This window comes from Coenobita brevimanus, chromosome 46 (assembly GCF_032717465.1).
Source record: "Coenobita brevimanus isolate Jiangsu-jjx chromosome 46, ASM3271746v2, whole genome shotgun sequence".
In the NCBI taxonomy this organism is placed as follows: domain Eukaryota; kingdom Metazoa; phylum Arthropoda; class Malacostraca; order Decapoda; family Coenobitidae; genus Coenobita; species Coenobita brevimanus.
Genome location: NC_136999.1, coordinates 54703873 through 54848051, shown reverse-complemented (window position 1 = coordinate 54848051; position 144179 = coordinate 54703873). Strand labels below are relative to the sequence as shown.

Here is a 144179-nt window from a genome sequence, read left to right as displayed (position 1 = left end):
TCATTTTTTCCTCGTCCTTCTGCCTACGGGTGACTACACTCCCTCTTCTGTCTTTCTTTCATTCTTTCCTCTTCTAGCTGTGGGTGATTCTACACTGAGGGACAAGCCAAATGGTTTCGTGTACCCAAGAAACCATTTTCTACGCTGGGTGATAACCATATAACTAAATTATGGCGCCTGGTGGTTTAGTGGGTAACTAAGGTGCTCCAATCGGATTGAGCCGGTGTACAGTAGGTTTATATCCAAGGGATGGTTGGGGTTTATTGCTCACGTAATGCCACTCAGAGATGAGTGAGGCTGATCATTCTCATCTTAAATGTCAGGACCAACAAGCCTAGCCCCGGGCTCCTACGCTCCTCATGGGACAACGTAGGATTGGATGATGGATGGACGGATGGACAAATGTGAACGTGAAATATATAACAATGCTAATTTAACGATCTGATATTTTACGAAGAGGTTTTGGCAAAAAAGCAATATATATATATATATATATATATATATATATATATATATATATATATATATATATATATATATATATATATATAATGCAGTACATTCACACACACCAAAAACACCAGCAGAAGACAGGGCGTGTGTGCTGGGCGGCCCCTCAGGGTCCCCAGGCCCTGCCTTCCCCCTGACTATGAAAAAGCTGACCCCCACCGACCGGGCTAATGTATGGACCGGTCTCCACTATAGGTGGAGGGAATCTCAAAACGAAAACTACAATGCAATCGATGAGAGAGAGAGAGAGAGAGAGAGAGAGAGAGAGAGAGAGAGAGACAGACAGACAGAGGGAGAAAGGAGGATGTTATGGTGTGATCTGTGGCCTGGTGGTTGTGGGAGGGGCTTATAGACGCGAGACGAGAAGGAGGGAGGAGGAGGCGTGACTTGAGAGAGGAAGGGAGGGGCAACAATGTTACCAACACAGTTCACGATTCTGTCAGCTGGGTGGAGCGATGCTTGGGTCTACGATAGTACAGCACCATACATACAGTCTGGCGTACTGGGCCGTCATTCTAAGCACAGTATGCTTCACAATGTCTCTTCCTCAGCAATGTATTTTGTATATTAGGTTATATCTTAACTTTCCCTTGTATACTGTTATTATTGGTGTATTGCTGGCAGACATTACATCAATAAAGTATTAATGGATACTGTGGTGTACACAGTATGCAGAAAAGTGGCTAGAGAGGAAGTATTACAAAAATCACCAAAGCCAAGTTGAATACGATTGTTTGACAGGAAGCTTTTTACTACCTACTCCTTTGGTCTTAAATTATTCCATCTTGATGACGTCATGTATAGTATGTGCATCCTTTAACACTGACGTGGTCCCGGAAAGGGCTGCCTTCCTGTGGTGGCACCAATATAACCGAGCGGCTCCTCTACCCGGCTGTGTAAATGTCCATGAGCTGCCTCCCTATCCCACGAAGAGAAATGTTAGACTTCAGGAGAAAGTCAACTTCATTCTGCAGTACACCAGGTTTACATCTACATGCACGTAATTAACAAAAAATAATTAACCTGGCATAAACTGAATTAAACCGATAAAGAAGAGGTGGCAGATGTCTGCCTTGTTTATTTGTGTGTGTGGTAGTGTACAGTGTAGTACTCTGATGTGTTGTTAATTAGTAGTGTGGTAGTGTACAGTGTAGTACTCTGATGTGTTGTTAATTAGTAGTGTGGTAGTGTACAGTGTAGTACTCTGATGTGTTGTTAATTAGTAGTGTGGTAGTGTACAGTGTAGTACTCTGATGTGTTGTTAATTAGTAGTGTGGTAGTGTACAGTGTAGTACTCTGATGTGTTGTTAATTAGTAGTGTGGTAGTGTACAGTGTAGTACTCTGATGTGTTGTTAATTAGTAGTGTGGTAGTGTACAGTGTAGTACTCTGATGTGTTGTTAATTAGTAGTGTGGTAGTGTACAGTGTAGTACTCTGATGTGTTGTTAATTAGTAGTGTGGTAGTGTACAGTGTAGTACTCTGATGTGTTGTTAATTAGTAGTGTGGTAGTGTACAGTGTAGTACTCTGATGTGTTGTTAATTAGTAGTGTGGTAGTGTACAGTGTAGTACTCTGATGTGTTGTTAATTAGTAGTGTGTGTGGTAGTGTACAGTGTAGTACTCTGATGTGTTGTTAATTAGTAGTGTACAGTGTAGTACTCTGATGTGTTGTTAATTAGTAGTGTACAGTGTAGTACTCTGATGTGTTGTTAATTAGTAGTGTGGTAGTGTACAGTGTAGTACTCTGATGTGTTGTTAATTAGTAGTGTGGTAGTGTACAGTGTAGTACTCTGATGTGTTGTTAATTAGTAGTGTGGTAGTGTACAGTGTAGTACTCTGATGTGTTGTTAATTAGTAGTGTGGTAGTGTACAGTGTAGTACTCTGATGTGTTGTTAATTAGTAGTGTGGTAGTGTACAGTGTAGTACTCTGATGTGTTGTTAATTAGTAGTGTGGTAGTGTACAGTGTAGTACTCTGATGTGTTGTTAATTAGTAGTGTGGTAGTGTACAGTGTAGTACTCTGATGTGTTGTTAATTAGTAGTGTGGTAGTGTACAGTGTAGTACTCTGATGTGTTGTTAATTAGTAGTGTGGTAGTGTACAGTGTAGTACTCTGATGTGTTGTTAATTAGTAGTGTGGTAGTGTACAGTGTAGTACTCTGATGTGTTGTTAATTAGTAGTGTGGTAGTGTACAGTGTAGTACTCTGATGTGTTGTTAATTAGTAGTGTGGTAGTGTACAGTGTAGTACTCTGATGTGTTGTTAATTAGTAGTGTGGTAGTGTACAGTGTAGTACTCTGATGTGTTGTTAATTAGTAGTGTAGTAGTGTACAGTGTAGTACTCTGATGTGTTGTTAATTAGTAGTGTGGTAGTGTACAGTGTAGTACTCTGATGTGTTGTTAATTAGTAGTGTGGTAGTGTACAGTGTAGTACTCTGATGTGTTGTTAATTAGTAGTGTGGTAGTGTACAGTGTAGTACTCTGATGTGTTGTTAATTAGTAGTGTGGTAGTGTACAGTGTAGTACTCTGATGTGTTGTTAATTAGTAGTGTGGTAGTGTACAGTGTAGTACTCTGATGTGTTGTTAATTAGTAGTGTGGTAGTGTACAGTGTAGTACTCTGATGTGTTGTTAATTAGTAGTGTGGTAGTGTACAGTGTAGTACTCTGATGTGTTGTTAATTAGTAGTGTGGTAGTGTACAGTGTAGTACTATGATGTGTTGTTAATTAGTAGTGTGGTAGTGTACAGTGTTGTACTCTGATGTGTTGTTAATTAGTAGTGTGGTAGTGTACAGTGTAGTACTCTGATGTGTTGTTAATTAGTAGTGTGGTAGTGTACAGTGTAGTACTCTGATGTGTTGTTAATTAGTAGTGTGGTAGTGTACAGTGTAGTACTCTGATGTGTTGTTAATTAGTAGTGTGGTAGTGTACAGTGTAGTACTCTGATGTGTTGTTAATTAGTAGTGTGGTAGTGTACAGTGTTGTACTCTGATGTGTTGTTAATTAGTAGTGTGGTAGTGTACAGTGTTGTACTCTGATGTGTTGTTAATTAGTAGTACAGTCAGTGTGGTGGTACAGTCTCCCTGGTATTCCTGCACACATTTACATTATAGTAATCATAAGGTTTTATGCTAGTAACTAATGTCAAAGTGTTGGTGGCGTGTGTGTGTGTGTGTGTGTGTGTGTGTGTGTGTGTGTGTGGACACATTTCCAAGCCACCCATGAGGTAGTGTGTGTGTGTGTGTGTGTGTGTGTGTGTGTGTGTGTGTGTGTGTGTGTGTGTGGACACATTTCCAAGCCACCCAGGAGGTAGTGTCAGGGCTCGTTTTTTTTCAAGTGGTGTCCCCGCCATGAGCTGGTCAGGCAGGCCTAATCCACCAGTACACAGAGGGCAGGTGTTAGTGTGGGGGGGTGGGGGTGATACTGAATTAGTGTAGATGAAATACAATTGTAGTGTCGTGTACAGGTAAGACAGTGAACTCAGTCATCTAGCTCGGAAAGGACCAACCCATCACTGGTCACAGAAAGTTTATTAAACCTATAAATAAGTTGCATACCAAAGACATTATATGTAGTTGGGTCCTCTTCTATAAAAATGTCCACCCTATCAACTGCACTTGAGCCAACCATTATGGTTACCTACGGACACCAGCGAGTAATTTCCTTCACACCGGACAACCCTTTCGATGTTCCTGGAGAGTACAATTCCACAATCTCCAGTCCACACCGTCGCGCCTCCTCTTCAGTAATGTAATTGTATGTTCCGCCGGTATCCAGGAGGCCGGTCACTTGTACTCCATTAATGGTATAGGTGACCATTTGAGCTTGTACGGGGTCCGGCAGGTCATCAGTCATTACAAAGTCTAGGGTTGGTAGGGGGTCCGAATCCTGTGGCTTTAAGGGAAAGAAGTTCCGTAGACAACACTGGTAATACACCAACACATCCCTTCCCAACAGCGGTGTAGTGGGACCATCTTCACCCACCAAAACATACGGGTAAATAGTGATCATTTCTCCACTGACGGTCTTACACTGGAACTCAATGTTACCCAAGTCTCCCACTATCACCTCTGGACACTCTTCGTCAGCCGGTCCCATACTCTCCAGCAGACCACACTGCTTGACCAGCGACAAAGGTAACACTGTTGTGTCAATGCCAGAGTCAATCAGCATCCGGAATGTGTGGTCCCCAACTTGCATCTCCACAAACGGCATTATTGGGTCTATGTGCCCCTCCGGCCCATAAAGGACTTCGACAGACAACATTGTAAACTACTAATGTAGTATACTATATAAAGCTTTAAGCGTATCAACTATACAAACTTTAGCCTTTGAACAACGTTACTAGGAATAACACGGAGTTATCACCCGAGCGTGCACTCACTGCAACACACACTCGAATAATGACCCTCTTGTACTCATCCGCGACCTTTTATAACCTGTCAGCTGGTGAGAATAATTGTTTGATTATGTACCCCTACCTGTGTGAATAACTATTTCACTAGTTTCACCAATATCTAATTTTTATTTTATTATTTTAATAACAAATGATTAATGTATATAAAATATGAAAATGACCACATTAAATTAGGCCTAAAAGGAAATTAAAATAATTACGGTATTGGTATACCTATCCGGTATCGCCAAGCCCCCGGGGATTAAAATATCTTAACGGTATAATGAATTCAAATTTCACTATTTTCACCAATATCTAATTTGTTTTATTTTAACAACAAATAGGTTTAATAAATAAAAAGGACATTAAAACAAAAGGATGAGAAAAAAATTATTATGAAAATTGTACCTATCGGCTACAGGGAAGCGCCCGGGAATTCGAATTTATTTTGGCATTTAAATTTTAGTTCACCGTTTTGGATTCATTATGATTCTGCTGGCGTTTTAAAATATGGACATTTACCAAAATTAAGTATGCTGTTTCATCTTTGGTGTGAATTACCGTAGGTCTATATAGGTATTCCATTTTATTATTATTTTTTCTGTGTGCTCGTATTCATCTACTTAGGCTAATACCACAGAAACATGACAGTAAAGCTGATTATTTAAATCGTAGGGCCAAACATCAACCCAGGAACCAGCAGTCAGCCAACTACTGTAATAATATTGGTAAATATCGTTTCAGTCTCAAAATTCACATAACCATTTTAATTATTTATTTTCACGCCTAATTAGAGGGATCTTCTCTATTAATTTTCCGGCGCAAATGCTTCGTTTAGCACTTAATTGTAATGATATATGCGATGGCGGATGAAGGTATGGGAGGTGTAGAATCCATAGCGATGGATCCAGAAATATTTTTGAGGTATTGCCCATATCACTTTCAAGTGTAATGTTGTTGCGTTATTTGAAATTCTGGCCACGACATGCAAGGAATTTTGATAATTTTAAGGGCATTATCGCACATTTCAACCAATAGTCTCCTCTCTACAAACTCTTCACTCTGTAGAAATCTATGCAAAGAATAATCTCGTATTCATGTTGTCACCTGCCAGTCTCGATCTCCCGCCAATCCACCCCCTCAAGCCGGTGTAAACTGTGGATGGATTAAACCCGCCTTAATGGCTCAAAACCTCGTTCTGAATATCTGTGATCTGGGATTATGCAGTAATCCAGAGTTTAAAATAGAAACCTGAATTTGGACTTAAGATTCTGTTATAACAATTCATTAATATTTCTATAAATCTTCACTATTTAGAAGGACTTTATAAAATTCTGGTTTTAACGCGTCCGGTGCTGCTGATATTCCATATTTTAACAATCGTCAGAGCATTTTTAAAAACATTTAGTTGGGGGTAACTATCACCTTCAGGGATCGTGATTTTCAACATTTCTTCCGGGAGTCACGTCGGTTTCGGTTACAATGCTCTGGGAATTTCATGATAAGTTTCATACTTTTGTTTTTACTGTGTGTTCCAACATTTACATATACTACTGTCTTGTTTTTGGTATATTTGTATCCAGTATTCCACAACGTTTCTGCTTCCTCATACATCATCTGATTGTCATCATCATAAAATAGAAGTTCATTCATGCTTTTAACACTTGTCCTTATGTTTCTGATATCCTTTTGTTTTACCTTCTTTGAGCTTATTTGTCATTTTCATGTTTCCAAATCTCGTCTTTTATCATCTTTTGTACCTTTTACCTTTGGTCCACATACTGATGACAACAATATTTCTTTTTTCGTCTGAGTTTGCCCTCCTTCTCTTGTTATAGCTTTGTCTTGTCTAATTTCCTTATGCCATCATTTATTCATCCATGATGGTTCTTTCATTCCATTACATACAGTTATTATTCTATTATACACTCTTAGGAGGGCTTTGTCTGTCTTTACCTTTAATCAGATTATTCATCAGTTCTACAATTTTAACACTGTTTTCTGCCTTTATCTCACCTTCCAAATAGTGAACATAATCTTCCAGTGTCTTAGTACTTGTGGTATATTTTTTTGTTACTTTTTGTTGTCAAGATTTTCTTTTGTTCTTTATATTGTTACCTAAATAAAGTTAGGATCTATGTACTATATTTTGTTTTTCTTTAATTTCTTTAAATGTCATACATTTTATCATTCACTAGTACAGTGTCATATTCTTCTGCCCTCCTCTTCCCCGTTATGTCCTTCACAAATTGGTTTGTCATTTAATATACTCAACTTATATATGTTTTTCTATCCATTTTTGTTTCAGTTTCATTCAATCACTGTTCAGCAATAAAGCCAACATATCCATTCTTATCACCGAATAATACATGTATCATCCTCTTTTTCTTAAAAATTTTTACCATTTTCTATTTGCTTAGACTACTACTGAATTGCATCCACAACTGATAAGGAAACTAAAATGATTTCTGCAGGTGCTTCCTCAGTTTACCTTTACCAAGCAACAGATGTCTGTTAATTGAACTGATACCGGTATTCCCCAAACTAAAAGGACCACTTTGCTTACACAATAACATAAGACCGCCTCCTTTATCATCTTTAAATCTTTTCATGCTGTCTATTTTACACATATTTTCACTTATCTTTATCTCTTTTCAGCTGTGTTTTAGTGATGCAAAATATATCACTCACTAACTGCTGTTTGTAACTCATGTATTTATGCATGTTAACCCTTGTGCATTTATTAATTTCAATTTTACATATTTTTCTTCACAATTTACATTACCTACACTACCAGGATGTTGATATTTACTGTTATTTTCTGTGGTTCCATCAATACTTCCTGCAATGACCATTCTGTAGTGTCTTCCATTCTTTCAATTAATTTACATCTCCAAATTGTAGTTTCACCATTTTTTTCATCAGTTCTTTTTTCATACGATCATTTTCCTCCTTTTCCTTCACTGTTATGTATGGCGATATATCTATTTTATTTTTCAATGAATCAGTTTCGTTTCTGAACGTTTTTGCATGACTGCATGCCCTATTACTACCTGGTTTTGTCCTTCATTTTTCATTTTCACAAGCACAGGTGTAGTGGTGTTGGCAGGTTCCTTTGCCAATCTTATCACTTTCTCCAACTCAATGTCCTCCAACCCTAAGCTGTTCTGAATTATATCATTACATTTCTCAGTCCCTTCCCTTTCTCTTTGTGGCAGTGTCTTCTTCAGAGTCACTTACATTAAACATCGCTACATTATTCTTCCTTCTTTCTTTATCTTCTTTCTCAACAAGGTTTTTTATTGCTGTGTATGCCACTCATTTCATTAAATCATCCTTGTTCTTTTGTGCTGCACCTTCCAACTCCTCAGTTTTTGCCTCAGCCTTCGTAAATGTCTGCATAATCAGCCCCGTAAAACCACCACCTCAAAGACAAACGGCCTCCCCTTACGGGATTAAGGCGTCTGGCTACAGATAGACAAATAATCGGTCACTTGTGCTGTACACCTTCTACTGAACCACATAAGCTCTTCAAAAGTTGGTAAAACTTTGTATAATTCAAGCGGCACTTTGTCACACCGTGCGTGCAACCATTTCTTACACAGTTCACTGCATAATCGTTCTTTCACCTTGTGGCATAGGCCTACTCCACATTCACTGTTGCGCTTTTCACATCTGTGCAGTATTTACTGCTGCAGTTTATATAGGCGATGAAGAGGATAATGCGACAGTTTTTCCACAAACATCACAGTGTTTCTTTTGTAAACTAGTCTATTTCTTTGGGTTTAACGGAAGCCGCCATTTCATTTAGATCAGGGAACAGGCGCCTTTACCTTTCCAGCCAGTACCTCGGACCTCCAGTGGCGTTTGTACTGCTCCACTTCCGCCACCGTTGCCACCATATTGTGTGGTTCTTGCCACAACCACAATTATGCTGGCAGACACAGCGGTGTGGGGCACAAAAACAAAAAAGTGTAGAGTTTCATTCTTCTTGCCACCGAGGCCGCCTGTCTGCTAACCTAAACAAACCAAAGAGCATCGGGATGCGCGTCGTGGCCAAAATTTCAAATAAGGCAACAACATTTATTACACTAGAAAGTGATATGGGCAATACCTCAAAAATAGTTCTGGATCCATCCCTGTGGACTCTACACCTCCCATACCTTCATCCGCCATCGCATATATCATTACAATTGAGTGCCAAACCAAGCATTTGTCCACGAAAATTAAGACAGAAGTTCCCTATAATTCGGGGTGAAAATACGTACATACACATACACACATACATATACACACACATACATACACATATACACACATACATATACACACACACATACACATATACACACACATACACGAACATGCACATACTGTACACACCCACCCACCCACACACACACACACAAAGATAGGCGATAAAGACGTAAGGCAATTCAGTTTTCCAAATAGGGCAATTGATCAGTGGAATGCACCACCGAATTAAACAGTGTGTACCAAAAGAATTCACAAATTTAAGGATATGTACGATAAATATGGTTTAAGACACGGGACAGTACGAACTTGACTCATTCCTGTAGATACAATTAGGTAAGAAGAATTAGATAAGAACACACACACACACACACACACACACACACACGCACACACCACGTACTACACTAACGCACCTACAGCCAGCAATACTCACAGACTACCGGTAGTACTTACCTCCCTTCTCTCGGTAATCGTCGAGTCACCTTGGTCCAGCACAAGTATTCTGTAATTTTCCTCTGTGAACTAAGAGTGAATGTGTGTGATACAGATTGTGTTTGTTAGTACACTAGACACTCTCCCAGGTTGGGTTTACTATCATCCCAATATTGTGAGTTAGTGTAGTAACAGATCTGCAAACAGCCTCACACGCTAAAGCGCTTCATTCAGCAATATCTAGTGCAGTGCTCTTCAACCTTTTTTGGCGTTGTCCACCCCTAGTGTTGAATTGCTAAAAGCTGTCCACCCCAATCGGTTAACTGTATAATCCCATGATCCTACCCTTATATATTTACTTTTTTAGATTCTTGAATGTACAAATACGTAGGCAAGTAAAAACAATATACAAATATATATTTCATGTTTACACTTTGTGATAAATCTGAAGGGAAAGACAGAGAGGTTAAATCTTGTATAAATTTCATTGTATAGTGTATGCATTTCGAGATAAAGCTGGATTAAGTGCTCGTGAGCCACAGAAAAATCAACATACAGGCTATCTTTGACTACACATATGTAAATTCTCCACTTGTATTATATTATTAATTTCTTCTTTTTTCTTCTATCCATATACGGTAATGATCTGGTCCACCCTCTGTCCACCCAAAGAAAGCTGTCCACCCCACACTGAATTTCGTCCACCCTAAGGTGGACCGTCCACCCAGGTTGAATAGCACTGATCTAGTGCACTACATAAAAACGCTACAGTATTGAAGGAGGGAAAGTAACACGTTTCCATTAACCACGAGATTTGTAGCAACAGTAATAGCAGTGGCAGTTGTAGAAGCAGCCCTAGGTTCTGAAACGTGAACCCGGTGGACTGCAGCTTTAATTAACCATTCTTACACGGTCCATCTTCCTTTCAGGGGATAGAGAGAGGATTGAGAGACGTTTGCATATACAGGCAGCTCCACAGCCTGTTCATACCACTGTCACCACGTGAAGGTGTCCCTTTTCGCCACCCAAGTTAGAATAAAAAGAGGGTAATGAATAAATAAATGCAAAAGAATGTCTGTGTAAAAGATAGACTAATTCGCTAAGGAAGAGGTGCTAAGAAACCTCGTTTATATTCGGTTTTCCTTAATTAGGAGTAAAATTGCCATCTTTCAATCGTGAACGTCGAGCTGTGACAGGAAATAACAGAATATGATGCTAGCCACGAGGAAATGCTGCTGGAAGGATGATGATCCATTGTATTGTTTTTAAATGGCTCTGAGATACGCAAAATAAGTTGCAAATGAACGAAATTTCAGAGAAGTTAAAATAAATGAACTGTATCTAAATATTTACATATCAACATTCACTAGAAATCGTCTGTTTTCACACTGATTCAGTTCGATTTATTTTTTTTTTTTTTTCAGGCTACAACATAACAAGGCTTAAGAGATACTCCTTTTTTCAATTTGACACAGTACTTTAAGCCTCGTACACATCAAGATACAAAGTCGCGCAACATTGTCTCTGGACTGTCTCGCATCTGTCTCAGAAAAATCTAAATTTGTCTCGCAACAGTCGCTAGACACTGTCTCTGGGTCACGTACACACCAAGATACTTTATCCAGCAAAAGTCGCGCGACAATGTCACTAGACTGTTGCGCGACTGTCTCAGGAAAGTCTAAATCTGTCGCTGGACAGTCGCGCGACAGTCCAGAGACAAGATTTCGGCTGTATCTTGTCTGCCACTAGATATGGGAGACAAGATACAAGTTGCTCGGTGCGGAGGGATTTGGCAACGGATGACGGATTTTTTTTTTTTTTTTTTTTTTTAAGTTCGCATTTAAAAATGCACGCCTCCTGCTATGAGGCGTCAGTATTCACATATTTTAACATTATTTATGCATAACAGTTGTACATACATATATATATATATATATATATACATATATATATATATATATATATATATATATATATATATATATATATATATATATACGTAGGTGCGGGCGCTCACCATCCATTCATTCGATGTAGTGCTGCTCTCGGATGTCTGCCCTTTCCTCTCCTCCATTCTTCTTTCCTTCCATCCTCTGCTGTGTTTCTTTCCTTCAATCTTTCCTCCTCCTTCTGCCTGCGGATGACTTTACACTCCCTCTTCTGTCTTTCATTCCTTCATTCTTTCCTCTTCTTTCTGCTTGTAGGTGACTTTACACTGAGTGACAAGACAAATGGTTTCCTGTACTCCAGGAAACCATTTACTGCGCTGGGTGGTAACCATATAACCAAATTTTGGCGCCTGGTGGTTTGGTGAGTAATTACGGCGCTCCAATCGGATTGAGCCGGTGAGGATTTATATCCAAGGGGTGGTTGGGGTTTATTGCTCACGTAATGCCACTCAGGGATGAGTGAGGCTGATCACTCTCATCTTAAATATCAGAACCAAATGCCTAGCCCCGAGCTCCGACGCTCCTCATGGGGCAATGTAGGATTGGATGTTGAATGAATGAAAAGAAATATATATACCGGTATGTACGGTATATATATATATATATATATATATATATATATATATATATATATATATATATATATATATATATATATATATATATATATATATTCGTCCATAAATGTATATCTTCACATGTACATTTTGCCTGTGACTGGAATATCACTTCTTGAGTTTAATATGACAAATGTTGGTTGTACACTGACATTTCAAAATTCACGTGGTGGATGGTTCAATCACGGACGCGCCACAAAGTCGCTGGACTGTCTCTCGATTGTCTAGCAACAGTCCAGCGAGAAAGCAGCAGAAATGTCTAGCGACCGTCTGGCAACAGTCTCTAGACAATCCAGAGACAATGTTGCCTTGTCTCCAGTGTGTCTCTGGACTGTCGCCAGTCTGCACCTGGATTGTCTCGCAACAGTCGAGATACATAGTCGCTCGACTGTCTCTAGACTTTGTATCTCGGTGTGTACAAGGCTTACCATAATTCATCACTCTGTACAGTCGCTTAAATAAGTATTACAATAAACAAGAACACCTGTATAACCTGTTAAGGTATCAACAGCCATCTTCAGGGTTTTCTCTCCTCTCGTTATCATACGAACAGCAGCTACAGCAGCCACCTCCTGGATCCGGTTATTGTCATTGCTTTGTTTTGTATAATTTCTAAAGGTCTCAGTTCCCTCTCGGAATAATTCATCAGCACGGGCGCTGCATAGTCCGTAACTGAACACACCGTGCTGATGTACACCATCCTTAAGACAGGAATCCCTGCACCACTACCTCTATTTGCTAACACTTGCACGGGCCTCAGTCTTGCCAGACAAACATCTTTTAAGTAATTAACTTCATCCATAGTCTTATTAAAACCTATGTGCATACCAAAGTACTTATAAGAGCTGACCTTTTCCAACACTTTCCCATTAATTACAAAGTTTTTCCATTAATCATCCTTGATTGAATTTTACTTTTATCCTCACTGACCACCAGTCTCATGTGCAATCACAGGTTTTGTAATTCTGCCATAGACCTTGTCAAGGTTGCTTCGTTATTACATTGTATTAAAATATCATCAGCATAGTAACCTCAGTACCTCTGGGAAAACTATACTTAGCTAGTTTATCCATCAGGACATTAAACAGAGTAGGACTAAGCACACCACCTTGAGGCGTGCCTAATTCCATCAACATTTCTTCAGATTCACATCCTTGATACCAAACCTTGACTTTCCTTTCAGTTAAATAACTCTCAATCCACCTCAGTAAAGCACCCTTAACGCCCTTGTTAACAAGCTCTTCTAAAATATCACTATTAGCCCTGTCAAAAGCTCCTTTTAAATCCACAAATACTCTACACTTAACATTATCATTACTTAAAACCTTGATAACAAATTCAGGACTACTTCTCCCTTTTATAAAGCCAAACATATTTGGAGATCACTGGTCTCCAGTCACAAATAATAACCTATTAGGAATGAGTCTTTCCATTAGTTTACATAAACAAGATGTTAGTGAAATAGGTCTGTACATATACTGTCCATTCCCCTTGGGTATAGGTACAATAAGAGCAAGTTTCCACTTGATAGGTAATCTACCATTCTTATAAGAAAGATTAATTAAATCAAACAAAGGGCTATCCTCCATCAAAATTAAACAGTTCATCACATCATGTCACCCCATCTTCACCAGGAGCAGTTGACTTGCCCTTCTTAATGCCAGACAAAAGTTCATCCTTTGTAAATGATAAACCAGTCTCATCATTCCCTGCCGCTTGCAGTGTCACAAGTTGTCTTCTTTTATACCTCTGATCCCGCAAGCAAGCTTGGACATTGTTTGGGAGACCACTGAGACTAGCAACAGTAGCCCATTTCATCATCAGCTCATTTGCCTCACCCTTCGGGTCGGGGTGAGCAACAAATCAATTCTTTTTCCCTCTCACTTTATTGACTTGGTCCCATACACCCCCAGTGGTTTTAATAAAGGAAATAGCTTTCAAGAAATTATCCCAATATTTCTCTCTTAGCTTCTTTCTTATTCGGTACCTCTGATGCGCCATCAGCTGTTTGCATCATTGTTTCTCTACTCCGATTATCACCCGGAGTTTTGCTCCAATTACGGTACTTTGAGCCTTTCGTAGCAACTTGTTCCAACCCTGAACCACCTTGTCATTTGCATGCATTAGTTTTTTCGTAGTTCTGTTACAATTCTTCTTAGAGGCATCTAAAATACCATAAACCACTGAAAGCAAGACATCATAAAATTTGTTTTCATTATTACCATGACCATTAACATATTTATAATTTCTATACCACTCAACAATCTTCTGCATGAATGCAGCTTTTTTATCTGTTTTTAAGTTACACTTTTTTCGTCTTTTATTACAAGATGTCTTACCTATGCCTAAAGAAACTTCAACTTCAAAGTGATCACTCAAGTTCACCAACAACAGAAGCATCACCTGTATATTCACACATGTTAAAAAGTAAGGCATAATCAATCCTGCCACCTCTTGTATGTGTAGATTCTCCGTTCCCTAAGACTCGTACATTCTCCAATGAATTAAGGATGTTATTCAGTATAAAACCATTCCTATTTTGACTACCTTTGCTTCCTATTATGATGCAGGGCATGCAGATCACCTACCAATAAACAGCACTTATCATGAATACACAAGGGCAAATTCTCGAGATCTAACTTGCCTGCATGTGTACATACACATTGATTACATAAAGCACACCATCCCTCAAACGTAACTTAACACATAGACATTCAGTACCATTGACTGCCGTAGCTGTAAATATATCAGAAGGAATACAGGTCTTAACCAGTGTCATCAGACCTCTTGTATTATTTGCATTATCTGCATCAGTTCAAAACTTTGATATCCTGCCAGCTGATACCCTTTACCTTTAACACAAACCTCTTGGCAAGTTGTCACATCAAGATCATGGGAAAGAACATAAGCATGGACATCAGTTGACCTTTTTTGGAGACTATTAACATTCCAAGATAAAATTTTAAGATCCGATCCCTCCATTTACTATAATCTCCTCCCTAAATTTCCTGGCAAATGTGACTACATTTTTCAGATCATTTGACCGCTGCGTATACCCCAGTACTGTGCTAACAAGGAAGCCATACCATTAACCAGCGTGTTATTAATTTCTTTCCTTTCCAGTGGCAAAGTATTCCTTATTTCACAGTGATTCACATCCATAGAAAGTACTTTAGTTTGACCAACCACATCTGAATTGCTACCCTTATTGCTCCACCCAGAAGCATTCTGTACATCAGTACTCTCACATACTCCAACTACTTTACGTGAATGGTTACCCCCACCACACTGCTTGGAAGAAGAAACATTCTGGGAATCACCACTATTACGAATTCCAATAGAAGGCACTTCTCATTACAAACTTTAATGATCTTATTCTGCATACCCAAAATTACTTTTTTTAGGTATATGAGAGAGGGGGGTGTGAGTTGGGAGCAGGGCAGTGAAATGGCGGGGGACAGGGCGACTTGGAGGCGATTTGTTTGTGGCCACCCCAAACGGGATTGAGGCGTCTGGCAATAGATAGATAGATAGATAGTTCCCTGATCTCTGCCTGAAGTGCATGAATACCACTACTGCCATGTGTATCACAAGCCAAGGTTATCTCTCATTTGGTTGACCACTCCTCTCTGTCGCCGCGTTTCTTCTTCTCTGCTTTCCCATACATTAACAACTGGTGTAACAAGATGAGGTGAAAGAGAGTGAGAGATTGTCCAGGTGCTTGGGGGTGCCAAAGTTGATGTATGCGGAATAAATGAAACGAAATGGAGACGTGAGAGTTTGAGAGAATGGGAGTATGGATGGGGTATATGTGCAGGAGTAGGTGAGAATGAGAGGGCAAAGGAAGGAGTATATATAGTTGTGAGTAAAAGATGGAAGAAGAGCATAAGACAGTATGGATCAGTTGGGTCAAGGATTGAGTGGGTAAGATTGAAAGTTGGAATACAAATGTGGGCGATTGTGTGTGTGTATGCTCCAACGCAAGATTGTGCAAGCAGAGTGAGAGAAAAGTTCTGGACCAATGTGGACGTGTGCATGGAAAAGTTTGGAAGGAATGAGCGAGTGTTTCTGATTGGTGATATGAATGGTAAAGTTGGGAATGTGAAGGTGGATGGAATAGTTGGTGAGTGGGGTGTACCTGCTGAGATAGATGAGAATGGGAGTGCGTTAGTGGACATTTGTGCTGGGAGGGGGTTGGTGATAGCCAATACCCTCTTCAGGCACAAAATGATCCACAGGTATATATGGCGAGTGATGAGAAGGGTGGGTGGTGAACTGAATGAAAGGAAGGCAATGATTGATTATGTGTGTGTGGATGAAAGGATGCGAAAATGTGTAATGGATGCAAGAGCTTATAGAGGTTGGGGGAGTGGACTTTCTGACCACTACTTGGTGGTGGCCAGAATCAAGGTCCAATTAGGATGGAGAAATAAAGAAGGAAAGGACGGGAAGAGGGAGTATTTGTAAGGAGAGTGGCAAGGTTACAAGAGGATGAGAAAAAGGCAGAGTATAAGAGAAAAGTGGAGGAACGATTGGGCAAATATGAATTGCAGCAGATGGGGGACGTGGAAGGTGTGTGCAAGATATTTACAGAATGCAGCATGTGATGTAGTATGTGGGATGAAGAGAAGTCGGAGGGGTGTGCAAGGAACAGCGTGGTGGAATGAAGAGGTGAGACAGGCTGTGGCACAAAAGAAGAAAGCATACATTGAATGGATGAGAAATAGGGGCGTGGAAGAAGTTGAGAGGCGGAAGAGAGAGTTATATGTAGAAAGAAAGAGAGAGGTGAAAAGATTAGTAAGAGAGAGTAAGAAGAGAGCGGATGAGGAATCTGGAAGGAACTTGAGTGTAAAGTGGAGGGACTGTAAGAAAATGTTCTGGAAAGAGGTGAAAAGAGTAAGACAGGGTGGAAGTGAAGTTAGCAGGGGAATGAAAGATAAAAATGGTAGATTACTAGTGGAGAAGGGAGAAAAAATGAGCAGATGGAGAGAACACTTTAAGGAATTGTTGAACGTAGAGGATGGAAGTAATGCGAGTATAAGTGGCTGGGGAATGGCTGGGAGAAGGAGGGAGGTGAGAAGACAGGAAGAAATCAGTAGGATAGAAGTTGTGGAAGCAATGAAGAAAGTTAAATTGGGGATAGCCCCAGGAATTGATGGAGTGCGTGGTGAAATGCTGAAGCATGGGGGAGAGATAGTAGTAGAATGGATGTGGAAGATGTGCAGATTGGCCTGGGAGGAAGGTAAAGTCCCGGAGGATTGGAAGTCAGGTATAATTATTCTCTTGTACAAAGGAAAAGGGGAAAAAGAAGTGTGTGGTAATCATAGGGGCATCTGTCTTCTTAGTACAATAGGAAAAGTGTATGGTAGGATACTTATTGACAGAGTTAGCGAAAAAACAGAGGAATTAGTTGGAGAAGAACAGGGAGGCTTTAGGAAGGGAAGAGGTTGTGTAGATCAGATATTCATTCTTAGATCTTTAGTGGAAAAGTTTCTAGAGAAGGGAAAGAAGTTGTATGCGGCTTTCATGGATTTGGGGAAAGCATATGACAGGGTGGATAGACAAGGATTGTGGAAAGTGTTAAGAATATAACAAGTAGATGGGAAGTTGTTGAATGCTGTGAAGAGTATGTATGATGGTGCGAAGGCTGCAGTGCGTGTGGATGGTGAACTAAATTAATTTTTCTCTTTGAAGGTTGGGTTGAAACAGGGATGTGTCATGTCTCCATGGTTGTTCAATCTGTACATGGATGGGGTAATAAAAGAGGTACAAGGTAGGGTAGTAGATGTTGGAGTGGCCCTGGTGAGAGAGGGTAGTGTTTGGAAACTCCCTGTACTGTTGTTTGCAGATGATACTGTGTTGTTGAGTGAAGACGAAGGGGAGCTGCAAGGCTTGGTGGATGAGTTTGGGAGAGTGTGTAAGAAACGGAATCTAAAGGTGAATGTAGGGAAGAGTAAAGTGATGGTCGTTGAGAGAGGTGAAGTCAGTGAATGTACAGCGAGGTTGGATGGTGAGGAATTGGAAAATGTGAGTACGTTTAAGTACTTGGGTAGTGTGATGAGTAAGGATGGAGGTTTGGAGAGTGAAGTGCTTGAAAGGGTACAGCAGGGAAGAAAGGTTGCTGGTTCCTTGAAAGCAGTGATAAGAAACAGAGAAGTGAGCATGGAAGTGAAAAAGTTACTACATGACAGTATTGTGATACCAACTCTAACGTATGGAAGTGAAGCTTGGACGTTGTTGGAAGGACACAAGTCAAGAGTGAGAGCAGTGGAAATGAGTTATTTAAGAGGAGCCTGTGGAGTCACATGGAAAGACAGGCTGACAAATGAGGATATAAAGGAGCGTTGTGGTGTGGATGTGGATGTGATAGGAAGCGTTAGGAGGAATACACTGAGGTGGTTTGGCCATGTGGAGAGGATGGAGGGTGAAAGACTGACGAAGAGAGTATTTGTGAGTGAGGTGGAGGGGGGAAGAGGGAGGGAGAGGCCGAGGATGAGATGGAGGGATGGGGTGGAGAGGTATATGAGAGAGGGGGGTGAGTTGGGAGCGGGGCAGTGAAATGGCGGGGGACAGGGCGACGTGGAGGCGATTTGTTTGTGGCCACCCCGAACGGGATTGAGGTGTCTGGCAATAGATAGATAGATAGATAGTAACAAGATTGTTCACCTGCTTACTTGCTAATGAATACTGCATTGAGTTCACTGGTCTGTTGCCTCCCATATCTGGTCTGATTTTACACCGCCTTGAATTTGCATTGTGTTCACCGCCACAGTTACAACATTTTGATACAATCTTCACATATTCCTTGATTTTATCCAAACATTCCTTTGAACTACGGTACTTACTGCAAAACCTACACCTAAAGTTGTTTTGACATTTAAATGCCATGTGACCCCATCTACTACATTTAAAACATAACACAGGACTTTCCTTATATACAGACACTCTCCTAATTCCAATACAAGGAACAAGTATTCTCTCTGGAATGTCACCTCTTATGAGTGCAATCACCTGCGGTACACTATTATGTTTAAGCTCTCGGCGCTTGGCACAAACAACTCACTCATCAACAAGCAAATCTTCCGGATCCAGACATATTGGGCAGTTGAACACAAGCACTTTGTAAACTTTCCATCATCTCTAGGTTTCTCCAAAACAATGTCTTCAATATCAGTGGTAGTTAGAAACTTAACTGCCTTATCATCCTTCACAGCTACATACGGCGTATATTATATTTACCCTCTTTAAATAAGACCTCAAAATCAGGATACTTCTTAAAAAGTCCTACCGTCCACTGCATCTTGTTTTGGTAGTCCATATCAAGCACACTGGGGAAATACTGGCGCTTTCTTTGGCCGAGTCCTCATTAGCGTCTGTCGGGTTTGTGAAGAAATGGGCTGCATCCGTGTCTTCCTTATCCACATCCATGACTGCTGCAGATCTCCACCTCACATTCGTCATTGTTTACTTTCTTCTTCATGTTGATTATGGAGTTTTCATCGTCGTTACTGCTTTTTGTTGCATCAGTTGTTTGTATTTGGCAACCCTGGGACTTTTTCTTGTTCTTCTTCTTCTTTCTAGCCGTGAATGAAGCCTCACTCGTTTCATTCATTTCGCTAGACAATGCCAAGTCCATCTGTGCTACTGATACAGCTCCCAACTCACCTCCATGCTTCACTCCAATGGTATCCTTCGAAGCCATGTCGATCCGCTCGCCTTGCCCGCCCGGTTTGTATTTGGCTGGTTTGAATTTGACAGATTCGAATTTGAATTAGTTGGAGAAGAACAGGGAGGCTTTAGGAAGGGAAGAGGTTGTGTAGATTAGATATTCATTCTTAGATCTTTAGTGGAAAAGTTTCTAGAGAAGGGAAAGAAGTTGTATGCGGCTTTCATGGATTTAGAGAAAGCATATGACAGGGTGGATAGACAAGGATTGTGGAAAGTATTAAGAATTTAACAAGTAGATGGGAAGTTGTTGAATGCTGTGAAGAGTATGTACGATGGTGCGAAGGCTGCAGTGCGTGTGGATGGTGAACTAAATGAATTTTTCTCTTTGAAGGTCGGGTTGAAACAGGGATGTGTCATGTCTCCATGGTTGTTCAATCTGTACATGGATGGGGTAATAAAAGAGGTACAAGGTAGGGTAGTGGATGTTGGCGTGGACCTGGTGAGAGAGGATAGTGTTTGGAAACTCCCTGTACTGTTGTTTGCAGATGATACTGTGTTGTTGAGTGAAGACGAAGGGGAGCTGCAAGGCTTGGTGGATGAGTTTGGGAGAGTGTGTAAGAAACGGAATCTAAAGGTGAATGTAGGGAAGAGTAAAATGATGGTCTTTGAGAGAGGTGAAGTTAGTGAATGTACAGCGAGGTTGGATGGTGAGGAATTGGAAAATGTGAGTACGTTTAAGTACTTGTTGAGTAGGGATGGAGGTTTGGAGGGTGAAGTGCTTGAAAGGGTACAGCAGGGAAGAAAGGTTGCTGGTTCTTTGAAAGCAGTGATAAGAAACAGGGAAGTGAGCATGGAAGTGAAAAAGTTACTACATGACAGTATTGTGATACCAACTCTTACGTATGGAAGTGAAGCTTGGACGTTGTTGGAAGGACACAAGTCAAGAGTGAGAGCAGTGGAAATGAGTTATTTAAGAGGAACCTGTGGAGTCACATGGAGAGACAGGCTGACGAATGAGGATATAAAGGAGCGTTGTGGTGTGGATGTGGATGTGATAGGAAGCGTTATGAGGAACACACTGAGGTGGTTTGGCCATGTGGAGAGGATGGAGGGTGAGAGACTGACGAAGAGAGTGTATGTGAGTGAGGTGGAGGGGGGGAGAGGGAGGGGGAGGCCGAGAATGAGATGGAGGGATGGGGTGGAGAGATATATGAGAGAGGGGGGTGTGAGTTGGGAGCAGGGCAGTAAAATGGCAGGGGACAGGGCGACTTGGAGGCGATTTGTTTGTGGCCACCCCAAACGGGATTGAGGCGTCTGGCAATAGGTAGATAGATAGATTGAATTTTGAATGCGCAGCGTTCTGGGATGTCTCGCTGTAGCTTTCAAACTTTGTAGTCCTCCCGAGATGTGGAGGCAGTTATAACAATCGGATATAACAGCCACTTGGTTGATGCTCTAGGAAGGAATGTCTGCAGAAAGAATGAGCCACGTAATCTGGGTTTCCACGGGGGGGAGGGGGGAGGTCAGACAGAGCGACCCCCAGCACGTTCAACCCCTTCGGAAGTCAGGCTCAAACTGACATTTCATTTTGCTCTTTTCACTCGGTAATACAGTTTTCAGTCTAATTTGGCCTACAATTGCCATCCCTCCATCTTGAATGCCGAGTTGTGACAATAGATTAACTTGGCCTAGATTGTCGGTCTTTCGTTTATTATTTCACAGAGCGCAGTGGCAGAAAAAGACAAAGGTACGTGTCTACATCCTTTCCCAAGCATTTCTTCGTGACTAGCATTATTATTTCAGTGTACAATGATACAGGTCTACATCCTTTCCCATGCACTTCTTCGTGACTAGCATTATTATTTCAGTGTACAATGATACAGGTCTACATCCTTTCCGCAGCACTTCTTCGTGACTAGCAATATTATTTCAGTGTACAATGATACACTGATACACCTAGTGATGACCAAGGTAAGGCTGCGAGGAAAGTGGGTGAGGAGACGAAGGGGAAGACAGGAGGAAACAGCTCCTGTGAGTAGAGTGGTGAAGTTGCAAGATAGTGAAAAAAATGGCAGAGTATAAGAGCATAGTGGAAGAAAGATTGGGAAGGTATGAGCTAGAGCAGATGGAAGGAGTGGAAGACGTATGTAAGATATTCACGGAAGAGATAAGTGCAGCGTGTGAGGTGGTTTGTGGAGTGAGAAGGAGATGCAGGGGTGTGCAAGGGACAGCATGGCGGAATGATGAGGTGAAACGAGCTGTGGAACAAAAGAAGGCATACAGTATAGTGAATGGCTAGTGAGTAGAGGCAGGGGAGAAGATGAGAGAAGAGAGAGGTATATGTGAGCAGGAGAAGGGAGGTTAAGAGACTGGTGAAGGAGAGTAAGAAGAAAGTGGATGAAGGGTTTGAGAGGAATCTGAGTGTGAAATGGAGGGAGAGTAAGAAAATTGTTTTGGAAGTAGGTAAAGAAAATAAGGCAGTGTGAAATGGGTAAAAGTAGGGGAGTGAAAGATAGGAAAAATAGATTGTTAGTGGAGAAGAGAGAGAAACTGAGGAGATAGAAGGAGCACTTTGAGGATTTGTTGAATGTAGAGAGTGAGAGCAGTGCGAGTACAAGTGGCTGGGGAATGGCTGGGAGAAGAAGAGATGAGAGAAGGGAGGAAGAGATCAGTAGGGCGGCAGTAGTGGAAGCAATGAAGAAGATCAAGATGGGAAAGGCCCCAGGAATTGATGGAGTGTGTGGTGAAATGCTGAGGTATGGGGGTGAGATTGTAGTGGAGTGGATATGGAAGTTGTGTATATTGGCTTGGGATGAGGGAAGGGTTCCAGAGGACTGGAAATCAGGTATAATTCTTCCTTTATACAAAGGAAAAAGGGAGAGAGAAGTATGTGGTAACCATAGGGGTATTTGCCTTCTTAGTGTGACTGGAAAAATATATGGTAGAATACTCATTGATAGGGTTAGGCATATAACAGAGGAGCTAGTTGGAGAAGAACAAGGGGTATTTAGGAAGGGAAAAGGGAGTGTAGATCAGATATTTGTTCTAAGATGTTTAGTGGAGAAGTATCTAGAGAAGGGAAAGAAAGTGTATGCTGCCTTCATGGACTTGGAGAAAGCATATGACAAAGTAGATAGGCAAGGTATGTTGAAGGTATTAAGAATATATGGAGTGGAGGGGAAATTGTTGAGTGCTGTGAAAAGTATGTACGCAGGAGCTAGGGCTACGGTGCGAGTGGATGGTGAGCTGAGTGAGTTCTTTGATCTCAGTGTGGGACTGAAACATGGTTGTGTGATGTCTCCATGGCTGTTTAATATATACATGGATGGGGTTGTGAAGGAGGTGCAAGGTAGGGCAGTGGATGTGGGGGTGGCTCTAATGAATGAGGGTGAGATTTGGAAGATTCCGGTATTGCTGTTTGCTGATGATACAGTATTGTTGAGTGAAGATGAATGGGAGTTGCAAGGTTTGGTGAATGAATTTGGGACAGTGTGTAGGAAGAGGAATCTGAAAGTTAATGTAAACAAGAGTAAAGTTTTGGTTTTTGAGAAGAATGAAGTCACAGAATGCACAGTGAGGTTGGATGGTGAGGATATGGAGAATGTGAGTGCATTCAAGTACATGGGTAGTGTGATGAGTAAGGATGGAACTTTGGGGATGAAGTGTGTGCAAGGGTACAGAAGGGAAGGAAGGTTGTTGGTTCACTGAAAGCAGTGATGAGAAATAGGGAGGTGAGTATGGAAGTTAAGAAGTCACTGCATGATAGTATTGTGATCCCTACCCTGACGTATGGAAGCGAGGCGTGGACCTTGCAAGAGGGGGACAAGTCAAGAGTGAGAGAAGTGGAAATGAGTTACTTGGGAGGAGCATTTGAAGTGACATGGAGGGACAGGTTTACGAATGAAGAAGTGAAGGAACGGTGTGGGGTGGATTGTGGATGTGGTTGTGAAGATTAGGAGAAATATACTGAGGTGGTTTGGACATGTGGAGAGAAAGGAGAATGAAAGACTGACTAAGAGGGTGTATGCAGGTGAGGTGGAGGGAGGGAGAGGGAAGGGAAGATCGAGGATGAGGTGAAGGGATGGAGTTGAGAGGTATATGAGGGAGGGGGGAGTGAGTTGGGGGGAGGGTAGGCAAATGGTAGGTGACAGAGCGACTTGGAGGCGTTTTGTCTGCGGCCATCCATTGCCGGATTAGGGCGTCGGGCCATAGATAGATAGATAGACAATGATACAGGTCTACATCCTTTCCCAAGCACTTCTTCGTGACTAGCATTATTATTTCACTGTACAATGCTACAGGTCTACATTCTTTCCGCAGCACTTCTTCGTGACTAGCACTATTATTTTAGTGTAGTGTGCAATGCAATAGATCTATATCCTTTCCATAGCACTTCTTCGTGACTAATTATTTCCCTCACCAATATGCCACTGGTCTACCTTCTTTCCAAAACACATCTTCGTGACTAGCATTATATTCTAGAGCAAATCTAGTACAAGACGGTAAGATGACACTTTTTGGGCCGAGTTAGAGTAGCCAAAAGAAAAGGGGGGGGGGGAGTTAGTCACGAAGAAGTGCTATGGGAAGGATATATGCCGGTAACCTCATTCGTTAAGGAAGCTCCCTAACGCCTTTTCCTAAGCGATTTGTTTTGTTTCTTATAACTTATTGACCTTTTCTGTGCCACAAAACTTCCTTCCAGCATCTCCACAGTCTATAAATAACGTACAAAAGGTTATTTCCTACCCAAATGTAGAAATAAATTGCTAAGGAAGAGTTGTAGCTTTTTTTTTTTTTCTCCCACTGAGCTACGCGAAAAAAAAAAAAAAAAAACTGCGAAAAGACATAAATTAGGCCAAGTTAACGTGAAGAGAGTATGGTGGGTAAAATATATATATAACTTTCAATAAACTCTAAAAATTAAACGTCAGCTAAACCATGAAAAAAAAAAAAAAAACAGTCACTGAATCAAAGAGAGGTTTTACAAGTTTTATTATTCATGCATTCATTCCTTTACTCATAGTTCAAGTGGGATTCCAGGGGCTTGAATCGTGGGTGAATGAGTGAATAGGAAGCACACGCCTCCTGTCATTATCTCACGCAGTCTCTCCCTGTCCTGAAACGGCGAGGGTGAGAGAGGACAGAGAGAGAGAGAGGTAAAGCGAGTAGACGATGTTTCACCTCAACACCACCGTCTCCTCCTACGTCCCCCCCTGACTCCATCACCTTCACTACCTTGCTCGTCACCATCCTTATCATCGTCTTCACTTCCTTCATCACCACCTCCTACGCCGCCCTCTCCGTCCACGCCTGGTAGCTTCTGAGGGTGCGTACCGCCTCCTTCACCGCCTCCACCTTCATCGACTTCACTTCCTTCATCCCCATCTCCACGGACGGAGAGTTCGATGAAGGTGAGGTCGATGAAGATGGTGGTACACGCCCTCTGAAGCTACCAGGCGTGGAGGGAGAGGGTGCGTTTCCCCTTCATCTCCTTCATGTTCGTCGACTTCACCTCCTTCATCCCCACCTCCTCCGTCGCCCTCTCTGTACACACCTTGGGTTATCAGATGGACCTGTACAGAAAATAAACCATAGCATTGGAGACGATGCACATACACGCACACACTCCAAAGTCCAACAGAATGAGGAAGGGATTCGGGATCTCTATGGGACTCATCGGGGCCCGGCTGGGAGCTGGGAAAACACTTTCGGAGTCCCTTACACGCTGTTTTTTCATATTCAATAAATGTTTGTTTAATTAAAGTCAACATAAATCTCCTCTTTCAAAAGCGGAGGAAAGTGAGATGGAGAGATTCGTAAGATTTAGAAGGGATACGAGAGAAGAGAGTTCGAGGCGGCGAGGGAAGAGTCTCGGGATATGCTGATCTATCTAGACGGAGGAATGAACATTTTTTGGCCTTTACTCCTTTTACTCTAACTTGGCTCAGAATCCCGTCCTTTTGTAGCTTATTTCAAGTAGCTCAGCGGCAGAGAAAGACAGTACTACGGCTCTACATTCATTCCACATACATTCTTCGTGACTGGCATCATACTCTAGTACTAATCTCTTGTTACACACATTCAAAATGGAGAGATAGCAGTTTTAGTCCAGGTTAGAGTAAAAATGCGAGTATGCAGTAACCAAGGAGACGCATTCCTATCTTAAACTCACCAAATTTCATGCAACATTTTCACTGCAGGATGTCTTTTTTAAGTTTATTCTCTCTAATACCCTCCCTACGAGCTCCTCCATCATGAGCGACATTTTTCTAACTGTAGGGGTTGCCTTTGCTGATCCTTTCTTTGCTAAAAATCATCGCTACATAACAGACTAGTAGCATAGTTTGTTTTCATTTGACGGAACCGGGCTCCTCTCACCACCTAAATACTAAGCTGTGGATGTGTGAAATTCAGAGCTTTAGTTGTGAGGTAGGAATGAGTCTCCTTGGTTATTAGGCTCTTTTTACTCTAACTTGGCCCAGATTCTCGTCGTTTTGCAGCTTATTTCACGTAGCTCAGTGGCAGGAAAAGACAGCACTACGGCTCTACATCCTATCCAGAGCACTTTTTCGTGACTAACACCACATTTCAATGTTAAGCTATCGTGACAAGCAGCATTCAAGATGGAGAGAGAGTATTTTTAGGCCAATTTAGAATAAAAACAGCACAGTACAAGTTGCAACATTTGGCTCATCTAAACGTGACGCTATTGGACTGCAAGCTGTTATCTTTCTGCGGCCGTCCACCATTCATTCTTCTGGGCACAGGCATACATAACAAGACTGACGAGGAGAGTGTATGTGAGTGAGGTGGAGGGGGGAAGAGGGAGGGGGAGGCCAAGGATGAGATGGAGGGATGGAGTGGATAGGTATATGAGAGAGTGTGAGCTGGAAGCAGGGCAATTACATGGCGGGGGACAGGGCGACATGGAGGCGATTTGTTTGTGACCACCCCTTACGGATTTGAGGGTCTCGCAATAAATAGACAGGCAGGGAGCTGAGAAACGATGCACAACAGGACAGTGGAAGTCGACCTGTTATGCTACTGCCGCCGCGAGAAGGCGTCCCTCTTGAGCACCTAGTAAGAATGAAACAATATACGTCATCGAGGTGAAGAGGCTGACTACATGACGTCACTGTTTTGCTACTGGTGGTGGAGAGGGACTCCTTCAAGTGGTGGCACTGATATAACCATGCGACTCCACTCCCTGGTTATGTAAACGTCCCTCATTCCCACCCTATCCACCAACAGGAAAACAGTGGACTGCAGGAAAGCAACTTCCTTCAGCCTACAGTCCACTGGGTTCACATTACAGATGAACCTGGGACTTCAACAACAACAACTATTACTACTACTACTACTACTACTACTACTACTATGAGTACTACTGCTACTGCTGCTGCTATTTAACCCTTCACTAATATACTCTTTCAAGCTACCATCTTCACAAACAGTCACGGTAGTCACGTTTTTATACTGCTATTCTTCATATTGCGCAAGAAACACTCAGCTTCTCAAAATTTCCTATCCAACCCCTCCGGTCTCTCAGCAGCCTACCCAGTCTCAAGGGCTCATTAATAGAGTTTTTGGCCACTGCAAGTCACACTTCTCTCTCTCACACGAGTACATCTCTCCACTCTATTCCTCCAACTCTTCCTCTCCTCCTCTCCCCCTCTACCTCACTCAAAGTCTTACTTTTTCCATGCTCTCCACATGGATAAATGATCTCAAAATATTTTTCTTCATACTTTCAGTCACATCCACATCTATAACATTCCTTTACATCTTCATTTCTGTCTGTCTCTACATTGTTTCTCTCGAATAACTTGTTTGAAAGGTAATGCAGTCATGATGAAGTGTCGGCACGAGCAGAGAGATCCAGACAACACCATATGCAAGTTTCATTGGAGGGAAATTATTTCTTGGTCTCCTCTGAAGTTTCTTTGCAAGATAATGAATCCGACAAGTAGCCCTCATAACCATGATAAACCATTCCTCATGTGAATTAAATATTTCGGCGTTAACTTGAATAAAGTAGATAATTCATCATATTAAAGTTTTCTTTGTTGTCATTAGGAGGGAGTCATTCTTTTCTCAGGATGAAAATCGTCTGACGGCTGCAAAAATATACCGTAATATCAAGTTGACATCTTACTGGCTGAGTTAATTACTGTATTGCAAAACTGAATAAAATCTATCATCATCGTCATCATCATCATAACCCACAACTATTTTGGGTAGACAGGATCAGGAACTGGGAAAAACAAATAAACCAGTAACGACTACCCAGTGAAATAAACCATATACGTAAGTACGCCTGTTTGAAACGCTCGATTTCTTTATTCCAGCTCAGCAAAGAGGATTTTCATAAACCATTCCAAAGACTTTCAAAGGACTACAATCGTATCTCGCTATCATCCACACGTATTCTCTTCCACCAATTTCTCTTCTTTTTCTGCTAATTAAATTAATCAAAATCCGTGCCTCGGTTTATCATGTACTGTACTTGTCTACTATATCCATAAGTTTCCTGGACTTCAAAACCTACTCTTTCTCTCAGATAACCTCATCTCCTCATTTATAACTTTTCAAAATAAATATACGAGTATACCATCCAATCACACTGCTACATTTTGAACAATAGCCTTCTCTAATTCACAGGTTTCATGAGGTGCGTGCATGTAATGACACTGTGATCCTGGGTGGAAGAACTGAGGTGTCTATCTGTGGTAGCCAAATCTCATTTTTTTCTGCCCCTCGCAATGGGAATGAACCTGGTCCAACTCTGGCGAGGCGCTGTCTACCAGAAGGGGGCGCTGGTTCCCTGCATGGTGTATGTACTATAATGTGCCTAATTAAGATGGCCCTCCAGGTTGTTTACAAGTGGTTGATGGATTTGCTCAGTCAGATAGACTGAGGTTACATAACAATTACAGCAATAACAACAACAATTTTCATTGGACCTGGAGCGGTGGCGTCTACCCCCCAGAGGCTGTCGAAGAGAAGAGGAGGACAGCATGGGGGCCAAACCACCGCAAACCCCCCCGACCCCTCACGGGGCTTGAGTACCTGGGAGTGGCTTCGGTCGGCCGGGCAAGTATACACATCTCCCAACACAACACACACAACAACACCGTTTTTTCTACACCGAGAAATGACTCCCCGGCTGTCATTTCTCGACGACTTCTTCTAGCCGGGGACATTGAGAGCAATCCAGGACCCACCAACAAATACATATGTCCAACATGCTCAAAACCCATCACGTCGAGCTGACAGACAAAGGGTTCAGTTCAGTGCAATTCCTGCAAGAACTGGACCCATTACACCTGCACAACACTTGCATCCAGGAAACAATACACAAACACCTGGACCTGCTCCTTATGCTCCTTCCCCCAACCCATCAACCCCCCTTCCAATCCTACTCCTACTTCCTTCACACCTCCACAGCCAAACCCACCGACCCTTCCCACACCATCCAGTCCCCCAACTCCTCCCATTCCAACCCATCCTAATCCACCTCAACCCTTACCTCCATCACAACCTCCTCCTATCCCTACCCCTTCTCCTCCACCCACACCACCTCCCCCCCCCCCCGTGCTGCAGCAGCCAACACAATCGTACACACAACATAAACATCCTTCAGTTAAAATATAGATGGCATAAACACCAAAAAACAAGAATTCACACAATTCATCAAACAACAGAACATACACATTGCCATCTTACAAGAAACAAAACTACACTGAGCACAGAAAACACCGACATTTCATAACTTCACCACCATTCGACAAGACCGGGCCGACGGCGGTGGCGGTGGACTCATCACCCTGGTACACAAATCCATCACCTTTGCAGATACCAGTGCGCACACAAAGTCACTTCTCCTCCCACATGACACCACAACAGAAATACAATCAGTTAAGATACGCACTGGTAACAAATCACACATAACAATCGCTAACATTTACATTCCTCCCCAATCGTCCCCCATAGTACCACATAATTACTTTCCACAGATTCACCACATCACTAACATACCCAACATCATCCTGGGTGGTGATTTCAACGCCAAGTCGTCGGCCTGGCATGTCAACAACCCTGACACAGACTGAGAGCTGGTACTACAATCCCAGAAAGATCATCTTTTCACACTGAACAATCTAGACCAACATACCCATATCCCACACCAAGCCCTCTTCCTCCCATCATCCCCAGACATCACCTTCTGCTCCCTAAACCTCGCCCCCACTACATCATGGAGAGTGGTCAAAACCCTAGGTTCTGATCACCTCCCAATCATCATCACTACAAAACCAGAATCACACCAGCTGGCCACAAACACACATACACTAATGATAAGAGAGCCAACTAGGAGGCCTTTGTAACTGAAGCAGAACAACATTTTGAAACATTAAACAGTACACCCATCACAAACATCAACACTCCTGTGCACACTTTCAATACAATTATACAAAACGCAGACAAAAAACACATCCCTAGAGGCAACAGAAAGAGACACAACCCCAACTTCACACCAGAAATTCAAGGCCTCATCAGACAACGGGACACATGCGACACTCCCCAACACCCCATACTTGACACCGTACAACAAATACAAGAACTGAACACTCAGATAAACAATAAAATATCAGAACAGCAATCACTAAACTGGAAAAATTACCTCCAAACACTTGACCACAAACCAAACATCAGCAAACTCTACAAAACACTAAACAGCATCACACTTTCCAACAGCAACACCACACAATCACATGCTGCCATCACAGCAACAGACACTATACCCTCAAAGAAACAACAAGCAAACAATCTCATCAATCACTTTTCACAAGTCAGCCATCTTAACCCCCATCCGGAAGACCGACGTATCATCCGAAGTAAGAGACAGTTCCCCACAGACCCAGACTACGCACTTTTCACTTACAACCAGACGAAGCACATCATTAACAACCTCAAGCACCCATCTGCCTTTGGACCAGACAACATAAGCAACATTCACCTTAAACACCTAGGACCACATGACATACAAGCACTCATCAACATATCAAACTACAGCTACTCGCACAACATAATACCCAACATCTAGAAGCATGGCAATATCATCACTATCCCTAAACCCAACAAAGATCCCACGTTATCCTCCTCACATCGCCCCATCACACTCCTCTGCACCCACTCTAAAGTCATTGAACGACTAGTACTACAACTAGTCACACCTCACATTCCCCTAGCCCAGTCACAACATGGCTTTAGGCCACTACACTCCACAAACACCCTTCTTGCAGACCTCACACAGAGAGTTTTCGATGGCATGAATTCAGCTAGGCCACCACACAGAACACTCCTAATCACAATAGACATTAACAAAGCTTTTGATGCCATCCCCCGCCACAACCTCACAAACATAATACTCAGCACAAACATGCACAACAAAAAGATGGCTGGCAAACTACTTGGCAGGCAGATGTGCACATGCAACATTTGCCGGTCAGTCTTCTAACATCAGAAACTTCACAAACGGCGTCCCCCAAGGATCTGTTTTGTCCCCTACACTCTTTAACCAATACATGTACGACGTACCCACACCCCACACACCACAGATACACATAGCTTCCTATGCAGATGATATAACACTTACATGTACGCACCAAAACGCATACACAGCTGCACACATCATTCAACCTTACCTCAGCACACTACACGAATGGTTCACCACAAACAGGCTCAAAATAGCCCCAGCCAAATCTACGATGACCCTTGTCACAAACTGGACAGCAGAACACAGTCACATCCCACACCTCACCATAAACAACACTCCCCTACCACACACACACACACACACACACACACACAATCCTTGGTGTAACATACAATACATCAATGTCATATAAACAACACATCACAAACATTAAAAATAAAATAACACCAAGACTCAGTGCTTTGAGGTCACTTGCCCATACAACATTCGGACACAACAAAGAAACCACCACCACAGTATATAAACAATGCATACTGTACGTTCAGTGATGAATTATGCAAGCCCTGCCTGGGCTTCTAACCTCACCAAAACACACTACAACACTCTACAGACCATACAAAACAAGGCCCTAAAAATAATCACAGGCTGCACAGCTACTACACCCACGGACCACCTACATCAAGAAACCAAAGTCCTCAAAGTCAAAGATCACCTAGACATGAGAGGCACCCAGTTTCTTGCTGCAGCCTCCACAAACCCACAGCATCCACTACAGTACATGGCAGCACATCCACCCACACCAAGGAACATCAAAACAACACCCTGCACACGATACCATACACAAATACTGTCATTTTTCCCCCCTCAGCCCAGCTTCCAGAAGCATATCCACACTCAGATCGCTCGCCGCTCCATTCAGTCACTTAGACAACACACAGCTGCATGCACGGCCTCCTGACACCCACCCTTCTGAATCCTATCTTCCTCGTGAGGACAGGGTCCACCTGGCCAGGCTGAGATGTGGGCACCATCCAGCCCTCTTAAGCTACCAGAAGAGGCTGGATGACTCCGTCGCTGATGCCTGTCCAGGATGCAACACAGCACCCCATACTATGAAGCACATTATGGAAGACTGCATTGCACACAATCACCTACGCCAACAACACAAAATACACTCTTTGAGAGCTCTGTGGGAAAGCCCAGTCTCAGCCATGGCCTTCCTAAGGGACTCGGGGCTGTTCGGCCAGACTGCCAAGGGAACAAATACTACTACTACTACATTTTTCATTAATGTATAATATTTCGTATACTATGCATTCTGCACAACTTACATTTTTCTTTAATGTCCAATACATTCTACTTGCATTCTTATTGTTGCAGTCATGACTACAATGTAGAGACACATACCAGTGTCACTACATGTATTGTACGTTAATTGCAGGCAACTCGGAGTCGTTCCACGGACATCAGATATGAAATACTGTATTTCATCTTTCACAAATAATCAGCAGCTTTTCTCGCGTCGTCATAGCTCTTCCTTCTAAATATCGAGGAACCTGATTTTTCTGCTTTTTTTGTTCTTGTTGAATAACCCTAATATGCCTGACCAAACAGACCCATCAAACTAAAGCAAGCAATCACCCCTGCAGGGCCACCTCATGCAGTGAACTGATGTTTTCTTGTGGTAAAGCATCACCTTGCTGTGCATTATGAGGCACGGGGAAGGATGTGAAGGTTTGGCTCCTGGACAGACACCTCATTCATGTCTCTCCACCCAGTTAATACGGGCACCACAGTGCATTCCGCACCACCCTGTACTATACTGTATTTGGTTACCACATGTGTTGTAAATGGTTTCCTGGGTTACAGGGAACCATTTGCTTGTCACTCAGTTTAAAGCCACCTTAAGTGGAAAGAAGAGTAATAAAAAGTGACAGGAAAGATGGGAGGGCAGACATAGGAAAAGAATGATACATCAAATATGTGGATGATGGTTGCCACCACCAACCACCTAAAACATTAGTACTGTAAACAGATGAACAGTGCATGCCACATGCTTTGAATGTCTCTGCAAAGTTTCTTATGTGATGAACTGGAGTTCGTTCATGACACTGGTGAATGTCCAGTTGATGTTTCCATGTATGAGTTTTCCTCTCTGCCAACTAAATTACTGCTACAGTACTAGCAGTCTTATTGAGGCAAAGTACAGGAAAGGTAACTTCAGGAACTACACCTGGCAGAGGACAATAAATTTTACATTTTTAACAACGATGCATCTCTTACTAAAACACAATATTAAAATGTACAAAGGACCTTCTGTGGTCTGACTACACCACATATAATAATTCACTGGAGTTAAAAAACAATATCCTGGTGAGTTTAGAAAATACAAAAGTTAGTATTTTATCATTTATTTTTTCCCTAGATTTGTACATATGGTATTGATCAAAGGATTGTTACACAGGTAATAATAGTCTATTTATAGCTAAAGAAAATACTTTTGCCTTCATTTTCACAAGCCTAAAGGAACCTGGCTCTCAGTTCCAGATACAAGGTGAAATATTGTACAATGAAAATATTATACAATTAAAATAATATACTGTACAACAATGATTAACTTCTCTGAAAAGGCTACAGGCTTTTCACATTTCCTGTGATTAGGAAGAGCAGAATAATACTTGTCCTGCTCTCTGACTAACTCACTAAGCCCCATGTTGACCCTCTTGACTATTGCACGAGTAACATTGATGTGAATAAGCATTTAACACTGAGTTAAGAGTATTCACATGCTATAAGTAATCCAGGATAACCAAAGTGAAGATGCTGACATCAACTAAATCCACCTTAAACACAAAGGTTAGTGATGTTTACAATGATAACTGAAAATAATGCCCTAAACATAGGTCACTGGGTTATTTAGTGTCTTTCTTAATGTATTTACCAACAATACTGACTAGCAGCAGATTAAAATAACAAGTTTATTGTAGATTTGCACCCAAGATTATGCATTCTGCAGAAAGTTCAAGAACAACCACATTCAAACACAGTACCAAAAATCTTTGATTTCAGGAAATATTTTGTATGTTGTATTGCATTAACTACATAACTGAAAAATATTTATACAGCAGTATATTTTACATCACTTTTGCCTGTTAATTTTGCTTTCTGTATCATTGTTACTTTCCCCTGAGAACATTTGGCAAGACAATACCCCTTTTTCTTATCCATAACCATGGAATTGTTAGAACAATGAACCCTCCATTTGCACAAATGTTATTACCCTCACAACTCTTCATTTATCAACAATGGGCCCATGGTTGTTTGTTTGAGATGGCAACAAAATGTAGTTCTTTAAAAAGATAATGCTGCATTTACCATTATCTTCAATTTTCCAGGAACATAACCCATGTGCTATTGGAGAGTTTACTGTACTGTTGAGTGCCTGAGCTGGCCCCACCCACACCCACACCTACCTCAGTGCACCAACACACAACACCACAGGGTTTACTTGTAGATTCAGTGATTGAAAGTGAAAGGCCAGCCACTCATAGATTACTTCTGAAAGGAAGGATAAAATATAGCCATTTAAAAGCTTACATATTTATAAGATAATCAGTAAATGAGGAGAAAGTTATAGTGTGGCTGACCTGCAAGTGTCAACTGTATCAGACTCAAAACCATGGTATGTAAACAAAAACAAAGTTTGTTAATTAAAATGGAAACGCGACACGTCGCCTATAAACTGTGGTCAGGAATCTGTTCAAAACTTTCACTAATCAAGGTCTGGAAAAGCACAACAGATAAGAGGTATAAAGTAAATAAACAATCAATGATTAATCAACCACCCAAATGTGCGAAGACTATTAACAAAACTTCATAATATATTGGTAGTTATTAAATTTTGAATATTAATCTAATTAAAGTACTTGGATTTTCAAAGACATATGCTTCTGCCCCTCTAAGAAGAGTAACGGGAGAGGCACTATGTAAATAAAATTAAGTAGGTAAAAAGAACTAAAACTATTTAGAGTAAATTGATTCAAATTTGACATAAGCTGTTGTTCCTGCAACTACTGCACTGTACTTATGCTTTGTAAGAGAAAAGGGTGAGGGTGTTTCACACTCCAAAGCTGTTTGGGACATTTTGAAGTCTATCAAGAAGTCAGCAAAGTTATAATACTAATGAGAAGGCCAGGTAGGACGGACAGTGGCAAAATATGGCTACTCTGATGATAATGTAATGTACAGAAATGTGTAACCTTTTGCAATCAATGTTATCCTCTCATCAGTAACTGTGAGTACAGGACAATGCCCTGGTTTCCTTTGGGTTAGCCAATCACGGCTTGCCAATGAATTTCTGTGTCACTGCTGATCTCACAGATGAGTCACGACACTGAAAATGACAGGTTTGGAATACTTCTCATCTTTTACTGCCATATCCAATGGCTCTAAAATACAGTTACAGTTTTAAGAGTTCCAATAGTAACTACTATGTATGACTTCCACTAACAGTACTTAATTGCTATAACCAATTTTCATGATAATGTGTCAGATAAGAGGCCTACCACCCGGGTGAATGTACAGCAGGAAAACAAAGTGAAGGATGGCAAGGCATCAGTACAAACCCCTTTAAACACTGTCAGTCACTGATGGATATTGGCTGGTACATTATCAAAGTTTGCAATTATGACTTAATGAACTTAATGAAACTGATAAAGGTTTTCACAGTATTCATCATTTACATTAACACTTAAATCAATACCATTCCTATTTTCACTACTGTAGCATAATGTAGTCAGTTTGGTGCCAAATAAAATACTGTTAGTATTAATGTATCACAATCATTATGATTCATTCACTGTACCAGATGCTACTGAACATATATAATAAACTTTCCAAACTTACTGGAGTATTTAAATATTCCTAATAAAAGTAAAGATTATGAATTCTGATGCTAACTGTTGTAGGTATATATCAGGTGAACCTTACTTTGCATCCTGGCTGTGAGATACCAACACAGTGAAGCCACAGTGGGTTACAGAGCTGGATGCTGCTGTCAGAACATCACTATTCAACTTCTCACCTTCAATCACATCTGTGCTAACACAGTAGTTTTTCCAACCCATTCATGATTACCAGGCAAATTTTGTAAATTTATTTTACAGTAGAAGCCTGATTTAACAGACTAATTCAGCCAACCTCATTTTATCTCAAATTTTCAACTAAATCGAGTTCCGTCACCGAGGCTCAATATAAGGGAAACTTTTCTGGTATTGTGAGGTACTTGCCGCTAAATCCTTGAAGGCAACGGTCAAGCCAAATTCTGGACAATGCACACCCAAACCTAACAAACTATGCTAACTCTCAATGCTACACACAACAGTCTGAACCCATAATTAATATCTCCACTTAAATGCATGACTGTGTACATGTTAACAGTGGTACATACAGTACTGACATAGTAATAAAATATGCACACATAGAGAATACAATGAGAATATTAGTGTTATGTATGATGATGTTGATAGGTCCGAGATCACGTGAAGCCTGGGTTGGGTGAGCGACATGACCCAGGCGACATGGCATCACGTGTGCTGGTGAGGGAAGTGTTTCCGGTATTGGCTCTCAGACGCACTCGCTTTACTGGACTTTTTGCGGTTAAGTCGGTGGTTTTGGGAAGGGAATTTCTTTAATGGAATTATGCTAGCGTTAATGGAAATTTTCCCTTAAACAGGGCAAATAAATACCGGAAAAAAATGCTTCTGCTTTCTTGGGCTTCTGTTATATCAAGTTCCATTATATCAGGCTTCTACTGTATTTAACTGACAAACTGGCAGTTACAAAGTGATGAGAAGGCATAAGTTATGAGCAATTACAGTACCGTATCTATTTCAGTAAAGCATTCCATGCCATTTTCCACTATAGCATTTTCCATGACAATCAGAATACCTGAATATTCAACACTGGCATTGTTGGGGAAATAAAAAAAAAAAAAAAAAATTCTCTATCACACAAGCAAATCTAACAAGAGCAGTAGTCACTGTGAGGTTATATAAACTTGCTCTCAGTTTTTTTCATACTCCAAGGGTTTTTCAATACAGTATCAGAAAATGATACAGTACTGTCAGCAAAACTAGTCAAATAAAGTTTACATATTAAAGGGATAGGCTTTACAACTCAATAATTTAACAAAAAATAAAGTTTACCTGTCTTGCTCAAACAAATTTTTGTCAGACAAGATGAGAAAATATAAGACAGTTTGGATGGCTATGTAGAAAAAATGAACGAAAGATAGCAAGCAGTGTTTGTGCATAAGGGTATGCTTGGATGGTGCTGGTCTTGAAAGCAGTTTTACACACTAAACAAAACTGGACTGACTGTCTACATAAAAACACTGCAGGCAGATGACCAAAAGGACCTTAACTACTTTTTCAAGCAATCAAAAGGGAAGTAATACATACTACCTCCATGAGCTTGACCACAACTCTAGCTAAAGTGATGAGCCCCTTGGGGGAGCAAATACTAGAACAGTAGTACGCTAGGTAAGCCTAAGCTAGATCGTACCTGCTTGACCACTAAACTGTTAACAATATCCTTTTATGCCACTGCAAAGGAGACCTACCCAATTAGTAATGGTGTGATTTCTACAATAAAGTGTTGAATTAGGTACTTCCACAACACAACAGACCTATGATCTCTATAACAGGCATGTTTTAGCCACTACAACAAGCAACTGTATGATGGCAACCACTTGTACTAAGGTGTTCTAAGCAGCTGCTGGTATACTAAGTTTGCATAATGCATGGTGACTGGTGATGGGAGACTGCACCAAGATGCCAACTCCATATGTGCGGGAACTGTGGGATACGTACAGCTGAGGTCACAAGTCCATTCACTTTTATACATATTAACTATGAGCATGGGCTATACACATTAACACACTCATTTCATCCATATTATATGTTTTGTCTACCCTGCAAGAGTTCATTACAGAAGATGCAGAACAGACTTTAAACCCGAGCTTTATATTAGATATCAGTTTCTGCCACAGACGAGACAAACCTGGGGATGGGAAAGATGATTCTGTGCAGTCTCCATCACAACAACACAACTCAGTAAATGGAGGGCAATGAGGGTTAGTAAATATCAGTCATCATCAATACTGTCCTAACAATGGCTTGTACTGTATTCTTGTTAGCTTTGGAGGCTTTCCAGTACCTCTTCCTTAGCAATTAATTACAGTATATGTATTACAGCTTATCATTTTTTCGTCTGTTATTTATATCTCTTGTATATGAAATGAAACTGAATTGGAAAAATACAGTAAGCCCTCATATTTTTCATGGGCTACAGTACATGGACACTCACAAGGAACAAATTTCCATAACAATGAAACCCTTCAAAAGGGGCTTCCACAGCCATAACTCAACACTGGAATAGCCTAAAAACCCTTTGTCATGCCCTTCAATATCACCAGACATTAAAACACACTTGTTTAAAGTGTACTGGGAGATGATTTAACAACAAATTTGACTAAATTATTCCCAAATATACCTTAAACTAGTGTATTTTGTGATGGTTTTACTCACTGTGTGTGTGTGTGTGTGTGTGTGTATATATATATATATATATATATATAATGTAAAGGGAGGTGGGGGGAGTTGAGTACCATGAAAGATGATGGCTTACTGTAGCATACAGTATTAATGTGTCATATACCAAAATAAACTGGCAGGGAAGTTGTGCTAAAAATCCTCCTTAGCTGATGAGAATATGGGCCAAACTTGGTCTCTCTTACTGCACAACACTACTCACATAAACCAGCCACTCAAATTATTATTTACTGATTAAATTTCACATACTTTCACTGTACAAATATCAAGAGGTTATTAATTATTTAACCCCTTCACTCTGGTGACATCTTTTTTGTATCTTATTCTTGCTGTTACCAGATGATTTTACTCAGCAGAGGAGAGCCCCAATTTAAAGCCTGGGTCAGTTATACTTGTAGTAGTAGCTGCAACCCCCACCCCATCCAAATGTGAACCTGGCAATCTGCTGGTTGAAGTTCCCCTCTTCCTGCAGTCCACCATCTTCCTTTCAGAGGAGAAGGAGGGAACTGAGGGACATATGTATGACTGGGCAACATATCTGACTGGTTATATCAGTGCCATCGCAAGAAGGCATCCCTTTCCTGCCCCAAATGGGGTGAGTCAAGACCCCTAAGGTATGAAAAGTCTCCTTAGCTCAGCAAATCAGTTTAGTGATAGCAGGAATAAAATTAAAAAAACATCACTGGACTGAAAGGGTTAAAGACATAAGAGGTAATATATTATTGCAATATATTATGTAATGAGCATGATGTGTTAAGATATTTGTATACATGGTTAACCACAATTTACAAAAATAATTTAAAGGTATTTAACACACAAGTCCCTCACAGCATGCCTGTCAAATACCAAAAATTATAAAAGTAGTCATTAAAATAGCTTTGTTCAGATGCAACCTTCAGAAAAAAAAAAACAATTGGGATGATACAAAAATAACACTGAGGTTCTAAAGGCAATGAAAAGGAAGTCCTCAGGAGTTAAGAAGATAAATGAGTGAGAACACAACACCAGCTTAAAAAACAAGACAATTTCACCAGTTTGGCACTAGATCCCACTTTCATTAGTCCCTTCAGTTTGGTGATGTATTTTTCATCTTATTCTTGCTACCACCAGATTATTTCCTTTGACTCTAGGGAAACACTTTGAACAGGAGAGGCTAGATACAACCTTCATTACCCCTGCACTGCAAAAGGCCTCCAAATGCTGAATAAAATCATCTGGAGGCAGGAAGAATAAATCAATAGACCACATCACTGGACTGACAAGGTTAATAAATTTAGCGTGCAAATTATTAAAATGTCCACCAACCACATAATTACCTCAGCTATCAACCTATGCTAACACTATAATCTCACAAATATTAACCCCTGCAATCTGGATATGTAGTTCTGTTCTTGCCATCTCCTGATGATTTTACAATTAAAATGGATCTGTGATTGTGGAGGCAGCAGTGAAGTCTGTATCTAACTCCCCAGTTCCAAACATCTATCCTGAGCTGAATAAAATAGGATATCACAAGAATTAAACAGAAATGACATCCCAGGTTGAATGGGTTATATTCACCAGTAAGGTCTTGGGTAGTGATGGGAAACAAGGGCCAAAGTGGCCAGTTTGTCTTGATTCTCCAACTATTGCGTCTCTTGGGTGGGTATTCTCGTCAGCTTAGGAAGCATTGCAGCACCTCTTTCACTACCAGCTTATTTCTATATGTGGCACATTAATATTCTAGTAGGTTTATTCATACAGTGTCCATAATAAAAGGGTATAAATAGCATAAAAGAGAAGACTGAGGTGTAACATTCAAGACAAAACTGCCAAGAAGGAGGTACTGTACTAGCAAATTATGCTGGAACAAATAAGATGTACAGTAAATAACACAAGAGAATACTAAGATGTAATATATAAAACACTGAGAATGAGGTGCCAGAAAGCCCCTTTAGAGCAACAGTATATGACTCTTGAAGTAGGATTCTTATCAGCCTGAGAAGTTTTCTCACATCTCTTCTTTACCAGTTTATATCTTGATGTGAAACATTAATAGTCTGTTTATAGAGCCAATCTTAGTCCAGAAGAGGTGGCAACAAACTTCTATTACTTTTCAACACCTGCTGTATACTGAAGGGAAACAAATAGCTTACAAAACATGAGGTGCAGTATGCACAAAAAATCACTAAAAGGTGCTACAAAGCCTCCTCAGCCAACAAGAATACCAGCCTGGGTGACATTGACTTACACCTAACAACAACTGACTGACCCTCCTCCTCTAACACACTCCATCCTTACCATAAAGTACCTTAAACAATGTTGTTCTTTGTGTTCAGCTAGGATCAGACAGGAGGCATGCCATCATTCTGGCACATAGGAAAAAAAAATCTATCCAGCACCACATCAGACGTTGTCATTATCTTATAAATATTGCTGCATTACTTGAGTTTATCTTTTTCCCTTAATACCGTCAGTCCCCTGATGTATTCTACAGGATTTGTCTTCCCACCTCCAGATAATCTTAGGAGAGACTTGTGGTGAAGGGGTCGTTGGAAGCTATACCTGACACCACCAGTTCAATATGTCTCCTGTTATTAGAGTAAAACTGGTGGCAGCAAGAATGATTAAGAAGGTGGAACTGAAGTATTTACGGTAATATGACAACAGGTGGACACAACTCCACCATGACACTCAGGCCCACCTACTCCTTTCAACACACACAACAGAATGTTACTTGATGTTGATTTTCAACTGAGTTACTGAAAAAGTTTTCACTGTTCAAACACTACTCCTATTAGCTCAGGGACATCTATATTATTTTATTTCTACCCTCTCATGATGATGTCACTCAGCTACAGACAGACTTTTCAAACTGAAGGAGTTATATATAGTCACAATAAACCCCTTGAGTATACGACACCCTAAGTTGAACAGATCTGTCTGGTAGCAACAAACAAAAGGATGTCACCTGGGCTAAGTTAATTATCCATGTGTGGTTCTGCTTGATCATTTGCAGTAATCTGCCACTGCATCACAGAAGGAGAGGGATAAAGATATTTTTTACAATACTTTTTTTTTTATTACAACCATCAATAACAATCTGATCTAAAAATATTACTCACCAAAAGAATTTATCATCGGGAAAACAAAGTCAGTGAGGCATGAGACTTTGATCGCTGAGCTCTGTGGTGGTCAGCTGACACCAACACTATTTGTCAACCAACATAATGCTGCAACACAGATGGCAACACCAGCATCTACAAACTCTTGCATGGCAACAGTCAACAACTTAAAAATTCAATCAAGGAGCTCCATGGAGTAACTCCAATGCACCAGACCTGATATACCGGTAAACTGGAGGATTAGCAGCAAATTGTTCCAGTAAAGAGCAGCATCATAAAATACTATATGGTGCCCTGTGGAGGAATTCCAAAGGTGCCATGAGTCCAGATTTCATAGTCTGTTCTCCATTTCCTCAATTTCCATTCCGACACAGAATTACTTAACAGAGCTCCTCGATTCTAGTCACTCTCTCAGTTTTGGTCTGCCTTTCATAAACCTTCATTAGCTTGAAACTTATGCTGTGGTATTTTTTGTGGTGGAAGAAGCACTGATGATCAGACAAGACAGGTACAGCCACTGCCCTAGGGAGGCATTCACAAACATGCTGGATGGTCCATACATTATGGATCTCAAGTGCTGCATGGATGACTGTCAGCATTACCACTGTCTACCCTGTGTCATTTTCTACTTCCCCAAACCCTTTTCCTTTGTAGTGTCTGCTTCTGTATGTACATAACCACATGGTTGAACAGTAATTTCAAGATGCAGGCTAAATGTCTGCACTCCTCACATCAGCAGACTTAGCCATCCTTACAACATATATGACAGGAGGGCACAATATGGGGATTATGGTAATACATATTTGCAATCAACTCCCTTTTCATAACTAGGATATGTTTTTGCATGAAGAGCTAAAGACAAGGGAAGATTCTGCACTCAATTTTCCCTCTTCTTCCAGCAGAAAAAAGTACAACCTACTATAATTTTTCTCTCAAAATTATGAACTGTTTTTGTAGAAGGAATACAAGACATGGGAAGACTCTACACACTAATTCCCTTGTCCATCCTGCTAGAGCAAATCATGGATGCAAAGGAGAATAATTGTTTATCTGTTTGTGTATCCAGCCCCAACGTACCATAGGCTGGAGGTCCGTAATTACTGTATGTACGCATCACATCCCAGATCAATAATGTCACATCCCAGATCAACAGTAGTCATGTTGGAAATATGTTGGTTCCACAAAACCTTCAGTACATACATTACCCAGTCAAAGTAGTGTTCTGGAAGGGGGGGGGGGGATCTATACACCACTTTCCATAATATACAATACTCAACAGATGTATATATCACCATAACTTAAAAGAACAGATTTTTTAACCAAGTGGTTTTCCATAAGCTATCCCTTTTAATTTGATGATGTATTTTTGAATTTTATTCTTGCTGTCTGTGAATGACTATACTCAAATTAGAGGAGTCCTCTGATAATGAAGGGGTTATTGAGGGCTATATGCAACCCATCCAGCCTCAAGAATCTCTTCTAAGCTGCATAAAGCCATTGGCAGATAGCAAAATAAAATAGAAAATACAGGCCAGACTGAAGAGGTAAATCACTAGTGGGGTGTGAGCTGTATTATATCCAAACTAAACAGAACGAGGAGAATTTGTACAACTCCTAACCACGGTGGATACTAAAGGCTTTATTCTCGCTGGCTAAGGAGGCTCCCCAACAGCTCTTCCTGAGCAATTCATTTTACATACTAACAACTTATTTTCATCTTGTGTTATTTAAAATATTCCAATATTGACACACACTGCATAATTAATGTGCAGGGTGGCCCATATACTGCATAATGCTCCTCTTCCATTCTGACAGATGCTTTCTCATGTGTTGTGGGGGCAGCTTAGTGTTATCACTGTCTAACTTGTATAATTAATTCACTTCTCACTCCCACTGTCATATCCACCCCTGACACTGGTGTACTGAGGTGCCCCCACAACACATAAGATAACATCAGGAGTTTCTAGCGGAGTGCTCTATGTGGACCACCCCATACAAAAGGATACTCACCGCCCACATCCAGTACTGGTCAAGAAGAGGTGCTGGGAGCCTCCTCAACCAACAAGAAAATGGACTTATGAACCAAGTGCAGAGAGAACATAAACACAAATCCATGTTGGATCAACTTGCTAACACAAACTCGGGCAGCCACAACCACACAATCAAGAGGTTCTGTTGTAAGGAGTTTCAGGTAATTCCGATTCTGCTCTCTCCATCCCCAAACTTCATAAAGTATCTCATAATCACACTAGGAGTCTACAAGTCAACATTCTACATAATAAATAAATAATCTTCTTAAATCATAATCACACTATTTAACAATGGCACTAAAAATAGTCATCTTCCTAAATACAGCATTTAATTTCTAAAATGAGTGTTATGGTACAATAAGTTCATGAGGCTTTTTTCATTTTTTTTCTTTTTTAAATAATTAATTAGGGAACACAGTCAGGTTTATCAGCATATTACACCACAGATTCCGGCCACTCCACAGCCAAGCAATCTCTAACTTGACCAATGAATGCACTGGTCTATAATACCAGTATATAATTAATACTACACCACTCACAGAGGCCTCCATCACAGAGCATAACCCAACATTCTCACCTCACAGCAACACTCCAGCCAACCAAGCTGCTGGAGATGTGTCTGTGAGTCTGCCACCACAACACAGCAAAGGAATCACCATAACATGTCTGATTTTGCTTTGCTACAAAGCCACAACATCTTTTTATCTAAAACATCTTTGAACCACCAATACTCCCGGGGTTCTCATAACATGGCAGTCTTTCTGCATCCTAACTTAGGTGCAAAGATGTGGCTCTGTTTAATTACCCAAGACTGGAGGTACAGATCTTACGTTGCAACAGAACCAGGCTGGTGGACTGGACACTGGGCATATCAAGTCTGATCTAACTTCTTCACAGAGCCATAACACCTTATTAATCCACAAGATCTCTGAATCACAATACTCCAGGGCTATTCAGAACTTAGGTGCCAAGCTGTGGCTTTGTTTATATACCGTAGACTGGGCATGCTGATCTTGTGTTGCGCCAGAGCCAGACCGTTGCAATGGACACTGGGGCCACATACCATAAACATAAATGCTTGGCTGGCCTGTCCTCACTGCTGCCCTTGCAACAACTGCTTCAACACTGCCCAGCCACACACCTTACTTCACACATCTGGGAAAAGGACAATCAGATTGATTCTCTACCATTACATCACATACATTATTCTCTTTTCTTAATATCTATTTTCCTTAATACAATACTCACCATGCTAACTGACATCTGAAAACCCAGAATGTAATTTAATAAAAAAAAACTTAGTTTATATGCAACTCTATCTATCTATCTATCTATAGCCCGACGCCCTAATCCCGCAAAGGGTGGCCGCAGACAAAACGCCTCCAAGTCACTCTGTCACCCACCATTTGACTACCCTCCCCCCAACTCACCCCCCCCTCCCTCATATACCTCTCAACTCCATCCCTCCACCTCATCCTCGGTCTACCCCTCCCTCTCCCTCCCTCCACCTTACCTACATACACCCTCTTAGTCAGTCTTTCATTCTCCATTCTCTCCACATGTCCAAACCACCTCGGTGTATTTCTCCTAATCTTCTCAACCACATCAACCATATCAACTAATAAAAAGGGAGGGGGGGGCTCAATGTAGCCAAAGCCTCATTTTTCCTGTCAGGAGGTGTTAACGCCAGCAAGATCTGATGTCAGCTAAGACCATTACCAACACCCACAGAAGCAGTGGTGGTGGTGGTGAGGTGACTGTAACGACACAGTCGAAGAAAAACGTGGTACAACACCACTGTCCTTGCAAAATACTACAAATTACCCATTTTTGTGTAAACTGAGATTGGTTGTGTGTACTAAGGGTACTGCAACAAAGGTCACTGCTGACTTAAACTGGCCAGATGTGACAACTTGTGAAATGGGGTGCTGCAAGGAAGACACGGTCAGAGACCATTCAGATGGAAAACCTGATATGTGCTTTCATATTCTCCAGAAGAAATAAAACGTTTTTGGCTATGCAAACACCTGCTTTATGTTCGTAACTGGTTTTGTAACTATGGAAGACCACCAAAACAGAAGGTGGGGACAGGTCACCACTGCTTTCCTTGTATTGCTATGAGTGGCATGCACCAATGAATATAAAAGATTACCCAGGCATGGCATCACAATGTTAGAGGCCGTAGTGGGTGCACCGCGTACTACCCCTCCCAAGAAGTATGACATCCTGCTGCCTGGCCCTTTGTACAATCGCCAAAAGAAGTGATGGCCAAATTCCCAGCACCTTTCCCTCAGAAAGTGGTATCTAGCAACTGCCACAGCCTAGTTATACTTCCTTTATTGCACACCGGCAAAAACAGTATTAGGTGACCAAAACCAAAAAGCAATATATATGTGTTGTTACTGTGTATATCTCACACTACATTAGGGGAAACCACAATATACTGAAGTTGAGGCTTAGCAGTACAGAAGAATGTGAATTGCACAGCCTATCGCAAAACAGTTTCAGGGTTAACGTGGAAAAATGTGTGTGATGCTTGTTTACATCTTAAGTCAATAATAATGTGAGAGAAATGTCGCATAAAATAAAATCTAGTTAAAAGTCATGTCCAAACCATGAGTATCATCACATCATAAAAACAAATATCTAGAAGAACATTCTTATCCACATCTAAATCTCTATGTGGGATGAAATTTAGGTGAGAAAACAGCCATGAGAACTGTGAGCAAACAGTGTACAGTAGTAATAAAATGCAACAAAGAAGAGTATCTACTGAATTTAGAGAAAAGATTAAGTTATAGAGGAACAACTATACCTTTTTACCTTAACCTGTCCTACACTTTTGTTCTTTTGCAGCTTATTTTATGTAGTGTAATGGAGGAAAGAGACAATACTACAGCTCAACAGTAGTTCCACGGCACTTCTTTCTGACTAGCATCATAGCGTTCATATATTTTTACAACTCGGCATTCAAGATGGGAGGTAAAGCAATTTTAGACCAAGATAAAGTAAAAAAAAAAAAAAGGTAGTCATTTTTATTGACAATGAAGTTTCAACATGCAACAGGGAAGTCTCATGAAAGATGATGGAAAAAATGGTGGTCAAAAGCAAGAGTAACAAGGAAAAGAACTAAAGATGGGAGGGTGAGGGGGCGGGGAGCAAGCATAACAATGGACGCCAGAAGAGACGCACTCCCACTCATAGTATGAAAATTACATAGACATCCTTCGGCCACTTAGGCGTGACTGGAAACAAGCCCGATATTGCTTACTATTTTACATTATTATTAATCTAGAACTGTACAGATGAATCTTAATTACATTTTCACAAGATTAACTTTCTTTGATTTCTTCAATACCACAAGTTATGTTTGGAGGGCAGGCGAGCTATGGGAATCACATCCAAAAAAGGAAAGGGTATCGCCATCTTGAACTTCCTATCAAGCGAAAGGTTACCAGATCTGGGGAGTTTTATTCTAAATTAGAGAAAATGAGTTATCACTTTCTTGGGTGATTGCACAGTTGCCCCAGAAGTGATGGCACAGTTTCAGAATGCACTGGACACTCTGCACTGCCATGCATTCTGTGAAACCTTAGTGGATATACGGTAAAAACTTTTCTACTTCATCACGTCATATCAAGGGGGGGGGATACACAATATATCACACTAAGAATTATGAAAAATTAATAACATACAGCAATGATTAGAAGCTAACCTGTAACATATGTTTTCCTGACTTGAATGTGTATTGTATTCCCCCGTATGTGGCGCACAGTACATCCCTGTGCTCCTCATGCATTTTTGTCCCAGGATTTCAAATACCGATTGTCTACTGTAGTTTCAAAGGCCAACTTAGGAAAATTCTTGTGAATGCAATGCAGTACATGCTTTTCAAATGCTACGTTGACGACAGACCTACAGGAACGCTAAGGATGCCACAAAAATGAAGTTATTCTTAGTGAGGATGCCCTACCTGAGGCAGCAGCTAGAGCTTTTCTGCCTCTTATTCCCTGTCTCCCCCTCACAAATAATAATTGTACTTATCTACTTTATTCCCTATTGACGCAATATTATTGAGTATGACAAATCACACATTTTTCTCTTACACAAGGCATTATGGAGGACTAAAACATGGGCTTTCAAAGTCATGCAATGCAAAAGCTCATACTTGTTCAATTTATTAATCTGTAATATCTTTCTTTTTAAATAAACCGCTATGTCCTGCTCAACTGAAAATGCTGATTTGGGAGTTTAGAGCTCAGTGATAATTATGTTTATAGCATTTTATTACTCTTGCCAGTCGTTCAGGCACCATGGATACTCAACTATGACATAAGTTTGCATTCTCCATGGAGTTCTGCCTCTTGGCAAACTTGCAAGGTTCTTTTATATTTCATTCACTGGTAGTTCTCAGGCTTACACTAAGTCTTCCAGAGATTGTTCTTAGCGGAAAAATGCCCAAGGTGGTAGGTGGGGGCACTCACCATCCAGTCACTCGATGTAGTGCTGCTCTTGGGTGTCTGCCTTTTCCTCTTCTCCTTCCTTCTTACCATCCTTCCTCTTCTGTCTTTCTTTACTTCATGTTTTCCACATCCTTCTGCCTAGGGGTGACTTTTCACTCCCACTTCTGTCTTTCTTTCCTTCATTCTTTCCTCTTCCTTCTGCCTATGGGTTACTCTACACTGAGTGACAAGCCAAATGGTTTCCTGTACTCCAGGAAACCATTTACTATGCTGGGTGGTAACATATAACCAAATTATGGTGCCTGGTGGGTTAGTGGGTAATTACGGCGCTCCAATCGGACTGAGCCAAAGAAGGTTTACATCCAAGGGATGGTTGGGGTTTACTGCTCACATAATGCCTCTCAGGGATGAGTGGGGCTAGCTTGCCTAGCCCCGGGCTACTACGCTTCACATGGGGTAACGTAGGAGTGGATGATGGATGGATTGACGGATGGAAAAATGCCCAAATGCGGTGTGACAGCTGCATGTCTGTGAGTAAAAGTTGTCTCCATTCGTACTTGTTGATCAAGCCATTTAAAAGAGCCTACTAACTTATGCCGCATTCCTGCTTTCTGTCGTCATCCCTGAAGACAACAAAAACGAAAATAAGTGACTAAGTTTCATTTTCATTCATTCATTGCCAGACGCCATGTATCCCAGACAGGGTGGCCAAGGGCTTAGAGTTAATTGTTTTACAGGGAGGGGCACTAATCCTCCACCAACCCCACTTGACGTAGGGATGCCAACAGCATCTGGTGTTCCCAGGCGGTCACCCAACCAAGTAAGTTACTCTCCAGTATTCTAACATTAAATATCTTATACAGTAAATGAAAATGATAAGACTTTCATAATTTACTGAAGGCCTTTTCTTTTCAGTAATTATCCTACCAAAAATAATTGCATGTTACCATACTAGAATAAAACTCTGCAACTTATTCCTGACTGTCCTCGAGCGATAGTTCTGAAATTTCAGTTAGTTCCATTTAGGATTTCTTATTATCATAACTAATGAACTGTTTCCTACAATTTTGAAATGTATAAACACTTTGCCATTTATTTATTGTTTTCTATTACTGTACAATTTTACATAATAGGTGTCATCTTGCAAAGATATAAGGAAGGGTATATGCATTATCGCTGACTGAAATCTTCTGGATACTCTGCTGTCCTTTCTTAGAGTGACTGTACAAACATCCTGCAATGCTGAAATAAAATTACAACAAAAATGAGGAGCTTCTCTGGCATACGACTACGAAACAGCAATCTTTTTTAAAAGGTTAAAACCTCATCCTTTGAGGGGGAGTCAGGATGATAAAATGGAAAGTTACTAAATGAAACATGCCATATGTACAATCACTCTCATCCAAATCTTTGAAATTCTGAGTTGTATTCCATATGTGAAACCCACTGTAAATACCTCACCATCAGTCAAGTGTAGCAGGTGAGAGGTACTAAGTGTGGGCATCATCAGCAGTTGTACGAGTCATAGGTGTACATGACACGGCCATTGTTGGCCATCTTATCCAGGATGCCAGACACAAACTCAGCCACGTCCACTGGGTCAGCACGAGACCGCATCACAAACTCATGCTCCAGCAGCTGCTTGTACTTGGGGCGGGCACTCTCATCCTTAATCAAGCTGCAGAGGGAAAACGATATACACAAATGATCTACATAACCTGGATTTTATCACCCCACCACTCGAAAGATTAACATTATCAATATCATTCTAATAACCTGGCTTCTCATATTCAGTGGAGGGTCTGAAAAGAGAACAAGAAAGACATTAAAGAAAATATATACAGAGTAGCCAGTTAATCATATCATGTACTTACGAAGAATAAATATTTTCCATTTATCTTTTGGCCCGTCCAATGCATAAAAAGTCAGATCCTGCAAGTTTTATAATGTGGTGCAATAACTAACTGATGATAAAGTATACACTATTACCTAAAGTATGTTACAGTTGGAGTGTGATGTGTAAGAACAGCAAATATGTGAGAGTGGAAGTAGTGAAGCTGTTCAGTGATGCAAGGAATGATGTGACTGCAGTGTATGATCAAGACAAAAGGTAGCAAGTGGATGAGTGGGAGGAAGGAAGGTGTGTAAGGTCAGGGATGTCACGCATGGGTGGAGTAAAGAGGGAGCTGCTTGGCTGACGAACAATGAAATGGCAGAGAAGAATGAAAGATCATAAACATATGAACTTGAGTTGTGTGCCAAGCTTAAGATGGTGAAAGTGGCACTGATGTATCTTGTACAGATAAAGGTGAGGTAGAGAAAGCCAGGTTTGGGGACCAACTACATGGAGTGCAAGGAGAGAAGTCCAGGAGTTACAGAGTGTTTGTGAAGGATGGCTTCATCATCATCTTTGATGCCTCACTCCTTCCAAAGAACCCCTGAACAGGGGATGGCCATGACAGAACTGCACCCAGGCCATTTTAACTTAACATATATCACTCTCTCTCTCTCTCTCTCAAGAACTCCTCCTCTTCTTCCTTCTTTTTAACAGATAAAGAGCTCTAATTTCTTCTTCCACACAACATATGGTTTGCCTCTGCCATTACCCTCAATACCATTTTTGCAAACTTCCTCCACACCTCCTCAGCCTAACCCACAGATCCTTCCCACACCAACCAATCCCCCAACCCCTCCCATTCCACCCCATCTCAATCCACCCCAACTCTTACCTCCATCACAACCTTCTCCTACCCCTTCCCCTCCACCCACACCACCACCTCCCCCCCCCCCATGCAGCAGCCAACACTCATTACACACACAACATAAACATCCTTCAATTAAACACAGATGGCATAAACACCAAAAAACAAGAACTCACACAATGCATCAAAAACAAAACATACACATTGACATCTTACAAGAAACAAAACTACACAGAACACAAAAAACACCTATATTTCATAATTTCACCACCATTCGACAAGACCGGGCCAACGGCAGTAACAGTGGACTCATCACCCTGGTACACACATCCATCAACTTTATAGATACCAGTGCACACACGAAGTCACTTCTCCCTCCACATGACACCACAACAGAAATACAATCAATTAAAATATGCACTGGTAATAAACCACATATAACAATCGCTAACACATACATTCCCCCCTAAGCGTCCTCCACAGTACCACACAATTCTGTCTATCTATCTATTGCCAGATGCCAAAATCCCATAAGGGGTGGCCATTGACTTTGAGTTATTTGTTTTACAGGAAGGGGCACTAACTCTCCACCAACCCACTTGCTGACACGTAGAGAGCACGTATGGTTTGGTAATATGGTTACCACCCAGCATTGTAAATGGTTTCTTGGCTTACAGGAAACCATTTGGCTTGTCACTCAATGTAAAGCCACCTACAAAGGAAAGAAAAGCAATAAGAAGTGACAGGAAAGATGGGAGAAATAGGCAGAGAGGAGGGCAGGCACAGAAAAAGAATGATAAAGGCTAAGGAAGAAGTAGGCAGCACTACATCAAGTGAGTGGATGATGGTCGCCACCACCTACCACACAATTACTCTCCACAAATACACCACATCACTAACATACCCAACATCATCCTGGGTGGTGATTTCAATCCCAAGGCGTCGGCCTGGCATGTCAACAACCCTGACACAGACTGAGGGCTGGTACTACAATCCCAGACATATCATCGTTTCATACAAAACAATCTAGACCAACATACCCATATCCCACACCAAGCCCTCTTCCTTCCATCATCCCCAGACATCACCTTTTGCTCCCCAAACTTCGCCCCCACAACATCCTGGAGAGTGGTCAAAACCCTAGGATCTGATCACCTCCCAATCATCATCACTACCAAAACCAGAATCACTCCAGCTGGCCACAGACACACATACACTAATGATAAGAGAGCCAACTGGGAGGCCTTCACAACTGAAACAGAACAACATTTTGAAACATTAAACAGTACACCCATCACAAACATCAACACTCCTGTGCACACTTTCAATACAATTATACAAAACGCAGACAAGACACATCCCTAGAGGCAACAGAAAGAGACACAACCCCAACTTCACACCAGAAATTCAAGGCCTTATCAGTCAATGTGACCCACTACGACACTCCCCAACACCCCATACACAAGACACCGTACAACAAATACAAGAACTCAATAGTCAAATAAACAATAAAATATCAGAACAGCAAACACTAAACTGGAATAATTATCTCCAAACACTTGACCACAAAACAAACACCAGCAAACTCTACAAAACACAAAACAGCATCACACACTCCAACAGCAACACAACACAATCACACGCTGCCATCACAACAACAGACACCATACCTTCAAACAAACAACAGGCAAACACTCTCATCAATCACTTTTCACATGCCAGACATCTAAACCCTCATCGCAAAGACCGACGTATCATCTGATGTAAGAGACAGTTCCCCACAGACCCAGACTACGCACCTTTCACTTACAACCAGACAAAGCACATCATTAGCAACCTTAAGCACTCATCTGCCTGTCGACAAAACAACATAAGCAACATTCACCCTAAACACTTTGGACCACAAGGCATACAAGCACTCACTAACATATCAAACTATAGCTACTCATACAACACAATACCCAACATCTGGAAGCATGGCATTATCTATCACTATCCTCAAACCCAACAAAGATCCCACGTTACCCTCCTCACACCACCCCATCACATTCCTCTGCACCCCCTCTAAAGTCACTGAATGACTGGTACTACAACTAGTTACACCTCACACCCCCCTAGCCCCATCACAACATGGCTTTAGGCCACTACACTCCACAAACACCATTCTTACAGACCTTACACAGAGAGTTTTTGATAACATCAATTCAGCTAGGCCACCACACAGAACACTCCAAGTCACATTAGACATTAGCAAAACTTATGATGCCATTCCCCGCCACAACCTCACAAACAAAATACTCAACACAAACATGCACAATAACACAAAAAGATGGCTGGCAAACTACTTAGCAGGCAGATGTGCACATGTAACATTCGCTGGTCAGTCTTCGAACATCAGAAACTTCACAAATGGCGTCCCCCAAGGATCTGTTTTGTCCCCTGCACTCTCTAACCTATACATGCACAACATACCCACATCCCATGCACCACAGATACACATAGCTTCCTATGCAGATGACATAACACTCACATGTACACAACAAAACACAAACACACATCCTCCAACCTTACTTCAACACACTACACGAATGGTTCACAACAAACAGACTCAAAATAGCCCCAGCCAAATCTACAGTGACCCTTCTCACAAATTGGACAGCAGAACACAGGCACATTCCACACCTCACCATAAACAACACTCCCCTACCACACACACACACACACACACACACACACACACAAAATCCTTGGTGTAACATACAATACATCACATCAATGTCATTTAAACAACACATCACAAACATTTAAAATACAATAACACCAAGACTCAATGCCTTGAGGTCACTTGCCCATACAACATCTGGACACAACAAAGAAACCACCATCATAGTATACAAACAATATATACGTTCAGTGATGAATTATGCAAGCCATGCTTGGACTCCTACCCTCACGAAAACACACTACAACACTCTACAGACCATACAGAACAAGGCCCTAAAAATAATCACAGGCTGCACAGTTACTACAAACACAGACCATCTACATCAAGAAACCAAAGTCCTCATAGTCAAGGATCACCTAGACATGAGAGGCACCCAAATTCTCGCTGCAGCCTCCACAAACCCACAACATCCACTACACTACATGGCAGCACATCCACATACACCAAGGAACATCAAAACAACACCCAGCACATGATATCATACACAAATACTGTCATCTCTCCCCCCTCGCCCGCCTCAGACCAGCTTCCAGGAGCATATCCATACTCGAATCACTCACCGCTCCATTCAGTCACTTAAAGACAACACACAGCTGCACGCACGGACTCCTGATATCCACCCTTCTGAATCCTATTTCCCTCGTGAGGACAGGGTCCACCTGGCCAGGCTGAGATGTGGGCATCATCCAGCCCTCTTAAGTGTTACCACACATATGGAAGACTGCATTGCACACAATCACCTATGCCAACAACACAACATACATTCCTTGAGAGCTCTGTGGGAGAGCCTGGTCTCGGCCATGGCTGTCCAGGATGTAACACAGCACTCTGTCGCAGATGCCTGTCCAGGATGTAACACAGCACCCCATACTATTATGCACATTATGGAAGACTGCATTGCACACAATCACCTATGCCAACAACACAACATACATTCCTTGAGAGCTCTGTGGGAGAGCCTGGTCTCGGCCATGGCTGTCCAGGATGTAACACAGCACTCTGTCGCAGATGCCTGTCCAGGATGTAACACAGCACCCCATACTATTATGCACATTATGGAAGACTGCATTGCACACAATCACCTATGCCAACAACACAACATACATTCCTTGAGAGCTCTGTGGGAGAGCCTGGTCTCGGCCATGGCCTTCTTTAGGGACTTGGGGCTGTTCGGCCAGACTTCCTAGGGAACAACAACTATTACTACTACTACTACTACTTTATCACCCAATGTCTGAACATGCTTTGTATATGTCCATACCATCTCAATGAAGTCCTTTTCAACCACTTAGCAAGACCACATTTCACTTCATTAGCTCCTTTTTCCATTCCCTAACACCCACAAATTTCACTGGACTTACATTATCCCATATATAATCCTCAACCTGCCCTAGGGTAGAAAAGGAGGTCTGGATGATGATGATGATGATGATGATGGTCATAATCCTTATGCCTGCAGCTGTTCGCAGAACGACCATTTTTACAACTTGCAAAACACAGAAAGCTCCCTCTCACTCACTGCCAAGGATTCATTCCAGTATAAGAGTCAGCAATAAACCAATTTCACAAAGGGATCTCTTAACTTGTGGTTGGTGGGGGACACTCACCATTCACTCACTTGATGTACTGCTCTCTCTCTCTCTCCAGGTGACCCTACACTGAATGACAAGCCAAGTAGTTTCCTGTAACCCAGGAAACTCTTTACTTTGCTGGGCAGCAACCTTATAACCAAATGACACCTGGTGGTCTAGTGGGTTGAGGAGCCCCACCCAGGTGGAGCCTGCATGGGTTCCATCTGAGGGGTGGTTGGGTTCTTTTGCTTGATTAATGCCACTCAGGGCCAAGGAAAGCAAGTCACTATAGCCGAAAATGTCAGCAGTGAATGGCCTACCTCTGGGCCCATACGTTCCTATTTGTGGGGTAAAAAAGGGACGTGATGATGATAATGATCTCTTAACCTCTACACAAACCATCCTACTCTTCAAAATACAGTACAACCAAGCTCTCCAATTACTGGGTACTCTCCTCCCTCACTTTAATCTCACACTCTCTCTTGCAACATTTACACAATACAGTACTGTACAGCTCCAAGACATTTACAATTATTTATCTCCCCATGAATTTCACCTTGCACTTAACCTCTGGAGGGCAACTATGGTTCCACAGGTACCTGATACCAAGCGACGACTTGGCCAAAATTTTGAATGAAACACACATCATCGTCTTGGAAATGTTCGCATGCATCCAGCTATATATATCTATCTATCTATCTATCTATTGTCAGACGCCTCAATCCCATTTGGGGTGGCCACAAACAAATCGTCTCCGAGTCGCCCTGTCCCCCGCCATTTCACTGCCCTGCTCCCAACTCACACCCCCTTCTCTCATATACCTCTCCACCCCATCCCTCCATCTCATCCTTGGCCTCCCCCTCCCTCTTCCCCCCTCCACCTCACTCACATATACTCTCTTCGTCAGTCTATCACCCTCCATGGCCAAACCACCTCAGTGTGTTCCTCATAACGCTTCCTATCACATCCACATCCACACCACAACGCTCCTTTATATCCTCATTTGTCAGCCTGTCTTTCAATGTGACTCCACAGGCTCCTCTTGAATAACTCATTTCCACTGCTCTCACTCTTGACTTGTGTCCTTCCAACAACGTCCAAGCTTCACTTCCATACGTTAGAGTTGGTATCACAATACTGTCATGTAGTAACTTTTTCACTTCCATGCTCACTTCCCTGTGTCTTATCACTGCTTTCAAAGAACCAGCAACCTTTCTTCCCTGCTGTACCCTTTCAAGCACTTCACCCTCCAAACCTCCATCCTTACTCATCACACTACCCAAGTACTTAAACGTACTCACATTTTCCAATTCCTCACCATCCAACCTCACTGTACATTCACTGACTTCACCTCTCTCAAAGACCATCACTTTACTCTTCCCTACATTCACCTTTAGATTCCGTTTCTTACACACTCTCCCAAACTCATCCACCAAGCCTTGCAGCTCCCCTTCGTCTTCACTCAACAACACAGTATCATCTGCAAACAACAGTACAGGGAGTTTCCAAACACTATCCTCTCTCACCAGGGCCACTCCAACATCCACTACCCTACCTTGTACCTCTTTTATTACCCCATCCATGCACAGATTGAACAACCATGGAGACATGACACATCCCTGTTTCAAACCAACTTTCAAAGAGAAAAATTCACTTAGTTCACCATCCACACGCACTGCAGCCTTCGCACCATCGTACATACTCTTCACAGCATTCAACAACTTCCCATCTACTCCATATATTCTTAACACTTTCCACAATCCTTGTCTATCCACCCTGTCATATGCTTTCTCCAAATCCATGAAAGCCGCATACAACTTCTTTCCCTTCTCTAAAAACTTTTCCACTAAAGATATAAGAATGAATATCTGATCTACACAACCTCTTCCCTTCCTAAAGCCTCCTTGTTCTTCTCCAACTAATTTCTCTGTTCTTTCTCTAACTCTGTCAATAAGTATCCTACCATACACTTTTCCTATTATACTAAGAAGACAAATGCCCCTATGATTACCACACACTTCTTTTTCCCCTTTTCCTTTGTACAAGGGAATAATTATACCTGACTTCCAATCCTCCGGGACTCTACATTCCTCCCAGGCCAGTCTGCACATTTTCCACATCCATTCTACTACTATCTCTCCCCCATGCTTCAGCATTTCACCACACACTCCATCAATTCCTGGGGCTTTCCCTGATTTAACTTTCTTCATTGCTTCCACAACTTCTATCCTACTGATTTCTTCCTGTCTTCTCACCTCCCTCCTTCTCCCAGCCATTCCCCAGCCACTTATACTCGCATTACTTCCATCCTCTATGTTCAACAATTCCTTAAAGTGTTCTCTCCATCTGCTCACTTTTTCTCCCTTCTCCACTAGTAATCTACCATTTTTATCTTTCACTCCCCTGCTAACTTCACTTCCACCCTGTCTTACTCTTTTCACCTCTTTCCAGAACATTTTCTTACAGTCCCTCCACGTTACACTCAAATTCCTTCCAAATTCCTCATCCACTTAAAGTCACCTGGTGGTGGGATAAAATGGCCAGAAGATGAACAGCTGGTGGCACGAGCAACCCACCACCTGCGGTGAGTGAGGTGAGGAAGGGCATTGTCAGACAGCCTATATTTACCATGGCCCTGGGCAAGGATCACATGATTACTGTATCATCAACCCTCTCTCTCTCTAACTACGATAAATTACCTTACGCACTGCCAACAATGCATACATTATTATACAATTTACTCGTAACTCTCTCTCTCTCTCTCTCTCAGAAAAATGCCCTTTATCTCTCTCGCTCTCTCAAACTACGATAAATTACCTTACTCACTGTCAACTGTCAACAAAGCATACATTACTGTCTTATACAATTTACTCGCAACTCTCATTCCCTCTCTCTCAGAAAAATGCCTTTTATCTCTCTCTCTCTCTCTTGTGTGTGTGTGTGTTTGCAGATCCCCTAGCGCCCGGTGCGGGGTTGGCAGCGTCACGGGAGGAAGATTTACGTGCGCGCTCAGTGGTGTCTGTGTGCACGTATTCTGAGCGTATATCGGGCAGTGCATGGGTGGTATCGAGAGTTGCCACCTGCCCCTATTTCCCATACAAATTTCGCCACCTACTCCTCGTGGTGCGGTTTTGGTACGCCTTTGAAAATCGCGCTTCTTTGAGGCCTATAGCTTTTGACTCTGATAAGTCCCAAATGAGGCCTATCCCTCTCAACGGGTTAAACTCTATAACTCACTGTCTCCTCTCTAACCTCTGCTGGCTGCCGAAATCTACTGCCATCTTCTTTCATATCAAATACCATTATACTATCTTTATCATCATCATCATCATCATCCGGTACTCCTTTCCCACCCTAGGGAAGCATGAGGAGTACCAATGTCCAGACAGCCCAAATTTGCCCAATCCAATAGGCCACGCTTCCATTCACTCATCATTCAAGCCCCAGGAATCCTGGTTCCATCAGATACACCAAAAACATTTACCACGTTCTGTAGCTTCACATAAACATATCCGATAGAGTCAACAGATGCTGTATATATATAAAAAACTTGGGAGATGAGTGGATGAGTACCATACCAAACTGTTTATGATATCACAGCCCCAGGCTCATGTGGACATGACCCTGATGGACTGCTGGTTGAAGCTTCTTCCTCTTTAATCCTTTTGGTGGATAGGGAGGGAGTTTAGTGATGTCTGTACAACCCTACCTGGTTGTGTCAGTAACATATGTAGGCATCCCTCTTCAGGAAAAGAAATATACCTACCATGTGTTAACAAATGAGACAAATTCCTCCGAGAAAGTGTTGCCATTCTGGTTGTGTGAGAGGCGTGGTGGTTCTCCCTGCACCACCTGAGTTAGCTGCTCGAAGACCGAGTTCCACTTGGGGTACGGAAAGCTGCCCGTGGCCAGCTCCATGAGGGTGATGCCCAGCGACCACACATCAGACCGCACGTCATAGCCACGGGCCCTTGCTGGATCAATGCGCTCAGGCTGCCAACACCAACATTCAGTACATTACATCATTATGATAAGGGACCTCTTTTGATGCCAAAATTCTCATTATATGTATGCCTGTGTCACTACTACATATAACTTTTACTGACATCTCAGTCCTCCTAATATGCCACTACTGTTTTTGACATCTGAGTCCCCATTATATGCCATCCTTTTGACACCTAAGTCTTTGTTATATGTCACTCTTTTGACACAAGTCCTCATGACATGTCACCTCTTTTGACACCTACTGTAAAATCTTATTGTCACTTTTTTTTTGTGTGTATGAATACTTTATTTGCTATGAAGTCCACAGTCATTTAATAAAAAATGTCAATCAGGTCTTCCCTGACACCTATAATGCTGATTTGCTAGCTTCCCAAAGTATACAGTGCCAGGCATACAAAAAAGGTGATAGATATTTTAGAAAAGATGGCTTGCACACACACAAGACATTGGGCAGGTAGCTCTATTACACATATTCAAGGTGTGTTTTTTTTTTTTCTGAATGGCAACTAATCAATGGGGGCAAGAAACACCACTTCCTGTCTCTGGAGAAATGACATGCCTCTAACTGGTGCTCAGGAGGACTTGCCATACTGGCCTCTCCTTATATGTTGCCTTTTTCTTAATATCTTTTTTTTTGCACTTAAGTCCACAGTGCATTACAAACAGACCACCTATTAGATTTGCAATGCATCTCTAAAAGTGGTTTGCCAATTCCCCAAAATTACAGTACAAGTTCATGGAAAAAAAAAAAAAAACTATCTCAATTCCCCAAAATTACAGTACAAGTTCATGGAAAAAAAAAAAACTATCTATCTATACATATCTACATACAGTACATCTGTGACATAACAAGGACTGTATTTTCCAGGACATACACTCTGCCAGCATGCCTTTGAAGTGATGAAAATATGAGAAATCAAAACACACAAGGCAATCCCTACAATTCAGTGACATATTATGATGACATTCATGCTACCTCCACCTCATTTTATCTATTATGGGGTGGACTTTTAGTGGTTACGGGGTTAATGAAGGCTATCTCTAATCCCTCATACCTCCATTTTGAAGAATTTCCCCTAAGCTGAATAAAATTATCTACAAGACAGCAATAGCAAAGGAGATACTATGCTGTCACCGAACTGAAGGAGCTAATATCATTCTACGGCTGCAACCAGCAACGTTATTCCACTGATGTACAGTATTCTCAAAATTATCTTATTCTGAAACTTGTATCCACACCACTGTATCACTCTTACAACATCAGTTTATTACTCAATTTACAATCATGATGGCAATATAATAATGTAACAACAACATGTGCAAGCAATTTTTGGTACCATCTTTGCTTGTTACATTTCAACTGAAAACCTTTCAGGAAAGTAGGGAAAGCAGTGTAACGATGAAAACTCATTCTTTTACTGCCAGACAGGCATATACATCGAGATATAATGTAATGAAAGATTATTCTCACTGTACATAGACAAGAACAAAATCCTTGACTACAATATGAAGGGGGGGGGGGAGCAATATCTGGGTAAATTCCATATATCTCCCCCTTCTTCATTATCAAGTTACAAGAGTACTTGTGTACCACAAAGTAATGACAGGTGGCAGGGTTACTGCTGCATATTCATACACAGTATTACTACAAGGATGGGGACTGATGTAGCCAGATCTCCAAATATGGCAGGTGTGGGAGGGGGCCTAGCTCTATTCTAGGGGGACCACTAAGCCTACATGTAAATAAGCTGACCCAGTCTTAGATCAGTTTCACAGCTGTGGGAACAATGTTGTATGTTACTGAGTGTGGGGTCCAAGCACCCTATAGCTGTGCCAATGGATGGGGAGATGAGGGGTAGGTAACAAAGCTTGCAGGACTACTGAATCCCCAACTGAATCTCAACGCATACACTCCACTCTTCAACCCAGACAACATTATTATACACTATAATCAAATACAGGTACCCATGACTCGTACTTTGTTTCTGATACTACAATTTGTAACTAACTTTACTTTTTTTGTCAACAACTATGAGTGATATCTTAGGAACCTGTGACATACCAACTAACCTCACCATACCAAAACAAACAGCTTATTAACCCTTTTGCTATCGCTGGTTTTAAAGGATATTCTGTGCAGCAAAGAACCTAACACTCTAAGACTTGGAAAATATCTTAAGCAGCTCTTTCTTTTACTGGTACACCAACATCTAGATGAACACCAGACAAATGTGTTCAGTCAAGAGAAATCACAGCAGTGGAAGTGTTAATACAAGACTCACCGCCATATAGGGTCTGCATCCTGCATCCCTGGTCTTGGCAATGGAATCAACCAGCTGTCCTGAGATGCCAAAGTCACACAGTTTGATGTTACCACGTTTGTCTAGTAGGATATTGGAGGGCTTCACATCACGATGGATTATCTTAAGCTTCTCCTTCAGGTAGTTGAGTGCTGTCAGAGTCTGGGGAGCAAAGATGAAAATCTGAACATATATCTCCTCAAATTGCACATGCAAGGTCTGTCCAAAGAGAAACATAACTTTCTGAATAACGCGCCAACTAGCAGTCATATCGTGATTGTGACAAGAGCACTGTGTACCAACAATTTTGAGCTTTAGTCTATCACTAGCCACATCAAACCAGTCACTTAGTCAGTGAAGTACACGCGCTTGAGAGAACGTGTGTTTAGTGCATCAGATGATTTCTTGCAGGTTGAACAATGATGGATCTTGAAGAGCAATGTGTTTGTGTGAAATTCCATTTCAAACTGGAAAAAACTTTTACTGAGAAATGTCAAAACAGGTGATGAAACATAGGTGCATGGCTAAAAAGTCAAAATGAAAAGCCAGTTGTTGCAGTGGGTTGGAACATCATCAGTGCGAACTAAAAAACCACGTCAGTCGCTCACATGTGAAGATGTTGATTGTCTTTCTTCCCTGGAGGAATGTCATTCATCTTGAGTTTGCTCCAAGTGGTTAGAGAGTCAATAACGAGTTTTACTTGGGCATCATAAAGTATTTGAGGGAGGCAGTGCAAAGGAGGAGGCCTGAGGTGTGGATAAGCAAAATCTGGAGGCTACACCATGACAATGCACCTGCTCACACATCACGCTTTATCCATGACTTTCTGGTGATGCATGAGACAACTACCATCCTCCAGCTGCCCTGCTTTCCAGATCTGGCCCCTGAGGATTTCATTTTTTCTTTCTTTTTAATACATATATACCAATGTTGAAATCTACTCTGCAAAGTTGCCAATTTCAGATGACAGAAGAAATAGATGAAAATTCGCCAAGTGCACGAAACACACATTCACTCAAGTGTGTGTACCTCAATGACTAAGTGATGTGGCACGATGTAGCTAGTGTTAAATTAAAGCTCAAAGTCACCACTACACAGTGCTCCCATCATGATCAAGATAAAGATGTTAGATGATGCACTATTTTAAAAGTTTTTTTTTTTTCTGGACAGACTTCGTACCATAGTGATTACAGTACAGACAGTACATGCATACTCCATACATCTTATAAGCCAAGATACATGCCTCATGCTGAGTTTGATACTTTAAGCTGCACTGTTACTGTTCTTGTTCTTGCTTAACCCTGGTCTGTCTGAAGGAGCAGACTCACTGACAACAAGTACTGAAATGCTTGTGGGGCCATCCATACATTACAGTATACACACTGTGTAGGTATCAGACACACCCTTGTGACAGACTGTGCCTCATTTGAGTCGGACCAGGGATCTTTTTGTGGCAAGGTACAGGCAGGTCCCGTTACATGAATGGGATATGTTACGGGAGGACTGCTCAGACTGTGTGAACTCATATGAAAGGACCATGAAAACTTCTGTCATGGGACCTGCCAATACAGTTGCCCAAAGAAGTGTTGAAATAGTTTCCAAAAGTTTTCAGTCACTGATATAGTACATACTCTTCCTTAGGTCTTTACATGACAAAACTTGTGAAAATGTAAAAGAAAACATAAAAGAATGTCAAAATACTTGTGTACTGTATTTCAGTTCTGTCGGTAGGAATGAGCTGGTGAGGATATTAGGAAATTCTCAAAAGGAACTACTTGAAATTCTAGAACTATCATTCAGGGACAATCAAGAATAATTTTCAGAGTCTGAATCTAGGATGGTAACAACAACAATTCTTTAGCAACATAACAATGAAAAGAATATAGTTTAAATAAACAATTCCAATATGGTACTGACATTAAGGAAACCAGTTCTGTTAGAACACTGACAAATAATTTACTGCCATTTCTGATTTCACCATGGATGATGGTGGGAAGCATGAATGCTGCATTAGTGGGCTATTTTCAGTGTTCATCAACGAGCATGAAGGAAGACAACTATTACTCAGTGACAAACATTTATTACACTGCATTTGGCCAGTTATTAAGGGAAAACGTAGACTTAGTTAGAAAACAACACATCAGTGAGTAAAATGTAAAGAGAAGTTTTAAAATTTGCCAAGAGTCCCAGCTCCTTGGAGAATGCCAAACTTGTCACAGCCTAGAACCTTCAATGCTTAAAAGACTGGTAAGGGTAATAAAACTTAGTTTTATGTAAGAATCACTGAGTTCAAAATTTCCTGATCAATATTTTTAAGTAGGCAGGACTTAACAGTTTATTTTTAAAAAGAACAAAGAAATTATGAAGAAATGAAAGAGACAAAATGTGTTACTCTCCTAAAAGGATTTGTAAACTCATGTTTAGGCATTGTTCTTTATTGTCTAGTGTTAGCCTGGGGGAGCGGTGGGAACTCTTTCTCCCTTGAAGTTGAATATACCGTACTTTTTTGTCTCTATGTATCAAGGTAACAATAAATGTGAATATTATAAATGAAAGAAAGACATGGAATGAAAGGCAAATGTATAGCTGCTGCCTCATGTAAGCCATAATTTCCTTACCGCCTTAATGTTCCTATATTACATCCACAGCATCTGACATTCAACTGCTTTTTCTCCTCTGGCCTTCTAACTAGACCAACTGACGTAAATACTTCATGAGCACGAGACTCAGGGTATTACTGAACATTGAGTACTGTAATACATTCCATATTCTAGTTCAGAAAACATATCCAACAATGTTGACTTCTAATACACTATTGCCTCATATTATTCATTTTAAATAACTCTCAGCGTGACATATTGTGGATTTTATTCGATGGCATGACACGATGAAGGTACAGAATTTTTACTTCACATTCACCAAGACTTCACTGAGCATCTGGCAGTAGAGAGTGACTGATGCTATCTGAAACTTTGCCATCACCTCTTGTGGCGACTGTAGAAGGAAATATGAGGAGATTTGGCTTCTGGGTGGGTGCTGCAGCTGCTCCACTCAGGGTACACGGCACCACCACTTTTAGGCTCTTCATCAGTGCCTTAGGTGCACTGTTTAATATAAGACAAATGTAATATAAGACAGATATATGTACTCTTAAGTTACAACAAGGAAGAAAGAAGAGAGAAACAACTGAGAAGCACTGAAAGAGTGGAGAGACTGGGATGATAAAGAACACTGAGGGACAGTGGAGGAAACCCATTACAAATATGCCACCCTTTTTTGATATTCTTGCTATTAAATCCACAATAATTAAAAAAAAAAAAAAATTGCAAATGAAAGCTTTATTACATGCTACACAGCTGTTTTACCAGTTTTCCCCACTACAATGCCAGTTGTAGAGGAATTTTTAAAATATTTTGGAGTGTTTCTCAAACTTATAACAATGACTTACTGTATTCATGAAAATGAACCATACTGTGAGTGGACATACGTATGTGAGATAAATACAACTGCTGTGTCACAACAGATTCAGAGTATAACTCACAGCAACAGTTATCTTGCCAAGGATGTTCTCTGGGAGGCGTTCATGCATGCGGTCATAGATGAACTTGTAAAACTTATCCAGCGACGTATCCATCAGTTCCATACAGATCCAGCAGTCACCCTATTTAATGCACATCAGTTGATTACTTAACTAGTGAAGGGACAACTGAATATAAAGTATATAGGTGTATTTTATAGCACTTACATCATAATCATAATGGTAACAGACACAACAACCATGAAGTCACACATTTCCTTAATACTACATAAAACTGACTACTGTATATAACGTACTTAAATGCCAGTCTTGGTACTGTATATATGCGTCACACTTCAGAATATGAAGCAAGTAATGTATGATCCAAAGAGCCACCTACCTCCTTGAAGATGGCTCCATAAAACTGGACTATACAAGGGCAGTCATTACTTCTCATCACTACCTCCAGGTCCATCAACAGCTGCTTTTGCTCCCGTTCGTCAACTGTAGATCGGATACGCTGCCAGGGCGAAAATTACAGTACTGCACACGTAAATATGGTTATGGGCACATGTTGTGGTTAGAGATGAAAAATACTGTGATGATGAAAAACAGGTGAGAGATAAACTTGTATGATTTCACTTTTATACACCTACAATACTTATTTTTTTAAACATTCAACCCAATCTAACCTACTTTACTGGAGTCCCCCAAAATAAAAATCTTAAATCTATTTGCCCTAAAACATCCTATTTACAGTATCTGTCTAACATCTTCCCTTCCACAATACTCCTTCCACAGAATTATTACAAGCCTCCAAGCCACTCTATCATTGCACAGCTTCCTTGTTCTCTATAATGCCCTCCTTCTCTTGAAAATTCTGTCCTACACACTTTTCAGCTCTATATTCTCTTTTGCAGCTCAAGATCTTCCCTTTGCAATATATGGGGGAGGCAGCAGTGCACTGTTAGCACATCCACCATGAAACTGAATGAACCCAAGTTCAATTCTTGGGCTGGCAAGGCTATTGGACAAAGTCTGTTTTCTTCTTGTCCCTATTCACACAGTAATACGAGTGAGAACCTGGAAATAATGGTGACCAATGCATGTTGCATCCCAAGGGAAGATAGGGACTTGGAAAAAACTGACACCCTGTCTTAATATCTACTTCACATTACCCCTTCAACTTCACGAACAATTTTTGTTTTTTTCCTGAACAATGGTGCAGGATCAACCCCTTCAAAAACCACCATTAACCTTATGAAATGAAGTGAATGTACAAACATTAACCCTTCAACTTCAGGAATGATTTTGTTTTTTTCCTGAACAATGGTGTAGGATCAACCTCTTCAAAAACCACCTTTAGCCTTATTAAATGAATGTACACAGTCTATGCACAAGTACTTACTTACCTTTTATAAATATTTACCTGGCAATTATGGGATGCATAGCATTTCTGGCTACATTAGCAATTAGCAATGTGCAGTACTTTCACTATATAATTAGCCTCTGGGCATAATAATTTCATAACAATCATTGCAATGCCACAAATTACTTATCTAATTATTTTGACCTGGGACTAGTTCAAGTGAATGAAACAGAACAGAGATCTTTTACACAAATGCTTTCTCTTATTTCAATGCTGTGTGTGTGTGTGTGTGTCTGTATTTACCTATTTGTATTTACCTATTTGTAGTATACAGGAATTAAGCGATGCTCGTGTTGTCCTGTCTCCATATCCACATTTATCTAGTTTACTTTTACACACATGAATGTTTTTCTCCTGCACCACCTTTTTGTCTAAGTCGTTCTAAATACTTATGTATTTACCCAATATACCTAATTGAGATACACACGAAATATGCTATGCTCGTGGGTTCCCATTGCTGTTTCTCAGTAAGTCAAATTTAGCTTTAAACTCATTTAAGTTTTTAGACTGGATGATCTCTTTGTCCAGGCTATTCCATAAATCTAAACTTCTGTAAGGAAAGCTATATTTCTTGATATCCTTCAAGCAGCTTGACTTTTTCAATTTCATTCTGTGTCCTCTTGTTGCTCTCTTATCCCATAAAAACAGATCTTCTCGGTCAATTTCATCTACTCCCACCATGGTCCTGAACACTGCAATCATGTCTCCCCTCTTTCTCCTTTCCTCTAAGAAAGGCAAATCCAGCTTTTCCAGCCTCTCTCTGTATGACAGATCTGCCAGACTGGGGACCATTTTGGTTGCTGTTCTTTGTATTCTCTCAATCTTGTTTATATCTTTCTTTTTGTGTGGGGACCACACTACTGCTGCATATTCTAACCTGGGGCGGATCATGGCCACTATCAATTTTTTCATCATCTCCTCATCCATATAATGAAATGCTTCTCTTATGTTAGTCAGGAGTTTATAAGTCTCTCTAACTATCTTACTAATGTGCTTTTCAGGTGACAAACTATCTTGGACCAGCACTCCTAAGTCTTTCTCTTCTCTCATTTTAGTGATTAATTCATTACCCAACAAATAATTCATTGATGGCCTCCTGGTACTTTTACCCATTTCCAGTATTTTACATTTCTTTACATTAAATTTCATTTCCCACTTCCGGCTCCAATCATGTATCCTATCCAGATCCTCCTGCAGCATTTTACAATCCTCCTCAACCTCTATCTTCCTCAAGATCTTTACATCATCAGCAAACAGACTTGCATAACTGTTCACTCTATCTACCATATCTATCTATCTATTTATCTATTGCCAGACACCTCAATCCCATTTCGGGTGGCCACAAACAAATCACCTCCAAGTCACCCTGTCCCCCGCCATTTCACTGCCCTGCTCCCAACTCACACCCCCTTCTCTCATATACCTCTCCACCCCATCCCTCCATCTCATCCTCGGCCTCCCCCTCCCTTTTACCCCCTCCATCTCACTCACATACACTCTCTTCGTCAGTCTTTCACCCTCCATCCTCTCCACATGGCCAAACCACCTCAGTGTGTTCCTCATAACACTTCCTATCACATCCACATCCACACCACAATGCTCTTTTATATCCTCATTCATCAGTCTGTCTCTCCATGTGACTCCACAGGCTCCTCTTAAATAACTCATTTCCACTGCTCTCACTCTTGACTTGTGTCCTTCCAACAACGTCCAAGCTTCACTTCCATACGTTAGAGTTGGTATCACAATACTGTCATGTAGTAACTTTTTCACTTCCATGCTCACTTCCCTGTTTCTTATCACTGCTTTCAAAGAACCAGCAACCTTTCTTCCCTGCTGTACCCTTTCAAGCACTTCACCCTCCAAACCTCCATCATTACTCATCACACTACCCAAGTACTTAAACGTACTCACATTTTCCAATTCCTCACCATCCAACCTCGCTGTACATTCACTGACTTCACCTCTCTCAAAGACCATCACTTTACTCTTCCCTACATTCACCTTTAGATTCCGTTTCTTACACACTCTCCCAAACTCATCCACCAAGCCTTGCAGCTCCCCTTCGTCTTCATTCAACAACACAGTATCATCTGCAAACAATAGTACAGGGAGTTTCCAAACACTATCCTCTCGCACCATGGCCACTCCAACATCCACTCCCCTACCTTGTACCTCTTTTATTACCCCATCCATGTACAGATTGAACAACCATGGAGACATGACACATCCCTGTTTCAACCCAACTTTCAAAGAGAAAAATTCACTTAGTTCACCATCCACACGCACTGCAGCCTTCGCACCATCGTACATACTCTTCACAGCATTCAACAACTTCCCATCTACTCCATATATTCTTAACACTTTCCACAACCCTTGTCTATCCACCCTGTCATATGCTTTCTCCAAATCCATGAAAGCCACATACAACTTCTTTCCCTTCTCTAGAAACTTTTCCACTAAAGATCTAAGAATGAATATCTGATCTACACAACCTATTCCCTTCCTAAAGCCTCCCTGTTCTTCTCCAACTAATTTCCCTGTTCTTTCTCTAACTCTGTCAATAAGTATCCTACCATACACTTTTCTACCATATAATTTACGTAAATCAGGAACATTACTGGCGCCAACACCGAGCCTTGGGGGACTCCACTTGTTACTTCCCTCCATCCAGACATCCTATCCTTTATTACTGTCCTCATTTGTCTGTCTCTCAAAAAGTCTGTCAACCATTCCAGGAGTTTCCCCGTCAGTCCTCCTATATATTCTAGTTTCCACATTAGTCTCTTATGAGGTACCTTGTCAAAGGCCTTCTCTAAGTCTAAGTACACACAATCCACCCAACTATCTCTCTCCTGTACCATGTCAATCGCTCTTGAGTAAAAGCTCAACAAGTTAGAAACACATGACCTTCCACTTCTGAATCCAAACTGACATTCAGCCAAAATATTCATCTCTTCTAGATGTTTTATCCATTTGTCTTTCAGGATTCTCTCGCACAATTTTGCGACCATGCTGGTTAGAGACACTGGTCTATAATTCAGGGGTTCTTCCCTGTTTCCTCCCTTATAAATTGGTACCACATTTGCCCTCTTCCATTCTTGTGCCACTTTCCCCTCTTCCAGAGAACACATGATTAAGCTGTGAATTTTATCTGCCAGTTGTTCTCTGCATTCCTTCAGTACCCAATTAGAAATTCCATCAGGTCCTGGGGCTTTTCTTACATCTTGAGTTTCCAATAATTTGTACACTTCCTGTACCTCCACTTTTATATCTTTTATCACCGGTACATTTCTAGTCACTCCCTCCCCTTCCACAAGCTCCTTTTCTTTAGTGAAAACTGATTGGAAACATTTGTTCATTATTTCAGCTTGCATTGCTGCATCTATTTTATAGACCTCTCCTTCTACTTTCAATTTAGTGATTCCTTCCCTTTGTTTCAATTTGCCATTAACAAATCTATAGAACAGTTTGGGTTCAACCTTGCATTTGTCTATTATACCTTTTTCAAAATTCCTTTCTTCTTCTCTACGTATTCTTGTGTAATCATTTCTATTTCTTTTATATTCTTCCTTTGTTCTGGTGTTGCCCCTCTTTCTCCAGTTGTTCCACGCCTTATCTCTTTCTTTTTTTGCTATCATACACCTTCTATTAAACCACTCCTTTTTCCTGTTTTCTTTCCCTCTTACTCTTGGTACAAATTTTTCCACTCCCAAATTGTAGAGGTCTAGAAAGATATCCCACTTCCTTTGTATCTCTCTTGTTTCTCTGAATTTTCTCCAATCCGTATTTTCAAAAAAGTTTCTCAGTCCTGTGAAATTAGCTTTCCCAAAGTTGTATCTTCCCTGTCTATGAAGTTCGTCTCTTGGCTCGACGTTCCCTATTATCATCTGGAACTCAATGACCACATGATCACTTCTTCCTATAGGACTGAAATATTTCAATGATTCTATTACATCGGGTTCTTTGGTAAACAGTAAATCTAACCTTGCTGGTGTGTCCTCACCTCGGAACCGTGTCTCTTCTCTAACCCATTGCGTCATCACATTATTCATTATTATATTTAATAATATAGTGCCCCATGAGTCCTCGCTGCCTCCTGATTCCCATTCCTCCCTGTTCACCTCTTTACAGTTAAAGTCACCCACCAAAATTATATTATTGCTTTTCTCAATTATTTTTTGTAAATGGCTAGCCATATCTGACAAAATCTCATGGTATTCGTCATCATTCCGTGCTCTCATCCTAGGGGGAACATACACTACCGCCATATCTCTCTTGACTTTCTCTCCAGTTTCTAATTTCTTATATATCACTTCAGCCCTGCCTTCTCCCATTTCCACGGTATCTACATTTATGTTGTTCTTCACTGCTATCATCACTCCTCCTCCCGTTTTTTCTATTCGGTCTCTTCTCCACAGATTGTATTAACCATCTCCCAAATGAACATCAATATCCTCTCTTAATTTGGTCTCTACAAAGCACATGACATCAGGTTCTTATTCTCTCAAGAAATCATTAATTTAAAGCCTGGCCGATATTAAACCATCAATATTAGTGTATATCACCTTTAAATTATTTTTCATGTTTTTTATACCCTCTTCTCTCCTTCTCTCCGTCAGTACCACTTCCTCAATTTCTTATCTTTCACAGCTATCCCCCTTAGTTTCCTTCGCTTCTATTTCCTTATATACCACTTCCTTACTTTCATATCCAATACTCGCCAAAAAAAAAGCATTACATTCTTCCTCTGTCCTCTTATCATTTTTTTCCTTTGCTTGATCCTTTAATGATTTTAAAACTTCTCTTTCTTCTTCATTTAAATCTTTTCTTATTATAATATTTTCCATTCCAGCCTCTTTGCTTAATTTCCAGGTCATTTTGAGTATATCATTTACTAAACTTTCTGATGCCAACTTGACTCTCATTGGTCTTGTTTCCCCTTTCCTGTAAGGCCCTATCCTCCTTACTTCTTCAATTTCTTTTACCCACTTGTCTCCTTCGGGGTCAATTTTGCCTAATATACCTCCCACCAGGTTCATGTCTCTCTCGAGTCTCACGAATCTTAACCTTTTCTTCCTCCTCCCTGTTTCCAAATATTACCACGCATCTGTTCCTTTCTACAGTTTCTCTCACTATTTTCTCTTTTTTCTTCAGTATTTTCACTACATTTTCTTCCATCTTTTTCTTGTTCATTTCCCTTTCTTCCTGGATGATTTCTCTTAAGCTGACCACTTCTTTCTGTTCTTCTTCTGCGTGTGCCCACTTTGCCTTATGTTCTTCTAATACACTACTCACCTTCTCTGTTTTATTAGTACTCTCTTCTAGTTTCCTCCTCAATTCAACATTTTCACACTTCAAATTTCTGATTTCTTCATTCGCCGTCTCATTGGACTGGATCAGACTCTTTATAGTAATTTCCGTATTCTCAGACACGTCCTTTAACACTAAATTCTCCACTTTCTTTTCAAGTTCACTAATCCTCATTACCAATGTTTTAACCAGATCCATGATATTAGTATTTCTATCAAATCCTGGAAATTCGAGTCCCTCAGTGTTTACATTTTCGGCCATGTTGGATGTTGGTTACTGTAGCAAAAACAGCTGTTACCGAAAATACTACAAAACATTCATGTATATTCTTCCCCATAAATCTTTACATTTTTGGTAGTCTATATTAACTTACAATATTTTAAACTTAAAACAAAACCATAGGAGACAGGATAAACATAAATCCTGGAAACTACTTAAGGTATGCAGCCTGGGCCTGGGAGCTGTTGAGAGACACGTCTGTCCATGTGTGTGTGTGTGTGTGTGTGTGTGTGTGTGTGTGTGTGTGTGTGTGTGTGTGTGTTCTTACCTTACCTAATTGTTCTTACCTAATTGTATCTTTACAGGAATGAGTCAAGCTCGTACTGTCCCGTGTCTTAAACCATATTTATCGTACATATCCTTAAATTTGTGAATTGTTTTGGCACACACTATTTCATTCGGTAGTGCATTCCATTGATCAATTGCTCTGTTTGGGAAACTGAATTTCCTTACGTCTTTATCACCTTTCTTCTTATGCAGTTTTTTGCAGTGTCCTCTTGCTGATGCTTCTCCATATGTTAAATAATCATTTATATCTATTTTCTCCTTCCCTGATATGCACTTATGTAGCATTATCATGTCACCTCTCTTCCTTCTCTCCTGTAGGATTGGTAGATTCAGTTTATTTAGTCTTTCTTCGCAGCTTAGGTCCCTTAAGCTTGGTATCCATCTTGTAGCGGCCCTTTGAACATTTTCAATCTTGTCTACATGCTTTTTGAGATGAGGACTCCAGACTACTGATGCATATTCCAGGGTTGGTCTAATGAATGATGTTATTATCCTTCTTAGCATGTCTTCATTTATGTATGTGAATGCTGTTCTCATATTTGCAAGCAGTGTATACATGTTCCGTACCTTCTCGCTGATGTGGTCAGCCGGAGATAGTCTGTTATTGATAATCACACCTAGGTCTTTCTCTCTTTCTGATGTGTATAGGGTTTTATTTCCTAACTTATAATCCCATACAGGTCTTTTTCCACTTTTACCAAACTTGATTACATGACACTTGTCCACATTGAATTCCATTTGCCATGTACTACTCCATTCATGAAGTTTATTTAATTCTTCTTGTAGCTCCCTACAGGAGTCTGTGCTAGTAATTCTCCTTTGTATTTTTGCATCATCTGCAAACATATTCAGATAGCTCTCATTTCCAGTGTTACTGTTTATATCATTTATATACACTAAAAACGTGATTGGTGCCAGCACTGAACCCTGTGGTACTCCACTAGTCACTTCTTTCCATGATGAGTAGTTTCCTCTTAGTACTGTCCTCATTTCTCTTTTTATGAGAAAGTCTTGCATCCAACAAAACAGTTTGCCTCGAATTCCTCCTTGATGGTACAGTTTCCATAAAAGTCTTTGGTGTGGTACTGTGTCAAAAGCTTTCTTGAAATCTAAATAGATACTCTCCACCCATCCTTCCCTTTCCTGTATTGTGTTTGTTACTCTGTCATAGTAGCTCAGCAGATTAGTAACACATGATTTTCCTTTTCTGAAACCAAACTGTCTTTCTGTTATCATACTGTGTTCTTCTAGATGATTTACCCAAGCTTTTCTTATATGCTTTTCTAATACCTTGCTTACAACACTGGTCAGTGATACTGGTCGGTAGTTGAGTGGATTCTGTCTATTTCCTTTCTTGAATAAGGGGACAATATTTGCTTTTCTCCAAATATCAGGTAGTTTACCTTGACTCAAGGATTTCTTGAAAATTAAAAATAATGGTTTACTTAACTCCTTTGCACATTCTCGTAATACCCAACATGAAATTTCATCAGGACCACTTGCTTTTCCTCTGTCTAATCTACTTAACTCCTCCTGTATTACTTTTTCTGCTATTTGTATATCTGGTAGTACGTGTGGACATGCGTGTTCCACATAGTCCCTCTCAAAATTTTTTTCTTCTGTAAAAACTAATTGGAAATTCTTATTTAGTGCTTCACAAATATCTTTCTCTTGTGTATAAGTGATTCCCTCATCCGTAATGGATTGTATTATATCTTTTACTTTGGTTTTGCTTCTGATATAGCTGTAAAACAGCTTTGGTTGATCACTACTTTTATTTATTATATCCTCCTCAAACTGTTTTTGGGCTTCCCTCCTTATTCTTGTATAGTCGTTTCTTGCCTGTTTGTAATTATTATACGCCCTTTCACTATTGTGTCTTCTGTATCTATTCCACAACAAATCTCTTCTTTCTTTTGATTTTTTACATTCTGTATTGAACCATTTCTGTATTTTCTTATCTGCTTCTTTGTGCTGTGGGATGTACTTCTGGACTCCTATTTCATAAAATTCACATTATTTTTTATATACAGTATTTAAATCTTGTCCTCTAAGCTCATTTTCCCAATCAACTTCTAAGAAATACTTCTTTAGGTCTTGATAATTTCCCTTTTTATAGTTTAGGCTCTTTTTGTAACTGTCATTGCTGTTTACTATGTCATATGCTATCCTGAAGTTATAATTTAGTACTGCATGATCGCTTTTGCCGAGTGGAGGGTGATACATTACACTGTCAATATCATTTTCTTGTCTAGTAAATATTAGATCTAGCACTGAAGGTACATCAAGTCCTCTTTTCCTGGTGGTTTCCCTCACATGTTGCGTTAGGAAAAACTCTTGTACTAGATCCAGGAGCTTTTGGTCCCAACAGTTTTCTTGGCTAATTATATCTAGAGTATTCCAATTTATATTTGTATTGAAATCCCCAGTTAGTATAATTCTTTCCAATTTCTCTTCCATTTTATGTAGTAATGATCTTATACTTTGAATTGTACTCTCTGCCAGGTCCTCATATTCGTCTCTTTCCCATGTGTTTGATCTGGGTGGCATGTACAAATTGGCTACAATTACTTTACCTTCAGATGTGTTGATCTCTACTGCAATCAGTTCTACTTGTGATGGTATAACTAGGTTTATTTCCTTGACTTTTAGATTTTCCTTAGTTAATATTATAATTCATCCTCCTTTTTTTAAATTTCTGTCTCTTCTCCATATATTGTATTCCTCTAAGTTTAGTATGTCATTGGATATCCTTGGTGTTAATTTTGTTTCCGTTAGGCATATTATTTGTGGTTCATTTTCTCTGACATAATCATTCATCTCTAGTAATTTTGATACCATTCCATCCACATTTGAGTACATCAACTTTATCATTTTGTTTATATACTTGTCATGACATGGTTCTACTACCTTCCTCCTTTTTCTTCCATCCTGTTTGTGTACCACTTTCGTACCTGTAGTCCTATTACTTTGTAAAAAAATTTCTTCTTCTCCTCTTCTGATCTTCCCTCATTTTTTTGTTTTTGCTTCCTCCCTTTTCTCTTTCAGTAATTCCAGATCCTCTTGTGTTAGGCATCTTTTTATCCATACATTTTTGAACTCCTCTTTTTCCATAAGATTCTTTGCATTTTTTAGTATCTCTTCCACAGTGTTTACACTCTGGAAAGTCACCTTTAGAGGTCTTGTCTTGCTTTTCTCGTATTTCCCTAACCTTTTGTGTTCCTCTATGTCTTTACTACAGATTTCCTCTGATACTTCTTTCAGTAGGCTCATTACATTTGCCATCTCCTTTTCGTCTCTTGTGATCTTGTTTTTTACTTCTTCCTCTTCTATACCAGTGATTACTACAGATTTGTTTATCTCTATTGAATCTCTGACTAACTTTGGATTGTTTTGGATTATTCTTTTCACTTCCTTTTTAATGCTTTTTTTCTCCACCCTTGTTTCTAAGTCTTTTTTTACTTTCACCATTTCAGCATATGTGGTTTCTACATCATTTTCGTAGCTTTGCACAGCTTCATTCACCTGTGTTATCTTTTCCTCAATATCACTGCTCTGGTTCATAAGACTACTTGCTTGCCTAATTGTGTCTGTGTCATTTTTTAACTCTTCCATAACACTCTCGTGATTGATTACTGTACTTGCCATTTCACTCACTTTCTTCCTAAGCGTACTCAATTCCATTGTTAGTTCACTGATGGTTGTGTCTTTCTGATTGGCCTCCCTTCCTAGTTTTTCTATCTCTTCCTTTTGCAAGTGCATTTGCTTCTTTATTTCATCAATTTCATTTTTGAAAGCCATTTCTAGTTTGTGTACACGTTCAACCAGTCTATTGTGAGTCTCCACTTCAACCAGTTCTTGGTAGAAATGGTCATTTTGCTTTTTACTTTTATCCCTTTTCTTTTCCAAATTTGTTTTACTAAAGTATGTATCCATTTTGCAATACTAAAAGAACAGAGTATGTACTTACAGAGCATGTACACTTTCCCCGCATTGCTGTAGTCTAAACAAACCCAGCTGACTCAGCACATTTTTTTCCTCATGGTTCTCTTTTCTGTTTGAACAAGTCTTGTTTAAACTTATTATTTTTTTCCTTTTAATAATGAAAAATCATTTAGTTTATCCTGGTACAAAGCTTGACTCACACTATCTATCTACCTATCTATAGCCCGACGCCCTAATCCCGCAAAGGGTGACCGCAGATAAAATGCCTCCAAGTCACTCTGTCACCAACCATTTGACTACCCTCCCCCTAACTCATCCCCCCCTCCCTCATATACCTCTCAACTCCATCCCTCCACCTCATCCTCGGTCTACCCCTCCCTCTCCCTCCCTCCACCTCACCTACATACACCCTCTTAGTCAGTCTTTCATTCTCCATATGTCCAAACCACCTCAGTGTACTTCTCCTAATCTTTTCAACCACATCCACATCTACCCCACAACGTTCCTTCACTTCTTCATTCATCAACCTGTCCCTCCACGTCACTCTGCATGCTCCTCTCAAGTAACTCATTTCCACTGCTCTCACTCTTGACTTGTTCCCCTCTTGCAAGGTCCACGCCTCGCTTCCATACATCAGGGTAGGGATCACAATACCATCATGCAGTGACTTCTTAACTTCCATACTCACCTCCCTATTTCTCATCACTGCTTTCAGTGTACCAACAACCTTTCTTCCCTGCTGTACCCTTCACGTACTTCATCCCCCAAAGTTTCATCCTTACTCATCACACTACCCAAGTACTTGAATGCACTCACAGTCTCCATATCCTCACCATCCAACCTCACTGCACACTCTGTGACTTCATTCCTCTCAAACACCATAACTTTACTTAGTTTACATTAACTTTCAGCTTCCTCCTCCTACACACTGTCCCAAATTCATTCACCAAACCTTGCAACTCCCATTCATCTTCACTCAACAATACTGTATCATCAGCAAACAGCAACACCGGAAGCTTCCAAATCTCACCCTCATTCATTAGGGCCACCCCCACATCCACTGCCCTACCTTGCACCTCCTTTACAACCTCATCCATATATATATTAAACAGCCATGGAGACATCACACATCCCTGTTTCAGTCCCACATTGAGATCAAAGAACTCACTCAGCTCACCATCCACTCGCACCGTAGCTCTAGCTCCTGCGTACATACTCTTCACAGCACTCAACAATTTCCCCTCCACTCCGTATATTCTTAATACCTTCCACATACCTTGCCTATCTATTCTGTCATAAGCTTTCTCCAAGTCCATGAAGGCAGCATACACTTTCCTTCCCTTCTCTAGATACTTCTCCACTAAACATCTTAGAACAAATATCTGATCTACACACCCTTTTCTCTTCCTAAATTCCCCTTGTTCTTCTCCAACTATCTCCTCTGTCATATGCCTAACCCTATCAATGAGTATTCTACCATATATTTTACCAGTCACACTAAGAAGGCAAATACCCCTATGGTTACCACATACTTCTCTCTCCCCTTTTCCTTTGTACAGAGGAACAATTATACCTGATTTCCAGTCCTCTGGAACCCTTCCCTCTTCCCAAGCCAATCTACACAACTTCCATATCCACTCCACAACAATCTCACCCCCATACCTAAGCATTTCACCACACACTCCATCAATTCCTGGGGCCTTTCCCAGCTTAATCTTCTTCATCACTTCCACTACTTCCGACCTACTGACCTCTTCCTCCCTCCTCTCATCTCTTCTTCTCCCAGCCATTCCCCAACCACTTATACTCATACTGCTCTCACTCTCTACATTCAACAAATCCTCAAAGTGCTCCTTCCATCTCCTCAATTTCTCTCTCTTCTCCACCAACAATCTATTATTCCTATCTTTCACTCCCCTACTATTTCCCCTTTCACACTGCCTTACTTTCTTTACCTCCTTCCAAAACAATTTCTTACTCTCCCTCCATTTCACACTCAGATTCCTCCCAAACTCTTCATCCACTTTCTTCTTACTCTCCTTCACCAGTCTCTTAACCTCCCTTCTCCTGCTCACATATACCTCTCTCTTCTCTCTCTCATCTTCTCATACAAAGTTATTAATTTAGGTAATGCCACTGGCCGTGTTGGTTTGGTACGGAGCGCCGATGTCAGACGTCTGCATCTGATGACTCCCTGTGTGTGTGTGTGTGTGTGTGTGTGTGTGTGTGTGTGTACCTCACAAGTTTATACCTGTCTGCCACAGCTCCATGACAGAAGGCTGCTATGTAGGTATTTATTTTGTGCTTCTATCTAACCACAGTGATATACTATTATGTTATAAATATTCTGTATGATTTAGTTCAAGCATTTTACCATTTACAACAGTTAATAAAATGCAGGATATAACCGTATCTTTGAAAGCTAATTACTGCCTTAGCTTATGCCTAAAATGGTGGAGAAGTAAGTGCTAGCATCTAGAGTCAATGGGTAAAACAAACCGATATATTTTTCATCATTACACGGCCAATTCCGATACGATTCTGATTATCAGATAAGTTTTCCTCTCCGATACCAATATTAAACGGCTTTTGCTTGCCAATTTATAGCACTACTCATTTCATCGTAACTCAGCCCAGATTTTCATATTAATGCAGGTTATTTCCCATACCTCAGTGATTCAAAATGAAAATACCACAGTTCAGCATTCTTTCCATAGCATATCTATGTGACTAGCTACATATTCGAGTTAATATACTGTTAAACTCAGCAATCAAGATGGAGTGATGGTAATTTTTGATCAAGTTAAAGTCAAAGATGTATTGAAGCAACCATTACAAAGTCTACCCTAAGGCACCAGACTCACCTTGACAGCCATAATGGTGTTACTTTTGCGGTGAATCATCTTGTTGACGGTGCCAAAGCCTCCCCTCCCAATCTCACCAAGGTCATGTAAGTCATCTGCTGTGAATTCCACTTGCTGTTGAGTAGAAAGTAAGCTGGTTATGGTCAACAGCATTATAGTACAGTAGTCTACTCCACACACTGACAGGTGTTCCACATAATACCTTTGAAGTTACAGAACCCAAAATCTGATTCCCATCATGCAGTAAAGGAAGATCATTCCCAGTCTGTCACCTCTCCAGTAATTTTTAGTAATTCTCTCTCTCTCTCTATCTATCTATCCATAGCCCAACGTCCTAATCCCGCAAAGGGTGGCCACAGACAAAACACCTCCAAGTCGCTCTGTCACCCACCAATTGACTATCCTCCCCCCAACTCACTCCCCCCTCCCTCATATACCTCTCAACTCCATCCCTCCACCTCATCCTTGGTCTACCTCTCCCTCCACTTCACCTACATACACCCTCTTAGTCAGTCTTTCATTCTCCATTCTCTCCACATGTCCAAACCAACTCAGTGTATTTCTCTTTACCTTCTCAACCACATCCACATCCACCCCACAACGTTCTTTCACTTCTTCATTCGTCAACCTGTCCCTCCATGTCACCCCACATGCTCCTCTCAAGTAACTCATTTCCACTGCTCTCACTCTTGCCTTCTTCCCCTCTTGCAAGGTCCATGCCTCGCTTCCATAGGATCACAATACTATTATGCAGTGACTTCTTAACTTGCGTACTCACCTCCCTATTTCTCATCACTGCTTTCAGTGAACCAACAACCTTCCTTCCCTGCTGTACCCTTTCACGCACTTCATCCCCCAACGTTCCATCCTTACTCATCACATTACCCAAGTACTTGAATGCACTCACATTCTCCATATCCTCATCATCCAACCTCACTGTACATTGTGACTTCATTCCTCTCAAACACCATAACTTTACTCTTGTTTACATTAACTTTCAGATTCCTCTTCCTACACACTGTCCCAAATTCATTCACCAACCCTTGCAACTCCCATTCACCTTCACTCAGCAAATACTGTATCATCACTATATACAGTAACTCCTTAAAACAGTCACTTTTGGAGTACACTGTGCAGTTCTGGTCACCAACAATTTGGAAAGACAGATTGACTTGAAAGAGTTCAAGTTATAATTACAAAACTTATTCCAACCATCAGGAGACTAAATTACCAGGATCATCTGAGGGTTCTGGGACTGATTTCATTAGAAAATCATAGACTATGAGGTCAGCTCACTGAACTGTTTAAAATCCTGAATGGGTCTGACAATCCTGACTGCAGAAAGTTCTTTAGTCTCAATATGAACTCAACAAGCAACCACTGTTTGAAGCTGGAACTGATTAGATTTAATGTCAACATATGTGAAAACCTTTTCAAGTACAAGATCTGCTCCACCTGGAACAGACTCCCCAAGGATGTTGTTAAAAGCACTACTGTACAGCTGTTACAAAGAAACCTCAACAGGCTCTTACTCATAATAGAATTATTGTGAACTGGATATACATTTCAAAACAATCACAAAACATCTCCAGCATGAACTGCAAGGTTTTTGAGATACTAACTTTTCCTTGTAACTCCTTGTAACTCAAATTCTTGACTCATTCTACATAAACATATGACCTTTTCCCAACACACAAACATGTCAGAAATACCTTTTGCAAAGTTGATCCCTGCTTCACTGGCACTACCTTTACACTATTAGAAACAGCTGAGAACAGTCTTCAAATAGTTTATACAGACAAAAATAAATTACACAAGCCTGAACTAGGCTCCCATCATATACGCCACAAACAGAGAAAAGTTACAATAAAACACAGAACTACATTATTAAGATATACCACATAACCAAAATTTCACTGACACTTTTCTGCTGGTTGTGATCCTGTGAGGTTTTACACCCAATACTTAGACAGAGAACAAAGTGATGTCAACAATAAAAGTATAAAAATGAAAGATACACTCTGACATGGGGAGAATGAGAAATGCTGATGGCAGGAAAAAATGCTAACAGTACAGATACAACATAAGTACATATCACCACCACAAGACAAACGTACACTCAGTTCACTTTTAACGTGTTTTCACTATACAAATCACGTATAATATGGCAAGCTGTTGGTCAGGTTCAAAGACATTAGCTATAAAATACAAGTAAAATGCATATAGTACGAAAAGCTGGCCCCATGGCCCAAATATGGCACTTTCATCCACTGTGCAAGCCTCAGCTGCATACCACAATGCACTGGTCTCTCTCTCTCCAAGACTCACTTGGCATCCCTCCTCCTCTACTACAATCATTCCCTCAAACTAAATGTGACTGTTATAACCACTGTAGCACATCTTTTGTTGCCTTAACACTGCTGGTGGTAGCTCTCCCTCTCTCCTTCCTTCTCTCTCTTTTCTTTCACCTCTCTTCCTCTCTCCTCCCCTTTATTCTTTCTGTTACGTCTCTCCCTCTTTCAAAACTCTCTTTTCTTTCACCTCTCTTCCTCTCTCCTCCCCTTTATTCTTTCTGTTACTTCTCTCCCTCTCTCAAAACTCTCTTAATCTTCTTTGTTTTCTTTCTTCTTCTATACCACTGGCCATGGACAGAAGTCTCAACATGGCCTCTTCTTCTTCTTCTTCTTTTTTTTTTTTTTAACATGACAATAAAGGTATGCCTTGTTCAGACAAGACTCTTGTTTAACCTCCCCAAACTTTTCCCGCTAACAGTATCCAACCTTGTTTTAATGTTGCCTCTAAGACAAATAAGATAGCATAACTAAATTCTATAGGTGTGTAAAACAGCAATGTTCCCTGAAGTAAATATGAGTGCTTGGTGAGCATTTACAGTCACATTAACTTAGTGTACAGTACTGTATTATCTTTATTATTCACATCTGAATCTGACTGAATCATCATCTGTGGGAAATTCAGAAAGTAAATTAGGCATGGAGAAGCCAATGGTGACAACACCACTAGACAAACACAGGCACATGAACTTTTAACGCACAACTTGCTAGATATATAATTATCTGCAAATCAGTGACTGGTGGACACAAACTATACCATGGTGTGTGCTTGGATCAACTGTATACTGTCATGTATGACTGACACAGGCAAGACTTTAAATGTGTAAATGTGGCTGATTCTGAATTCCTTTCCTGCAGGTGTTTAGTAAGGGTACTTTCAGGCTGCTGGCCCAAATCCAATCCCAAGTTAATCCGTTCACTACAATAACATACTTTCTGCTTTATTATTACTATCTTCAGATGATTTTCTTCATGTTAGCAGAGCACCCTACCTAGGAAGGAGTTCAAAATAACTAAATATCCAATGGTTCCAGTTCTAAAAGTCTCCCCAGAGATGAATATAAACATTTGATCGTTTCGTTTTCGTTTCGTTTTTAAAGGCTCCAACATGCTTGCATGTGTCGGCCTTGGTCACCTAATGGCGGCTCTCAATGCTGCACGATCCATTGCAGCCTCCCTGTTCAGTCCCTTAACCCTAAGGTCACACTTAATGACCTCGTCCCATGTCTTACTCGGTCTACCCCTCATAACCCCACCCCCAATATTAACACTTCTCACCTTCCTCACCCAATTATCATCCCGCATCCTCTCCACATGTCCAAACCACCTCAATCTACCTCTCCTCATCACAACACCAATACACTCCAGCCCCATCCTACCTCTCAACTCTTCCATTGTAAACCCAGCCCCTCCAGGCCTTGGACGCAGGGACGCACTGCACATCCACCTAATCATTGTCATTTCTGTACGTCTGAGTCGGCGAATGTCTTCCTCCTTCACTGCCCAGGTCTCACTGCCATACAGCATTACACTCCTAACACATGCTGCATACAAAGACCCCTTAGCACGTAGGGAGAGCCCTCTCAATGTCAGGAGAGGCAAGAGCTCCCTGAACTTCTTCCAACCACTTCTCACCCTAGCCACAGAGCTAGCTCCAGCCCCACCTCCAGCACACAACATGTCTCTCAAATAACAAAACTCTTCCACACACTCAAGAGATTCACCAGCAAGTTCAATCCTTTCACGTCTGACGATCTCCACCTGCTCACCCCAGCACGCCGTACACATAAAATCAGCATTATCTCGCAGTCTACCTCTGATACCACTACATCTCTTATGCACCCATTTATCACACACACTGCACAAGATGGAATTACTTCCCACGCCCTTGTGGCAAACTGCACATGGCCACTCTCCCTCGTCTTTGACAGTACCGCCACCAACCCTTGATATCATCACTTTTGTTTTATCTGCATTTACCCTTAAACCCTTTTGCCCCATACCATCTCTCCACTTCCTAAACCTTTCCTCCGCCTCCCTTTCATTCTCTGCAATCAACACCAAATCATCAGCATACAACAACTCCCACGGGAGTCCGTTTCTAAAGTCACGTGAAAGGGCTTCAAGTACCATGATAAACAACATGGGACTCAAGACTGACCCCTGATGCACACCAACATTCACGGAAAACTCATCACTCAAATCTCCATTCACTCTCACCTAGGTGTGAGCACCCACATACATGGCCATAACCACCCTAACCAGCCACTCCTCCAAGCCAAGCTTTCTCATTGCCCACTTCACCACCTCTCTAGGGACTCTGTCAAAGGCCTTTTCCAAATCAACAAAAACAAAATAAAGATCCCTTCTCCTACCAATATATTTTTCCTGAAGCTGTATAACAATGAATATGGCATCAGTGGTCCCACTACCTGGCATAAACCCAAACTGCATCTCATCAATAATCACTCTTTCTCTAATCATACCTTCTAAAACTCTCTCCATTACCTTCATTATCTGATCTAAAAGCTTTATACCTCTATAATTTCCTCTTTCCAGGGCATCACCCTTCCCTTTATACACATTTACAATTACACTCTTCAGCCAATCATCTGGGACAACACACTCATAAATAATCCTGTTTATCAGGTCAGTGACTAAACTCACCCCTATATCGCCTGAGGCCTTCAGCATTTTGGCAGTCAACCCAGACACACCTGCTGCCTTCCCCACCCTCATCCTGCCTATTGCCTCACTCACAGTAGCAGTATCAATCAAAGGCCAAGGGCCAGACACTGGATCTGTTGGCTCCAAACCTTCCCTGTCCCAGTCAAACTCCTCATTCAACAACCGGTTATAATGCTCTCTCCATGCATCTTTAATATCCTCACTGTTCACCACTACTCTTCCTTCATCATTCTTCACACACTGCTCACCTATGATATCCCGATTATCCCTCTTCACCTGACCTGCCACCCTAAATATATTTTTCCTTTCCCCATGATTTAGGTTATCAAGTAATTGTCTCTGTGACTCAGACTTTGCCCTGTATACCTCTCTCCTAGCCCTACGCTTGGCAGCCAAATATTCCCCTTTGCTACCACCCTTCTTCCATTCCCGGAAAAGCCTTCTTTTCTCCTTAATGGCAGCTTCTACACCCTCATCCCACCACCAAGTTACTTTATGTCTTGGTGGTCCTCTTGTCCAGCCGCATGTTACATCAGTAACTCTCAAGAAATTGTTCTTGAGGGCTCTGTACTGTTCATTAACACCTCTGTCTACAGCTCCCTGTTCAGCCACCACTCTCCTCAACTCGCTATAGAAGGCATCCCTTACTACTTGGTTTTTCAGCTTCCATATTTTCCTCCTAGGTACAAAAGTCCTCTTTTTCATCACTTGTTCTTTAAGCACCATATCACAAATCAATAGTTTGTGCTGCTGCACACACTCCTCACTTCCTATAACTTTAACATCCCTCACTAACCTCCTATCGGCCCTCCTAACCAGAAAATAATCTATCTGACTGCTATTTCCCCCAGACTCATATGTAATTAACCTACTGTCTCTTTTCCTAAAATATGTGTTGAACACAATCATGTCCGTTGCCTCCCCAAACTCGAGTATCCTTTCCCCTCCTGCATTCCTTAGACCATATGCACATCCCCCATGTACTCCTTCATAACCTTGTGCTGGCAACAAAAATAAAACACAGTAAGTACTGTAATGCACCGAGACAGAAACTGTAAGATGGGTGTCCAATATCCCTCTCTGTCCTGTTGGACATTATATATCTATCAAGGCTTGGGGATGCTGGTATATAGTAGTTAGTTCACTTTCACCAGGCAGAACTGGGTCACTCAATTTAAATATTAAAACAAGGTTACATGTTATCTGATGAGTTTTAAATCTGAAGTATGAATGAGTCTCCTTGGTTACTGGTTAAATCAGCCCTCTAATCTGTTTACAACTGACCATCTGTTGATGAAAGGTATTAAGTCTGTCTGGTTACAACAAATGCACTACAGTACAGTATTGTAGAATAATTTATCACGACCATTTCACGGATGCTGAATTATATCAATGTGAACTTACCTCTTCAATCTGTATATCTGAAGACACACTTCGTGCTCATTCTAAACTATTTTCTTCACCTTAGAACTGGAGGGGTTACAAACAGCCTTTACTGACTTCTTCTCCATTAGGAAGCTCTCATTACTTGAAGCAAAATCATCTGGTACTTGGAAGAATAAACTAAAGATATTGCCCAACAGAAGAGGCTTAAGTGAGGCTGAAAGGCATTTGTCTAACTTACCACTTCTGGAGAGACCTTGAGCTTCCCGGATGACTGAATACTTTGGTACATTCCTCTCGTGATTCGGTCCCTGAAATAAAAGTTTTACAAATATACAGTAAATGTAAATAACACGGCAAAATATAAGTGATATCTATGAAACACTGACCACATACCAGATTGAAAATATACCCACTGACCAGATCAGACAACACTTCCCAATCCTACGATAATTCATGAGCACAGCATCAGCATTCGTATAATTCCCACACATGCTCTATACGCTGCTACCTGTGAGTAAACCACAAACATTAAAATCAAATAGCTTTCTTAACTTCATAACTAACCTGAGATGCTTCACCCCATGGTTCAGTCTTGTCAGTCAAGGGGGCTCCCTAGCACCTCCCTTTTACCTTTTTAAATTTTACATATGGCGAATTAAAATCCTGTACCGTATTTGATATGTCCAATCTATGCTGATATTAGAAAGACATAGATAACGTACATGAAAAAAATGGTTGTAGCATTTAAAATAAACTTTAAAGAAAGAAGTGTTAAAAGGCCTCCAATGATGACAGGATAACAGACCCTATTTCAGAAAAGTGTGATGAATGATGATGTGTGGTAGGTTTTCCTTGGAGAGTTACAAACATCATGACCTATACTGAATGCATGGCTAATCTCTTACCTTTATATAACATACTGCTGTTTGTATTTCAAATAAACAATACTGAGTAGTGTAACTGAGCTATTATTATTATTATTATTATTATTAAAAAAAAAAAAAAAAAAAAAAAAAAAAAGGCCAATACTTGCCAGCAATAGATATTAAGGAAATTTATCCATCAAAGAATTGAGGTCAGAGATGTCATTATTAATTTTCAACATCATGGAAAGATGAAAATGTTAATGATCAACAATTAATAGCTTTACACACTAAATCAATATATACATCATGAAGCCTCATTCAAGAATTATGTTTTTCATCTTTCAGAAGCCTGCAAAAATAATCTAGAAAATGGCTTAAACACAGCCCAATGTCCAAGAAAATTACCAAACAATTCCTAAAGAGAAAAACATGCAGGTGCAAAATCAACATTACAGACATTCAATTCCCAAAGAAAAATGGAGCACAAACACAAATGAGAGCTTAAAGTGTAGAAGGGTAATGATGCAAATGTGGTTAATTGACAGAATACCCCAAAACATGCTTTAATATCTGTAACTCTCTCAGGCTCCTACAATTCACCCTAAGCTTAATAAAACTCCCTCACATCAGGTGGAATGGAACTGTCCAGCTGTCCAACCAAGAGAGAAAATGATGATAATATTAACAACTATGACTCGCTCTTAACTAAACAGCCTCGTATTGGCCTGAATTAAATACCAGAGTTGTTCAACCATGAGAGGGCTAAATGGCCAAAGGGCAACTTGGTGCACTGATAACCCTAACAGCTATGGCAATTTTGTTAAACGGTTGTGCATATACAGTAATTAGGAATTATTCTGTCCGTAAGCAGATGATTGTGTGGAAAGAGAGAGAGAGAGAGAGAATGTAAGAATGAAAAGTACCATAATGCTATAAATAATAAACGACTGCACTGATAAGCTGAACAAATGAAATTTCAAGAATAACAAAGCATGAGAGACTGTGAAGTAGTGTAAGACGGGGAAAAAAAAAAAAAAAACTTACATAGGTTGAACAAGCGAGATAATAAGAATGGTGGCGAGGCATGCACAATGGCAATGTAATAATACTGATAATACTGTAATAATAATAATAAGAAGAAGAAGAAGAATAACAGCAAAAATATTACTGGATGAAATAAACCAAGACGCGGGATAATACGAGTTACCAGGCATGGACGACTGCCATGTAGCATGACAAGAAGGAAGCAAATATTACTGCATAGATAAGCTCAACAAGTGAGACAATAAGAGTACTGAGGCATGTAAAACTGCTGTGTAATAAGAATAACAAGAATATACTGCTGAAAAAAGAAGCTGAGCAAATAACACTACAGGAGCAATGAGGGTATGTGTAGGCACCATCACTCACCTGGGTTGGACAGGTGCTGAGGCGATGGTCTTAGTAGCACTTGGGAAGAGAAAAGCAGAAGGATGCAAGTTAAACCACACAATTACCAGGGTATTACAGTATCATCCAGAGAAAATACAACTTGGGTGTACTTTTCACCTTAACTTGGCTGAGATTTTCATCTTTCTGTGGCTGACTTCTCACAGCTCAAAGGTAGAACAAACATGCAACAATCTCCAATTCTTTCATAGCACTTCTTCTTGACTAGCATCATATTCTACTTTTAATCACTAGTTACAAATTAGCATTCAAGATGGAGCGATGTCAATATTAAGCCAAGTTAAAATGAACAGGGTATACACAGGTACAATTACATATCCACACACAGGTTGTGCATATAGGTTTAAGCTTCAGTGATGGTTACCAAAACCATTAGTTTATACAATAGCTACCCCCTCCCCCCTGAAGAAAACATGCTCAACCACAAGTTAGTGAGGTTATGAAGAAAAAAAATTACATGCCAATGCTTGGTGCACACACAGGTTTAGGAGAAAACAGTGCTATTAGTATTATACACCAAAATGTCTCCAATATTATTATCAATCAATATAATGTGAATAATTTTACAGTTATATACTAGATTCCAGTGAAACTGTTAATCTGCAGTGTTTGTCCAATACATATTCTCTTATCATACTTCATATCATATGGAACTAAGAGAAATTAATATAGGAAAACTATCTTTAATATCCTTCAGTTTAAAACTATGCAGGCTAATTACACATATATAACAGAATTAGCTAGACTCTAGCCTAACTTCAGGTCCCTACACCATGAGGGGGATAACATTAGACTGTCTATTAGTTGTGGCTTCTGATATACACAAAAACTATTAACACTTCCAGTCAATGCCAGCCATACCCTGTGTATTACTGGTACTGGAGAGGAATGCCTTCAAGTAGTGGCACCAGTATAACCCAGCAGTGCCAATGCTTGGTTATACAAACATCGCTCAACTAGTTTCCTATCACGTAAAAGGAGGATGATGGAAAGCAGAAAAGCAACTTAGCCAGTAGACCACTGGTTTCACATTTCGGAGGAGCCCGGGGTCACAACAACGTCGTCCTGTGTAAAGCTATAATCCCACAACAAATTATATCAACAAGATGACGGGATTCAAATACCACACTCTAGCACACACACTTCAGACAATGAACCGGCCTAGCCTACACCGTGTTATCACCGCGTACAAATTTCAAAACAGCTAATAATCCAGAGCTGCAACACTGCAAACATTACAAATTTCAACCTCAACACAGACAAAAAAATCCATTCACCGATTTTTTCATGAGACTAAAATTGTTAATAAAAGGCATATGAAGAGATCGTTTCACTAACACCCGTGAAATGACAATAGATGATGATTGGTACCAACATTCCTGCATTTCCACTACCTCTTTTAAAACTATGGCAACACTATCAGACACACAAAAATAAATTAGCAGAGTGAGACTACAGTATGCCCATTTTAAGTTTGATGTGTGACAGGATTATAAGAGAATTTTATTTCAGGAAAACTGCACTAAAATTACACTCAAGCTTGTCAAGTGAACTAAGGGAATTGCCTCACTGGGACGCTTGACAAGAAACACTCTAGTGCCCAAGCTCTCAACTGGAGGGCTTCACAGTTCAATGCCCTAGTGGGGGTGGATGTGATGGACTTGACATGCTCACAGGATCAATCCCTGGTGACTGAAGTTTACCTGGAACAAGTAATGGGTTCAACAAAAGTAGTCTGGTCATCTGTCTTTAAACATAATGAACTATGGTAACCCAGTCTCTGAGTCAACACCTCATAGTGGGTATTATGAGACTTGCTGTTTTTGCCAATGCATCTTTATCCAACACAGTGAGGTGAGGTGAGGTAAGGTATGATTAGCCTCTCCCAAGAAACAGGTCCAGTCTGTCCCAACACAAACACTCAGTGCTCATATTCAGTATCATTAAGAATATTCTAAATCAATACACATACCAAGGAATAAAGCACAGCAAACACATACGATGTAGCTAAAGCAGGTTATTTCAAATTACCAAGACTAAAATTAATTTTTAAAAACCATATCTTCTTTATGGGGAAAGGGTGAAGGGGAAGGAAGGAAAGAATAATGAGAACTAGCATCAAGCCATAATATGGCACTATGGCAGAAAGGAGCAGGAGAAATAATTATATCAGATATATGATGTGAAGAGCAGTAAGAATAGTGATAATACTATAAACTGAAACAGTGGGAAGGTCACCTAGGAAATCAGTAAGATGTGGGAGCAAACACAGTGAGGAAAGGAAAGCAAAAACTGAGAGACAATGTTGGAGTGTTGACAAGCACTCAAGAAAAATGTGGTAAGTCATAGGACAGAAACACTGCGAACAGACGGACTGAGGGTCATGGCTCAATAGATGACAATGAGTGAGGTGCGTATAGACCAACCAGGGCCAAGCAAGGATAGTCACACATCAATGACAGGGGGTGGGTTAATAGTGTGCCGGGGAAGAACTGAGGGTTTAACACTATAAAGTTTGTTGTAAACCTGCAGGTTCCATGAGAATTGCCAACGTTCATGAAAGAGACAGGTCAGAAACGGGAAACAATCAAGGGCAGGAATGAGGCGGAGAAAGGACCAAAAGGAGAGAGTAACAGAATATGCTAACAAGTCAGCTTGTTCGTTACCTGTAATCCCAATGGCTAGGAACCCAGCAGATGCGAAATGACTTTTTCTAAACAGAAGGGTGGAACAGCCAGTCCTGAATTTGGGTGATCAGAAAATGAGAAGCAAGTGTGGTGTATATGGAAGTGTGCACACTGAGAGAATCGGGGAAGATAACAATGGTGGAGGAAGTGAAATTAGGATGACACTTCGGTGCAAAAATAATAGCATACAGTTCTGCAATGAGGATACCTGCAATGGAAGGAAGTGTGGAAGAAGAGTCAGGGAACACAGGAGCAAACCTGACACCATGAAAATTTTGAGCCGTCAGTAAAGACATGCGTGAAAAGAGCGACAGGACATGATAGAAGAAGCAAGGAGTATCTGGGGGAAGATGAGACTTAGAACAAGGGAGAAAAGAAGGGCAGACCACAGCAGACGGCAGAGGCCAGGGCGGGAAGGAAAGTGGACATAGTGGAAGAGGAGGAAAGATGAATTCAATAACTGAAGAAGGAGACCCAAAAATGGAATGGAAGAAGGAGATGGGAGACTGAGTGAAAAGAGCATTGAAGAAGACTGGGAGGACAGAGTAACTTACTTGTAGGAAACTGAAGTTATGCACAGGACCTGATACAGCAGTGAGAAGAGAACGACGATAAGAGAGGAGGGAAAAGGCTGAGTCAGCACAAACACTTGCAGCAAGAGTTGAGCAAAAAGCACCAATAGCTAAACAAAGACCAGCATAATGAATGGAATCTACCTCTGAAAGAGTGCAAATGGAGGCAGAAGAACAGACCTGGCAACAATAATCGAGATGGAAAAAATAAGGAAAGCGATCATATTGAATGGGAAGGAGGTGGGGGTAGAGGGAGCAGAACTAACAAGAGAGAGAGAAAAGAGGAAGAGGAATCAGGAAGAGAGGCAAGAACTACAAAAGAATTGGAGAAAGGTACAGAAGCAGAAACACCAAATGAGCCGGGAACCTGTGAAGTAGGAGTGGGTCGGGCCACGCATGCATATGAGATGCCAGGGGAGTGCCCCAAGCGATAGGCTTGTCGATGGGCTTCTCTGAGGGTAAATCCTGTTTTCCAATGTATATGGAACACTTCGGCCTAAAAAACTTAAGTAGGGCATTTTCTGTAAAGGGCTGTATGATGTCCCCCACAGTTCAGACAGGACTGGAAAGTCGATCTGTGTCCAGCCTGTGAACAGCTGAGGCAAACAGCCTATGATCGACAGTATTTGGCTGGATGACCCAAATGCCTGCAGGAAGTGCACTGACAAGGGGGAGGAACATATTCTTCAACATGGAAAACTATGCCCCCAGTCATAATGGAGAAGGGAAGATCACAAGATTTAAACACAATCTTGGCAACGTTGGCTGGTTGTTGGCAGCGTCTTCTAGGAGGGAAAATACAGCAGTGAACCAAAAGAACCTGGTGGCTTTGTTCTGAGAGAATGAGTTGAATATCTTCAAAGTATTCAGCACAGTTTCTATTACAAAAAGACAAGTTAGAGGGAAGATGGACTGAGCCTGTGGCTGAATTTTATTGTGCATCTGAAACGACTGAGATCAGATTGCCTGAAGGGTCAACCAAAGATGTACCTTTCCTGCCTGAGCTGCATTTTGCACCTTCAGGAGACAAGAGCCATTGGGTCGTGCAGAGAATGTAATATTCAAGCCAACTTGTCTTAACAGTGAGATGCGAAGCGAGAGGTCATCTGTTTGAGATGTAACGTCAAAATACTGAGACCAGGTCTGGGGTCCTAAAAGAGGTGGCCAAGACAGCATTAGTGAGTTTGGAAGCAGTGTGAGGACTGGACAAGGAAGTCGAAGAAACAGGATGGGTAGATGGATGAGGGGGTGGAGGCATTTAATGTTCAAAAGTTACCATAGAAGTCAAACAGGTGGAGAGAGTTGTAGACGGAAGGGTCTGTAAGGTGGGAGCTGGCATAATGAAACAGAATGAAACAGGCTGCAAAATTGCAGAAATAGCCAGAGACATATCAAGGAAGAGAAACAGGGTCATTGTTGAGGTAAAAAAAAAAAAAAAAAAAAAAAAAAAAAAAAAAAAAGGGCAGAACTGGGGGAGGGGGAACCAGAAAAAATTTCCATAATTTGCATGAGATGGAAAAGGCTCAATCTGACCATGGAAAAGAAAGATTCATCTGGATGGATCCAGGAGTCCAGAGGCCTAGGCAATGACCCAAGTTCTGACCATGCTCCACGCATGCACTCTTACCCTACCCATGAAGGGATAGGAACATAAGGGAGAGCAGTCTCCCAGCACAATGGTGGGCCACTGGCTACTGGCAGCGAGTCCTACCACAAAGCAACAGCATCCCCAGATCCAAAAGCTGCAGCTCAGCAGCAGTTCCACCTCTGCAGAGGTCCACACACTGGGGTGGTGCCAAACCATCATGATCCCTACAACTGGCCAGGCCAACAGTCCACAGACACACCCTAATCCTTCTTGCTGCAAAAATCCCAAAGGTCACTGAGGAGACTTTAAATGAATGTGGAAAATTTCACTCTATTTAAAGCCAACAACAGAATAGAGAGAATGGGATAAAAGGAAGAAAGGACACAGAAATAGAAGAAAAGGGCCTTGCAATATTAGCTGAGGCAGCAACGGGGACCAAAGGAGAGGGGAGAGGGCACAATAGAGCGGAGACACAAGTGCAGTGTCACCCAGCAACCAGACTTCCACACATCATGGAGTTCATTAATTAAGGTACCCTGCTATAGCTCCCACACACATTAAGTCCCAGTTGACATCTAAGAAACCCCCCCCATGATGACAACAAGCAAGGAAGAGGGGGGGGGGTTAAAATTATATCCAGAGTAAGGGGCGCTGAAAACCTGACGTATAATACTTAAATTCCAGTGCATTTTTTCCTAGAATGATAAAAGCATTAAGAGGAAGTTCCATCTTCTGCCCCTAATCCTATAAAATTTCTAAATGCAACAGCTCCTGGGTTTAAGCTACTAGAACACATCTTGGACTTATTTCATCCTTTCTCCTCCCCTTGGGCACATGATCCTCATATACTACTATTCCACACATTATACTGTACCAATTTCACATAAAAAAAAAAGGGGGGGGGGCCCCTCCATGTGAAGGAAACAAGATTTTATAACATTCCCAAACAAATACATACTGGTACACATTTCTACACATGTTTGCTCAGCATTCCCATCTACCGTCATGATTACATCTCCATCATTACTAGCAATAATAATAAAATTTTAATTACAATATTATTAATACACTACTGTACATCTTCTTGGGAAAACAGTGGCCTGCCTCTAACATTTGCATAGTGGCTACTCCAGCTATTAATTTTTGCAACAATTTAGCCTATAACCCACTGTTTCATGTAACCCAGAAAACCATTTAATTGTTGGGTGGTGACCATTTAACCCTAAAACTGACAGCTGGTGCTCTAGTGGATTAACCCCAACATGCCAGCTGTCGGTCACTCAATGTAAAGCCACCTTAAAGGGAAAGAATACTAAAAAGTGACAGGAAAGATGAGAGAAATAAGAAGAGAGGAGGGCACACACACACACACACACACACACACACACACACACACACACACACACACACACACACACACACACACACACACACACACACACGAGGAACTGGAATTACTGAAAGAGAAGAGGGAGGAAGCAAAAACAAAAAATGATGGAAGATCAGAGGAGGAGAAGAAGACATTTTTTTGCAAAGTAATAGGATTGCAGGTACAAAAGTGGTACATAAACAGGAGGGAATAAAAAGGAGGAAGGTAGTAGAACCAAGTCATGACAAGTATATAAAAAAGATGATTAAATTGATGTACTCAAATGTGGATGGAATGGTATCTAAATTATTAGAGATGAATGATTATGTCAGAGAAATTGAACCACATATAATATGCCTAACTGAAACATAATTAACACCAAGGATATCAAATGACATCCTAAACTTAGAGGAACAAAATATATGGAGAAGAGATAGGAACTTAAAAAAAGGGGGAGGAATAATAATATTAACTAAGAAAAATCTAAAAGTCACAGAAATAGTACTACACTCAATCCTCGTAATCTGCGGCAATTTGGGTCTGGACCACTCCCGTGGAATACAAATTCCGCGGTTTATAAATAATAACTCTTATGCGAAAAATTAATTAGGGTCTGGACTTTGGCCAACCACCCCCCAAAGTACCCTCCCTACACCTATCTAGGCACCATCAAACACAAACATACAAATTTAGGAATATTCAGTGCACGTATTTAATAGAAATAAGCAATCTTAAAGGATCTCACCTTAATCCTATGACGATATTGCTTAAGTGAATGAAGTGGGGTGGTGTTGGGAAGAACTTAGAACCTTTCAGCATAAGGTGGGGGTGCTCCCTCATGCTGTTCTCCCTTCTCCAGCTCCTCAGCCTCCCTCAGGAAGCGCTCAAAGTCTGCCTCACAGATGACTGATGCTACGTCATCCACGTCCTCAGTGTGTGAAGGGCCAGGCTGTGGTTCAGGCTCAGCTTCTGCCCTTACCCGGGCAAAATAGTGGGTGATGAGTTCCTTATGTTTCTCATTAACTCTACGATTATACAAGTCCTTGTAAAAACGCACAGCTTTTTCTAGGTAACCAATACTCTCACTACACCTTCCCTCATCACGTTCAATGGATTTCACAATCTCCTTGGCCAAGTCTACGTAAACAAGCAAATCACTGAGATCCTTCGCCAGGCTTGCAAACTTCTCTCCCTTCTCAACACGACAAATGAGCTCCAAACGTTGACTGTACGACAACGGTGGCTGCTTCTTGATGCCACAGGGCTTAAAGCGCTTCTTCGGGGGTTCGGGAGGGGCCATGGAAGGTAGGAGGTGGGGGGAAAGTGGACAAAAAAAGGCAGGTAGCTCTCATACCGCACGGTGATGCTCTGTACTGTGTGGGTTGGTGGGCAGAACAACAACAACATGGCGGCATTAGTATGCACACTTGCCACCAGGGACGGGTGGTGATTGGTTGTTGGGTCGCGGTTATCAAATTGAATGCCGCGGTTTATGATTCTCCTCAGAAAAGGCCCACTTCGGTGCCTTGATCCGCGATTTTCGTGACTTAACAGCGGTTTAAGAGTGCTGGCAGTCTGACAGCCACTTTGCCGCGGATTACAAATCCGTGGTTTATAAACACGCAGATTACGAGGATTGAATGTAGGTATACCCTCACAAGTAGAACTGATTGCAGTAGAGATCAATACACCTGAAGGGAAAGTAATTGTAGCCAATTTGTACATGCCACTCAGATCAAACACATGGGAAAGAGACGAATATGAGGACCTGGCAGAGAATACAATTCAGAGTTTAAGAGCATTACTACATAAAATGGAAGAGAAATCAGAAAGAATTATACTAACTGGAGATTTTAATACAAATATAAATTGGAATACTCTAGCTATTACAAGCCAAGAAAGCTGCTGGGACCAAAAGCTCCTGGATCTCGTGCAAGAGTTTTTCCTAACGCAACATGTAAGGGAAAGCACCAGAAAAAGAGGACTTGATGTACCCTAAATGCTAGATCTCATATTTACTAGGCACGAAAACGACATTGACAATTTAATATACCACCCTCCATTCGGCAAAAGCGACCATGCAGTACTAAATTGCAACTTCAGGATAGCATATGACATAGTTAACAGGAATGAAAGTTACAAAAAGAGCCTAAACTATAAAAAAGGAAACTATCATGACCTAAAGAAGTACTTCTTAGAAACTGATTGGGGAAAGGAGCTTTGAGGACAAGATATAAATGCTATATATAAAAAATTCTGTGAACTTGATGAAATAGGAGTCCAGAAGTACATCCCACAGCACAAAGAAGCAGAAAAGAAAATAAAGAAATGGTTCAATACAGAATGTAAAAAATCAAAAGAAAAAAGAGATTTGTTGTGGAATAGATACAGAAGACACAATAGTGAAAGGGCATATAATAATTACAAACAGGCAAGAAACGATTATACAAGAATAAGGAGGGAAGCCCAAAAACAGTTTGAGGAGGATATCATAAATAAAAGTAGTGATCAACCAAAGCTGTTTTACAGCTACATCAGAAGCAAAACCAAAGTAAAAGATAAAATATAATCCATTACGGACGAGGGAATCACCTATACACAAGAGAAGGATATTTGTGACACACTAAACAAGAAATTCCAATCAGTTTTTACAGAGGAAAAAAAATTTGAGAGGGATTATGTGGAACATGCATGCCCACACATACTACCAGATATACAAATAGCAGAAAAAGTAATACAGGAGGAGTTAAGTAGATTAGACAAAGGAAAAGCAAATGGTCCTGATGAAATTTCATGTTGGGTACTACGTGAATGTGCAAAGGAGTTAAGTAAACCATTATTTTTAATTTTCAAGAAATCCTTGAGTCAAGGTAAACTACCGGATATTTGGAAGAAAGCAAACATTGTTCCCTTATTCAAGAAAGGGAATAGACAAAATCCACTCAACTACCGACCAGTATCACTAACCAGTGTTGTAAGCAAGGTATTAGAAAAGCTTATAAGAAAAGCTTGGGTAAATCATCTAGAAGAACACAATATGATAACAGAAAGACAGTTTGGTTTCAGAAAAGGAAAATCATGTGTTACTAATCTGTTGAGCTACTATGACAGAGTAACAGACACATTACAGGAAAGAGAAGGATGGATGGACAGTATCTTTTTAGATTTCAAGAAAGCATCTGACACAGTACCACACCAAAGACTTTTATGGAAACTGTACCAACAAGGAGGAATTCGAGGCAAACTGTATTGTTGGATGCAAGATTTTCTCAAAAGAAGAAAAATGAGAACAGTACTAAGGGGAAATTATTCATCATGGAAAGAAGTGACTAGTGGAGTACCACAGGGCTCAGTGCTGGCACCAATCATGTTTTCAGTGTACATAAATGATACAGACAGTAACACTGGAAATGAAAGCTATCTAAATATGTTTGCAGATGATGCAAAAATACAAAGGAGAATTACTAACACAGACTCTTGTAAAGAGCTACAAGAAGAATTAAATAAATTTCATGAATGGAGTAATACATGGCAAATGGAATTCAATGTGGACAAGTGTCATGTAATCAAGTTTGGTAAAAGTGGAAAAAGACCTGATTGGGATTATACGTTAGGAAATAAAACCCTACACACATCAGAAAGAGAGAAGGACTTAGGTGTGATTATCAGTAACAGACTATCTCCGGCTGATCACATCAGTAAGAAGGTACGGAACATGTATACACTGCTTGCAAACATGAGAATAGCATTCACATACATAAATGAAGACATGCTAAGAAAGATAATAACATCATTCATCAGACCAACCCTAGAGTATGCATCAGTAGTCTGGAGTCCTCATCTCAAAAAACACAGACAAGATTGAAAAAGTTCAAAGGGCCGCTACAAGATGGGTACCAAGCTTAAGGGATCTAAGCTACGAAGAAAGACTAAATAAACTGAATCTACGAACACTACAGGAGAGAAGGAAAAGAGGTGACATGATAATGCTATATAAATGCATATCAGGGAAGGAGAAAATAGACATAAATGATTACTTAACCTATGGGGAAGCATCAGCAAGAGGACACTGCAAAACACTGCATAAGAAGAGAGGTGATAAAGACGTAAAGAAATTTAGTTTCCCAAATAGAGCAACTGATCAGTGGAATGCACTACCGAATAGAAATACTGTGTGCCAAAACAATTCACAATTTTAAGGATATGTATGATAAATATGGTTTAAGACACAGGACAGTACGAGCTTGACTCATTCCTGTAAAGATACAATTAGGTAAGAACAATTAGGCATGAACACACACACACACACACACACACACACACACACACACACACACACACACACACACACAAAACAATGATATGAGTGAAGAAAGAAGTACAAAACTACATCAAGTGAGTGGATGATGGTCACCACCATCTACCACCCACTGTCTATTCCATGGGATTAATTAATGTCGTATCTAACCTCTACACTTTGAAAAGTCTATCCGAGACTTTTAAAAATTTGTCAGGAGACACCAAGAAAAATTAAAAGACATCCCCATACTGAATGGGTCCAATACCTGTATATGGAATGACCAACCCAACCCCAGACCTCTACATACCAGACAAAAAGAAGCAATAAAGGACCTGATGCTGGCTAGATGAATGAATTCATAGCAACGTAAATTTTACTACCAGGCTGAATTACAATGTGTCAAAAACTGCAAAATGTGTTAAATGCAAGAGACATCAATCCTAGAGGGAAAAAAAAAAAAAGTTGCAGCTCAGATATTGACTCGCCTGAAGGACAAAAGATATAGGAAGTTCTTGCACTCTCCTTTCCATGATCTTCCAAAGAAAGAAAGAAAAAAAAAATCAGTTACAATACAGAACCAATCTGATCATGGAACCCTTGGACATGATCCTTGTGTACTGAGAGATGAAGAGTGTGTTTAGAGAGTACAAAGTACCGAGAACTGTCGAGATGGCTGGGAGGTGAAGGCATCAGAAAGAGGAAAGGGAGAGACTGATAAGCATCAGAAAGGAAGTAGAAAGGGAGAAACTTATATGGTATGGACATGTCATGAGGATGGATCGGTGAAGCTGGCTGAGGAGTAAGTGTAGCAGTGCTGTCAGGACATGTTGAGAGAATGGATCAAGAGAGCTGGGTGAGATGTGGAAGAAGTACAGTAAAAGTCCTCTCATTCGGCATCTTCGGGACCAAGCAGGTGCCTAAAGAGCAGAAACTGCCGGATGACAAGGAAAACCTTCCAAAATGTGTCAAGAAATCATGGTAGGTCACTCAAATGCAATGACAGTGTCTAGTAAGTATTAATGGTCTTCCCTAAGCACTAAATATTTAATAAGCCATCCATCCATCCATCATCCAATCCTACATTGCCCCATGAGGAGTGTAGGAGCCCAGGGTTAGGCAGTTGGTCCCGACATTTAAGATGAGTGACCAGCCTCACTCATCCCTGAGTGGCATTACATGAGCAATCAACCCCGACCATTCCTTGGATATAAACCTTCACCGGCTCAATCCGACTGGAGCGCAATAATTACCCACTAAACCACCAGGCGCCAAAATTTGGTTATGTGGTTACCACCCAGCGTAGTAAATGGTTTCCTGGTGCACAGGAAACCATTTGGCTTATCACTCAGTGTAGAGTCACCCACAGGCTGAAGGAAGTGGAAAGAATGAAGGAAAGACAGAAGAGGGAGTGTAAAGTCACCTGTAGGCAGAAGGACAAGGAATGAAGAAAAGAAAAACAGAAGAGAATGGAAGGAAAGAAGGATGGAGAGGAAAGGGCAGACACCTGAGAGCAGCACTACATCGAGTGAGTGGATGGTGAGCGCCCCCACCTATCACCAATTTAATAAGCAACTTATGTTTAATGTATTTAACGATACAATAAACATCAACTTACCTTAACCTATGGCGTATTTACATGTGTACACTGTAAAATAGCACAACAAAGCTTCCAAACTTTCCAAAGGTCCTGCTCACAAAGCTAGAAATCATGATTCATGATGGCCGACAGCACATGCAGTGTTGCCAAAGAGAAATCTTCAAAAGTGCTAAGCTATAGGTGAACTGTTCAAATTTTCACGCTAAATTGGACTTCAAAACGCGCTAGATACAGAAGAAAATCTAATTTTTATTGGTGCTAAATTATTATGAAAAGCGCTAGATCTAGCATCAACAGCGCCAAACTGGCAACTATGGCCACATGGGTACCAGCAGCGACAGTGACCCCTTCGCGGGTGCCAATCGGGTCAGCATATGTGCCGAAAAAGCAGAGAACTTTCGTACTGGGACTGCTTATGAAAACCGCCGAAAAACCGGAAATACTGTGAGACCAAATGCCGAATGAGAGGAACTTTACCGTATAGGCTAAAAGCACTAGGCTACTGATGGAGAGACAAATCAAGGCAGATATGGATCAAGGTGATGTGTGCTGACCTTTGATATATAGCATTACTGAAAAGGTAGTGCAGAATACAGTACAGTGGGGGAGTGCTATCAGGCAAACCTATTTGATCCATCCCTTATTGAAAAGATACAAAACAAAAAATTGTGAAAAATGATGGTGAAAGTAATGATCATACAGAGGGAATGGAGATGAACTGAGTGGTGAAAAGGGTGTGAGTATGAGTGAATTGGATGGTATGAGGAGGCATGGACAGTCAAGATGAGGGTGGCTGAATATGGTAAATGGGTGTGTGTGGGGAAGTTAATGAAGCATGAACACTGATAAGAAAAAAGAAAAAAAAAAAAAAAGTTTGTATGGATACGAACATGATAAAGATTGCTCTTTTATAACTTGCCAGCTGACAAAACTTCTCTGTCCAGTGGCCATTTATCAAACACAATTAACAAAGAACAAAAAAGTGTGAAGCCAAGAATTCTGATAGCTTGAATGCAGTTGCTGTGAGAAAGGATGAACAGCCCAAATCTGTCGACGGTTTTCCTGTAACTACTATGCCTTAAATTTCCTGATTCTGGTCATAACCACCTTATTTATACGTTAGAGAGAGGATACTGATAATATATATTAATCAAATTCTTCAAAAATTACACGAAATGCATACGTACTACTGTACAGCATTTGCTATCACAAATATTTTTTTCCTTCCTTCATGCCAACTCCACACTGCAGTATTTAAAAACACATACAAACCATGACCATATTAATCAAAATGGTAAATTCTGGTGACTTCTGTCTTTTGTATATTGTACATATGAAAACTGTACATTCATGATCAAAAATAAAGTCCAATACGAACTCAACCAAAATACAATGTGTACTGGTACTGTAACTCTACTGAGATGTTGTCCACAGAAATAAGCCACTGATTTCTGCACCTATACAAAGTATATACAGTACATGAACAGTCTGTTGGCCTAGCATGTGCAGTTCCAGCATGCAATTCACCTATTACACGATGAGCTGATGGTCAGGTCCATGAAATTAGTATTACATAAGCAGTACAAAGCCCAATGTAAAACATGAGCCCAAAACAGCCAATATATGACATTTTCAACCACTGTGTGACCTTACTACCACAGCATGAGATGTGTGATGAGACGAACTGATCTGCCAACCAGTAACACTCAATGACAAGTGAGTGGAAATACACTAGCACAGGAATAACCAAAAAATTTACCTATCCACTTCAAGAATACACAAAGAAATACTCACCATACATAAATAATGATCAATGACACAAGTAAAACTATCTGTCTACTTATAAATTAAACAAACTTGGAGACTCTAGATGCCCCTGTTTTGTTTGAGATGCTGAGGTGGAAATGGTCATCAGATGGTTAGTTCACAATGTTTACACATTTCTGTAGTTGATGCATGGTAGGAAACAATGACTATGTTACTCTAAGTTCTTTTATCTTATTTAACCTCTATTTTGTTATTCTATCTACCTATCTATTGCCAGACGCCTTAATCCCTTATACGGGGTGGCCACAAACAAATCGCCTCCACGTCACCCTGTCCCCCACCATTTCATTGCCCTACTCCCAATTCACACCCCCTTCTCTCATATACTGCTCCACTCCATCCCTCCGTCTCATCCTTGGCCTTCCCCTCCTTCTCTCCCCCTCCACCTCACTCACATACACTCTCCTCATCAGCCTCTCACTCTCCATCTTCTCCACATGGCCAAACCACCTCAATGTGCTTCTCCTAATGCTTCCTATCACATCCACATCCACACTACAACGCTCCTTCACATCCTTATTTGTCAGTCTGTCTCTCCATATGACTCCACAGGCTCCTCTCACATAACTCATTTCCACTGCTCTCACTCTTGACCTGTGTCCCTCCAGGAACGTCTAAGCTTCACTTCCATACATTAGAGTTGGTATCACAATGCTATCATGTAATAACTTTTTCACTTTCATGTTCACTTCCCTGTTTCTTATCACTGCCTTCAAGGAACCAGCAACCTTTCTTCCCTTTCAAGCACTTATTCTAAGTTTTTAAAATCTTATTTAACCTCTACTTTGAAAAGTGTTTTGTAAGTAACACAGAGTAATAATTGATAGCAAAAGTAGCTATGTAGAGGGAGTGTACTATTACAATATCTGTGGTAGGAATCAGCTGACAGGATTTATTTATGCAGGAGACATCAAAACTACCAATCTTTTCTGATATCTTCTTCATTCTTGCATCCTCTAACAATTTCATTCAACTCAGGAAAGACTGGAGTTAATGAAGGGTATATCTAACCCCTCCAGTTCTAAAAGTCTGTCCTAAACTTAATCATCTGGAATCAGTCTCAAACCTTATCCCTAAATCCTCACACCAAACCCATCTACCATCACTGTCCAGCTCACAAAGTACAGGCATACTGCCCAATAAGTGTGTTAGTCAGTGTGTTTATCAACATATTGCTAGGCTTCTTTGTGAATGACTGGTACAGTATTTTTAATATTGCGATGGGGAAGTTAGGGCAGGCTTAGGGATCATTATGGGTGACAGTGGTGGAAATTCTGACCTATTCCTTTCACTGATGAATGTTTGGTACTTTGAAGGCCAATCTGGGGTAAGTCAGATCAGTCTTAAGAGGGTCATGAGGGGTGACACTGGGGGAAGCTGGGACTATGTTACCATTTCCCCATAGCTCTATTGTTCATATAGGTGAATAGACTGTTTCAACAAATCGCAAAGAAATTATATTTTCAGAAATTATGTCCCCTCTTACCTTCATGCATCACACGAAGGTAAATTAGTTTCATTCATACTTCACATATGATCAAGAATGTTGAATCAAGTAGAATTTTCCATCTCCATTTAAACTGGTCTCTGTCAATAAAATAAATGCAGTACTGCAGAACATTACAGTATGTCACATCAACATTACAGTATATTTGTAGGAAACCAACAGGTTATTTAAAATACATTAAGAAGTGTGTGCAACTTACCATCACCTGGACAACAGTAAGACTTTTAGTGTGAAGAGAACAAATGTACAGTTAATAATGCCAGGCCACACCATGTTAGTGAAGACTACAATATCAATATCAATATCAATATATATATATATATATATATATATGGATGGGTTATGGTTAAGTGACTGCCTCACACACACACTACCTAAGGTAAGCTGACACAACAAACTACTACAACACACCACCTGTTAGTCACACCCACACCACTTTACAAGGGAAAAAGAACACCTCAGCATTATCTCTTGCCAATGCAAATGGATCCTAGACCATTTACAAACTAATAGGCCAAGATGACCCAGGTAAACACAAGAGGAAAATGTCACCTCTTGTGAGCGCGGTCTCTGAGAGAGTCGTGCTGGTGGTGGTGAGTATGACGGTGGTGAGAGCTGCCTCCATGGTGGTGGTGGTTGTGGTGATGGTGGTGGTGGTGTGGCGGTGGCAGGTGAAGCACTAAGTGCTTTTTTTTTTGTTCACGAACATTCTGTGGAAGACCTAGAGGAGGGATTCCTGGCACTGTTGTGGCTGGGGTGGTCATTGTAACAGTGCTGGTGGTGGCCTGAACTTTGCTGTTATCCACAGCATTTCCACCATTACTGCTACTCTTACTATCACCACTATCACCAATACCACTACTACCACCAGCACCTCCACCTGCTGCTGTGTTGGTGCCAGTGAAGGGTGGCGGTGCAGTGCAAGGGGCAGGAGGGGCTGGGGCAGTACCAGGCTCTTGGGTGTGACCAACGGAGCTGCTGATGGTGATCCTGGGAGGAACTGGTGGAGGTGCTCTTGGTACCCTTAAATGTTGGTAGAAACTGACAACAATAATTCTGCTCACATACTAAGAACTATCTTGTCATCTGGGAAGAGTTTACACACTGCTCTATTATTGTATCTTAATGATGGACAAAGTAACTTTAACAGTGGTACCAGAAAACAGTCATCTGTCACATACAGGGGGTAAATCTGGACTTATGTGACACATTCATGGTGGAAATGAAATGAATCAAACAAATACAGTTGTCTAAATTCAAAGTGTATTGCATAAAGCACGTAAATAATGGCTGTCAAAATTTAGCACATTAAAGTACAACAGGAGCAAGCCAAAGATAATAAATGTACAAAAATTGTCAATTTGACTATACTGCTCCAACTGCAGATTAGTGCTGCAAGGAATGTATACTACAATTAGTGTCTGAACCATTTCAGTGAAAGTGCTTTCCCCTCATTTTCTTAAAACCTCCTTAACATAACCCATCTAAAAATTACAGCTAAGCATTATTTATTGACTGAAAACGTTGAAATAGTTACTGTGTCAACTTTCATTCGCATACATTTACTTTATTAAGGTATTATAGGTTAAATACCTGATAATTTTACTACAGTACATATATAAACAATAGCAGTTAGTCAAGTGATATTAAACATACCATAATTTTGCAAAAGCAGTTGTTATGCTTGTTCACTACAATATAAAATCAGCATGAATTCTAGGTTGCAATATATTTCTCCTCAATTATGTGTCCATACATAAAATCTCACAGCACATCAAACTTCCAACAAAACAGACAATGGCAGCAACTGAACAGATCACAGCATCAATAATCTGTACCTATCATGTGCTTCCACTTTATATAAATACCATTAAAGGACAAATTTAGTATACCATCATTGCAACACTATTAACACTATCATGTAAGGGGTGGGTAGGATCTAGAAACAGAAAACTGAATAAGACCACAACAGGAAAGCTACCACCTGAGTGCCCAGCACCCCCATTCATTCATAATTCAGGTCTTCCAAATTTTCAGCCTAAACTCATACATCAAACCATCCCTATTTTGCTTGCTTCCCTTAATGAACCCTTCTGGGGACAAGTGAAGACATATATGGGATTTTCTTTCGAAAAAGAAATTTGACACAGCTAATCCATCAGACATAACTTATAAATTTTTCTATGATAAATACCAAACACAGTCAGTGCTACTCAAGTTAATAAACACATGTGAGAAACGTGTGTTTCCATGTTGACGCTGTTAAGTTCTAACATGTTACACAAAAATGACGAGCAGCAACACCACATCATCCTGCATGGCTAATCTTCAGCTGACATTCGTGGTCTGACATTACCATACCAATGACGACTCCTTTTCTGTATCCTCCTATTTTCTCCACACCAAACTGTACTCATTTTTAAGTCAAAGGTGGCTGTTGTGTGCATGTACAAAACAACCATAGTACTTCCTGCAAGTTACTCTTTCTAATTCTCTACCCTCTGTCTACTGCTATACAGTACTGCGATACCTCCAGTAAACTGGTTTAATCCTGCCAGAGTGTTATGCTGCAAATGATCATGACGTAACTGCATGCAAAAACCATTCAAGGCATAAATCCTGACCATTTGACCAAGTTACTCAATTTATCCCTATACCTCTACCAACTTGCTAACACTGAGATGTTATAACAATTACTTACTTACTTTCTTATTTACTTGCACACACACACACACACACACAAAGGGAACCATGTTGCTTACAATTTTACCATGTCACTCTCTTATGTGTCAAATTCTTCCTTATCATGCTACCTGTAACTGTACTACTACTGTGCAATATAAAAATGTGTTACTGGAGGCACCACTATACACAAATGCCCATTTCAAACCAAATACAGTATATTTATGCTGTTTACCCTTTCGCTAGTTAGAATGACTTTCAAAATTACTTTATCATAATTCTTATAAAGAATTTTCCACTTTACGAGATACTACTAATGTTTGTCAGCACTTTTGGCTCTCCTCTCCTATCTCTCCTATCACTGATGAACATGATGAACAAGCCTACATCAGTTCAGTTCTTAATGAACTACAGCGATTTAGGTGTACTCTATCCGTATTTCTAACATTCTTTGTGTTCCAACATAACGTACAGTACTTGACTTTATACTTACAACTAAACATTTTCACATACTCTGTTGTACTTCTTTTTTCAATAAAAAAGAACCAAGGCCAAGAGCCTGCAAAACTTCTTCCCAACGAGATAAACAGAAAGAAAGCTTAATTCATGATTCATTCATTTCAAGATGCCTGGAGACAGTGCACTTAAAAGATGTTAGATTATAGGCAATGGGAAAGAGAGAATGAGGGAGAAAGTTCTAAGGTGTCCGGACCAGCTGTACCAGGTAACTCCTGCAATAAAGCTGTGCAGAAAAAGGATGGGCGTGTGCTGCCAGATGGGTGCTGTGTGCTAAATGGTGCAGTGTGCTCTACTATATGCGGGAGGAATGTAAACAGGGTATTTAGAACACTAACCAAATTAGTAGTTAAATCCATCATCCAATCCTACATTACCCCATGAGGAGCATAGGAGCCCAGGGCTAGGCAGTTGGTCTCAACATTTAAGATGAGAGTGACCAGCCTCACTTACCCCTGAGTGGCATTACATGAGCAATCAACCCCAACCACCTCTTGGATATAAACCTTCACCGGCTCAATCTGACTGGAGCGCTATAATTACCCACTAAACCATCAGGTGCCAAAATCTGGTTATACGGTTACCACCCAGCATAGTAAATGGTTTCCTGGTGTACAGGAAACCATTTGGCTTGTCACTCAGTGTAGTCACCCACAGGAAGAAGGAAAAGGAAAGAATGAAGGAAATAAAGACAGAAGAGAGAATGTAAAGACACCCATAGGAAGAGGAGCAAGGAAAGAAAGAAGGAAAGAAAGACAGAAGAGAATGGAAGGAAAGAAGGATGGAAGAGAGGAAAGGGCAGACACCCGAAAGCAGCACTACATCAAGTGAGTGGATGGTGAGTGTCCCCACCTACCACTAATTAGTAGTTAAAAAATATATAAAAGGTGGAATGGTGACAGCATGCTGACACCCAAACACTACTGTTTTGAGTCACAAGTCTTTAATTATTCTTCTCACTTACCATATCATGATTATAAGGTTACGGGATGTTTTAATGTACAGTGCCTCACATTTTCAACAACTAATTAGCAGTTCTTTCTCTCTTCTGGTAAGCAGCCACCTATCTTAAAGGCATTTACTTTTTTAAAGAAAGAGCGTTTTTGATTGGAGACAAGAATGGCAAAGTTGGGAACGTACGAGTGGATGGAGTGGTTGGTCAGCGGCATGTGCCAGCTGAATTAGATGGGAATGGTAGTGCTTTGGTGGACATCTGTGCTGGTAAGGGAATAGCAATAGCCAACACCTACTTTCGGCATAAGATGATCCACAGGTATACATGGAGAGTCATGAGGAGGATGGATGGTGAACTTGGTGAACGAAAGGCAATGATAAACTATGTGTGTGTGGATGAGCAAATGAGAAGACAAGTGTTGGATGCAAGAGCGTGGAGAGGGTGGGGGAATGGAATCTCGGACCATCACTTAGTGATGGCCAAGGTAAGGCTGCAAAGAAAATGGTTGAAGAGACAAAGGGGAAGACAGGAGGAAACAGCTCCTGTGAGAAGAATGGCGAAGTTGCAAGATAGTGAGAAAATGGCAATGTATAAGAGCATAGTGGAAGAAAGATTGGGAAGGTATGAATTAGAGCAGATGGAAGGAGTGAAAGACGTATGTGAGATATTCAAAGAAGAGATAGGCGCAGCGTGTGAGGTGGTTTGTGGAGTGAGAAGGAGATGCAGGGGTGTGCAAGCGACAGCATGGTGGAATGATGAGGTGAAACGAGCTGTGGAACAAAAGAAGAAGGCATATAGTGAAAGGCTAGCAAGTAGAGGTAGGGGAGAAGATGAGAGAGAGAAGAGAGAGGTACATGTGAGCAGGAGAAGGAAGGTGAAGAGATTGGTGAAGAAGAGTAAGAAGAAAGTGGATGAAGGGTTTGGGAGGAATCTGAGTGTGAAATGGAGGGAGAGTAAGAAACTGTTTTGGAAGGAGGTAAAGAAAGTAAGGCAGTGTGAAATGGGTAAAAGTAGGGGAGTGAAAAATAGGAATAATAGGTTGTTGGTGGAGAAGAGAGAGAAATTGAGGAGATGGAAGGAGCACTTTGAGGATTTGTTGAGTGTTGAGAAAGCAGTGCAAGTATAAGTGGTTGGGGAATGGCTGGGAGAAGAAGAGATGAGAGAAGGGAGGAAGAGATCAGTAGGGCAGAAGTAGTGGAAGCAATGAAGAAGATCAAGATGGGAAAGGCCCCAGGAATTGATGGAGTGAGTGGTGATATGCTGAGGTATGGGGGTGAGATTGTAGTGGAGTGGATATGGAAGTTATGTAGATTGGCTTGGGATGAGGGAAGGGTTCCAGAGGACTGGAAATCAGGTATAATTGTTCCTTTATACAAAAGAAAAGGGGAGAAAGAAGTATGTGGTAACCATAGGGGTATTTGCCTTCTTAGTGTGACTGGGAAAATATATGGTAGAATACTCATTGATAGGGTTAGGCATATAACAGAGGAGCTAGTTGAAGAAGAACAAGGGGCATTTAGGATGGGAAAAGGGAGTGTAGATCAGATATTTGTTCTAAGATGTTTAGTGGAGAAGTAACTAGAGAAGGGAAAGAAAGTGTATGCTGCCTTCATGGACTTGGAGAAAGCTTATGACAGAGTACAGAAACAAGGTATGTGGAAGGTATTAAGAGTATATGGAGTGGAGGGGAAATTATTGAGTGCTGTGAAAAGTATGTACGAAGGAGCTAGGGTTACAGTGCGAGTGGATGGTGAGCTGAGTGAGTTCTTTTATCTCAGTGTGAGACTGAAATAGGGTTGCGTGATGTCTCCATGGCTGTTTAATATATACATGGATGAGGTTGTAAAGGAGGTACAAGGTAGGGCAGTGGATGTGGGGGTGGCTCTAATGAATGAGGATGAGATTTGGAAGATTCCGGTGTTGCTGTTTGCTCATGATACAGTATTGATGAGTGAAGATGAATGGGAGTTGCAAGGTTTAGTGAATGAATTTGGGACAGTGTGTAGGAAGAGGAATCTGAAAGATAATGTAAACAAGAGTAAAGTTATGGTGTTTGTGAGGAATGAAGTCACAGAATGCACAATGAGGTTGGATGGTGAGGATATGGAGAATGTGAGTGCATTTTTAGTACATGGGTAGTGTGATGAGTAAGGATGGAACTTTGGGAGATGAAGTGCTTGAAAGGGTACAGCAGGAAAGGAAGGTTGTTGGTTCACTGAAAGCAGTGATGAGAAATAGGGAGGTGAGTATGGAAGTTAAGAAGTCACTGCATGATAGTATTGTGATCCCTACCCTGACGTATGGAAGCGAGGCATGGACATTGCAAGAGGGGAACAAGTCAAGAGTGAGAGCAGTGGAAATAAGTTACTTGAAAGGAGCATGTAGAGTGACATGGAGGCCAGGTTGACGAATGAAGAAGTGAAAGAACATTATGGGGTGGATGTGGTTGAGAAGATTAGGAGAAATACATTGAGGTGGTTTGGACATGTGGAGAGAATGGAGAATGAAAGACTGACTGAGAGGGTGTATGTAGGTAAGGTGGAGGGAGGGAGAGGGAGAGGAAGACCGAGGATGAGGTGGAGGGATGAAGCTGAGAGGTATATGAGGGAGGGGGAAGTGAGTTGGGTGGAGGGTAGTCAAATGGTGGGTGACAGAGCGGCTTGGAGGCATTTTGTCTGCGGCCATCCTTTGCCGGATTAGGGCGTTGGGCTATAGATAGACAGATAGATAAAACTTTAATATGATCTTGAACTATATCCCGTCAGTTTCCTAACCAAGAGATCTATATTCTTCGTCATTTCATGTCTTACTCAGGCTGCCTCTGGGCACTCTCCCTCCACATTCACACCTGTGACTCTCCTCAGTCAATTATCTTCCTTCATCTTTTTTATCCATCCATCCATCATGCCCCTACATTGCCCCATGTGGAGCATAGGAGTCTGGGGCTAGGCAAGTTGGTCCTGACATTTAAGATGACAGTGACCAGCCTCACTCATCCCTGAGTGGCATTAGGTAAGCAAGAAAATCCTCCTTCATCTTTTCAACATATCCAAACCACCTGAACCATCCAGTTTACATTAATTCCCTAATATTTCTGATGCCATATCTTTCTTGTAGCACACTATTCTCAGTTCTGTCACTCTGTATGACCCTACTCATCCACCCCAACACTACGATTCCTGTGCACTCCAATCTGCATTTAACAATCCTCTTCTCATACAGGTATATGTCAAACCTTAATGTACTACAGCATAACATTTCCAACACATAATTACCCTTGGCATGAACGGAGAGCCCCTTCATGATCAGGAAGGGCAACAGTTCCCTATTCCCTAAATGTCTTCCATCTAATTTGCATCCTAGCAATGGGATCTGGGTCTGCTCTTCACCTCCTCCTCCAGCACTCAACACATCCCCCAGATTACTAAACTCTTCTATGCATTCCACCCTTAAACTGAATTACACTGTCTGGTAGTGGCCAAGATACCATCCATCCATCCAACATCCAATCCTACACTGCCCCATGAGGAGCGTAGGAGCAAGAGGCTAGGCAGCTGGTCCCGACATTTAAGATGAAAGTGACCAGCCTCAATCATCCCTAAGTGGCATTACATGAGCAATCAACCCCAATCACCCCTTGGATATAAACCTTCACCGGCTCAATCCGACTGGAAAGCAATAATTACCCACTAAACCACCAGGTGCCAAAATTTGGTTATATGGTTACCACCCAGCTTAGAAAATGGTTTCCTGGTGTACAGGAAACCATTTGGCTTCTCACTCAGTGTAGAGTCACTCAAAGGCAGAAGGAAGAGGAAAGAATGAGGGAAAGAAAGACAGAAGAGGGAGTGCAAAGTCACCCACAGGCAGAAGGACAAGGAAAAAATGAAGGAAAGAAAGACAGAAGAGGATGGAAGGAAAGAAGGATGGAGGAAAGGAAAGGGCAGACACCTGAGAGCAGCACTACATCAAGTGAGTGGATGGGTGAGCACCCCCACCTACCACAATGGCCAAGATACCAAACAGAAAAATGTGTCCGAAGCCCAAAGAGTGAAGACTGCAAGGGAGGATGCTGTATGAACAACTTAGTGAATCCACACCAATCATCTCAAAAACAACTGGGTGACAAGCAGTCATTCTCTAGTTCATCTGCTTTAACATGACAAGATTTTCTTTTTGGAGCTTATTATAAATAACTCAATGGCAACATAAGATAATACTGTACTACGGTTTTACATCCTTTCCACACCAATTCTTCATAACTAGCATCATATTCTGAGGGCCAATCTCGTGTTACAGCCCTATGATCCAAGAGAGATAGTAATTTCATGGCAAGTTAAAATAAACAGTGTACATTACAGTAGTGCTGGCCTATTCAGGTAGGAGATAGCTTCATCTCTTGTACATAACTTCTAACTTCTGTGAAAAAAATCTATATATATCCCATACAATTCTAGGGGCAGTTTTTCAAGTAATTAACCAAGACAATGGAGTTACATAATTTCCCTTGAACTTAAAACAATACAGTATCAAGATGGTCCCACCAATATCACAATATATGCTTATTTGGGGTGGGTGGTGGCACTATAAACGTATTTCAAGATAAAGCAATGATCAACTAGACAAAGAGTAAAAGTGCTGTTCCTTAAACCAATGATTCTTCAAAGTCTGTAGTTCAATGACCAAACAAAACCTGTGTAAGAAAAACGGTCAGGGCTTAATTGCACTTCCAATAATGGGCAGGCTTTAAAGGAAGTAAAGGCACAAGTACATGATACAAACATGTCACCCATTTACAAACCAATAAGACAACAAATGCTGCTGTCTTGGAAGTGGAGTGATTACAAATAAGGCACAGTAAGTCATCAGAAACAGAAACAACCTCCTAGCTTCCTGATGTAACAGTCGAACATATCACAGAAGCACTGACATGTATGCTAACAATGATAATCATCATCACCATCATCTAGTCCAGTGTTGCCCCAAGAGGAACATAGGAGCCCGGGGCTAGGCAAGTTGGTCATGACATTTAAGATGAGAGTGACCAGCCTCACTCATCCCTGAGTGGCATTACATGAGCAATAAACCCTGACCACCCCTTGGACGTAAACCTGCACCAGCTAAATTCAACTGAAGTGCCTTAATTACCCACTAGGCCCCGAGGCACCATAATTTTTTTATATGGTTATCACCCAGCGCACTAAATGGTTTCCTGGTGTACAGGAAACCATTTGGCTCGTCCCTTGGTGTAGTCACCCATAGACAGAAGGAAGAGGAAAGAATATAGGAAAGAAAGACAAAGGAGGAAGGATGGAATGAAAGGAGAGAGGAAAGGGCAGACACCCGAGAGCAGCACTACATCGAGTGAGTGGATGGTGAGCACCCCAAATAACAATAATAATATTATTATAATATTTAATAATAATAATACCTGTACTAACAAGATATTGGTATATAGTACTTACATCTGTGGGTAACCTGATGCGGGGAACTCAAGGTTGTTGTGAGGACGGTCATTGTTGGTGCGGCCCTGCCCAGGGAACGCCAGCCGCAGATTGCTCCGCCGACCTATATCATTATTCGGTATTATATAACAGCAAACCAATTCCACACAATACACCCACACAACTAAGAGAAAACATTTGTTGTTTTTAATATAAAAGATACTTTCACAATATCATTACCAACACAATGAATTAATGCTGCTATTCATGGAAAGTGAACAACAGTTCCTGGTGTTAAGGCAGCCTCAGGATCACCTAAATGTGAACCCAGTGGACAGCAAGCTGAAGCTGACCTCCTTCAGCAGTCCATCATCCTCTCTCTCTCTCTCTCTCTCTCACACACACACATACTGCACACACACACACACACACACACACACACACACACACACACACACAAATAAATTTCCATTCCATCCATTCTACCATCTAATCCTGTGTTGCCCCATGAGAAATGTAGGAGCCTGGGGCTAGGCAAGCTGGTCCTGACATACAAGATGACAGTGCAAATAAATACAAAATACATAAATAAATACCCTAACATTATCATCTACATCCTATAAACTGTACGGTACTTAAGGGGATGGGTCTGTTATGATGTTGCAGGGGTAAACCAGTTCTGCTGCCGGGCCCTGCTGCGGATGTCACTGATTGCATTGCGCAGTTGACCCTTGTGCGGTGTGGTGCGGTGAGGATCTGTCCGTTCTCCCCTTTGGGGCTAAGATGTGAATGAATGTGTTTGAATGGATGAGTAAATGGAGAGTGTGTCAACCTGTCTTGGCTACCTCCCTTTCCTTGGGGGAAGCAGCCTAGGTATATAGATAGATAGACTTTACTGATGCATGTTTTGCATGTTTTATACGCATCATTTGGACCTAACTTGGGTTTAACCCTTAGAGAACGGTAAGTTATTCAAAGCTGAATACAGGTAACTTGTCTGGTTGTTGCATGAATAAATTCATCTTGTAGTACCATAAATACAACAGATGATATTATCGCACTATGAAAGGATAACAACTGATGGGGTAAGACACCTCGTAATTTCAAAATTTTTCATTTCCACAATAAACAGATGTTATCATGACAAAGCAAACACAAATAAAGCAACCACTACAATTACTTAATTTAGTTGCTGCTGTAAGTCAGGAAATTATTTAATGCACTGGATGGTAACCATATACAGTACAGGCAGTCCTCATTTTACAAACATTCAACTGGTACAAATTTTCGACTTTACGATCTCATACTTTCAGTACAGTACCCTCCTCTCTTCCTCTTTCTCCCATCTTTCCTGTCACTTCTTATTGTTTTTCTTTCTTTTACAGGTGGCTTTACACTGAGTGACAAGCCAAATGGTTTCCTGTAAGCCAAGAAACCATTTACAGTAAATCCTCGTTTTTCTTGGCTTGGATGTTCCGCCAAAACTGCGCGAAACACGATACGTCGAAGTGTGAAGTTAAGAATCAATGGGAAAAATTGAGGGGCGTTCCAGTGGGACATGTACCTACCCTATCAGAAAGTACTATAACACCAAACAGGCCCTACCCAAAATTAAATGAAGAGTGTTTACTAGTGCTAAAACAGCATAACACAATAAACATGTACCTGAAAAGACATTAAAACTGTTATAAAGAGCTGCAACACCAAAAATCCTTACCAGAAATAAAGTGAAGACTGGCTTGAGTGGCACGTGAAGGTGTGTTGAGGGTGGATGGGCTAGTTCCCGGTGTCACTAACCAAGAAAAAACTGCCACTTTTCACCAGATAATTCAATTTTCGACATCAGAGTCAGTTAGCCTAACTAAACTCCAGTCATTTTACGTGCCCTCTTTGTCACTAAAAGGTATGGAAAAATTATAACAACATTATTTTACTCACTGCTACAAGGAAAAGAGGCTGTAATATGGTCAAATAGAATAAAAAATTGGTGGGATGAGTCTACCATCTCTGTATTGGGACAGTTATTATTCTTTCCTTCCTTAAATATTGATAAGCTTTATTTCACATCCATTTCAGGAATTGTCCATCAAAACAAAAATAAATAGTGTTAACAGAAACATGTAACGATTCTTTGTTAAGAAAAAGTAGCCCACCATGGCTGAAGATCGTACGTTACGATCACAAACAAGATCAAACTCACGTGTGTCTACTGCCCAGCTGGAACTGCTGTGTATTCACGACATGGCTGAAGATCGTACATTATGATCATAAACAATAACAAACTCATGTGCGTCTACTGCCCTGCTGGACCTGCTGTATAAAGATCATGGAAAACTGTTGCATAGATAAATGGACAGTGCCTAGACTGAGCATTGGTACGCATCGTCTGCTGAGTGTCAGCTGCCAGCTGGGAGCATCGAATTGTGAGACAACGCGGAAACTTTTTTCTTGCGCAAAAAAAGAGCCGTCAAAGTAAAATGCGTCCAAATACGAGGACTTACTGTACTGTACAATGTTGGGTGGTAACCATATAAACAAACCATGCGTGCTCCCTACATGTCAACAAGTGGGTTGGTGGAGGGTTAGAGCCCCTCCCCGTAAAACCAATAACTCAAAGTCAAATGACCACCCCTTAGGGGATTATGGTGTCTGACAATAGATAAATGGATAGATAGACACCTCTCCCCCACTATTCGACAGAGATGTATTCCATAAAAAGTGGCTGAATAACAAATTGGTTGAATAAAGAACCTATTTTTCCCATACGATTATTACGAAAAAGGGGGTTAGGTTCGTGACCACCTTTGACATTCAAAAATGTTCAATAAAGATGGAAAAAATACCGAGAGTGACACAGGCATTTAAGCTGTTTTCTTATAGACCTACATTCTCAGGGAAAAATTTTTAGTATTACATACATCTCAGATGACTGACATTTGATTTTTGATTAAAAAAATATTGGATTACAAACAACGTACAATATACCTACTTAGCAATATTACAGAAAGCCACCTAAATGCCTCCGATGACGTGTTTACTGCCGATCCCGCCAACTGGACATGATGTCACCAGATCAAAACAAACTCAAACACATACAATTTGAAACCATAAATAGCAGTGGTAGCAGTGGATGCCTAACTGTAAGCGCTGAAACCTAACTGGGGGGCTTCACCCCCAATGATTATAACCTACCTAACCAAGTGCACACTAAGACGTGCATTACGTAAAACTGGCAACGAAACATTATTGTGTGTTAGGAGTGTTCGTTAATCACTGGCACAATCATCACCCGACCACGCGATGGCGAAACACTCACTCAGGTTGATGAGTACATGACAGCGCTTGACAGCGGTAACAGTAGGGGTCTTAGGTGGAGCCATGGTGGTGCTGCAGTATTCCATGGGGTCAAATAGAAATGCAGACGAATGAAGAGGCAACTCACCAGCAGGGCAGAGCGCAGGAGATTGAGGTAGCTCAGCCAGTCTGTCTGGCGGCGTGCGATTTGAACTGTTGAAACTGCAGGGATAACCAAGTCGAACAACAAAAGAGGGTATAGATTTATAAATGTCAAAACGAATTGTCGAATAACAATCAGTCGAAAAACGAGGACTTGGTGTACTCAAAAAATAACATGAGATATTCAACACTATTATAAAACAGGCATTTTGTGTTAATGATTTTGCCAAACTGTAGGCTAAAGAAACTGTTCTAAGCAAGTTTAAAAGGCTTGGTAGGCTTGACTAAGCTATGACGTTCATTTGGTTACGTGTACCGGATTAAATGCATATTTGATTTGCAAAAAAAATTCGAATTACTTGTACTATCAATTTCTCAGAACGTAAACCGATTGTAAGTGGGGACCACCTGTAATCAACCGATACGTCCTCCCTACATATCAACACGTGGGTTGGCAGAGGGATTGTGTCCCTCCCCATAAAACAAATACGGTAACTAAAAAGACAAACAAAATGCCTCAGACCTTGACGGACCCACAGGTGATGACTAAGGACTGGAGAAGGGACACATTAAAGATGGCAACATGGAATGTGGGGTGCAAATGATGAAAATGATGTGGTGATAGACAGACAGATTGTTCAGGTGTTTGAGTCAGGTGTTTGAGGATGCAAAAGTGGACAAATGCGGATTGACTGAGACAAAATGGAGAGGTGGGAGTGTGAGAGAGTGGGAGTAAGGACTGGGTGTATGTTCAGGAGTTGGTGAGAATGACAGGACAAAGGAGGGTGTATGAACTGCTGTGTGCAAGAGATGCATGGAGAATATAAGAATATGAATCAGTTGGTTCATGGATTGTGTGGGTACGAAAGTAAGTAGGAATACAAGTGTGGACAACTGTGAGTGTATAGCAGGGGTTCTTAACCTGGGGTCCATGAAGGTCAGAATAACTGAGAACAATTTAGCGATACTGCGTGATGCCGTTTGGCATTATTAGCTGGAAAAAAAAAAATAAAAAAAAAATGAAGTCTTGAATTCTGGTGCTCATTGACACAAGCCTACCTTCATCTGGCAACGCGACCTATGGGTGCTCTGATTCAGTCTGCTACTACATACTTTTGTGAGTCAGTGTTTTCAGCGCCTGTTTCTATCAAAACGAAAAGTCGAAATCACCTGGATGTCAGTGATGACATAAGTGTTTCCTTGTCAAAGACCATTCCACAATTTCATCATCTTGTTCAAGCCAAACAACAACCACCCTCTCATTGAAATGAACTTTTGAGCAGAATTAAAGTTTTGTTTAATTTGCATAAGTTGGATGTATTTCATTTTTCATCGAGTGGCCAGTAGTTTTTGCATGAAATAGAGTAAGAAAATAATTCTTTGTAAAGACTGTTTTATACTTTGTGCATGTCTTACACTGCATGAGGTAGTTTTCAATAAAATAAAGTATATTCATTGCATGCAAAATGCTGTGTTTACGTGCTTATGTGCATTCTTGTTGGGAAGGGGTTCACAGCTTTCACCAGATTCTCAAAGAGGTCCGTGACTCAAAAAAGGTTAAGAACCACTGGTGTATAGGCTATGTGCCATCAGAAGACCATGCAAGCAATGAAAGATGAGTTCTGGGTAAACATGAAAACATGCATGGAAAAAGTTTCAGAGGAGTGCTTCTGACTGGAGATATAAATGAAAAAGTAGTTAACGTGAATGTGGATGAAGTAGTTGGTGAGTGGGGCGTGCCTATAGAAGTGGATGGGAATGGTAGTGCTCTGATGGGCATCGCTGCAGGGAGTGGATTGCTGATAGCCAATACCCTCTTTGGACACAAAATGACACAGAGGTATTCACAGCAATAAATGGCAAGTGGTGAGAAGGGTGGGTGGTGAGCTGGATGAATGGAAGGCAATGACTGATTATGTGTGTGCAGATGAGAGAAAGAGAAGATATGTGCTGGATCCAACAGCAAACAGAGGCTGGGGATGTGGACTCTCTGACCACCACTTAATAATGGTAAGAGTCAAAGTAAAAATGTGGTGTACGTTGGGTCTGGTTAGTACTTGGATGGATGACCGCCTGGGAACACCAGATGCTGTTGGCATAACGTTCTCCCTACGTGTCAAGTGGGGTTGGTGGAGGATTAGTGCCCCTCCCTGTAAAACAATTAACTCTAAGCCCTTGGTCACCCCGTTTGGGATACATGGCGTCTGGCAATGAATGAATGAATGAATGAGAATACAAGGAAAAAAGGGCAGGAGGAAACAGTCCATACAAAAAGGGTAGAAAGGTCACAGGAGGATGAAAAAAAGGCAGAATTAAAGGGAGAGGTGGAGAAGCTACTGGGTAGATATGATTTGGAGCGGGTGGGGGAGGTGGAAGATACATGCAGGTACTGTATTCACAGAAGAAATCTGAGCAGCATGTGAAGTGATGTGTGGGGTGAAGAGAAGACGAGAGGGGGTGCAAGGAACAGCATGGTGGAATGAAGAGGTAAGACAAGATGTGGCACAAAAGAAGAAAGCATATGGTGAGTGGACAGGAAGCAGAGGCATGAAAGAGGTTGAGAGACGGAATAGAAAGTTATATAACGAAGAGAAGAGAGGTGAAAAGATTGGTAGGAGAGAGTAAGAAGAGAGTGGATGAGGAGTTTCGAAGGAATCTGAGTGTAAAGTGGAGAGAATTTAAGAAAATGTTCTGGAAGGAGGTTAAGAGAGTAATAAGGGGTGATATGCAAGGTAGCAGGGGAGTGAAAGATAAAAGGGGCAGTCTGCTGGTGGAGGAGGAAGATAAAACAGATGGAGAGAACACTTTGCAGAAATGTTAAACATAGAAAATGAAAGTAATGCTAGTATAAGTGGCAGGGGAATGGCTCGGAGAGGGAAGGAGAGATCAGCAGTATGGAAGTGTTGGAAGCAATAATTAAAGTCAAAATGGGGAAAGCTCCAGGAACTTATGAAGCATATGGTGAAATGCTGAAGCCCGCAGGAAAGACAGCAGTAGATTGGATATGGAAGATGTGCATCTTGGCCTAGGAGGAAGGCAGAGTCCCGAAGGATTGGAAGTCAGGTACAATTATTCCCCTGTACAAAGGAACAGGCGCTTTATTTGCTTTTTTAGTTAGTTCTTTTTACGGGGTGGGGCACTAACCCACCACCAACCCTTTTAGTCGCCTCGTACGACAAGCAGGGATACTGGGGGAGTATTCTTGAAACCCCCCTACCCCCAGGGTAGGCCACCCTTTGCGGGATTAGGGCGTCGGGCTATAGATAGATAGATAGACAAAGGAAAAGAGGAAAAGAGGTGTGTGGTAATCATAGGGGCATTTGTCTTCTTATTGTAAAAAGAAGTGTATATGATAGTACCGGTACCATAAACTGGCAAGTAAAACCCGATCAATATCGGTACTGTATCTGTATCAGAAGGGAAAAATTATCTGACAATCGGAATTGTATCGGACTTGGCTGAATAGAGACACCCCCCCAAAAAAAAAAAACATTTTATCCAATAACCCTAGACTCTAGCACTATTTGTCCACCAATTTCAGAGGAACCTACAACTGGAATGATGATTATTTTCCAAAAATATGGTCATATCCCACATCCTGTTCACAATAACATGGTAAAACACAGTACAGTATTCACAAATAGGCTGGCCTCTTTTCATTCCTGATTAGGCATTTTCTCCCCAAGAGTCAACAAGGACTTCAGCATCCGACGACATCTGGACTGTGCGTGGATAGGAAGGACAGTGAGAGACTAACTAGAAGAGCATGTGAGTGAGGTGGAGGGGAAGGGGGGGAACCGAGGATGACTTGGAGGGATGGAAGAGAGAGGTATATGAGGGACGGGGCTGTAAATTGGAGAAGGGGAGTGAAATGGCAGGGGACAAGGGGACAAGGAGGCAATATGTTTGTGGCCAACCTTTATGGGATTAAGGCATCTGGGAACAGACTCATAGAAACAGCTCCTCATTTTTTTTTTTTTTTTTTTTTTATAGATAATCACGGACAGAAAAACATATTAAAAATAAACAAACATACATACAAACATTTATACACCAGATTACAGGTGCCATCCATCCATAAATAATCTGTAACAGCTGGACTTTAACTGCTGTAAGTTGAAGTTTGGGGGGAACTATTCTGGGGAAGTGAGTTCCAAAGAAATGCAGTTTGGGGAATACAAGAGGTCTGATAGGCAAATTCTGCAATATGGCAGTGTGACAGTCCAATCACCAATCATGAGTGCTACCACATGCCGGTGAAGCACAGGAGAAGGTATGGAGAGGTGGCACAATGGATACAACTCTATCTGAACATTTGCCATAAAAGTATTGTCTGTCTATCTATTTATTGCCAGACACCTTAATTCTAGATAGGTAATCTTCAATTTGTTACTATACTAGGTAACGTGGGGTCTGACGGACCCCACGGAAAAAAAAATATATATATATATACTTCCGTTTGAGATATTTCAAAATGCTTCAATACACAAATAATTCAACCCCTCATCTTTCAATACGGCCAGAAAAAATAAAGTTTCATTGAAAAAATATATATACTTTTTTAAGTTTATACAAAAATGATTAAATTAAGCAACGTTGGGTCTGGTTAGTACTTGGATGGGTGACCGCCTGGGAACACCAGATGCTGTTGGCATAACGTTCTCCCTACGTGTCAAGTGGGGTTGGTGGAGGATTAGTGCCCCTCCCTGTAAAACAATTAACTCTAAGCCCTGGCCACCCCGTTTGGGATACATGGCGTCTGGCAATGAATGAATGAATGAAATGAAATTTTAGGTATGCAAATTTTAAAATTAAATCTTGCAAAGTTGAAAAGTAATATCATGATTCCTTGGGTGGCCTGCAGTACACCAATGTTGGGACCTTCTGTATACAAAAGGAGAAAGACAGCAAATTGAAATTAAAAAAATCACAAGAAGGCTCAACTAAGTTACATTATAGGTAATCTGGGGGTCTAACATACCCCAGTGGCTCTATAGAGCAAAATCAGAGCCAGGTACAGCTATGACCCCATCATCCCCATGAAGAGCATCACTAGGCAGGAAGGTAATGAGACGGACAGATCTGTAGACCTTATGCTCAAATTTTTAAAAATCAAATTTCGGGGACTGGGGTTTCTGAGACCCCACATTACCTATCTAGGGTTCCTGTAAGGGGTGGCCACAAACAAATCACCTCCATGTCGCCCTGTCCCCCGCCATTTCACCGCCCTGCTCCCAGCTCACACACACCCTCTCTCATATACCTCTCCACTCCATCCCTCCATCTCATCCTAGGCCTCCCCCTCCCTCTACCCCCCCCACCACACTCACATACACTCTCCTTGCTTCCTAAGGGATTCGAGGCTGTTCAGCCAGACTGTCCAGGGAACAACTACCACTACTAATACACACTCCTCATTAGTCTCTCGCTCTCGATCCTCTCCACATGGCCAAACCACCTCAGTGTTTCTCCTAACGCTTCCTATCACATCCACATCCACACCACAACGCTCCTTCACTTCCTCATTTGTCAGCCTATCTCTCCATGTGACTCCACATGCTCCTCTCAAATAACTCATTTCCATTGCTCTCACTCTTGACTTCTGTCCCTCCAACAAGGTCCAAGCTTCACTTCCATACGACAAGAGTTGGTATCACAATAGTCATGCTGTATTTTTTACAATTCCAAGCTCACTTCCTTGTACTCTATCTGTAAATTAATGCTTCACTCTCATCTTCCATACCAATTATGGTCTGCCTCTAACAACACCCCTACTGGTACTCTGTACTCTCTCTACTATCTCTGTGCATTCTTTGAATGCATCCATACCATCTCAGTGTACTATATTCCTTTTTGTTCATTCAGTAATTCCACATCCCACTTCTACTGCCCTTTCTTCCATCGCAATATATTCATAAATTTCTTTATTCTTTGCATCATCCAGCTTGCATATCAATTTTTTTTTTCCATTTAATAATGATGCAATTATAGTATATATTTCTTCAACTTTTAAGACTCATTTCACTGACGATTAGGATACCGGTAGCTATACTTTCCTATATCATTACAGCCTATAGTAGAACACGAAATTTCATACACTTTACAGCAAGGTATGTCATTTCTTGAATTAAAACTTAAAACTGCAGACAGCTTCCACTAACAAATGATGAAAATTTAATGACAGGGATTATCTTGCATAACTGTCCAATCTTCAATGACACCCACATTCAGCGGAAATATCACTTATGTTACTAGAGACTGTATGCCGGTACCGGTATAGTAATTCATGACATCCTAATTATGCGAGAGTAACACGTTATTCAAAAGCACAAAGTTAGGTTTGTTGACATAAGCTGTGGCATCCTAAGGAGGGCCATGAGTTAATTTGGACCTAAAACTCATTTGTCCCCAAATTGTTCTGGTAGAATAAGTAAATTATGCTGGTCTGGATAAATTAGGTTAGGCTGTTAGATCAGGTTAGGCCATATTAGGCAAGGTTAATGGGAAAGAATGATTAGTGACATACAGACTCTGGTGTCGAATCAACCTAAAAGTCTGACATGGTGGGTGGCCGCCTGCCACGGTTTGCATACGAGACTGATGGTTTATTGCTGATATCTTCAAAATTACTCCTTTTTGCAACTTTGTGAAGCTACCATAATAACAATTATGTAACAGTTTAATGAGGAAAACACAGAGCCATTAATTTTATGCTTGTGAGCTTTCCTGCTGCTTCAACCAACTCAACTTCTAACACATTAATGTGCTAGTCTGCATCCATCAATTTAATGAAAATTGCATACAATACAAGGAATGTATTAATAAAACATTTTTATAACTCTTATCCCAAAGTGCTGTGTGGATAACCAACACCTACACACACAGAGGTCTTCTAAATTGATCCTGTCCCATCTTACCACACACTCAGTGCATCTATCCAAACTTTAACACTAACCCCATTTGTGACAAAACCTTTCAAATTTCATTCTTCCCATTAGAAATAGGAAGAATAAAACTTGAGAGACTTTTTAACCTGCTTACGAGTGACTTTAGGCAATATGCAAAAGGAAAGGCATTCAGATTATTCATACATGGTTCTTACAGATTAACACAGCACCAGGGTAAGCAACTGTAGCTAATACCAGTTACTGTTTGCCTACTTGTTCATTCAGCTTCTGACAGCCACTCATACATAACACACTGTCAGGCTGTCAGTGCCTATCATTCACCAAGACATGTCTACATAAAATACTCTTGATGCAATAACCAAAATTTAAGACCAATACTACTTAATGCAATTAACAGCAAGTGTGACAGGACATTATGAAGAGAGGTGGGTGTGCCAAGAGTTGTCTGTGGCACACCACCCCCGCCACCAACCACACCCCACACACCAACACACCTCAGATATACAAGTGTATCCTCTGTGCATGTGACGCTGCTGCCAAGCACAGGGAGTATCTTACCTGAGGCTGGTGCTGACATGTTCAATGAGCCTGGCCTGTTGTTGTGGCCCTGTTGCTCCGCCATTATTTTGTCTCTGTATCACACCACCTGCAGGACAACGGCGCCTTACTCCTTCCCCACACACCCTGCAGTTCCCATTCCTCCCGGGGTGTGAGCCAGAGCCGCCGTGATGCCACAGGGGATTAGCAATAAGGGTTGTAAGTTATCATGGTAAGGTTGTCAATAGGAGTCACATGCGGCTAAAGACAGACCGTCAGCCACACCCTGGTTGGCCGCCGCTCTCCCCTGCCCAACTTTATCCCCACCACCGCTACCATAAACCTTCTATAATCTACACGTTGCTTAGGTTTGGAATAAAATAATGAAATTCTGACTATTCTTGGCTTTATTGTCATTCAAACATACACTTCATAATCAAGCAAAATTTTCCACCACTTCAGTGAATTTTCACCTGTGAGTTCCATCATGAACAAGTTTCTTCTAGTTTCATTGTTGTTTTAACTTTAATTCAAATAACCCATCATTATTACAGGTCTTTTCCATGTGTCCAAAGGATTGCTATTCCAAGTCTAGTACAGCAGCAGAGGTTATCGCTTAGGGAAAATTTGGGCCAACCAGACGCGGCTGACGTTCTATCTGTACCCGTCTCTCCCTGTCTACAAGCCTAAATAGTAATTTTGGGGACGCATTTGTTCAGTCATATTATGCAGTCCATTATACGTTTGATGACTTGAAATGTAAATTGAAATATGAATACTCTTTTTAAACACTTAACACAAAAGACCTTATATACTACTCAAAATGAAGTTGAAAATGTATCATTACTGCTGTGCATTTTCACAAGTTTTATGTACTGAAAAAAATATATATATATATACAATTGCAAACTCTCACTGTTACGTCATTACAAATACTAGTACTGTAGTCTGTAATTCTAGGGTGGAAAATGACAGTTCTGCTCACCAGTGCTGCACAGTGCTGCTGAGGCTGGAGGTGCTGGAGTGTTGTTCGTTTCTTGGATAATTAACGGGATGGGAGTGGACTACATAACCTATGCCTACGCCGCTGCAGTGGCAGTGGGTGGGGTGGTGGGTTACGTCAAGGCAGGTTAGATTTAAATGTTGCATGTTACCGTAGGACCCCAACGATATCTATCTTATCAGGTTGCAGGCTGGCAAGGAATTGCAAGTAAGGTTTAATTAACAGCCGGTTACAAATGTATTGTAATACAGTATTCAGTTCACCCTGCAAGACAGGATTTGATAATTGCCAGTGGAAGTAGGTCTGTTTGGAAAATTACGTAAACCGGTTCACATTTCAGACATTAAAAGCAGCAGGCTTTTAGTTTGACTGGGCAGACTGGACTGGTGTTTACTAAGAATAAGACGCATAAATGAACAGCACCGAAGTTAGGTCTGCCGTACTTAAAGTTCAGTACATCAGCCACTCTCACAGCTGCTTCTGCTCCATCATTATGTCCCCTGTGTAAATTTAAGTAACGTGCTGGAAAGGGATGGCAACAAACTCCACTGCCTTGGTTATACCGTAGTAATATTCCTCAGCTCCTTCCTCTCAGCAGAAGGGCTGCCTCATCCTGCAGTCCACCAGGTTCATGTTGCAATGAGCCTGTGGACATAATACCAAAAACAATTTTAAATAATGCACCCATTCCTCAATATGCTCTGGAAACATTCCACAGTGCCTCCAAGTGTATTGTATCATTATGGTGTTCCTTCTCCAGGTCCATGAATATAACAAACACACCCTTCAGTCTGCTGAGAGTAAGGGAGAGCTCAAGGAAAGTGGAAATTGTTGGTGGTCAGTTCCTTATGTGTCAGCAAGTGGTTTGGTGGAGGGTTTGTGCCCCTCCCCAAAAAACAACTACCTCAAAGTCAAATGACCTCCCCTTACTGGTACAGGATTATCGCATCAGGCTTTAGGTAGATAGATAGACAATATTCATTAAGAAATCTACAAAGTAAAACAGGTGGATTAGATAGACGTTAGCTGGATATGATATATACAGATGGAACCTACCGTAGATACATTCTAGGTACATTAAATATGCTGTAGATGGTGGCAAGGGATGGTGTTAACTCAGTTTTTGTGTGACAGGGAGTGTTCCGTCGCTGGGTGCAGGGTTGTTGTTTGGGTCGCTGCTTGGCCTTGGTGCATACCAGCTGAGTGCCAACCCGTCCAACTACTACCTCACCCTGGGCACCAGCACAGTGCTGGGAGGCATAATGGGGATGCGCTTCCTCAACTCCGGCAAGTTTATGCCACCCGGCCTTATTGCCGTCTTGAGGTGAGATGTGCCAAAACTATAGGAAAACTTGCTGGTACTGTAATATGATGGAATACAGCAGGGTAAATGACAATAAAATGAAGGAAAAAACATGGCAACAGCTTCTGACTTGCATTGGACAACTGTACTGTACTGTACTGTGGTTGATTTGGAACCCTCTGACCATGTTGTCATGCTAGCAGTGTGAGTTTGCAGGTTCATACCCCCTGTATCATGGGGAGTTGGTGGGATTTAGGTTGTAATGTATGTAGGCAAGTTGTAGTGACACCGCTTTTGTTGTCAATAACTGTACTCTACCTGTATAGCGTACTGCACCGTACACCATGACATTCTCCTGTCTCAACAAAAGTGATGGGTAAGCAGGACCCAGGCTGGTGGCATGAGGCAGCATACTGTACAGTAACTCTATTAAGGTGGCATGCCATTCAAACAAGGACTGCTTAGTCTAGCAGAACAAGAACAGACTGGGTAGTTTCTGCCCAGAGCTAAATAAATGCACACACACACACACACACACATGTATACACTGCTTGCAAATATGAGAATAGCATTCACATACATAAATGAAGACATGCTAAGAAGGATAATAACATCATTCATTAGACCATCCCTGGAATATGCATCAATAGTCTGGAGTCCTCATCTCAAAAAGCATATAGACAAGATTGAAAAAGTTCAAAGGGCCACTACAAGATGGATACCAAGCTTAAGGGACCTAAGCTACGAAGAAAGACTTAATAAACTGAATCTACCAACACTACAGGAGAGAAGGAAAAGAGGTGACATGATAATGCTATATAAGTGCATATCAGGGAAGGAGAAAATAGATATAAATGATTACTTAACATATGGAGAAGCATCAGCAAGAGGACACTGCAAAAAACTGCATAAGAAGAGAGGTGATAAAGACGTAAGGAAATTCAGTTTCCCAAACAGAGCAATTGATCAATGGAATGCACTACCGAATGAAATAGTGTGTGCCAAAACAATTCACAAATTTAAGGATATGTACGATAAATATGGTTTAAGACACGGGACAGTACGAGCTTGACTCATTCCTGTAAAGATACAATTAGGTAAGAACACACACACACACACACACACACACACACACACAAAATCCCCTGAGACAAAGTCTAACTGCCTACTTGAAGTGCGTTTCTTTTCACTCCAGTGACCTTGAACTTTGGCCCATTGTTTCCAGTTGGAACTTACGGTATATGGTCGTTAACTCAAAATCTCATTCTTTATTAACATTACTGCCCAGCCATACTCTTTGAATCATGCAATTGAGGCTATTTTTGTCAGTCACCCTCTTCAGCCAGCCCCTTCCATGAAGGCAGATCTCATGGGTAGAAATTCATCCACCTCCCTGTCATTCTGTCCCACTAAGGGAAAACAACAGGAACCAGCATCATGGTATGGAACCACAAGGACACATTTTCTGCCAGTCATGCTGATGCTTTCCCATTTTCTGCCAACTTCAGTCCCTTTTTGATGCAGTCATTCCAGGGTTGTGTTTATGCAGTTAAATGACATGACTCTTAGGGCAGCAGGAGGATGTGCAGGGACCAGCAGCTGGCACACCTGTCTCTGATAGATACTTTTCCCCCTGCAGATGACATTCACAGAGAGAGAGAGAGAGATAGGTAGATGGATAGATTATTTGTACTAAACTGCAGAAAATTGTATGTAAGTAGTGAGAATACAAGGGGAAAATGCCATTTTAATGAAATGGTTAACCACAGCCCACACAATCAAGCTCTGAAAATACTGTAAGTCATAGTTAACTATCACCCATATCCTTGTTAGTGGATTTCATGTATATGGTGTGGTGGGATGTTCTTGTATGTTACTGTACCTATGCTGTCCTCTTTTGATGTGAAAAAAAAATACAAGAGAATGATAAACTCTGAGATGAATAATAAACCACAAAGGAAGAGGTACTAGAAAGCCTACTAAGCTTACAAGTACAGTACAGTATATGGGCTCATTTTCAGCAGTCTAGCATGTCAGTACAGTATTTCTCTCTCTCTCTCTCTCTCTCTCTCTCTCTCTCTCTTGCTGTTAAGTCCATTTTAACAGATAAGCTGTCTGTTACTATAGTTCCTTTGTTACCATGGAAGGTGAGAATGAAAGAAGATGCGACATTTTAAAATGTAATTTTTAGTTGAAACACCTTCCATACTTGCAACGAAGACTGCCTTATCCTATGCTTTTTTGCAGCTTGGGCATGGTGGCCAGACTAGGAGCCCGAGCCACCGGGTTAACAGGCAACAAAGTGGAGTGAATCTGCCCCCTCACATGAAGTGTTAAAAGTAGTATATACTGTATTCACAAATGCTGCTGCAAGTCCTCATTATAACTGTCCTTTTCGTAAGTTCCTCTTTGCTATTAACCTCTTGAATCATTTTTCTTTTTCTTTTTTTTTTTCATATTGTTATCACCAGATGATTTTATTCAACTTCAGAGGAGTTATATATAGCCTTCAGTTTACCTCATCATCATTTGATGTCATCCCAGAGCTGAAAAAAATATCTGGAGATAGCTAGAAAAAATTATAAGTATGAGTATGTCATCAGATTAAAGGGGTTGAGCACAGTAAAGGAAAAAATAAATAAATAAATAAAACAAAGTACCATTGATGTACAATACCAGTACAATTTCTCACAATTTACAGCACCAGTTGTGTAGAAAAGTTGTGATATTTTGGAAAACAGTTGTGACTTACAATGAGGACTGTATGTACTGGTAGATCTACTAAAGCCAGTACTAATACCCTTAGGAATTAGTGACTAGTTTGTTGTGCTGTATTAACTATGAGTGTTTTTGAATGGGGAATTATAAAGAACATATGAACAGAAGTGTACATGCATTTTAATAATGAAAATGCATTTCCTTTTTAATAGTGATATATTAAAGACTGTATTTTGATGTGGTATACTTTACTGTAACTTGTTTGTTTTATAATAAAGTACTGTTTGCTATTGGAAAGTTTCACTAGCAATTCCAGTTAGTTCACAGTACGTTCAGTGAAATCATTTCAGTAATATGTACAAGAAGTCCCCCTTATGCAGTATATTGCTTGATGTTCTTTGCAGTTAACCCCTTGTAAATACACAGAAATAACTGCAGTGTTCACGTTCATTGATAGTTAAGCTGATTTAGCAGGTTCTCAATTTAGCACCAAAGGTAAGGAGTAAGTTGTAAAATACAACCCAGACTTTTTATTTCTTTCTTTCTTTTTTTATGTGCTGGTGCTGCCCACACTAATTAAACCATTGTACAGTGCCAACATTTTCAGGTGCTGAACACAAATGCCCCTATGTGATGGCACTAATATAGTTGCTCCCATGCTCTTAATGTCCCTCAGCTCCCTGTCCTTCAACAACAGCATGGCAGACTGCAGAAGGGTAACTTCCTCCTTTAGTCCATCAGGTTCACATGTTGATGTAACTTCAGCTTTCAGTCCAGAAGGTTCACAGCTAGATGTGAACCTGGGAAAAATCAGGGGAACCAGTCTCTTCTCATACACTCATTTAATTTTGTTTCGTTTTTGAAGGCTCATACATGCTTGCATGCGTCGGCCTTAGTCACCTAATGGCGGCTGTCAATGCTGCTCGATCTATGGCAGCCTCCCTGTTCAGTCCCTTAACCCTGAGGTCACTTAATGACCTCGTCCCACGTCTTTTTCGGCCTACCCCTCGCAACCCCACCCCCAGTATTAATACAGTAACCCCTCCAATATCCGGATCAATAGAGCCATCGGTAGGTTCGGATATTGGTTTCGTCCGGATATTGGGCCCCAGCTTATGGACTTGTACTTATGGACCCTAACTCAGAGAAACACCTATACAACTCCCTCCGGACATGCATAGCACCTATTTAACACCCAAATCACACCAATAAGGCACATAAATGACTGAAATAAATGCAAAAGAAACATAAAATGTGGGTTTAGAAGTATGTTCATACATTAATAAACATTCTGGTACTTATGGACTCTAACCGAACCTAACTCTGAAAAACACATTCCTACTGCACATGCATGAGGTAAGTATAGTATGGAAAAAAGTACAGTATGACACATTCTGGTAAGTATAGTATGGAAAAAAGTACAATATGAAACATTCTGGTAAGTATAGTATGGAAAATAGTACAATATGAAACATTCTGGCTACTTACAGCAAGTCCCTGGCCACCTCGATGAATAACCGCCTCCTCTCGGACTCTGACAGTAAGAACGATTTCCTGAAGCACTTGCAGTACACTCTTCCTGAAGTCTTGCACTGAACTTAGTCAATAACACACAGAAGTCCGTTCTCTTCACAGTGTTCACTTTAGTCCAAATAATGTTCCATTAAATTTTAGTGTTGCACATTAACTTTTCCCAAGTTTTTTTAATTTTCCAAAGCCAAAACAAAGAAGGTTAGTTACGTTAAATTTTTTTTCTACTGAGTCTTTTCTCTCATTTCGAAAACCTTAACACAACACACCGTTTTTTTCACTGCACAACACTCAAAATTCCCGTGTGGTCTAGTGGAGAAGTTCTTGCTGTTTATTCGCTGTCAGAGTCCGAGAGTATCACTGGCAGGCGACCAAGGGGTGCATCGGTGGGTCGTGGTGATGGCGTACCGACTACAGAAGACTCTGAAGATAGCCGCAAACTCACATCGAGCGGTGACTCCACTGTAGCTGATGTGCTGGGGTGTGGCTCGGAGCATGAGGGCCTGTCTTGGGGAGGCAACGGAGTGGAACCAGGGCTTGGCACAGCGGGGGTCACGGGCCTGAAAAAACTGTCAATGGTTGACTGACGCAAGGAATGACGATTCTGGCAATTGATGATGCGCTGCCTGAAAGCACGCACTTCCTCCACGAATCCCAAGGGCCCCATCTCCCTGTCGCAGTCCGGGTGTTCCAGGTAGTCTAGGACGAACTCTAGATGTTCCCGGAGTGCACTCAGCTTGGGGATGGCTGGAGTAGTGTCCTGCTGAGAGGAGTCCGCATCATCGTCGCCTTCGGCATCGGAATCTTCAAGTTCGGGACTGACACCAGCAACCGAAGACACGATCTCGATATCAGACAACGTCTGATACCCAGGATCGCCCTCGTCGTCGTCCAACCACTCACGAACATCGTCCACATCAACATCGTCGCCGTGCGTACGTAGCCGTGCATGGAAGTCATCCACGTCAAACCCTAGGAAATCGTACTCCACATCTGTTCCGAGAAGCAGATGAGACCAACCATTTTCAAGAGTTTTCACAGGGACTTCCTTCCATGCACTAGCCCAGTTGTACAGCGCAGACTTGATGTTGTAGCGGCGAAGGTTTTCCAAAGTCCGCTTGCTTCGAGTGTCACATCCTTCCCTGCGCTCATCCTCGTCCTCGAGAACAACCATCACCTCATCCAGGAACTTCCGACGGTACAGGCGCTTTGTTGCCACGATCACTCCTTGGTCCATGGGTTGAATGAGAGCAGTCGTATTAGGTGGCAGAAACATGCACCTAATACGGCCATTTTCAGCAACCAAGTCCTTGTCGCACGGGTGGGCAGGTGCATTGTCGAGAAGGAGAGCCTTTACCTGGTCGCGAGGAATTCCCAGTGTCTTCGTCTGGTACTGGATGACCTCCTTGACGAAGTGACGGTGAAACCATTCTTTGAAAATCACAGCTGTGAACCATGCTTTCAAAGAATGGTACCATACGACAGGAAGGACATCCATCACCCCACGAAGGCACCGAGGCTGCTTTGCACAGCCAACAATAACGGGCTTAAGCCGGTGCATGCCGTTAGCATTGGCACAACACAAAGCAGATATCCGTTCCTTAGAAAACTTGCGGCCAGGTACACGCTTCTCCGTCTCATCGGCTAGAGTGTTCATTGGCACCGAGCGATAGAATAGGCCAGTTTCGTCAGCGTTATAGACTTGACCGAGAGTTAGGCCCTCCCTGTCGATCAAGCCTTTCACCTTGTGCCGAAACTCGTCCACTCCATCCTCGTTAGCGTCCAATGCTTCGCCATGTGCTTTACGGTTAGTAAGGCCATGTCGCAACTTGAACGCGAAGAGCCAACCCTCGGATGCCTTGAAGTCTAGGGTGTCGTGAAGCCTTGCAAACTTCTCAGCAGCAGCCTTCAGCTCCGTCCCACGTACCATCACACCAGCTGCACGTTGCTGTCGATACCAAATCAACGTGGAGTGGTCGATTTCTGCATACTTGGGGGTAAACATAACCTTCCTCTCCACGTTGCGTTTGCTTCTCGACGAGAAGTCAGCCGTGTACTGCATGAGGTTGTCTCGGGAACGCTTGATATCAAACAAAGTCGACCGGGCCAGGTTGAACTTGCGGAGAATGTGTGAAGAAGACCAACCCGCATCAACTTTCTCCAATATCTCCCGTTTCTTCTCCAGAGTCAACACCACTCTCTTCCTTTTCTCAGGAGGCGGGGCCATCATCACACACACTAAGAGGAGGGCAGAGAGCAGCAGGAGGCCTTGCAGCAAGTACGGCACCACCACAAAAGCGAGCACGTGGGCAGCCATGGCGAAGAGCGTAGGTCCAGTCGCGGTGAGAGACAGGCGGGAAGTGGGGAGGATGCAGCGGCGCTCTATCAGACGTCGGAGGAATGACGAACCAAAACAATGCTCTCACGCAGCGCGCGTGGCAAGTTCAAATTACGGACGGCAAAAAATCGATTTTTTTTTTTTTTTTTTTTTTTTTTTTTTTTGGAATGTTTGATCCCAGGACGATAAGGTTCGGTTAGTGGGGATGTTCGGTTATTGGGCGTCCGGATATTAGAATGATTACTGAACTTCTTACTTTCTGCACCCAATTATTATCCCCCATCCTCTCCACATGCCCAAACCACCTCAACCTACCTCTCCTTATCACGACATCAATACACTCTAGTCCCATCCTCCCTCTCAACTCTTTCATAATAAACCCAGCCCCCCCAGGCCGGGCACGCAGGGATGCATTGCACATTCACCTAATCATTGTCATTTCTGTATGTTTGAGCCTGCGAATATCCTCTTCCTTTACTGCCCAGGTCTCACTGCCATATAGTATTACACCCCTAACACATGCTGCATACAAAGATCCCTTAGCATGAAGGGAGAGCCCTCTCAGTGTCAGGAGAGGCAACAGCTCCTTGAACTTCTTCCAACCACTTCTCACCCTAGTCACAGAACTAGCTCCAGCCCCACTTCCAGCACATAATATGTATCCCAAATAACAAAACTCTTCCACACACTCAAGAGACTCACCAGCAAGTTCAATCCTTTCATGCCTGACGATCTCCATCTGCTCTCCCCAACACTATCTATCTATTGCCAGACACCATAATCTCGTATGGGGTGGCCACTTGACTTTGAGTTATATGTTTTATGAGGAGGGGCACTAACCCTCCACCAACCCACTTGCTGACACGTAGGGAGCACGTATGGTTTGGTTATATGGTTACCACCCAGCGTTGTAAATGGTTTCTTGGCTTACAGGAAACCATTTGACTTGTCACTCAATGTAAAGCCACCTGTAAAGGAAAGAAAAGCAATAAGAAGTGACAGGAAAGATGGGAGAAATAGGAAGAGAGGAGGGCAGGCACAGAAAAAGAATGATAAAGGCTAAGGAAGAAGTAGGCAGCACTACATTAAGTGAGTGGATGATGGTCGCCACCACCTAACACGCTGCATACATAAAATCAGCATTCTCGCAGTCTACCTCTAATACCACTTCATCTCTTATGCACCCACTTATCACAAACACTGCACAAGATGAAATGACAGTAATCCCTCCAAGATCCGACTTAATAGAGCCCAAGCAACATCCGGGACTTGGGACTTAGTCTAGTCCAGGACTTGGGAAATATGCTTCTGGACAGGTAATTATAAACCCCAACCCAACCTAGCATTGAAAGCCACCTAAATACTGGAACTCCCTACTGGCAATACACAGCACCTGTTTAAGACCCTATTCACAAATAAGGGTCAGAAACCATAAAACAAATGAAAAGGAACCAGAGAATGAGAAATTAGAAGTGAGTATGGAAAATATTTAGCAGTGTACAGGGTGCTTACCACACGTCCGTGGCTGTCGCAAAGATTAACCCGCCTCCTTTATGGCTCTGACAGTGGTGAAGGCGCACTTGAAGCATGTACAGTAATCCAATGTTGCACTGCACTTAATCCTTTGCACTGTGAATTATAACTGTTTAACACTGTACATTCTGTTCTTACTTGCGCCACGCCAGTGTTGCACTCTGCACTTAATCCTTTTCACTCTGAATTCTAATTTCCTAACACTGCACAACACTGTAAATCCCCTGTGGTCTAGTGGCGAGGTATTGAAGTTTATTCACTGTCCACCACAAAAGCAAGCACGTGGGCTGCCACGGCGACGAGCGTGCAGTCACGACGGTAAGTAGGCGGGAAATGGGGAGGATGCAGGAGCGCTCTAGCAGACATCACTGGAACTACATACCAAAACACAGCCGTTCGTCACTGCGCGGCAAATTTAGCATAGGGATGAACACAAATCGGCTTTGTGTGTGTGTGTGTGTGTTTATGTGTGTGTCCAAGATCCCAAGCTCAAAATGTCCGGGACTTGGGGTGTCCAGGTCTAGGGCGTCCAGGTCTTAAGGGGATTACTGTACTTCCCATGCCCTTGAGGAAAATTGCACATGGCCACTCTCCTTTGTCTTTGACAGTACTGCCACCAACCCTAGATATCATTGCTTTTGTTTTATCTGTATTTACTCTTAAGCCCTTGTGCCCCATACCATCTCTCCACCTCCTAAATCTTTCCTCTGCCTCCCTTTCATTCTCTGCAATCAACACCAAATCATCAGCATACAACATCTCTCACGGGAATCCATTTCTGAAGTCATGTGAGAGGGCTTCAAGTACCATGATATACATCAAGGGACTCAAAACTGACCCCTGATGCACACCATCATTCACGGAAAACTCATCACTCAAATCTCCATTCACGCTTACCTGAGTGCAAGCACCCTCATACCTGGCCATAACCACCCTAACCAGCCACTGCTCCATCCCAAGCTTTCTCATTGCCCACTTCACCACCTCTCTAGGGACTCTGTCAAAGGCCTTTTCCAAATCAACAAAAACAAAGTACAGTTCCCTTTTCTTTCCTGTATAGTTTTCCTGAAGCTGTGGCTCAATCAGTAGAGAGGTGGCCTGCAGTCCTAACGGACCCAGGTTCAAATCCCGCTGTGGCAGGGAACAGTTTAAGAATTTGAATTTCATAGAAATCAGACTTTACTGATCTACCAGAAGACCCGCCGACATGTCGTAAAAATACCCCCGCTAATACCAATACACCAGTCCTGTATGAGACAGCCCTAGCATGTATTCAGTATGGACGGTGGGTGTTAGCGCCGAGGTGGTGACATGTAGAGGTGTACGGTACGTAGGAGGACTACTGGGCCTTGAAAGCAGGCTGTGAAGCCTATGCCCAGAGTCGAACACATAAAAAAAAAAAAAAAAAAAAAAAAAAAAAAAAATCAGTGGTCCCCCTGCCTGGCATAAACCCAAACTGCATCTCACCAATATTCACTCTTTCTCAAATCATACCTTCTAGAACTCTCTCCATTACCTTCATTATCTGATCTAAAAGCTTTATACCTCTATAATTTTCTCTTTCCAGGGCATCACCCTTTCCCTTGTACACATTTACAGTTTCACTCTTCAGCCAATCACTCTTTCATACAAAATTCTTCCACCCAGCTTGATTCACAATTAGTTCCCTAGCCTCGTCAACCTAAATAGATCACTCTGTCACATTTAATTTAAGGTGGCAAATCAGATGAAGAGGAATAATCGGGATATTATAGGTGTGCAGTGTGTGAAGAATGATGAAGGAAGGGTAGTGGTGAACAGTGGGAACGTTAAAGATACATGAAGTGAGCATTATAGCCGGTTGTTGAATGAGGAGTTTGACTGGGACAGGGAAGGTTTGGAGCCAGCAGATCCAGTATTTGGCCCTTGGCCTTTGATTGATGCTGCAACTGTGAGTGAGGCAATAGGCAGGATGAAGGTGGGGAAGACATCAGGTGTGTCTGGGTTGACTGCCGAAATGTTAAAGGCCTCAGGAGATATAGGGGTGAGGTTAGTCACTGACCTGATTAATAGGATTATATATGAGTGTGTTGTCCCAGATGATTGGCTGAAGAGTGTAATTGTAAATGTGTACAAAGGGATGGGTGATGACCTGGAAAAAGGAAATTATAGAGGTACAAAGCTTTTAGATCAGATAATGAAGGTAATGGAGAGAGTTCTAGAAGGTATGATTAGAGAAAGAGTGAATATTGATGAGATGCAGTTTGGGTTTATGCCAGGCAGGGGGACCACTGATGCCATATTCATTGTTATACAGCTTCAGGAAAAATATATTTGAAAGAAAAGGGATCTTTATTTTGATTTTGTTGATTTGGAAAAGGCCTTTGACAGAGTCCCTAGAGAGGTGGTGAAGTGTGCAGTGAGAAAGCTTGGGATGGAGGAGTGGCTGGTTAGGGTGGTTATGGCTATGTATGAGGGTGCTCGCACCCAGGTAAGAGTGAATGGAGATTTGAGTGATGAGTTTTCCGTGAATGTTGATGTGCATCAGGGGTCAGTTTTGAGTCCCATGTTGTTTATCATGGTACTTGAAGCCCTCTCATGTGACTTCAGAAATGGACCCCCATGGGAGATGTACGCTGATGATTTGGTGTTGATTGCAGAGAACGAAAGGGAGGCAGAGGAAAGATTTAGGAAGTGGAGAGATGGTATGGGGCACAAGGGCTTAAGGGTAAATGCAGATAAAACAAAAGTGATGATATCTAGGGTTGGTGGCAGTACAGTCAGAGAAGAGGTAGGGTGGCCATGTGTGATTTGCCACAAGGGCATGGGACGTAATTCCATCTTGTGCAGTGTTTGTGATAAATGGGTGCACTAGAGATGTAGTGGTATTAGAGGTAGACTACAAGATAATGCTGAATTTATGTGTGCGGCATCTCGGGGAGAGCAGGTGGAGATTGTCATGCTTGAAAGGATTGAACTTGCTGGTGAGTCTCTTGAGTGTGTGGAAGAGTTTTGTTATTTGGGGGACATTTTATGTGCTGGAGGTGGGGCTGGATCTATTTCTGTGGCTAGGGTGAGAAGTGGTTGGAAGAAGTTCAGGGAGCTGTTGCCTCTCCTGACATTGCGAGAACTCTCCCTACATGCTAAGGGGTCTTTGTATGCAGCATGTGTTAGGAGTGTGATGTTTTGTGGTAGGGAGACCTGGGCAGTAAGGGAGGAGGATATTCGCAGGCTCAAACATACAGAAATGACAATGATTATGTGGATGTGCAGGCATCCCTGCGTGCAAGACCTGGGGGGGTTGGGTTTACGATGGAAGAGTTGAGAGGTAGGATGGGACTGGAGTGTATTGGTGTTGTGATGAGGAGAGGTAGATTGAGATGGTTTGGGCATGTGGAGAGGATGGGGGATGATAATTGGGTGCAGAAGGTGAGAAGTGTTAATACTGAGGGTGGGGTTGTGAGGGGTAGACCGAGAAAGACATGGGACAAGGTCATTAAGTGTGACCTCAGGGTTAAGGGACTGAACAGGGAGGCTGCCATTGATCGAGCAGCATGGACAGCCGCCATTAGGTGATCAAGGCTGACGCATGCAAGCATGTTGGAGCCCACAAAAATGAACAAAAAAAAAAAAAGAACCTATCCACACCTCCTCCCACCTTCAGACTATCAGAACATACTTTTCACCTCCTCATCTCTCCTTTCTTTCTCCACATGACCATACCATCTCAGCATACCTTCTTTGACTCTGGTGTCCATACCTCCTTACTCCACATCCATCATGCATCACAATATTCTTTATACTATCTGTTCTCTGCAGGGCCAACACATTCTCAAATTATCCCATTTCCCCTGATTGTACTCTGACATTTCAGTTTTATGCCATACCAAGATCTCACACCTGTGTAAGATAAAATCCTTCATGCTGGCTTCTTGCAGCTGCCACAATCCAATTCAGCTTTAAACAAATAAACAGTAATTCAGTATGAAAAACTGAGGGAGGAAATGAAGAAATTTACAAAGGGTAGAGAGAGCAGTATGGAAACAACTAGTAAACAATTGAGCAGTTTATTGTCAAAGTAATAAATCACATTCAGAACATAGGATACAGATTTACTTTGATTACAGCAGCACTGCACACCTGCATCATGTGGGAGAGACAATACTATATAATTTGGAGATACAGTTATTGGAAAGCAACATCCATCAATTACCGTATAAAACATTCTGTACATATTTACACATCATATCTGCAGACACCAATTTGAAACTTCATTGTAGTAAGCCATATTCTGACCGCTTTGACAAACCTTAAAGAAAAATCCTGGATCAACCCTAAAAATCTAAGAGCAATTCTGGTTCTTTCCAGCCATTCCCCTCAACGCAATCCAATTTTGCTTGAATAAGATCAACATACCCCTTTCTAAACCCTCCTACTTCATCACTCATTGATTTTTCCTATCTTTTTCAGTTATACAGTAGATAATTCCCAGTATAATGAATTAAATTTATGTGGTTAGTTTTTATATCCTCTTTCCTTGCACAACATAATTACACCTCATCATATAATACTCTAAACACTCCTACTTCCATGCAAGCCTGCACTTTTTCCAAGCTCATACACATCATTCTCTTTTCCTCAAACTTTTGTATTTCCTTTCATATTCAGACTTCTTGTGAATTTTCTTCATTCTCCCTTCCCTTATGCACTGCTTTATTTCCTTGGCTTACTCCACATTCTTCTTCATATTATTATCAGCCTCACATTTTTTCAGTGAATGAATAATGAGAAAAGCTAGCACCAAACCTAGAGAGGTTATGTGGTACTCAGGTAGCAAAGAAGAAAGGACAATCAAACTGGCTCCAAAATACGCTGAGTAGAAAGAAAAGTAATAATATTAGAAATAGTTAGTCACCAGGAAATCAGTAAGCAATGAGGGGCAGGTTGATAAAGAGAGGAAGGGAAAAGCAGAGTGACAGATATGAAGTATGAATGAGTGGTCAAGAAAAAGGTGTCAGATAGTCAGGGGGCAGTTAACCCGTTAACTGCTCTATACAGCCTGGGCTGTTCCGAGTGCGGCTGCTCAATACAGCCCTGGCTGCGCAGGTGAATTTCGAATATAATGCCATGGTGACCAAGGCCGACCCATGCATGCATGTTTGAGCCTTCAAAATAGTAACTGAAACCGAAAGAGAAAATGAAAACCATACATTCCAATATGGAATCAAACACTTCGATGTTCATCCATGGCTTTACCAAGGTAAATATTGAGCTAATATTTCGTTACAATACACTTTGGCATGTGTTCTCTCAATTCCTAAGACAAAATTTGGCCTTTGGGAAAGCTCATTTTTACCCCTGTGTCTGTGCACCACGGACACCTCCAAAAAACCGCCATGTGCAGTTGACAGGTTAAAGGGTGAACAAAGTGGCGGGAGGTCACCACTCATTAAGTGACTGAGTGAGGCAGGTGTGACCCAAGCAAAGGCAAGTGAGAACAGTCTCCCATCGACGATTGGGATGAGTGGAAATAGACCAAGGAAGAACAGAAGGTTTATTGAGATGAAGTTTATTGCTGGACTAGGAGGAAGTTTGCCATAGTCACGGAAGAGGTGAGTAAGAATAGGAAAGCAATCAAGAGCAGGAATAGGTCGAGCAGAAGACATGAGACACCGAGCAGCAGAACGTGCCAGTGAGTCTGCATGTTCATTAACAATTCCAACATGACCAGTGACTACTAAAGGATGGGGTTAGGCAAGATCCAGAAAACATAGAAAAGACAAAGCACACAATGGGAAAAGCTAATGAGAGCATGTTCAGTGAAATGGGAGACACTCATTCACACACCAGTCCCCATTCTCTCTATATATTCATTCATTCATTCATCATTTTAAATATATATATATAGATAGATAGATATAGATATATATTTACAGTACTGTATTAGAGGTAGACTGCAAGATAATGCTGATTTCACATGAGCGGTGTGTTCGAGAGCCCAGATGGAGATTGTCAGGCGTGAAAGGATCGAACTTGCTGGTGAGTCTCTTGAGTGTGTGGAAGAGTTTTGTTATTTGGGAGACATGTTATGTGCTGGAGGTGCGGCTGGAGTTAGCTCTGTGGTTAGTGTGAGGAGTAGTTGGAAGAAGTTCAGGGAGCTGTTGCCTCTCCTGACATTGAGAGGACTCTCCCAATGTGCTAAGCAGTCTTTGTATGCAGCATGTATTTACCTATTTGTAGTATACAGGAATTGAGCAATGCTCGTGTTGTCCTGTCTCCATGTCCACATTTATCTAGTCTACCTTTACACACATGAATGTTTTTCTCCTGCACCACCTTTTCATCTAAGTCGTTCCAAATACAGTACTGTACTTATGTATTTACCCAATACAGTATACCTACTTTGTGATACACACAGAATGTGCTATGCTCGTGGGTTCCCATCGCTGTTTCTCAGTGAGTCAAATTTAGCTTTAAACTCATTTAAGTTTTTAGACTGGACGATCTCTTTGTCCAGGCTATTCCATAAGTCTATACAGTACTTCTGTAAGGAAAGCTATATTTCTTGATATCCTTCAAGCAGGAGTGTAATGTTGTATGGTAGTGAGACCTGGGCACTAAAGAAAGAGGATATTCACAGGCTCAAACATACAGAAATGACAATGATTAGGTGGATGTGCAGTGGGTCCCTGCTTGCAAGGCCTGGGGGGGCTGGGTGTACGATGAAAGAGTTGAGAGGTATGATGGGATTGGAGGGTAATGGTGTTGTGATGAGGAGAGGTAGATTGAGATGGTTTGGGCATGTGGAGAGGATGGGGGATGATAACTGGGTGCAGAAAGTGAGAAGTGTTAATGTTCGGGGTATGGTAGTGAGAGGTAGACCGAAAAAGACCTGGGACGAGGTCACTGAGTGTGACCTCAGGGATAAGGAATTGAATAGGGATGCTGCCAGAGATTGAGCAGCATGGAGATCTGCCACTGGGTGACCAAGGCCGACACATGCAAGCATGTTGGAGCTTTCAAAAATGAAATGAATATGTATGTACTGTACTGTATATATATATACTGTACAGTATACAAGGATGTTGTTATACCTTGTCAGTCATGTCATATTCAACAGTTAGCTGCAACAATTTATCTTGTGTTTCATATTTACTCTTCTCATCAAGGGAAGGACCCTGGTGAAGCATTGTCTACTACTGTACATGCGATGCTGGATCCCTTCACTGTGTATACTGTGCTATATGTGTAGAACAGCCCCACAGAAGCAACTGCTTACCTGTGGTTGACAGGTCTCCTTAGACAGACAGACCATGGTTAAGCAGTAACAATTTTATAATTTGTTCCCTCCACCTTAAGCTTGATTTAGTTCCTTTCCGAGAAGTGCTTTATTCATTACTTATTACATGTCAACCTACTTCAGTCTACCTCTCCTTTATTATTCTTACAGCCTTATTATTATGATACTGTTTAAGGCTTAATCCCTAACAATTAGGGAACATAATACTACCAACGCACTGCATGAAATTAGTGGGGGAGGTTTTTCTTTTTTTTTTTTTTTTTAACGCCAGGTATCCCCGAAGGGCTAAGGCGTTGCCCCTGGGTAGAGGACTTTGGATTGGAGCACGTAGCATTTTATGACCGGATGCCCTTCCTGATGTCTACCAATGACCCTTGGGTGGATTCAACCCTCCGACCCTTCGGTCAGAAAGGAGCGCTCTAACCCACTGAGCCACGGTGTGGCTGGAAACTCATTCTTTGTACTGGCAATGGGATGCAGCAAATTCTTCACCCTCTACTTGTGTTACAAGCAATCTTGTACCTCCTACAGAACAGCAGGGGGGTGAGGCAGGGAATCTTGTTTTCCATTTATGTACCCAAAGAGATCCAAAAGCCATCTCTATCTCATGTCCGTATGGGAAACAGAGATATGGTTTGAGGAGTTTCTTGCTTGCTTCCTCCTCCTCCCATCTAGCAATCATCATATCCTGTCTTTAATCACTCTTTCTCTTCCTGTTCCTTACTGATATAACTTCCAATTCTTTGTTTCAGTACTGCTAATGTCAGCCAGAGTAAAATAAAAATGATGTCTCCAAACTGAATGGATTAAGGTAATATATACAGACTTCAGTTTGGGAGGATGTCTCCAGGGAGAAAAGGTTAGACGCCACTTAACTCCTTCAGCCAGAGTGTTTTTAACACTCTACTCTGGGTAACATTTTTTCATTCATTCATTGCCAGACGCCATGTATCCCAAACGGGGTGGTCAAGGGCTTAGAGTTAATTGTTTTACAGGGAGGGGCACCTCTGGGTAACAACATACATTTTTATTCAGCTAAGGAAATATGTCTTCAGGCTGAAATGGTTCAGCCATGAGTTAAATTAACCAAACAATGTACCTCTAGAACCAGGAAACAAAGGGACTGAGCTAGAACTCATAAAACATTCAACATTATTTTTTTAAGCTTTTAACTACTAGGAGTGGGAAAATTAAAATACAAATTTTTACAAAGTACTCATTAATAGTTGGCCTAAATTCACAGAATTTCATAAATAACCAAAGGACTGTTCAATTATCAAGTTGTTACACAGCAAGATAGTGCAATGAATAAACAAATACAGTACTGAGGAACATGACTCAGGAAATGGTAAAAGAATCACATTGCCCACAAAAGACAGGTTATGGGCAATGCACATCAGTGAAGCACATTAATTTACCATCCATGAAGGGTGGCTGTAATTCAACTACCATTCATGAAGGGTGGCTGTAATTTAACTCAAAGCAGTTCACTGACAATCCCTAGGCAGCATTTTGTTTAAAACCACCCCTTGGATATAAACTTACACAGGCTCAATCCAACTGAAGCACCTTAATTACCCACTAAACCACCAGGCACCATAATTTGGTTATATGTTTTCCAACCAGTGTTGTAAATGGTTTCCTGGTGTACAGGAAACCATTTGGATTGTCATTCAGTTTTCCCAAGATGTCAAATGGTGTCCTTGTCAATACTCCTCTTCTGTCTATTTCATGATGCGCTCTATCACCACAGTCAGCAAGAAAATGTAGGCAATCTTTTTATAATGGTATCAACAAATGATATCTCATCATCATCATCATCACCATCCGGACCTCCTTTCCCACCCTAGGGCAGGGTAAGGAGTTGCAATGTCCAGACAGCCCAAATTTGCCCAATCCAATGGGCCACGCTTCCATTCACCCATCATTCAAGCCCCGGAATCCTGGCTCCATCGGATACGCCAAAAATATTCACCACGTTCTGTAGCTTCACATAAACGTATCCGATAAAGTCAATCTACTGTACACCACCTAAAAATCACACACACACACACACACACGCATTTTTTATTTTTACGACCTTGTTTTCTTGATAACTGTATCTTATAATTATGGTACAGTATTACATATAGAAATAGAGGAATCCTGGTCTGTCTGGCTGAACAGACCCATCAACTGCAAGCAAGCAATTGCACCTGAAGGGCCATCCCATGCAGTGAACTAATGTTCCCTTGAGGTGGCCAGTGTCTCACCATAGTGAGGTGCAGGAAAGAGCGTAGAGGTTTGGTTCCCGGATGGATGGCACATTTCAGTCTCTC

The 144179-nt window shown here is 41.3% G+C and overlaps 2 protein-coding genes across 4 annotated transcripts; one reads left to right on the top strand and one right to left on the bottom strand.

Annotated features, from left to right (window-relative positions):
* Positions 1-42013: 42013 nt before the first annotated feature.
* LOC145398761 (dual specificity mitogen-activated protein kinase kinase 4-like) lies at positions 42014-124407 on the bottom strand. Of its 3 annotated transcripts, none has more exons than XM_080271568.1 (11): positions 124179-124407; positions 113278-113380; positions 104212-104682; positions 86136-86205; positions 79473-79586; positions 65755-65874; positions 65379-65498; positions 61820-61999; positions 59299-59525; positions 49996-50212; positions 42014-45226 (listed from the first exon to the last, which is right to left on the bottom strand). In XM_080271568.1, exons 1-10 carry the CDS (start codon positions 124240-124242, stop codon positions 50041-50043), a joined length of 1641 nt encoding a protein of 546 aa, XP_080127694.1. In that variant the 5' UTR covers positions 124243-124407; the 3' UTR covers positions 42014-45226; positions 49996-50040. The 3 variants fall into 3 exon arrangements, with proteins under 3 accessions (XP_080127694.1, XP_080127696.1, XP_080127695.1); XM_080271569.1 differs by lacking the exon at positions 42014-45226 and adding an exon at positions 48638-49157; XM_080271570.1 differs by lacking the exon at positions 104212-104682.
* A 753-nt stretch (positions 124408-125160) lies between these two features.
* LOC145398760 (transmembrane protein 14C) lies at positions 125161-129471 on the top strand. The gene is made up of 3 exons (XM_080271567.1): positions 125161-125286; positions 126295-126484; positions 128711-129471. Exons 1-3 carry the CDS (start codon positions 125211-125213, stop codon positions 128772-128774), a joined length of 330 nt encoding a protein of 109 aa, XP_080127693.1. The 5' UTR covers positions 125161-125210; the 3' UTR covers positions 128775-129471.
* Positions 129472-144179: the final 14708 nt, after the last annotated feature.

Bases quoted from the DNA above. Each gene is read 5' to 3' on its own strand.
- LOC145398760 (XM_080271567.1), top strand. From the start codon at position 125,211: ATGGGAGTGGACTACATAACCTATGCCTACGCCGCTGCAGTGGCAGTG. The intron at 125,287-126,294 runs GTTAGATTTAAA...TTTGTGTGACAG, and splicing joins GGTGGGTTACGTCAAGGCAG to GGAGTGTTCCGTCGCTGGGT. The intron at 126,485-128,710 runs GTGAGATGTGCC...GCTTTTTTGCAG, and splicing joins GGCCTTATTGCCGTCTTGAG to CTTGGGCATGGTGGCCAGAC.
- LOC145398761 (XM_080271568.1), bottom strand. From the start codon at position 124,242: ATGGCGGAGCAACAGGGCCACAACAACAGGCCAGGCTCATTGAACATG. The intron at 65,875-79,472 runs GTGAGTCTGGTG...TCGCCCTGGCAG, and splicing joins ACACCATTATGGCTGTCAAG to CGTATCCGATCTACAGTTGA. The intron at 62,000-65,378 runs GTGAGTTATACT...TTTGCTCCCCAG, and splicing joins TTGGCAAGATAACTGTTGCT to ACTCTGACAGCACTCAACTA.